General features: G+C 47.4%; 5 protein-coding genes across 5 annotated transcripts; 3 read left to right on the forward strand and 2 right to left on the reverse strand.

Moving 5' to 3' along the window:
* Positions 1-8,347: 8,347 nt before the first annotated feature.
* On the forward strand, positions 8,348-14,158 carry LOC132571096 (zinc finger protein OZF-like). Its single transcript, XM_060237772.1, has 3 exons — positions 8,348-8,425; positions 10,699-10,825; positions 12,482-14,158. Exons 2-3 carry the CDS (start codon positions 10,792-10,794, stop codon positions 14,155-14,157), a joined length of 1,710 nt encoding a protein of 569 aa, XP_060093755.1. The 5' UTR covers positions 8,348-8,425; positions 10,699-10,791; the 3' UTR covers position 14,158.
* Positions 14,159-24,701: 10,543 nt separating this feature from the next.
* Positions 24,702-48,084, forward strand: LOC132571725 (vomeronasal type-2 receptor 26-like). Its single transcript, XM_060238521.1, has 6 exons — positions 24,702-24,922; positions 26,964-27,255; positions 37,588-38,391; positions 43,808-43,987; positions 44,363-44,471; positions 47,186-48,084. Exons 1-6 carry the CDS (start codon positions 24,702-24,704, stop codon positions 48,082-48,084), a joined length of 2,505 nt encoding a protein of 834 aa, XP_060094504.1.
* Positions 48,085-58,078: 9,994 nt separating this feature from the next.
* Positions 58,079-83,602, reverse strand: LOC132571137 (zinc finger protein 91-like). The gene is made up of 2 exons (XM_060237818.1): positions 82,263-83,602; positions 58,079-59,281 (listed from the first exon to the last, which is right to left on the reverse strand). Exons 1-2 carry the CDS (start codon positions 83,500-83,502, stop codon positions 58,350-58,352), a joined length of 2,172 nt encoding a protein of 723 aa, XP_060093801.1. The 5' UTR covers positions 83,503-83,602; the 3' UTR covers positions 58,079-58,349.
* Positions 83,603-102,750: 19,148 nt separating this feature from the next.
* On the reverse strand, positions 102,751-112,372 carry LOC132571727 (zinc finger protein 345-like). Its single transcript, XM_060238522.1, has 4 exons — positions 112,295-112,372; positions 110,201-110,327; positions 108,680-108,772; positions 102,751-104,502 (listed from the first exon to the last, which is right to left on the reverse strand). Exons 1-4 carry the CDS (start codon positions 112,307-112,309, stop codon positions 102,782-102,784), a joined length of 1,956 nt encoding a protein of 651 aa, XP_060094505.1. The 5' UTR covers positions 112,310-112,372; the 3' UTR covers positions 102,751-102,781.
* A 15,857-nt stretch (positions 112,373-128,229) lies between these two features.
* LOC132571728 (zinc finger protein 501-like) lies at positions 128,230-140,789 on the forward strand. Its single transcript, XM_060238523.1, has 5 exons — positions 128,230-128,325; positions 128,491-128,608; positions 131,914-131,996; positions 132,157-132,283; positions 137,294-140,789. The coding sequence occupies exons 1-5, from the start codon at positions 128,230-128,232 to the stop codon at positions 138,184-138,186; spliced, it is 1,317 nt and encodes a 438-aa protein (XP_060094506.1). The 3' UTR covers positions 138,187-140,789.
* Positions 140,790-141,957: the final 1,168 nt, after the last annotated feature.

The following is a 141,957-nucleotide window of genomic DNA, read 5'->3' on the forward strand; positions in this document are numbered from 1 at the left end:
TGTCTGATGAAGTGTGCGTCCAGCGCACGAAAGTTTACATTCTGAATAAAGGTCTTAAAGGTGCGACTTGGCTCCTGCTTTGTTCTGTTGCTTCAGACCAACGCGGCTGCCCGCTTGGTCCGAAGACTGTTGAAGTTTGCTCACAAAAGTTCTTGTTGCCTCTGCAGAAGCTGGGGGCTCCTCCCCCACACCCAGTTTGTTGGTTCAAGCCATCAGAGACTAATTTGAAGCAGAGGAACAAAATCCATAGGCCAGGTTGGAAGGCGACCTGTCAAGATGAAAGACCGCGAGTTTTCTTTCCCTGAACCAGGAAAAGGACTTCATATACGCCAGGTTGCGAGGAACAAGGAATTCTGGGAAAAATCTGCCCAAATGTTCACAAGCAGAGAGACATCCAGCTCAGGTGTCCAACGCCAGCGCTTCAGGCAGTTCCTCTATCGAGAGGCGGAAGGCCCCCGAGAAGTCTGCAGCCGACTCCACCATCTTTGCTGCCATTGGCTGAAGCCGGAAAGGCGCAGCAAGAAGGAGATGCTGGATCTGGTGATCCTGGAGCAGTTCCTGGCTGTCCTGCCCCCGGAGATGGAGAGCTGGGTCAGGGAATGCGGGCCAGAGACCAGTTCCCAGGCGGTGGCCCTGGCCGAAGGTTTCCTACTGTGTCAGGCAGAGGAGAAGAGGCAGGCAGAAGAGGTGAGGGGATTCCATTCTGAGCACAGTATGCAAAGGACTGTTCCTTCCTCTCCACATTCCCAGCTTCTTCAGGCAATCATCTCCAAAATATGTATTTATTTGTTCAGCTAATTTATAGCCTAGTGATATTCAATGCACATTTCAGAGTAAGAAGAGGGGGCGGGGAATGCATATGGAATAAAACAGCCAGTATGTAAGGCGATAGAAGAAGAAGACCATAGATTTATACCCCGCCCTTCTCTTTGAATCAGAGTCTCAGAGCAGCTCACAATCTCCTATATCTTCTTCCCCCACAACAGACACCCTGTGAGGTGGGTGGGGCTGAGAAGGCTCCCGCAGCAGCTGCCCTTTCAAGGACAACTCCTGCCAGAGCTATGGCTGACTCAAGGCCATTCCAGCAACTGCAAGTGAAGGAGTGGGGAATCAAACCCAGTGCTCCCAGATAAGAGTCCGCGCACTTAACCACTACACCAAACTGGCTCTCACCAAACTGACTATTACACGCCAAACTATTACACCAAACTGACTATTACATGCCAAACTATTACGCAACTGTCTATTATACCAAACTGGCTATTACACACAATTTGCCCAGGCCTGAATAGACCAGGGAAGCCCGGTGTTGTCAGATCTTGGAAGCGAAGCAGAGCCAACCCTGGCAAGTACTTGGATGGGAGACCTACGCGGAATGCCAGGCCTGGGACGCAGAGGCAGGCAATAGCAAGCCACCTCTGAAACGCCCAAGCCTCACAAGGGGTCACCAGAAGTCAACCATGACTTTCAGGCGCACATGCACAATAAATAAATAACAGGATGCAAAATTCAGCGACGGGGGAGTAGCAAATTGCTGAAGGCGAGGTGAGCAATGGAGAAAGTGAGATTACGAAGGCGTAAAGGAGGGATGGCCAGGCTGTGGCTTGGGAGCCACATGTGGCTCTTTCATATGTGCGTGGCTCTCCACTGCCCCGTCATTGTCCTTGGAAAAGGCATTACACTCTTCAATCGCTTCTCCAAGCCAAGCCAGCCAGCAACTTGGAGATTGCATTTAAAATTAAAGTTGCCTTCTTTCCACCCCTCCTTCCCTCCACTTTCCTTGCTTCCTTCCTTCCGTTTGATGTAGTGGTGGAAGTGCAGACTCTTATCTGGAAGAACCAGGTCTGATTCCCCACTCCTCCACTTTCCGCTGCCGGAATGGTCTTGGGTCAGCCATAGCTCCATAGGAGTTGTCCTTGAAAGGGCAGCTGCTGTAAAAAGCTCTCTCAGCCCCACCCACCTCACAAGGTGTCTGTTGTGGGGGAGGAAGATAAAGGAGATTGTAAGCCGCTCAGATTCAGAGGATAGGACGGGATAGAAATCCAATATCTCCTTCCTTCCTTCCTTCCTTCCTTCCTTCCTTCCTTCCTTCCTTCCTTCCTTCCTTCCTTCCTTCCTTCCTTCCTTCCTTCCTTCCTTTTTGTCTCACAAACCTCTGATGTTCATGCCTTGCTGCTCTCCAACATCTGTCGTTTGTTCTTTGTGGCTCTTATGCTAAACCCCCCTGGCTTAAAGCAATGCAGTGAAAGCCGGATGTTGCCTCCAAGAACCACTGCAGTGCACCTGTCCCTCTTTGTTCCATTCTGGACATTGTACACGACGGTTGTGCTGTGGGTGCCCTCCTGAGGCCCTCAAGCGGACCCGTCCCCTTCTACCTCCCTTCCTCCTGTCCTAAATTCTCTTCCTCGCTCCTTGTCTGCTTTTTCAGGGGCCTTCAGATGGAGCTGCACATGACCCCAAGACAGGGCAGGTCCCGTTAGACCCCCGACAGAAGGCATTCTTCGGGATGATCTCCCGGGAGGAAGACAGAGGTGCTGCCTCACTGGGTAAGGATTTATTGGGCGAGTTACTGTTTGGCAGGGGTGGAATTCTAGCAGGAGCTCCTTTGCATATTAGGCCACACACACAAAAAAGAGCCCTGTAAGCTCTTGGAAGATTGGCTACATCAGGGGTGTGTGGCCTAATATGCAAAAGAGCTCCCGCTAGAATTCCACCCCTGATTAGGGCACACCCCCTGATGTAGCCCATCCTTCTGGAGCTTACAGTAGGCCTTGTACTAAGAGCCCTGTAAGCTCTTGGAAGATTGGCTACATCAGGGGTGTGTGGCCTAATATGCAAAAGAGCTCCCGTTAGAATTCCACCCCTGATTAGGCCACACCCCTTGATGTAGCCCATCCTTCTGGAGCTTACAGTAGGCCTTGTACTAAGAGCCCTGTAAGCTCTTGGAAGATTGGCTCCATCAGGGGGTATGGCCTAATATGCAAAGGAGCTCCTGCTAGAATTCCATCTCTGCTGCTTGGTCTCCTCATGGATAAGCCTGGCATTGGGATGGCCCTTTTAGATTTCCTTGGACTGCTCTCTGGGGAAGACGCTGGTTTCCAGCTTCTGTCGCAGTTTCGAAATGTCTCCAATCCGAATTTGTGACAGAGTTGGGGCTTTTGTGAGTCAGATGCCAAACGACAAACCCGAAATCACTCCAATCTTCATGGTAGAAGGACTGATGGATTCGCCTTCCAGCTGTATCTGAAGAAGTGAGCAGTGATTGACGAAAGCTTATACCAGGGATGGCCAACTGTGGCTCTTTCATACATGTTGTGTGGCTCCCCAATGCTCCGTCAGCCGACGTGGAAAAGGCATTTCTCTCTTCAATCACTTCTCCAAGCCAAGCCAGCCAGCAGCTTAGAGAACGCATTTAAAATTAAAGTTGCCTTCTTTCCCTTCCTCCCTCCTTCCTTCCTTCCCCCCTCTCTCCCCCCTCCCTCCCTCCTTCCTTCCTTCCTGCCTCCTCCCTTCCTTTATGGAATGTTTTATTTTAACATGATGAATAAAATATTTTAAGACAGGGTGCTCAGATATTTTCCAAATAGGGTTTGTAGAGTCTTTCGGGATCAAGTGCCATGTTCTACTGGAGAAAGTTTTCCTTCCAGACGTTTTCCTTCCAAACTTTCTCCAGTAGAACACGGTACTTGATCCCGAAAGACTCTACAAACCCTAATGATTTTACCAGCCGTGAAAACCTGAAATCTTTGATTTTCCAAATAATTTCTAAAAAATATGTATGGTATCAGATTATTCTAATTTCTGTGCACTGAGGACAAGCAAGTCCTAGGTTATGCCCAGTCATTGAAATTTAGTCCTACACTCCCTTCTATACACTTCCCCCCTCTTCAATCCTTTTTATGAGAAAGAGTTTTTTATTTTTATTTAATACTGTGGAGAGGAAATATGAACAATTGTTATTTCTAGATTTTTAAAAATTGTTTTGTGGAGGTTTTTTGTCTGTTCCACATAAACTAGTAAACAGTTCAGGAGAGTGCTGCTCCATTTGTTACAATTACAAATAAATATTATTTAAAAAGTAAATTCTGGTTGTAATAATTGTTTGGATACACTATATTTTTAACATGCTAGTTGCGATAATTTCAGGCCAAGTAAAATTGTCCATAGTCATATTTTATGTTCCAAAAGTAACAGAATGACTTTCAGTCTGAAAAAGAAAAAAGAAGTGCTAATGTAGCATTTTTTTTCCCAATCTTTCCAAAATTTTCCGTTTTTTCAGAGCTTTAAAATTTCTGGAAATTGACCTTGGTGGGCCAATGGTCTGGGTCAGCCTAGCTCAACTTCACGCTTGCCAGATAGGTTCATCTTAAGAACATAACAGAACATAAGAGAAGCCATGTTGGATCAGAAGAGTGGCCCATCCAGTCCAACACTCTGTGTCACACAGTGGCCAAAAAAACCCCCAAGTGCCATCAGGGGGTTCACCTGTTGGGCCAGGACACTAGAAGCCTCCCACTGTTGCCCCCCCTCAAGCACCAAGAGCATCACTGCCCCAGACAGAGAGTTTCAACAATACTCTGCGGCTAAGAGAAGCCATGTTATATCTGCCCCAGACATAAGAGTATAAGAGAAGCCATGTTGGTTCAGACCAATGGCCCATCCAGTCCAACACGCTGTGTCACATAAGAACATAAGAGAAGCCATATTGGTTCAGACCAATGGCCCATCCAGTCCAACACGCTGTGTCAGGCAATGGCCAAAACCCAGGTGCCATCAGGAGGTCCACCAGTGGGGCCAGAACTCCAGAAGCCCTCCCATGGTTGCTCCCCACTGCCCCAGACAAAATGTTCCATCTCTACCTTGTGGCTGAGAGCCACTGATGGACCTCTGCTCCAGACGTTTATCCATCCCATCTTTAAGCTGTCTGTCACTGCCACATCTACAGCTGTGAATTCCACATGTTAAATTGCTCTCTGAAAGAAGGACTTCCTTTTGTCTGTTCTAACCTGACTGCTCATCAAGTTCATGGAGTGCCCACAAGTTCTTGTGCTGTGAGAAAGGGAGAAAAGGACTTCTTTCTCTACCTTTTCTATCCCATGCATAATTTGTAAACTTCTATCATGTCACCCCTCAATCATGGTTACTCCAAGTTAAAGAGCTTTAACTTCTTTAACCTTTCTTCATAAGGGATGTGTTAATCATTTCTGTTGACATTTTCTGCACCTTTTCCAATATAATAGTATCTTTTCTTCGTGTCTTCAGAACTGTGGTTAGAAAGGCGGTCAAGATCTAAAGAAGTGAAAAGGCTGAGGCAAGAAGATCTAAAAATATATTATTATTATTAATGACCAGAAGAGTAAGAACCAAGGCCTTTTTTTGTAGCAGGAGCTCCTTTACATATTAGGCCACACACCCCTGACGTAGCCAACCCTCCAAGAGCTTACAGGGCTCTTAGTACAGGGCCTACTGTAAGCTCCAGGAGGATTGGCTACATCAAGGGGGTGTGGCCTAATATGCAGAGGAGTTCCAACTACAAAAAAAAAGCTCTTATAAGAACCAATAGCTGTAGAGAAAATCAGACAGTTGCAGAAAATCTTAGATGAGAGAGGGACGTTTTCCCTTCAGGATGGAATCTGTATGACCTTACATTGGGGAGAGCCAGTTTGGTGTAGTGGTGAAGTGCGCGGACTCTTATCAGGGAGAATCAGGTTTGATTCCCCACTCCTCCACTTGCAGCTGTTGGAATGGCCTTGGGTCAGTCATAGCTCTCATAGGAGTTGTCCTTGAAAGGGCAGCTGCTGTGAGAGCCCTCTCGGCCCCACCCACCTCACAGGGTGTCTGTTGCGGGAGGAGAAGATATAGGAGATTGTAAGCTGCTCTGAGTCTCTGATTCAGAGAGAAGGGCGGGGTATAAATCTGCAATTCTTCTTCTTCTTAACAGACAGATGCAAGTGAAAGAAATTCACAGGGCTCTAAAACAGGGTTGCCAATCCCCAGGTGGGGGCAGGGGATCCCCCGGGTTGGAGGCCCTTCCCCCTCTTCAGGGTCATCAGAAAGAAGGAGGGATGGAGGGAAATGTCTGTTGAGCAATCCATTATTCCCTATGGGGACCAATTCCCATAGGGTATGATGGAGAATTGATCCACGGGTATCTTGGGCTCTGGGGGACTGTTTTTTGAGGGCTGTTTTTTGAGGTGGATGAACCAAATTTGCAACATCGCATCCAGTGTATATCTCCCCAAAATACCCTCCAAGTTTCAAAAGGATTGGACCAGCGGGTCCAGTTCTGTGAGCTCCAAAAGAAGGTGCCCCTATCCTTCATTATTCCCAATGGAGGGAAGGCATTTAAAAGGTGCACAGTCCCTTTAAACGTGAAGGCCAGAACTCCCTTTGGAGTTCAGTTATGCTTGTCACAACCTTGCTCCTGGCTCCACTCTCCAATCTCTCCTGGATCCACCCCCAAAATCACCAGGCTGCACCCCCAAAATCACCAGGCTGCACCCCCAAAATCCCCAGATATCTCTTGAATTGGACTTGGCAACCCTACTCCAAAAGTAGGAATCAGGGCCTGGTCTTCAGCCAACAACAATAAAGCAGAACACAGTAGAACAGGGGTGGCCAACAGTAGCTCTACAGATGTTTTTTGCCTACAACTCCCATCAGCCCCAGCCAGCATGGCTGATGGCTGGGGCTGATGAGCGTTGTAGGCAAAAAAACATCTGGAGAGCTACCGTTGGCCACCCCTGCAGTAGAAGAGGTGAGGGGATTCCATTCTGAGCACAGTATGCAAAGGACTGTTCCTTCCTCTCCACATTCCCAGCTTCTTCTTCTTCTTTCACGTCGCCTTGGCTTGCTGTGCGTTTCGAACAAGTGCCCTTGAGCGTGAGCCATTGTAGAGATGTTTTCCTTAATGCAGTACAGAGGATGTTGTCGTTGATTTGCTCTTGAAAAAGCCGGAACTGCCTTTGGGCGGTTGCTCGAAACACGCAGCGAGCAAAACCGATGAACGCATCAAGATCTTCTACGTACTCATCTTTGAAGGAGAGAAATAACGAGGTCCGCACTTATCACTGTGTTGAAACGATTTTTACTTTGCTATCAAGGCAGAACTTAGCCAGCCATAAGCCTCCAAACTGACAAAGTTATTCTCATTCAGACCTTTTTTATTCACACCCCAAACAAGCAGGCAGGCCCCCAGGCTTATCTAACTCAACATGCCCCACCTTCCTGTAATTTCTAGTATTCTTCCATACGTCCTGTCTTCATGCGTTATCAGCTTTAGCAGGAAGCTTCTCTGAGGCCTCTTTGTTATCTACTTTACAACCTTCAATCCGCACCCACTGAGACTATCTGCTTCTAACGAACAGCTGCTTCAAACATGGCGTCAGACATTCTCTTTTGAAGGCAAAAACATATTTTCATTTATTATTATAGGGGTATTCATTAATTATTCAGGGGTCCCCCTTCATCTTCTTGCTTTGGAAGGTGGAGAGGAGGGAGAAGGAGTGCGGCAGCACGCCGTGTCACAGACGTCCTCTGAATACGTTTCACCGCTCCGTTCATGTTCGGAACAGCTTCGGTCTGACCACACCTTAGTGGGTTTTTCACACACTTTTGGACTCGGAGACTATTTATGCGGTGCCTTTTGGTGCTTCTGCATAGGACGCTTTTGTATAGAAAGTTATTCAAGAAAACTTTTTTTAAGATACCAAGTGATTTGCTTTGGCTACACCGTTGCTTTGTTGTTTCGTTCTGATCTTCCGGCATTAGGGTTGCCAATCCCCAGGTGAGGGCAGGGGATCCCCCGGCTTGGAGGCCCTTCTCTCATTTCAGGGTCATCAGAAAGCGTGGGGAGGGGAAGGAAATGTCTGCTGGACACTCCATTATTCCCTGTGGAGATTTATTCTTATAGAGAATAATGGAGAATTGATCCGTGAGTATCTAGGGCTCTGGGGGAGCTGTTTTTTGAGGTAGATGCACCAGATTTTCAATATAGCATCTAGTGCCTCTCCCCAAAGTACCCTCCAAGTTTCAAAAAGATTGGATCAGGGGGTCCAATTCTTTGAGCCCCCAAGGAAGGTGCCCCTATCCTTCATTATTTCCTATGGAAGAAAGGCATTTAAAAAGGTGTGCTGTTCCTTTAAATGTGATGGCCAGAGAACTCCCTTTGGAGTTCAATTGTGCTTGTCTCAACCTTGCTCCTGGCTCCACTTCCAAAGTCTCCTGGCTCCGCCCCCAAAGTCCCCAGATATTTCTTGAACTGGACTTGGCAACCCTATCAGCCAGGCAGCTGATCACCATCACCATCAATAGCTTCCCACCCTCTCTTCTCTCGCTGACAGGTGGTGGAAGGGCACTGCCTGGTTGTTCTGGGCCTCCTCCTCTCTGTGGAAGAGCCAAATGCTCATCTGTGCAGCCAGCTGAGGTAGGTGATGGAAGCTTTGTGTGATCTCCTGCCGTGGCTTCCTCCTGGTAACCATCCTTGCTTGTTGTCAGTGCGTCCTTGAAAAGAGCCGAGACTCCTTTCCTCCCTGAGAATCCATCCCTCCTTCTTCCTCCCCCTCCCTGTCTCCTTGAATCCTGAAAACACCTCCCTCCTCCCTCGCCCCGCTTTTCCCCACCATCTGGTGATGGGACCCAGCAGCCTTCAGCATCTGTAGATCAGGGCCGTAGCCAGGATTTTACAAGTCGGGGGGGGGGCTTTTTAAAAAGTCAGGGGGCCCCCTTTCCCATGCACTGCGGGGCTTGACGCTTCTCAGAAGTTCCTGGGGTAGGGGGCAAAAGCTGGAGGCTCAGAATGTGACCAAATTGAGGCAGCCGACCCTAAAACTTCGGAGCGAAGAAGGGACTGCAACTTGCGTGCTCACGGGAGTGGAGGGGTTCTTCCTCTCTCCCATCCTGGCACTTTGCAGCCGGCAGCTCTATCCATTCTCCCCAGCCCATTGCACATGGCTTCCTCTACCTCCTTCTTCTCTACCTGTCGCTTTTGCTGCCACCGTGAAATGTGCCCTGCTCAGCTCTCCTTGCTCTGGCTGCAACTGATGACGCTTCGTCGGCTCAGCCATGGCAAAGAGAAAATGCAAAAAGCAGACTGCATGCTGGAGGTCCCCTGGAAGTCGGGGCAGGTTGACCTGCCTGGATGTCAGGGAGCAGTGCCCCCACAGGTCCCCCTGTGGCTACAGGCCTGCTGTAGATAAGAGCAGTATTTTTTTTCTTGAACATACGAAGCTGTCTTCTACTGAATTAGACCCTTGGTCTATCAAAGTCAGCGTTGTCTACTCAGACTGGCAGCGGCTCTCCAGGGTCTCAAGCTGAGATTTTTCACACCAATTTGCCTGGACCCTTTTTTGGAGATGCCGGGGATTGAACCTGGAACCTTCTGCTTCCCAAATAGATGCTCTACCACTGAGCTACCATCCCTCCCCTAGCATGCTTATGGTAGACGGGGACTAGCTTGTAAAATGTTGATGTTAAGAGGAGAAGAAGATATTGGATTTATATCCTCCCTCCACTCCGAAGAGTCTCAGAGCAGCTCACAATCTCCTTTCCCTTCCTTCACCACAACAGACACCCTGTGAGGTGGGTGGGGCTGAGAGGGCTCTCACAGCAGCCGCCCTTTCAAGGACAGAGGCTCAGAGTGGCCTACAATCTCCTTTCCCTTCCTCCCCCACAGACACCCTGTGAGGTGGGTGGGGCTGGAGAGGGCTCTCCCAGCAGCTGCCCTTTCAAGGACAGAGGCTCAGAGCGGCCTATAATCTCCTCGCCCTTCCTTCCCCACAACAGACACCCTGTGAGGTGGGTGGGGCTGAGAGGGCTCTCACAGCAGCTGCCTTTTCAAGGACAGAGGCTCAGAGTGGCCTACAATCTCCTTTCCCTTCCTCCCCCACAGACACCCTGTGAGGTGGGTGGGGCTGAGAGGGCTCTCACAGCAGCTGCCCTTTCAAGGACAGAGGCTCAGAGCGGCCTATAATCTCCTCGCCCTTCCTCCCCCACAACAGACACCCTGTGAGGTGGGTGGGGCTGAGAGGGCTCTCACAGCAGATGCCCTTTCAAAGACAGAGGCTCAGAGGGGCCTACAATCTCCTTTCCCTTCCTCCCCCACAACAGACACCCTGTGAGGTGGGTGGGGCTGGAGAGGGCTCTCCCAGCAGCTGCCCTTTCAAGGACAGAGGCTCAGACTGGCCTACAATCTCCTTTCCCTTCCCCCCCCACAACAGACACCCTGTGAGGTGGGTGGGGCTGAGAGGGCTCTCACAGCAGCTGCCCTTTCAAGGACAACTCCTACAAGAACTGTGGCTGACCCAAGGCCATGCCAGCAGCTGCAAGTGGAGGAGTGGGGAATCAAACCCAGTTCTCCCAGAGAAGAGTCCATGCACTTAACCACTACACCAGACTGGCTCTCACTAAAATAAATTAGTGGGGATTATATCCTGTTCAGTAAGATATTCTATGATACTGTACCAAAAGGAAATAAAATAAAATGTGTTTCGTAAAAAATAAAGCTTCCTTATACAGTAGAAGGCTATCTGAGCATTGCTTGGCAGACTTTACAGTAGGGAAGTGATCCTAGGGGAGAAAGGCTGGGAACATCTCAGGTGCCTCCAAAGAATTCTGCAGGAGAATGCTCCCCTCCCCTTCATTCTCTGATGAGACCATGGCATGCATTATCTGTAGGAACAAAATGTTTCCTTCTTTCAGGATTTGGTGACCTTTGAGGATGTGGCCGTGTGCTTCTCAGAAGAGGAGTGGGCTCTGCTGGATCCGGGCCAACGGGCTCTGCACCGGGAGGTCATGGAAGAGAACTACTGGAACCTGACCTCTCTGGGTATGCCTTCCTCTTAGCCTTTTCTTGACCAATAGTGGCTTTCTTTGTAGCAGGAACTTCTTTGCATATTGGGTTTCACACCCCTGATGTAGCCAGTCTTCCAAGAGCTTACAGGGCTCTTAGTACAGGGCCTACTGTAAGCTTCAGGAGGATGGGCTACATCAGGGTGTGGCCTAACAGGCAAAGGAGTTCCTGCTACCAAAAAAAGAGAGAAAAGCTCTGGAAGTAGTATGCCCTGTAAGAAGAGCCCCATAAACTCTTGGAGGATGGACTACATCGGGGGTGTGGGGTGCAGCCTAATATGCAAAGGAGTTCCCACTACCAAAAAAGCAGCTTTATGTATTTTTGTGTTCAGTGCTGACTCCTGGATTGCTCCTCTTAGAGGGGGGTTTCCTATTCCTCTTCTGTGTCTCAGAAGCAGGGTTGGAATTCTAGCAGGAGCTCCTATGCATTTTAGGCCACACACCCCTAAGGTAGCCAGTCTTCCGTGATCTTTTTTATAAGACCATAAGAGAAGCCATGTTGGATCAGGCCAATGGCCCATCCAGTCCAACACTCTGTGTCACATAAGAACATAAGAGAAGCCCTGTTGGATCAGGCCAATGGCCCATCCAGTCCAACACTCTGTGTCACACAAGAACATAAGCGAAGCCATGTTGGATCAGGTCAATGGCCCATCCAGTCCAACACTCTGTGTCACTTAAGAACATAGGAGAAGCCATGTTGCATCAGGCCAATGGCTCATCCAGTCCAACACTCTGTGTCACATAAGAACATAAGCGAAGCCATGTTGGATCAGGTCAATGGCCCATCCAGTCCAACACTCTGTGTCACGTAAAAACATAAGAGAAGTCCTGTTGGATCAGGTCAATGGCTCATCCAGCCCAACACTCTGTGTCACATAAGAACATAAGAGAAGCCCTGTTGGATCAGGCCAATTGCCCATCCAGCCCAACACTCTGTGTCACATAAGAACATAAGAGAAGCCCTCCCTCCCTCCCTCCCTCCCTCCCTCCCTTCCTTCCTTCCTTCCTCCCTCCCTTCCCTCCCTCCCCCCTTCCTTCTCTATTTTCCCTCCCTCCCTCCGTTCCCTTCCTTCTCTTCCTTCCTTCCTTCCTTCCTTCCTTCCTTCCTTCCTTCCTTCCTTCCTTCCTTCCTTCCTTCCTTCCTTCCTTCCTTCCTTCCTTCCTTCCTTCCTTCCTTCCCTCCCTCCTTCCCTCCCTTCCTTCCTTCCACCTATCTTGTGGCTCTCAAACATCTGGTGTTCATGTCTTGCAGCTCTCAAACATTTGTCGTTTATTCTACGTAGCTCTTACATTAAGCAAGTTTGGCCACTCCTGGTTTAGGATGTCCATCATTGGGCAAAATAGATTCTAGGATAATTCACAGATGGCAAGCTCAGTTTCTCCCTCATTAGGAACAAAGTTTGAGTCCAATGAAACCTTTGGGACCAACCAAGTTTTATTCTGGGTATAAGCTTTCACGTGCATCCACAAGTGTTCGTGCATGTGAAAACCTATTCCCAGAATAAAACTTGGCTGGTCTTAAAGGTACCGCTGGACTCAAACTTTGTTCTGTTGCTTCAGACCAACACAGCTTCAGACCAACACGGCTAGCCAACTGAATCCCTCATTTGGTTTCTCCTTATTTCAACAGAGAGGGAGACCAAGAAAGGGAGGAAACAGCAGAGAAGGAAATCTGAAGCCCAACTGCACAGGAGGAAGAATCCTACTGCTTCTGAATGTTCCAATTTCCATGAAATTCCAGTCCAAAAAGAGAGCCGTAGGGGAAACACAGGGAATAAATTCCCTGAATGTTCAAAAATCCCATTTGGTATATCAAACCTTGGTGCCTCTCAAAGAATAAGAAATAGGGAGCAACTGTCGTCAGAGTATAGGAACAGCTGGAGTCCGAACAACAATCTTATTTTACAGGAAAGGGTGGACTCAGATAATAAGCCACATAAATGTTCAGAGTGTGGGAAGAGCTTCAATCGGTACTCGAACTTTACATCCCATCAAAGAATTCACACTGGGGTACGACCGTATAAGTGTTCGGCGTGTGGAAAGAGCTTCACCTGTAAGCAAAGCCTCACTATGCATCAAAGAATCCACACTGGGGAGAAACCGTATAAATGCTCAGACTGTGGTAAGTGCTTCATTCAGAAGGGACAACTCACTTCCCATGAAAGGACCCACACAGGAGAGAAACCATATCAATGCTTAGAGTGTGGAAAGAATTTTAGGAAGAAGACCAGCCTTACTAACCATCACAGAATCCACACAGGGGACAAACCATATCGGTGCTCTGAGTGTGGAAAGAACTTCAGTCATAAAGAGAGCCTTACTTCCCATCAAAGAGTCCACACTGGGGAGAAACCATACAAATGCTCTGACTGTGGAAAGAGCTTCACTCATAAGGAGACTCTAACCTACCATCAAAGAACGCACACTGGGGAGAAACCATATAAATGCTCAGAGTGTGGAAAGAGCTTCAATTGCAGTTCACGCCTCACTTATCATCGAAGAACCCACACAGGGGAAAAACCATATAAATGTTTAGAGTGTGGAAGGGGTTTCACCCAGAAGGATAGTCTCACGTCCCATCAAAGAATCCACACAGGAGAGAAACCATATAAATGCTTAGAGTGTGGGAAGAGTTACCATCGCAACTCACACCTTACATCCCATCAAAGAATTCACTCGGGGGAGAAACCATATAAATGTTCATACTGTGGGAAGGACTTTGTATGGAGGTCAGAACTTAAGTCCCACCAAAGAATCCACACTGGGGAGAAACCATATAAATGCTCTGAGTGTGGAAAGAGCTTTAGTCATAATTCAAGCCTTGTTTCTCATCAAAGAATCCACACAGGAGAGAAACCATATAAATGCTCAGAGTGTGGAAAGGGCTTTCGTAGCAGCTCATACCTTACCTCGCATCAAAGAATCCACACAGGGGAGAAGCCATACAAATGCTCAGGGTGTGGAAAATGCTACACTGACAATTCACGCCTGACTTCCCATCAAAGAATCCACACTGGGGAAAAGCCGTATAAGTGCCCAGAGTGTGGAAAGAGCTTCAGTCAGAAGGACAGCCTCACTTCCCATCAAAGAATCCACACCGGGGAGAAACCATATTCATGCCCAGCCTGTGGAAAGAAATTCCGTCAGAGCTCACACCTTACTTCTCATCAAAGAATCCACACAGGGGAGGAACCATATCAATGCTCAACTTATGGAAAGTCCCCTGAAGTCTTTGAGACTTTAAGATTCTTGACATATTCTACAGTTTTACCAGAATCGAGGTATGTTTTCAGTCATCATCAGTGATGTTGGGATAGAAGCAGGGCCTTTTGTGTAGCAGGAACTCCTTTGCATATTAGGCCACGCACCCCTGATGTAGCCAATCCTCCCAAGAGCTTACAGGAGACCCTGTACGTAGAGCCCTGTGAGCTTTTGGAGGGTTGGCTACATCAGGGGTATGAGGCCTGATATGCAAAGGAGTTCCTGCTACACAAAAAGCCCTGGTCCCCAGAATCTCCAGTCAAAAGGAACAGGTATGAAAGGCCTCATCCTGAGAGCTGCTGCCAGTGCTAGTAGACAATACTGACTTTGACAAACCAGAGGTCTGACTCAATATGTCAGCTTCATATATTCATGTGTTGTAATTCTGGGAGATCTCCAGGCCCCACCTGAAGTTGGCAACCCCAAGAAATGCATATGGGCGGGGGGGGGGGGAAGTGGAAGCACATTGAAAAGTCATTGGGGAGAAGATAATCTTATCTGAGTTATTAACACATGCAGTGGGTGAGAATTCAGTCTCAGTTACAACCTGAAAGCAGCCCCCTTTCTTTCTTGTAACCCTTGACAGTGACTGAGTTCCAGCATTTCTTCCAGCTGAAGACAAGTGACTACACAGCTGCTCTTTGGACATGGCTATTCAAAGAGGACAAAAGGACCCTGGGACCCCACACTCAGCACCAGCTGTCTCCTTAAACATCATCAGGTGTCCGTGATCTGCGGCCATAATGTTGACTCTGTTTGGAAAAGCAATATGGAAGTGTGGAAAATAGAGAGCAGTCTGGGAAATGATATAGAAAACTACAGCCTACAGCAGCATGATTTAAAGGCGTTGGTTTTGACCTTTAAAGCCCTACATTGCTTGGGACCGGGGTATCTGAGGGAACATCTTTTTCCTTTACATTTCTTCAAGGAAATAAGATCACAGGAAAACGCCTTCTTGACTATTCCATCAACCAAAGAAGCTCATCTGGTGGATACACAAGACAGGGCCTTTTCAGTGGTAGCCCCATGATTGTGGAATAAGGCTCAGAGAGGTGCCTCTGACCCCCTTACTCGCAACTTTTAGGAGGTAGCTAAAGACAGTTTTACTTACAATGGTGTTGAATTAGTTTTTAGTTGTCTGCCTTCGATTTTTATCTGTTAGTTTTAATTTGTGGTTTTTTTGTGTATTTTATTGTTAGATGCAGGCGGGTAGCCCTGCTGGCCTGGTTTGAAGCAGTAGAACAAAATTTGAGTCCAGTGGCAACTTTAAAACACATACCTTGAAAAAAAAAACTTTTGTTGGTCTTGCAGGTGTCACTGGATCCAAACGTTGTTCTATTGCATTTTATTGTGTTTGTATTGTGAGCCACTGCGGGTTCCTGTAGATAAGAAGATGGCCATGGTCAGGAGGAGTTATTGAATCTGCTCAGTGTTCCTTCTAAGCTGAGTTAGTGTGAGCAAGCTCACCATTTTTTTAGCCTCCGGCTCACACATATTTGTCTTAGCTCAGGAAGGATGGCCTCAGAGCAAACTAATTTATGCCAGATTGCTTGCTCACAACTTTGATGCTCACAAAGCAGAATTTTTGCTCACAAGACTCCATCGCTTAGAGGGAGCATTGAATCTGCATTACCTGGACATGTGCGCTTAAATGCTTTAAGAAAACTTTTCGTACAACCTTAATTCTCTTGCCACACAGAATATTCGGAATGCCCTATAATCAAGCTGTCTAGACGCTAACACTTGTTGTCATAGTGTGCATGTATACAATAACACAATGATTTGACCGCTGAGGAAGGCCTTGGAAGCTGTAACACGTTTGGTCCTGTTTTCGTGTGGTTCAAGGCTATTGAATTGAATAGAGATATTGAATTGTTTGTCCTGCTCTATTGGTTCAAAGCTCTTAACTGAGAGATACCAAATTGTAACATGACCTATAAATCAGCGGTCCCCAACCTTTTTGGCACCAGGGACCAGTTTTGTAGAATACAATTTTTCCACGGAGCAGGGTTGCGGGGGTGCACAATGGTTTCAGGATGACACAACTGTGCACTTTATTTCTATTAGTTTGGTGTAGCGGTTAAGTGTGCAGACTCTTATCTGGGAGAACCGGGTTCGATTCCCCCGCTCCTCCACTTGCAGCTGCTGGAATGGCCTTGGGTAAGCCATAGCTCTCGCAGAGTTGTCCTTGAAAGGGCAGCTTCTGGGAGAGCTCTCTCAGCCCCACCCGCCTCACAGGGTGTCTGTTGTGGGGGAGGAAGATTTAGGGCAGGGGTGGCCAACGGTAGCTCTCCAGATGTTTTTTGCCTACAACTCCCATCAGCCCCAGCCATCAGCCATGCTGGCTGGGGCTGATGGGAGTTGTAGGCAAAAAAAAACATCTGGAGAGCTACCGTTGGCCACCCCTGATATAGGAGATTGTAAGCCTCTCTGAGATTCAGAGTGGAGAGCGGGATATAAATCCAATGTCTTCTTCTTCTATTGTAATATATAATGAAATAATTATGCAACTCATGGCCCGATTGCTAACAGGCCACAGACTGGGACCGGTCTACAGACTGGGGGTTGGGGACCTCTGCTATAGATTCCGGACTTGTTAGGTCAAATATTCACTGCTTCAAGGGCGGAATGTGTTTTTAAAGTAGAGCTTCAGTGCGCTTTGTAATAAACACATTTGTTTTGTTTCGATTTATTTCTCACTTTTAACGTTTTGCCCAAAGTTGCGCACCAATTTACTTCAACTGTGCAAAATAAATCGTGCCGTCTTCGTTCTGATGTTGATGATTTCTTGGCTTCTGTGACCTCTGGCAAAAAAATCCCTCGAGCTTTGGAGAGAAGAAATCATCTTCACGGATCGTTATAAGGAAATCACCTCTGCTGGACCTCAGATGCTACAAGGCGTGGCGTCACGGGGGAGGCGAGAGGCTAGAGAAAATATGTTTTTAAAGAATTCCCTAAAGGGATTCCACACTTTGACACCACTTTGACGCAGGTCAGCCAGCGGGCAAAGGGCTTGGCCTGAAGCTTGCTGAGGGAAGAACTTCATCAAAGCAAAAACCTGAGACATTCAATTCCCAGGTGGGTTGCTGTATGAAGCAGGTGCAGCAAACGTAAACAGGAATTAGGTGCTACTTTAAAGACTTCCATGTAATATATTTATGAATTTTGAAGTAAACAAGTAATTATCAATATCAATATGCATATACAATTAATTAATCTTATGGAAACAAGTTATAAGCGAGCACAGATACTTACATACATATAATAAAATATCACGGAAGGATTTTGAGCTATATAGATGTACCTAGCTCCAATACTTTGGCCACCCAATGAGAAGGGGTCGCTCCCTGGAGAAGATCCTGATGCTGGGAAAGACAGAAGGCAAAAGAAGAAGGGGACGGCAAAAGAGGTGATGGCTGGACAGCGTTACTGATGTAACAAACATGAATTTGAGCAGACTTCAGAGGATGGTGGAAGACAGGAGGGCCTGGTGTGACTTGGTCCATGGGGTCGCAAAGAGTCAGACTCGACTGTGCGACTGAACAACAACAAAAAGACATGTTAATCCAGGGGTGTCAAACCTCTGGCCTGGAGGCTGAATCAGGCCATCGGAGGGCTCCTATCAGGCTCCTGAGGAACTGGCTTCCTTCTCCCTCTCTCTTGCTTCCTTCTGCATCACAGCTTGCTGTGCCAGGCTTGCTCAATCGCACAGGAGTTACGGAGCAAAGCCTCTATTTTCTCCATTGGCTGAGGCCCCGCCCTTGGGAAGGAGGGGGAAGGAAGAGCTTGCTTTCCCAGACTCTCTCAATTCCTTCTATTGGCTGAGCCTCCTCCCACTCCTGGTCCCCTGGGGAAGGAAGGAAAGAGCCAGGGCTTCCTTCGCCCAGTTCCCGGGATCCCATGGGAGAAATACAAAGAAAGCGCCTTTAAGAGCAGTGAGTGCTAATATTTTAAGCATGGTTTAAGTTTTTAACAAAATCTTTAATTGTGTTTGTGTCCTTTAAATAGGTACACATATGGTCTGACCGAACATTGTCCAGCCCACCAAGGTCTCATTTATATCAGATCCAGCCCTCATAAGAAATGAGTTCGACACCCCTGTGTTAACCATTCTCTATTCAAGAAGAGAGGTCAAGATGGATTCCAAATTAAAATTAAGGCAATAATTCCTGAATCAAGCAGAGTCTTGTGAGCAAAAATTCTACTTTGTGAGCTCCTGGCATTAATGTTGTGAGCAACTGCATAAATTATTGTCCTCTGGGGCTTTCACGGCAGCTGCCCTTTCAAGGACAACTCTTGCAAGAGCTATGGCTGACCCAAGACCATGCCAGCAGGTGCAAGTGGAGGAGTGGGGAATCAAACCCGGTTCTCCCAGATAAGAGTCTGCACACCTAACCACTACACCAAACTGGCTCTCCTGAGGTGGGGGGGGGGGGGTGAGAGAGCTCTGATAGAAACTCAGCCTTTAGTTGAGCAGAGCAACTCTGAAAGGAAGGAAGGAAAGGAGATTGTAAGCCTCTGAGATTCTAAGTGAAGGGCAGGGTATAAATCCAAGCTCTTCTTCTATGGCTTTCCCAAAAATCCCTGTTTTACTCCCCAACCAAACATATCGATTTGGGATTAGTAAAAAAAAAAAAGCACCCCAGTACCACAATTTTGAATTATGTTGCTAGCTCAGTAGATCAGGTCGTGTTGATGATACAGTATACCTGGATTTCACCAAGGTGTCTGATGATATCCCCTGTGATATTTTTAGATAGTTTATGGCAGGGGTCGTGTTGTAGAAAAATTGATGGTGGAGCTAATTAGCATAACTCATTAGCATATGCTGCCCCCCATCAGCGAAAAGCAACCCGATGCTAGAAAGGAGAGCCGCGGGCCTTTCACTCCAAGCGAAAGGCAGGGTATAAATCCAATCTTCTCCTCCTTCTTCAGCCAACATGGGTTTGGCACAACCTCAGAGTAACCAGAATATCAAATGAGTTTGGGTTTTCAACTTCTTCAAGTGATGTATTACAAAGTAATGCACATTGGGGCCAAGAATCCCAGCTTCAAATACAAGGTGATGGGGTGTGAACTGGCAGAGACTGACCAAGAGAGAGATCTTGGGGTCGTGGTAGATAACTCGCTGAAAATGTCAAGACAGTGTGCGATTGCAATAAAAAAGGCCAACGCCGTGCTGGGAATTATTAGGAAGGGAATTGAAAACAAATCAGCCAGTATCATAATGCCTCTGTATAAATCGATGGTGTGGTCTCATTTGGAATACTGTGTACAATTCTGGTCACCGCACCTCAAAAAAGATATTATAGCACTGGAAGAAGTGCTGAAAAGGGCAACTAGAATGATTAAAGGTTTGGAACACTTTCTCTATGAAGAAAGGTTAAAACGCTTGGGACTCTTTAGTTTGGAGAAACGTCGACTGCGGGGTGACATGATAGAGGTTTACAAGATGATGCATGGGATGGAGAAAGCAGAGAAAGAAGTCCTTTTCTCCCTTTCTCACAATACAAGAACTCATGGGCATTCGATGAAATTGCTGAGCAGTCAGGTTAAAACGGATAAAAGAAAGTACTTCTTCACCCAAAGGGTGATTAACATGTGGAATTCACTGCCACAGGAAGTGGTGGTGGCTACAAGCATAGCCAGCTTCAAGAGGGGATTGGATAAAAATATGGAGCAAGCACCAGTCGTTTCCAACTCTGGGGTGACATTGGAATGGAGACTCTTATCTGGGAGAACCGGGTGTGATTCCTCACTCCTCCACCTGCAACTGCTGTGTCACCTTAGGCAAGCCACAGTTCTCTCATCTCAAGAGCAGTTCTCACTCAGAGCTCTCTCGGGGAAAGGAGATTGTAAGCTGCTCGAAGACTCTAAGTGAAAGACAGGGTATAAATCCAATCTACGTCTCCTCCTCCTCCTACTACTTTTCTTCTACAGCCAACATGGGTTTATCACATACTCAGAGTACCCAGAACACCAAATGATTCTGGGCTTTTGAAAGAAGAAGAAGTTGGATATATATCTGCCCTATACTCTGAATCTCAGAGTGGCTCACAATCTCCTTTATCTTCTTCCCCCACAACAGACACCCTGTGAGGTGGGTGGGGCTGGAGAGGGCTCTCACAGCAGCTGCCCTTTCAAGGACAGAGGCTCAGAGCGGTCTACAATCTCCTTTCCCTTCCTCCCCCACAACAGACACCCTGTGAGGTGGGTGGGGCTGGAGAGGGCTTTCACAGCAGCTGCCCTTTCAAGGACAAGCTCTGCCAGAGCTATGGCTTACTCAAGGCCATTCCAGCAGGCGCAAGTGGAGGAGTGGGGAATCAAAGCTGGTTCTCCTCGATAAGAGTCTGTGCACTTAACCAGTACCCCAAACTGGCTCTTACAATTCACAAGCTAAAAACACCTGGTTGAGAACAAATGACATCAGGCATGTACTATAAAACAGCAGATCTGCAAATATCTCAAATTCCAGAGAGCTTTCCCCATGAGATGTAGATTTCCACTCAGATGGATCCTTGAAAGTCAGCATTTTGGTGCGCTAAAACTCTGAAAGTTTCTCGGCATCTTGGTGGTGCTGAAGAGTGCTGTCGAGTTCTCAAGACTTAGAGCAACCCTGGTAGGGTTTGCAAGGCGAGAAATAAACAGAAGATGATTGCCCGAGCATCATGACTCTGGGCTTTCTCAGTCGTCTTCCATCCAAGTACTCAGCAGGGCAACTCTAGCTAGCTTCTGAAATCGGATGAGATCAGGCTAGCCTGGGTGATGCACGCTTTGGCGTCTACTTTATTAGGCACGAAGCTAAATCAGAATCAGTAGATCAGTATTTATAGGTGGCACCAAACAACATCCTTGAGAGATGATGAAGAAGGACGCATTCTCTCAGAGCTGTTGTCTCAACGGCAGTTATCTCAGAGCTCTCTCAGCCCCACCTTCTCACAGGGTGCCTGTTGTGGGGAGAGGAAGGGAAAGTGTCAAGATCGACTAATTCTGACTAAAGACTGGGGGATCATGGCCTAAGCAATAGGCCTGGTTAAAATCATAATGGATCCACTGCTGCTAATGTTCTACCCTAGTTACTTCCCTTCCCCTCTTTTCTTATTTTGATTTGCAACTGGTGTGAAGGAAATAGTCGGTGCCTTCTCAGGGCCTGAGGTGGGAGGAAGCCTTGCATGATAATACAAGGACACCGGCTAGCTATCGCCTGTGAAAGTATCTAGTAGTTATGTGTGAATGTTTCCTCCTGTAAACCCCCCCTTCCCCGTAGGAATGCTTTTGAAGTGTATCTTAAAACCCATGTATCAATGTATTGGTTTCATTCTTAGCAAGCTAGAGGCTTGCGCCAGAGTACCGGTTATCAATAAATGTAGTCTTAGTATCAACTTTGGCTCATTCTTGAATCCGTCGACTTGACAGGAGATTGTAAGCTACTCCGAGGCTCTAAGTGAAGGGCAGGGTATAAATCCCATCTCTTCTTCTTCTTCATCATCATCTTTCTCTCCTAGAAATGAGGAGGAGGAGGAGACTGGATTTATATCCCACACTTCACTACCTCAGAATGGCTTAGAACAGAAGTGTCAAACACGCGTCCCAGGGGCCGAATCAGGCCCCCGGTGGGCTCCTATCAGCCCCCCCCGAACAACTGGCTTTTGCCTGCTTCCTTCTCCCTCTCTCTTGCTTCCTTCTACATCTCAGCTTGCTTTGCCAGGCTTGCTCAATCGCACTGGAGCTACAGAGCAAAACCTTGGTTTTCTCCATTGACTGAGGCCCCTCCCCCTCCTGGTCCCCTGGGGAGGGAGGGAAAGAGCCAGAGCTTCCTTTGCCCCGTTCCCTGGATCTCATGGGAGAAATACAAAGAATTGTTATTTATTTATTTTAGTAAAAAATAGTAGAAAGCACCTTTAAGACCAGCCTTTAGTAGAAAGCACCTTTAAGACCAACAAGAGTTAATATGTTAAGCACGTTTATTTTAACTTTAAAAAAAATCTTTAGTAACGTTTGTCTGTGTCCTTTAAAAAGTATATATCTCTGCTACCTAATCTTAAATAGGTATACACATGGCCCGGCCCAACATGGCCCAGCCCAGCCCGACAAGGTCTCATTTATGTCAGATCCAGCCCTCATATCAAATGCGTTCGACACCCTTGGCTTAAAACCTCCTTTCCTTTCCCCTCTCCACAACAGACACTCTGTGAGGTAGCTTGGGCTGAGAGAGCTTGGACAGAAACTGCTCTTGAGAGAACAACCTCTGACAGATTCGTGATTGACCCAAGGTCACTCCAGCAGGAGCAAGTGGAGGAGTGCAGGAATCAAATCTGGTTCTTTCAGGTAAGCGTCCACGCACTTAACCACTATGCCAAATTGGCTTTCAAACTGGGAGGAATATTCTGTTCTTGGTCTGTGGCAGGGTACAACTTTTTGGGAACACAAAGAGAGGAGTTGGTATGGTTGAGATTGTGATTAATACAATCTCGTTTTAATGCAGGCATTTTGTAGAGCGGCTTCATTTGGGAGTAGGGCAGCAATAAGAACTGGATTTCCCCTGACAATCACCATATCATAGAATCATAGAGTTGGAAGGGACCTCCAGGTCATCTAGTCCATTTCTCCTTCTGGGGCTGGCCAAGTTACTCTGCACAACCACTGAGGTATAATCAGGAGGAATTATTCAAGGTCTTTGAGAGCTGTTCTGGTGAATGTCTTCACTAAGAGTAGGCCAAGGTCATCTTTCATCTCAGTTCAAACCAGTTTTCTTGGAATGTGGGTTGAATGGACCCTGATAAAGCATGACTTTTTTTTCCTGCTCTCCCTGACTCATTTCATAACATGTAGTCACTCTGGTGGCTTCTAAGAACATAAGAGAAGCTATGTTGGATCAGGCCAACGGCCCATCCAGTCCAACACTCTGTGTCACATAAGAACATAAGAGAAGCCATGTTGGATCAGGCCAATGGCCCATTCATTCCAACAGTCTGTGTCACATAAGAACATAAGAGAAGCCCTGTTGGATCAGGCCAATGGCCCATCCAGTCCAACACTTTGTGTCACATAAGAACATAAAAGAAGCCCTGTTGGATCAGGCCAATGGCCCATCCAGCACAACACTCTATGTCACATAAGAACATAAGCCCTGTTGGATCAGGCCAACGGCCCATCCAGTCCAACACTCTGTGTCACATAAGAACATAAGAGAAGCCATGTTGGATCAGGCGAATGGCCCATCCAGTCCAACAGTCTGTGTCACATAAGAACATAAGAGAAGCCCTGTTGGATCAGGCCAATGGCCCATCCAGTCCAACACTCTGTGTCACATAAGAACATAAGAGAAGCTGTGTTGGCTCAGGCCAATGATCCATCCAGTCCAACACTCTGTGTCACATAAGAACATAAGAGAAGCCGTGTTGGCTCAGGCCAATGGCCCATCCAGCCCAACACTCTGTGTCACATAAGAACATAAGAGAAGCCATGTTGAATCAGGCCAATGGCCCATCCAGTCCAAAACTCTGTGTCACATAAGAACATAAGAGAAGCCGGGTTGGCTCAGGCCAATGGCCCATCCAGCCCAACACTCTGTGTCACATAAGAACATAAGAGAAGCCATGTTGAATCAGGCCAATGGCCCATCCAGTCCAAAACTCTGTGTCACATAAGAACATAAGAGAAGCCATGTTGGATCAGGCCAATGGCCCATCCAGCACAACATTCTATGTCACATAAGAACATAAGAGAAGCCCTGTTGGATCAGGCCAACGGCGCATCCAGTCCAACACTCTGTGTCACATAAGAACGTAAGAGAAGCCATGTTGGATCAGGCCAATGGCCCATTTAGTCCAACAGTCTGTGTCACATAAGAACATAAGAGAAGCCCTGTTGGATCAGGCCAATGGCCCATCCAGTCCAACACTTTGTGTCACATAAGAACATAAGAGAAGCCCTGTTGGATCAGGCCAATGGCCCATCCAGTCCAACGCTCTGTGTCACATAAGAACAATATGAGAAGCCATGTTGGATCAGGCCAATGGCCCATCCAGTCCAACACTCTGTGTCACATAAGAACATAAGAGAAGCCATGTTGGATCAGGCCAGTGGCCCATCCAGTCCAACACTCTGTGTCACATAAGCACATAAGAGAAGCCGTGTTGGATCAGGCCAATGGCCTATCCAGTCTAACACTCTGTGTCACATAAGAGAAGCCTTGTTGGCTCAGGCTAATGATACATCCAGTCAAATGCTCTGTGTCTCACAGTGGCCAAAACCCAGGTGTTCTTGCAGACATATTTTTCCCCAGCTGAAGTCCATCAGGAGGTTGCATAAGCAACTCTTCCCTTTATAATTATCAACATCATGTTGATTTCTTTTTCTGTCCCTCCTCAAGGGAGTCTTGCAGAAAAGGCCTTCAAAACAATGACATCAGAATCAGGAGCAAAATACGATCCGGTCTTCTGGTGCATAAATATCTCCTGTGACAACCAGCATCCGGGCTGGGGTTTGAGGCCAGAGAGGACGATGCCGCTCTGTGCTTCGATGCCATCCCCTCCAGATCTGAAGACCTGCCTCTCTGGCGACAGGCTGTAGGGTCCAGATCCAGAATGCTGGTGCTGGTTCTGGTGCTGCTGCTACTGCTACTGCCCCACAACGTGTTCTGTCAGAGGCCGGAGGCCAAATGCCCACTGAATCTGATCAAGGATGAGAACGATCCACTGAATTATTACCGTCGAGGAGATCTCATCGTTGGGGGGATTGTAGGCACACGTCATATTTATCTGGATCTCATCCCTTTCGACAGACCTCCCTACACCAAAAAGAATCAGTAAGTAATGCCTGCAGATAGACCCAGGCGGGCAGCTGTGTTGGTCTGAAGCAGTAAAACAAAGCAAGGGTTAAGTGACACCTTTAAGACCGACAAGGTTTTACTCAGAAGGTAAGCTTTCGTGTGCTAGACGCACACTTCATCAGACAATAGTATGGAATGGCAAGGCGTCCTGAATGTAGAGAAAGCGGGCTGTGAGTTAATATGCAGTGTCATGGAAATGGTTTTTTAGCAGATTAGAAGTGACTCTTTTAATCAGCTCAAAAACATTTCCACGGCTCTGCATACTAACTCACTGCCCACTTCCTATCTATTTAGGACTGCTTGCCATTCCATCCCGTTGTCTGATGAAGTGTGCCTCTAGCACACGAAACATTCAGAATAAAACTTTGTTGGCCTTAAACAAGCCTCAGATTCAGTGGGAGCTGACAGGAGCGCAACTCCTGAACCTTTCTGAGAGTTCCACCTCCTCCTGAGAGTTCCTCCTCCTTCTGAGAGTTCCACCTCCTTGTCCATTGAATAGTAGGTGCAGCTGCATAACAATCCCTGGATAAGATCCACCACCTATTTTTCTACAAAACGACCCCGGGTCTTAAAGGCGCAACTTGACTCTTGCTTTGTTCTAAGTAATGTATGGCGGCAGTCTCCAACCTTTTTGGCACCAGGAACCAGGGTTGTGGAAGACAATTTTTCCTCAGACTGTGCCCTTGGGTTAGCCATAGCTCTATTAGCCACAGTGTGTATATATATATATGTGTGTGTGTGTGTGTGTGTGTGTGTATATTTTGGCCACTGTGTGACACAGAGTGTTGGACTGGATGGGCCATTGGCCTGATCCAACATGGCTTCTCTTATGTTCTTATGAGTTGTCCTTGAAAGGGCAGCTGCTGTGAGAGCCCTCTCAGCCCCACCCACCTCACAGGGTGTCTGTTGTGGGGGAAGGAGATAAAGGAGTTTGTAAGCCGCTCTGAGACTATGATTCAGAGAGAAGGGTGGGGTAGAAATCTAAAGTCTTCTTCAGATGCGAACACAGGTGTTGTGCTTCCTATCTGAGAAACGATCTCCCAGGAAAATCTCCAAACTGATTCCCCCCCGTCTGCTCCACATGATCCTTTCTTGTGCATCAAAACTTTCTTCTGGAACGTTGCTCTTTCAATGGACCTTTTGACTATTGATTTATTTATTACAGCACTCACTATTAGAGAAAAAGAACATGGTTCATATAATAACCACACGTTTATTTTATGTGGGGGGCAAAAATCCCCCGAGATGTGACCTGATACTTTCATATAATCCTAGAGTTGGAAGGGACCTTCAGGGTCATCTAGTCCATCCCCCTACACAATGCAGGAAACTCACAAACACCTCACCCTAAATTGACAGGATCTTCATTGCTATCCGGTGGCCATCTAGCCTCTGATTACAAACCTCCAAGGAAGGAGAGCCCACTTTCATAGAATCATAGCGTTGGAAGGGCCCTCCAGGGTCATCTAGTCCAACCCCCTGCACAATGCAGGAAACTCACAAACACCTCCCCCCCTAAATTCACAGAATCTTCATTGCTGTCAGATGTTCCTCTAGTAAAGATAAAGGTAATCCCCTGTGCAAGCACCAGTCGTTTTTGACTCTGGGGTGACGTTGCTTTCACGTTTTCACCGCAGACTTTTTACAGGCAGTTTGCCATTGCCTTCCCCAGTCATCTACATTTCCCCCCCCCCCAGCAAGCTGGCTACTCATTTTACTGACCTCGGAAGGATGGAAGGCTGAATCAACCTTGAGCCGGCTACCTGAACCAGCTTCTGCTGGGATTGAACTCAGGTCATGAGCAGAGGGCTCCGACTGCAGTACTGCAGCTTTACCACTCTGCGCCACGGGGCTCTTAACAGATGGCCCTCTAGCCTCTGTTTAAAAACCTCCAAGGAAGGAGAGCCCACCACCTCCCGAGGAAGCCTGTTCCACTGAGGAATCGCTCTCACAGTCAGGAAGTTCCTCTTAATGTTGAGCCGGAAACTCAGTGAAAATGTGTTCCTTCTCTTGGCAGTTCTTCAGCTACAGATTACCAGCCCATCGTCGCCTTCCTCATCACCGTTCGGGAGATCAGACAGAACCCCAGGCTCTTGCCCAACCACACCCTGGGCTACGAAATCTATGATAACTTTTTTGAAGCGAGGATGACTTCCGATGGCTTATTAGACCTGCTCTCCACAGGAAAGCAGAACATCCCAAACTACCGCTGCCGAAATCACAGGAACCTGACGGTGATCGTCGAAGGAACGGGGCCCGAAATCTCCATCCAGATTGCAAATATGGCGGGCATCTACAAAATCCCACAGGTAACGGTTAGCGGAATGCGAACTTTGAATTTTGCTTAACCTCTCTGGAGACGTCAAGAACGGCATATTTCCACTCAGTATTTTAGCTACTGCAAATCATCAAGTAAAGAAGATATAAAACATGTTCCATTTTCTGATTCGTGAATATTAATAGTACCAATTTTCTTCTCGATCCTTTTAGCTGGAGGTGCCAGGGACAAGACCTTCACATGGCCATTTCCACTTGATCCTTTTAGGTGGATGTGCCAGGGACAAGACCTTCACATGACCATATTCTCGATCCTTTTAGCTGGAGGTGCCAGGGACAAGACCTTCACGTGGCCATTAATAGTACCAATTTTATTTATTTATTTACTTTAAATTTCTATCCCGCCCTCCCTGCAAGCGGACTCAGGGCGGCTAGCAACATTCACATTTACAAGTTAAAACTAATAAAACATAGTTACAATTTAAAACCATTTCGTGGTGCTGTACCACTGCAATATAAGCGGGTTCTTCTTTTCTGATGGCGATCACATAGTAACTCTACAATGATGTGGGGTGGCAGTCCTCTTCCGGCTAGATATCAAAGGCCTGTTGGAACAGTTCAGTCTTGCAGGCCCGGTGGAAAGTAGAAAGATCCTGCAGGGCCCTTATGGCCTCCGGGAGAGCATTCCACAGTTCTGGTGCTGCCACCGAGAAGGCCCTAGCCTTTGTCGAACGCCGCCTAGCCTCCTTTGGTCCAGGGATGGACAGTAGATTTTTTTGTCCCTGAACACAGTGCTCTCTGGGGAACATGCGGAGAAAGGCGGTCCCGTAGATAGACAGGCCCCTGACCATAGAGGGCTTTAAAGGGCTTTAAATAGTACCAATGCAAAGGTAGAGGGCAAAAGGGTCTCCTCTGAGATGCCAAGGAGGAAGTGGGCACCCATGGCCATGCCTAGTTTTGCTCCTGACTAGAGATGCAAAATTTCCAGAAATTTTGAAGCTCAGAGAAAAACCCAGGTTTCCCCCCTTTTTTTCCGGAAAAAAATGGAAATTTTCAGAAAAATTGAAAAAAAAAATGCTACATTAGTACTTTTTTCTTTTCTTTTCCAGATTGAGAGTCCTTCTGTTACTTTAGGAACATAAAATATGTCTATGGATAATTTTACTTGGCATGAAATTATCACAACTAGCATATTAAAAAATATAGTGTATCCAAACCATTATTACAAAGAGAATTTACTTTTTAAATAATATTTATTTGTAATTGTAACAAATGGAGCAACACTCTCCTGAACAGCTTATGTGGAACAGACAAAAAAAACCTCCACAAAACAATTTTTAAAAATCCAGAAGTAACAATTATTCATATTTCCTCTCAATGAATTGACATGAAATTAAAACAATCTAATACATATTTTTTTAGAAAAGATCTAGAAAATATTTGAACACCTCATCTTAAAATATTTTATTCATCGTGTTAAAATAAAACATTCCATAATCAATTCCTTTTCTTTTCTTTCAATTTTTCCAATTTTCGGAAAAAACCCAAAAAAGGCTTCAGGAAAAAAAAAACGGGGGGGGGGGGGGGAATGGTTTTTCCCTGAATTTTTCCGGTTTTTTTCCTGGTCTTCACATCTCTCCTCCTGACACACTGGAGACCATAGAAATAGGTGCCTCTTGCAGAGAAGCTGGTTTCTTGGGGGATGCCTTCTCTCTGCCCTCTTGGTATTCTCTCTGTTTCCATTGGTCGGATGGTCCACATTTAAAAGAAAATGTCATCGTTTTTACTGACAAAGGGCTAACTGGGCCAACTGCACACGATATGGTCCAGAGCACACAACCATTCAAGGCCCATTGGCCTGAGAAAGATTTGAGTGAGATATAGCAGTTCCTAGTGACTGATCTTTCACCTTTCAACACTACTTTGACCAAGAAGTTCCTCTTAGACTTCCTATTCTAACAATCGCTCCGCATAAATTCTATGTCCAGCTCTCGGACGTTCTGGAGGAAGAGACCGCTTCGCTGAAAGGACCACTGATCACTTATCTCTTGCTCAAAAATAGTCCTCTGCCTTTGTTTAGAGCAGGGGTCCCCAACCCCCCCGGTCCGTGGACCAGTACCAGTCTGTGGCCTACTAGCAACCGGGCTGCAGAGCAAGGCCACACCACCTCTTTCATCCACCTGGGTCCTGGGCTGGCAGAAGGGGGAACGCTGCTGTGACCTTAGCCTACACCCTTATTTATAGGCCCCTGCTGATCAGCGGGGGGTCTTTAAAAGGGAGGGGGAGGCAGACTGACCTTCTGCCACCTGGCCACCTAGCGAGGAGGTGGCAGAAACAGCTCCAGTCTCCCCCCCCATTTAAAGACCCCCATGGGGGGCAGGGACAGGGGGCAGGTGGGGGGGCAACCTGGGGTGGCAAAAAACCCAGTGCTGTCCCCTCTGCCGATCCTTGGAAAAATTGTCTTCCACAAAAATGGTCTCTGGTGCCAAAAAGGTTGGGGGCTACTGATTTAGAGCACTACTAACATTTTGGTTTTATTATTATTTTTTACTTTGGAGGCTGCTTCAGGCAGATTCCTGGCTAGGAGGTATACAAATCAAACGAGTAATAGTAACATTTCAAGTAGCCCAAGTCTCCTCATCCTCTTTTACAGAAGGAATGAATGAATTGATCTAGTCCCGTAGTCTGTTGGGATATTGATATTGTGTTTATATTACTGATATTTTCCCTTGTATTCATTTGACACATACATATTTTATGAAGGAACGGGATTTTTAGGCATTACAGACCAATGAGGAAGGCTGTTCAGTTTAAATGTGTTTAGTTTTGTACTTCCTTCCACATGAATACTCTGTTACCTATCAATATTTTGCGCATCTTAAGGGTCACAGTTGATGAAGAAGAATAATTGCAGATTTATACCCCACCCTTCTCTCTGAATCAGAGACTCAGAGAGGCTTACAATCTCCTATATCTTCTCAACCCACAACAGACACCCTGTGAGGTGGGTGGGGCTGGAGAGGGCTCTCACAGCAGCTGCTCTTTCAAGGACAGAGGCTCAGAGCGGCCTGCAATCTCCTTTCTCTTCCTCCCCCACAACAGACACCCTGTGAGGTGGGTGGGGCTGGAGAAGGCTCTCACAGCAGCTGCCCTTTCAAGGACAGAGGCTCAGAGCGGCCTGCAATCTCCTTTCTCTTCCTCTCCCACAACAGACACCCTGTGAGGTGGGTGGGGCTGGAGAGGGCTCTCACAGCAGCTGCCCTTTCAAGGACAGAGGCTCAGAGCGGCCTACAATCTCCTTTACCTTCCTCCCCCACAACAGACACCCTGTGAGGTGGGTGGGGCTGAGAGGGCTCTCACAGCAGCTGCCCTTTCAAGGACAACCTCTGCCAGAGCTATGGCTGACCCAAGACCAGTCCAGCAGCTGTAAGTGGAGGAGTGGGGAATCAAACCTGGTTCTCCCAGATAAGAGTCCACGCACTTAACCACTACACCAAACTGGCTCTGTGCAGATGCACCTGCAATAGATTTTGTTTCTCATACTACAGTTGGAAACAGCCACCCCCACCGCGTGTCAGCTGCTGTAACCTCTACGCAGAAAAGACCTTCAGTAGACTTTGTTCAGTTGAACACAACTGGTTGGAGAGAGACATATCAAAAGAAGTGGCTGAGGGTGTGTGGAACTTTACTTCTCAGAAAGACATGCCATCTGTTTGAGATGGCCTTTGAGCATTTCTCTTTCTTTAAAAAAAAAAGCATTCATTTGCTTTTCAGGCTTATCCTTACAATGTTAAATTCCTCTCCTTCCCATCCTCTCACAGAACAGCCAGCAGTGGTGTGTCGTCATCATCATCATCATCATCATCATGGCTTCTTTTGTATCAGGAACTCCTTTGCATATTAGGTCACACACCCCTCATGTAGAAAATCCTCCAAGAGCTTACAGTAGGCCCTGTACTAAGAACCCTGTAAGCTCTTGGAGGATGGGCTGCATCAGGGGTGTGTGGTAGGGTCGCCAAATCCAATTTAAGAAATATCTGGGGACTTTGGGGGTGGAGCCAGGAGACATTAGGGGTGGAGTCAAGATCAAGGCTGTGACAAGCATAATTGAACTCCAAAGGGAGTTCTGGCCATCACATTTAAAGGGATGGCACACCTTTTCAATGCCTTCCTTTCATAGGAAATAATGAAGGATAGGGGCACCTTCTTTTGGGGCTCATAGAATTGGACCCCCTGGTCCAATATTTTTGAAACTTGGGGGGTATTTTGGGGAGAGGCACTAGATGCTATACTGAAAATTTGGCCCCTCTACCTCAAAAAACAGCCCCGCCCCCAGAGCCCCAGATACCCATGGATCAATTCTCCATTATTTTCTATGGGAATAAATCTCCCTAGGGAATAATAGAGTTCCCAGCAGACATTTCCCTCCCCTCCCCCCCGCTTTCTGATGACCCTGAAGCGGGGGGAGGGCCTCCAAACCGGGGGATCCCCTGCCCCCACCTGGGGATTGGCAACCCTAGTGTGTGGCCTAATATGCAAGGGAGTTCCTGCTACCCCAAAAGCCCTGAAAATAGAAGGGTAGGGGGGAGAGTGCCAGCCATGATAACAACTGTGATAGTAAATACAGCTGGAGCCGGTGTGAAGATAAACAATATTAAGATAACCACCTGAAGCAATAAAACTTTCACACAAAGCGTGTAAATAGGGGTTTCAATAGTTAGTTCTTCCTCAGCCTCTTTCTCCCGACGTTACACGGAGCCACAGCTCTACTCTTTGCAACATGGATCCACGCATGCAGAGCTGGCAGCAGCAAATTAGAGCATGCGTGGATCCATGTTGTAAAGAGTAGAGCTGTGGCTCCGTGTAATGTCAGGAGAAAGAGGCTGAGGAAGAGCTAACTATTGAAACCGTGAGGAGTCCTTTTAAAAGCGGTTCCTTATTCTCTCCACACCATCACGAGTGGAACACTAAAAAATTAAAGACTTCACCCATCTCTTCATGAAGTCCTGTTTGAAGAGGCTATCATTCTTTGTGGCTGTTGAGAGACTTTGTGGGGAAAATTTCAAGAATGTTCAGTGTTCCTTATTTCTGTTTTTGTTTAATCTCACTAAATATGCATATTTATATGCTTTGCGTGAAAGTTTTATTGCTTCTGGTGGTTATCTTATATTGTTTATGATAACAACTGCTGCTGTCATCAACCCAAAGTCTGGTGAAACGTCTCTGCTTTATAGGCCTGACAGAACTGCATTCAGTCTCATGGGGCCCTGATGGTATTCGGCAAGAAGGCCCTGGATGAGGACATATCTGGGGCTGGGCATCACCAGTAAGTTATTCTCAGTGAAGGTATTCTCTCCCACCAGAGGAGACGGTCCCAAAGATATATGAGTCTCAGACCACTCATGGCCTTCAAGGTCAACACCAAAACCTTGAACCTGACTCAGTACTCCACTCGTGTAGCTGGTGCGTATGTGCCATCTTGACTCTGAGATCAGAAAGTTTTCCAAGGAACTCCAGTTTCAAGATAAAAAACGAGACAGTAAAAACAGCTTTCTCACCAAACAAGGAAAATACATGAGATCATGTTTCCAATGCCGGGCATTTCCTTTTGGACTTTCCAAGGCTCCCAGGGCCTGTACCAAGATTCTCGTAAACCCTGTAGTCCACCTCAGGCACCAGGGGATTTATGTCCATCCATACTGACGTTTGCTCCTTGGGAGGACAGCGATGGCGAACCTGGGCAGTATAATAAAAAGTAGAGACATCACCCTGCCAACAAAAGTCCGTAAAGTCAAAGCGATGGTATTCCTAGTAGTAATGTATGGCTGTGAGAGTTGGACCGTAAGGAAGGCCGAGCGCAGAAGAATAGATGCTTTTGAGCTGTGGTGCTGGAGAAGACTCTTGAGAGTCCCTTGGACTGCAAGAAGACCCAATCAGTCAGTCCTAAGGGAAATCAACCCAGACTGTTCCCTGGAAAGTCAGATGCTGAAGCTGAAGCTCCAATACTTTGGTCACCCAATGAGAAGGGAGCACTCGCTGGAGAAGACCCTGATGCCGGGAAAGACAGAAGGCAAAAGAAGAAGGGGACGGCAAAAGATGAGCGCAGAAGAATAGATGCTTTCGAGCTGTGGTGCTGGAGAAGAATCTTGAGAGTTCCTTGGTGCTGGAATACAAGTTATTTACATCCCAGCCATTATCGAGTTAATGTTTGTTTACCTGACAGAGAAAGTGATGCATTGTAACCTAAACCCAATTGTGAACTGAGTCTTCTAAACCTGGGGAACATGTAAACATAGTATTGGTCAGAAAGCACACTAGGTATGAAAAGCTTTGTTGTTGTATGCAAACTGAATTCTCTTTTTCCTGTCATGGCTAGCCAGACAAAGGGGTTGTAAATCGTAGCCATGTAGAGATCAGATGTAGTTAGCCATGCTAGTAAGATAAGTTGTATTTCTTTTATCCCAAGTACCTTATCCTGATGTTTTCTAATAAACTTTTTGTTTTGATAAGCTTAAGCCTCGCCTCCAATTATTGCCACTGCACACCTCTGAATTTTCATGTATCTCCAACACTTGGACTGCAAGAAGATCAAATCAGTCAATTCTAAGGGAAATCAACCCAGACTGTTCCCTGGAAGGTCAGATGCTGAAGCTGAAGCTCAAATACTTTGACCACCCAATGAGAAGGGAGCCCTCCCTGGAGAAGACCCTGATGCTGGGAAAGACAGAAGGCAAAAGAAGAAGGGGACGGCAAAAGATGAGCGCAGAAGAATAGATGCTTTTGAGCTGTGGTGCTGGAGAAGACTCTTGAGAGTCCCTTTGACTGCAAGAAGATCAAATCAGTCAGTCCTAAGGGAAATCAACCCAGACTGTTCCCTGGAAGGTCAGATACTGAAGCTGAAGCTCAAATACTTTGGCCACCCAATGAGAAGGGAGCACTCCCTGGAGAAGATCCTGATGCTGGGAAAGACAGAAGGCAAAAGAAGAAGGGGACGGCAAAAGATGAGATGGCTGGACAGCATTACTGATGTAACAAACACGAATTTGACCAGACTTTGGAGGAAGGTGGAAGACACAGGAGGGCCTGGCGTGTCTTTGTCCATGGGGTTGCAAAGAGTCAGACTCGACTGTGCAACTGAACAACAACAAATACTTGGACACCCTTCTCATCAGGTCCAGCAGCCTCTCCAAATACATATGGGACACTTAGTTCACACTCCTCTTCCTACAAGAACATGGTTTCATAGTTAACACGTCAAAGAGTTCCCTTCAACTGTCTCAACTGGGAACCATCATTGACCCATCCTGCAGTTCCCTTTTCCTCACACTGGAAAAGGTGCAAGATCTAGGCTACTATGATCCTGGTAATTCAGGACAACTTCTCTTCCATATTGTTTCTGGACCAGGGCCACTGCAAGGGTTTTTGGTGCCCTAGGTCAGGGGTCCCCAACCCCCGAGTCGGGGACCGGTACCGGTTTGTGGCCAGTTAGCAACCACGTCTTGTTGTATAATTATTTCATTATATATTACAATGTAGTGATAATAATATGACAACACTGGATTTATATCTCACCCTCCACTCCAAATCTCAGAATGGTCACAATCTCCTTTACCTCCCCCCCCCCACCACACACACACACAACAGACACCCAATGAGTTGGGTGGGGCTGAGAGAGCTCTCCCAGAAGCTGCCTTTGAAAAGGATAACTCTTGCGAGAGCTATGCAGTGGGGAATCAAACCCATTTCTCCCAGATAAGTCTGCACACTTAACCACCACACCAAATTAATAGAAATAAAGCGCACAATTGTATCATTCAGAAACCATCACACACACACACACCCCGGTCTATGGAAAAATTGTCTTCCACAAAACTGGTCCCAGGTCCAAAAAGGTTGGGGACCACTGCCTTAAGTGAGCTGCCCACTTGGTCATCCCCCCCGCCAAATTTAAAAAACAGATAATTGTAGGAGAAATGAAGAAACATTAAGGTATTAACATTTTTAATTTACAGGTTTTTGTTTGTATTTTGATTTTTTTTTTTAATTGTGAGATTAAGCAATAAAAATTGTGAGAATACTACTTGATCCTTTTAGCTGGAGGTGCCAGGGACAAGACCTTCACACGACCATTTCTACTTGATCCTTTAAGAACATAAGAGAAGCCATGTTAGATCAGGCCAATGGCCCATCCAGTCCAACACTCTGTGTCACACAGTGGCCAAAAAAAATTATGTACACACTGTGGCTAATAGCCACTGATGGACCTCTGCTCCATATTTTTATCTAACCCCCTCTTGAAGGTGGCTATGCTTGTGGCCGCCACCACCTCCTGTGGCAGTGAATTCCACATGTTAATCACCCTTTGGGTGAAGAAGTACTTCCTTTTATCCGTTTTAACCTGTCTGCTCAGCAATTTCATCAAATGCCCACGAGTTCTTGTATTGTGAGAAAGGGAGAAAAGTACTTCTTTCTCTACTTTCTCCATTCCATGCATTATCTTGTAAATCTCTATCATGTCACTCCGCATTCGACGTTTCTCCAAGCTAAAGAGCCCCAAGCGTTTTAACCTTTCTTCATAGGGAAAGTGTTCCAGCCCTTTAATCATTCTAGTTGCCCTTTTCTGGACTTTCTCCAATGCTATAATATCCTTTTTGAGGTGCGGCGACCAGAACTGCACACAGTACTCCAAATGAGACCACACCATCGATTTATACAAGGGCATTATGATACTGGCTGATTTGTTTTCAATTCCCTTCCTAATAATTCCCAGCATGGCGTTGGCCTTTTTTATTGCAAACACACACTGTCTTGACATTTTCAGTGAGTTATCTACCACGACCCCGAGATCTCTCTCTTGGTCAGTCTCTGCCAGTTCACACCCCATCAACTTGTATTTGTAGCTGGGATTCATGGCCCCAATGTGCATTACTTTGCACTTGGCCACATTGAACCGCATCTGCCACGTTGACGCCCACTCACCCAGCCTCAACAGATCCCTTTGGAGTTCCTCACAATCCTATCTGGTTCTTACCACCCTAAACAATTTAGCGTCATCCGCAAACCTGGCCACTTCACTGCTCACTCCCAACTCTAAATCATTTATGAACAAGTTAAAGAGCATGGGACCCAGTACCGAGCCCTGCAGCACCCCACTGCTTACTGTCTTCCACTGCGAAGACTGCCCATTTATACTCACTCTCTGCTTCCTATTACTCAGCCAGTTTTTGATCCGCAAGAGGACCTGTCCTTTTACTCCATGACTCTCAAGCTTTCTAAGGCACCTTTGATGAGGAACTTTATCAAAAGCTTTCTGGAAGTCAAGGTAAACAACATCTATTGGGTCTCCTTTGTCCACATGTTTGTTCACCCCCTCAAAGAACTGTAACAAGTTAGTGAGGCAAGATCTTCCCTTACGGAACCCATGCTGAGTCTTCCTCAATAACTCGTGTTCATCAATGTACCAACTCATTCTGTCCTTGATAATGGTGTCTACCAACTTTCCCGGTATTGAAGTCAGACTGACTGGCCTGTAATTTCCCGGATCTCCTCTGAAACCCTTTTTAAAGATGGGGGTGACATTTGCTACCTTCCAGTCCTCAGGAACAGAGGCAGATGTCAATGAAAGATTACAGATTTTTGTTAGAAAATCCACAAGTTCAACTTTGAGTTCTTTCAGAACTCTCGGATGTATGCCATCCGGACCCGGTGACTTATTAGTTTTTAATTCGTCTATCAGTTGTAGGACCTCCTCTTTTGTCACCTCAATCTGACTCAGGTCTTTCAACACCCCTTCCAAAATTAGTGGTTCTGGGGTGGGCAAAAAGTTCTCATCTTCCACAGTGAAGATGGAGGCAAAAAATGCATTCAGCTTCTCAGCCATTTCCCTATCCTCCTTCAGTAATCCTTTTACGCCATGGTCATCCAAGGGCCCCACTGCCTCCCGGCTGGTTTCCTACTTCTAATATATTTGAAGAAATTTTTATTGTTGGTCTTTATGTTTTTTGCAATATGCTCCTCATAGTCTCTTTTTGCCCGCCTGATCACAGTCTTGCATTTGATTTGCCACAGCCTGTGTTCACTTTTATTAATCTCACTTGGACTGGTTTTCCACCGCTTAAAGGAGTCCTTCTTACCTTTTACAGCTTCCATTACTTTGTTTGTAAACCATGCAGGCCTTTTCTTATGCCTGTTTTTGCCTTTCCTAACTTGTGCTATGTATTTTATCTGAGCTTCTAGGATTATAGTTTTAAATAGTCTCCAAGCTTTCCCCAACTCGGAAGAAAAGCACAAAGAAGCGCTGAACACACACCAAAGAATCCTTGTTTTCCACAGGTCCCCTTCTCATCTCTCCCTTTCCTTCCTAGGTCAGTTATGGGCTTACTTCCCATGTTCTTCAAGATCCCACTCAGTTCCCTTTTTTCTACCAGATGGGTCCAGACCCAGAAAAACATTACCTGGGGATTGCCCAACTGCTCCTGCATTTCCGATGGACGTGGATCGGTCTCTTTGCTACAGACACTGAAAACGGAAACCAGTTCATGAGAATCTTTCCGCCTCTGGTCAATCGTAATGGTATTTGCGTTGCCTTCTCCCTGAGCATCCCGGTAACAACCGCTCTTCCAAGTATGAAAAACTTCCTCCGTTCCTCCGACGCGTTCCGCTTGTGGAGAAACGTCTCCGTGTTAATTTTTTATAAGGAATCCGGCGCTTTCGGAGATATCCTCTCCTTTGTAGACGGGTCCTTTAGAAGGTGGATATGGCCCTACGCCAAGAAGGTCTGGGTCATCGTGGCCTTGCGGATGATAAAGGTCAGAGATACTTTTTTAAGTGTCGCAACTTCTCCTCTGACCCATGGGGTTTTTTCGCTCACTACTCACAAAGATGTACAGACAAAATATATGGACCTGGCTTCGAGTGTTGGGAGGAAAGGCTTTAGTTGCCACGACAACAAACCTTCGCTGACGGTGAAAGCACAACGAAGATGCAGAGAAAGAGAAAGAGACCCGAAGACTCTTTCTCAGCGTGAGGCCAAAAATATCCTTTCTATAGACAACTTCTATACTTCCAGTGCCATCCAGGCAGTAGCAGAGGCCTTACACGTGGCGTACTCCCAGAAATCAAAGTTAGTCAGGAATCACATCCGCTGGCAGAGGCTTCAGCCATGGCAGGTATTCCTTTCCCCTCTTAAATAAGTTGAATTGAAAAATTAATGTTGTGAAACCGTAATATTAATTTGCAGGGGTCGTTTGGTAGAAAAAAGAGATGCTGGAGCTCATTATCACAACTTATTGGCATAGCTCATTTGCATATGCCACACACCGCTGATATCACCAGGAAAGGAAAGGAAAGGTCCCCCGGGCAAGCACCAGTCGTTTCCGACCCTGGGGTGACGTTGCTTTCACAACGTTTTCACGGCAGACATTTTAAGGGGTGGTTTGCCATTGCCTTCCCCAGTCTTTTTTACACCCCCCCCCCCACAGCATGCTGGGTACTCATTTGACCGACCTCGGAAGGATGGAAGGTTGAGTCAACTTTGAGCCAGCTACCTGAATCCAGCTTCCGCCAGAATCGAACTCAGGTCATGAGCAGAGAGTTCAGATCACAGAACTGCAGTACTGCTGCTTTACCACTCTGCGCCCCGGGGCCGCAATATCACTAGAGGGTGTACTAAATTATATTGGCTCAGCATCTGCTTTAATATGCTCCTTGAAATTTTAATTGTCATAGTAAAACCTTACTCCCAGAATACTTTTTAACTTACTTTCTCCTATGTGGCCACAGTGGCATGAGGAAGATTTCCATCTGTCTGCTTTATGTGTTTTGGCTATCCCCCCACCCCTTTTTTTTGCATGTGTGTGTGGGAAAATATTAGAAAGTTTGTCAAATCTTAGAGTTCAGCAAACTTCTCACAGGGGGTTTGAACAGTGGAGCCAAGAAGCAAGTTTTTTGGGGGAGGGGGAGGTCTAATTTAAAAAGAGCACAATAAAATAAAGGTTTAATAAAGAAAGAGCACAATAAAATAAAATTTCCCGAGCGCCACTCCTGTGAGCTCCTGCCCAAAATGAGGCCTGTTAATTTGTCTTTAGATGTTGCCGTGGTCTCAGATGTCCAATCAAGTCAAAATCTGTGCAAAATTACTAATGAATGCACTTAATGTAATAAATCTCACATACAGTTAATGTACAATTCATAAATAATTCCATCAATTTCCAATAAATATAAACAATATTTCTTCACAATTGCATCAAAACTGTGAACTCAAACAAAGTGCTAGAATAATGACAAAAGTCCATTCATAGAATATTCCAAACGGAGCAGATGTTCCAAACAGCCCTCTACGTAGATAGCAGCATATTCTACACGTTTCAATGTGATGACGTCTTCATCCAGGAGGAAAGGTTTGTACAATCAACAGGCTCTCAACTGTTCTTCTTTACAGAGTATCTAACACAAAGTCTTATGAGTGGAGAAAAATCTCTCACTCATAAGACCTTGTGCTAGATATCCTGTGGGCATTCAATGAAATTGCTGAGCAGTCGGGTTAGAACGGATAAAAGGAAGTCCTTCTTCACCCAAAGGGTGATTAACACGTGGAATTCACTGCCACAGGAGGTGGTGGCGGCCACAAGCATAGACAGCTTCAAGAGGGGATTGGCTAAGCATGTGGAGCAGAGGTCCATCAGTGACTATTAGCCACAGCATATTGATGGAACACTCTGTCTGGGGCAGTGATGCTCTGTATTCTTGGTGCTCGGGGGGTGGGGGGTGGGGAACAGTGGGAGGGCTTCTAGCCCAATTGGTGGACCTCCTGATGGTGCTTGGTTTTTTTGGCCACTGTGTGACACAGAGTGTTGGACTGGATGGGCCACTGGCAGGATCCAACAGAGCTTCTGTTATGTTCTTATGTGACAGAGTGTTGGACTGGATGGGCCATTGGCCTGATCCAACAGGGCTTCTCTTATGTTCTTATGTGACACAGAGTGTTGGACTGGATGGGCCACTGGCCTGATCCAACATGGCTTCTCTTATGTTCTTGTGTGACACAGAGTGTTGGACTGGATGGGCCACTGGCATGATCCAACATGGCTTCTCTTATGTTCTTGTGTGACACAGAGTGTTGGACTGGATGGGCCATTGGCCTGATCCAACAGGGCTTCTCTTATGTTCTTATGTGACACAGAGTGTTGGACTGGATGGGCCACTGGCCTGATTCAACATGGCTTCTCTTATGTGACACAGACTGTTGGACTGGATGGGCCATTGGCCTGATCCAACATGGCTTCTCTTATGCTCTTGTGTGACACAGAGTGTTGGACTGGATGGGCCACTAGCCGGATCCAACATGGCTTCTCTTATGTTCTTGTGTGACACAGAGTGTTGGACTGGATGGGCCACTGGCATGATCCAATATGGCTTCTCTTATGTTCTTATGCCCATTGGCTCCTCAGGCAGAAAAGCTAGTAAAAACCGGGTTCCTTTGCATGCAGGGTCGGTGCCAGGCTTTTTGGAGCCCTAGGCGAGGCTATCTATTTGCCCCTCCCCAACCAAGGGGACGGCGGCAGCAGCAAGGACCCGAGATACTGTATCTAGCCTAACTGCCCTTACAGGATCGTTGTGACGATAAAATGGAGGAGAGAAGGATCTAAGCTGAGGCAAAAGGCAGAGTGTAAAAGGATCAAATAAATAAATAAAACTGGTGGTGAGGAGTGTTCCGTCTAAGCTGAGTTAGTGTGAGCGAGCTCACAGATTTTTAGCCTCTGGCTAACACATTTTTGTCTTACCTCAGGAAGGATGGCCGCAGAGCAAACTAATTTAAGCAGTAGCTCACGACTTTAATGCCAGTAGCTCATGGTAGAATTTTTGCTCACAGGACTCCACAGCTTAGAGCGGGGGTGTCGAACATGCATCCCCGGGGCCAAATCAGGGCCCCAGAGGACTCCTATTAGGCTCCTGAGCAACTGGCTGTCATCTGCTTCCTTCTCTCTCTCTCTTGCTTCCTTCTGCATAACAGCTCGCTTTGCCAAGCTTGCTCGATCGCACAGGAGCTACAGAGCAAAGTCTCTATTTTCTTCATTGGCTGAAGCTCCTCCCTTGGGGAGGGAGAGCTTGCTTTTCCAGGCTCTCTCAACCACAAGCAGAGCTACTGAGTCAAGCCTCTCCCCCTTCTATTGCCTGAGGCTCCTCCCCCCACCCCCTGGGAAAGGAAGGAAAGAGCCACAGTTTTCTTTGCCAAATTCCCTAGACCCCATGAGAGAAATACAAAGAAAGCATCTTTAAGACCAATGAATGCTGACATTTTAAGCATGTTTTAATTTTTTTTAAAAAATATGTCTGTGTCCTTTATAAGAACATAAGAGAAGCCTTGTTGGATCAGGCCAATGGCCCATCCAGTCCAACACTGTGTCACACAGCGGCCAAAAAACCCCCAAAAATCCGTGCCATCAGGAGGTTCACAAGCGGGTCTAGAAGCCCTTCCACTCTGCCCCCCCTCAAGCACCAAGAATACAGAGCATCACTGCCCCAGACAGTTCTAATAATATACTGTGGCTAATAGCCACTGAGGGACCCTCTGCTCCATATTATAAAGTTTATATTTCTGCTACCTAATCTTAAATAGGTATATACATGGCCCGGCCTGAAATGGCCCAGCCCAACCTATTGTACCATAGAGTTTTACCTCCCAAATGTCTAGAGCATCCGGAAAAACCATAGAGTTTTCCTGGAAATGCCTAGAGTGGCCACTGAGCAACGTCGCTGGCGCGATGACGTCACTTCCGGGTGGTGTCATCATGCAGGCAGCGTAGGGAGAGGTTCTCCCCGCCAGACCAATGTAGGCCGGCGGGTTCAGAACCTCCCGGGCAGGAGAACCCCCGGCTGGACTTGGGGTTTGGCAGCCATACTCAGAACAAATAGCACCAGGCGAATGTTTATCACAGGAGTGGCCAACGGTAGCTCTCCAGATGTTGTTTTGCCTACAACTCCCATCAGCCCCAGCCTGCATGGCCAACGGCTGGGGCTGATGGGAGTTGTAGGCAAAAAAAAACATCTGGAGAGCTACCGTTGGCCACCCCTGGTTTATCATATTGAGTACAGCACTAGATCTACCTCAAGCAGGCGTGTACTTAACGTAACATCTCCTAAATCATGTTAGCAGCATTTATGACGTTAGTAGAATTCAGGCAGGGTTCTGGAATTCGGGACGTACAAAGATTTGAAATTTTAAGGCGCACAAAATGGAGCCGTTTGGGTTCATTTCTCCATCACCCTGCCGCCGCGCAGGGCTGTTTTTCTTGGAGGAGTTCCTTTACATATTAGGCCACACCCCCTGATGTAGCCAATTCTCCTGGAGTTTACAGTAGGCCCTGTAAGAAGAGCCCTGTAAGCTCTTGGAGGATTGGCTACATCAGAGGGGCGTGGCCTAATATGCAGAGGAGCTTCTGCTAGAAAAAGAGCCCTGCCGGAAGCTGCCAGTATTACCAAACAGTAAAGCTCGGATACTGAGACAGGAGCTCTAAATCACCAATCCTTTTAATGTCTAATATAGTTTTCTGCAGGGGTTGTTTTGTGGAAAAATAGGTGGTGGCGCTCATTAGCATAACTCGTTAGCATACGCCACCTCCCCCCACCTAGGGTTGCCAATCCCCCAGTGGGGGCAGGGGATCCCCTGGATTGGAGGCCGTCCCCCCGCTTCAGGATCATCAGAAAGCGGGGGGGGGGGGGGAGGGGAATGTCTGCTGGCAACTCTATTATTCCCTATGGAGACTTATTCCCGTAGGCAATAATGGAGAATTGATCTGCTGGTAGCCGAGGCTCTGGGGGGGGGGCTGCTTTTTGAGGTAGAGCCACCAGATTTTCAGTATAGCATCCAGTGCCTCTCCTCAAACTAACCTCCAACTTTGAAAGAGATTGGACCAGGGGGTCCAATTCTATGAGCCCCAAAAGAAGGTGCCCCTATCCTTCATTATTTCCTATGGAAAGAAGGGATTTAAAAGATGTGTGGTCCCTTTAAATATGATGGCCAGAACTCCCTTTGGAGTTCAATTATGCTTGTCACAACCTTGGTCCTGGCTCCACCCCAATGTCTCCTGGTTCCACCCCCAAGGTCCCCAGATATTTCTTGAATTGGACTTGGCAACCCTACACCCACCAGCTGAAAGCAACCCGATGCAAGAAAGGAGAGCCCTTGGTGAGCGAGGCCTACTTGGGCTGGCTAGAGATCCAGCCAGCCCAAGCAGGCCTCACTGACCTGGGGCACTCCTTGGCTGCCCTCCCGCAACAGTCAAAAGGCCAGCAAGCCACCCGCTGCTCAAAATCACATAAGAAGTGGAGAAAGGGTGGCATGGGCTTCTGCAGGGGTTACTGAGGGCTGCTGGGGGTGTGGCAAAGCCCCTGGTGGCTGGCTGCCCACTCTCCTAATCCAGGGACTGTTATGCAGCTGCACCTACTGTTCAATGGACAAGATAGGTGGGGAGGAGGAGGGGGAACCCTCAGAAAGGTTCAGGAGCTGCGCTCCTGTGAGCTCCTGCCGAATTCAAGGCCTGGTTTCCTGAAGCCTAACTGGTTGTGTTTTCACCACCCTTCTAGATTCATCGTTTTTTGAAAAACACCCCCCTTTACAATGCTTCCGTGCGGGATATGCAGTTGGATGAGGACGGGAACGCGGTCGGCGATTTTGATGTTGTGAGATGGACGCAGTCTTCAAATTCATCTTTCTATTTAGAAAGAGTGGGGAAAGTAGAGAGGCAGGGGCCCGCGGACCTGAAGGTAGCCATCAAACAGGAAGCCCTTCTGTGGCCCAACCAGCCAGACCAGGTGGGGAAATCTATTGGATTCATTTTACTTAGAGATGTTCAAGGATTGTTTGCCTTTGCCTGCCTCTATGTAGGGACTCTGAGCCCCTTTGGGGGTCTCCCATCCAAGCACAAACTACGATCATCCAAGATCTGATGAGATCTGGCTCGCCTAGGTCATTCAGGTCAGCATTCAGAACACGGTGCAAATCACCGGCGTAAAAACCAGGCCTTCAGTCACAAGCCCTGCTGTGTCCTCATCAGAAACCATACTTTTCCATGCACAAAATCACTATTTTTTCCCCCTCTCTGCTGCTTCACTTTCTAGTAGACTGCACCCTTTTCCCAGTGTTCTAAGAGCTGCCCTCCAGGAAACTCCAAGAAGGTCCGAGAAGGACAGCAGTTTTGCTGCTATGACTGTTTGCCTTGTGCGGAAGGGATGATCTCCACCTGGGAAGGTGAGTGATGCCAAAGAAATAACCCAGGAAGGAAGAGAGACAGGGATAGGGGGAGGAGGGAGGGAGGGGAGTGATGCCAAAGAAATAAACCAAGGAAGGAAGGGAGGAAGGAAGGAGGAGGGAGGGAGGGGAGTGATGCCAAAGAAATAAACCAGGGAGGAAGGAAGGAAGGAAGGAAGGAAGGAAGGAAGGAAGGAAGGAAGGAAGGAAGGAAGGAAGGAAGGAAGGAAGGAAGGAAGGAAGGAAGGAAGGAAGGGAGGGAGGGAGGGAGGGAGGGAGGGAGTGATGCCAAAGAAATAAACCAGGGAGGGAGGGAGAAAGGAAGGGGGGAGGGATGGAGGGAAGTGATGCCAAAGAAATAAACCAGGGAGGGAGGGAGGGAGGGAGGAAGGAAGGAAGGAAGGAAGGAAGGGAGGAAGGAAGGAAGGAAGGAAGGAAGGAAGGAAGGAAGGAAGGAAGGAAGGAAGGAAGGAAGGAAGGAAGGAAGGAAGGAAGGAAGGAAGGGAGGGAGGGAGGGAGGGAGGAAGGGAGGGAGGGAGGGAGTGATGCCAAAGAAATAAACCAGGGAGGGAGGGAGGGAGGAAGGAAGGAAGGGAGGAGGGATGGAGGGGAGTGATGCCAAAGAAATAAACCAGGGAGGGAGGGAGGGAGGGAGGAAGGAAGGAAGGAAGGAAGGAAGGAAGGAAGGAAGGGAGGGAGGGAGGGAGGGAGGGAGGGAGGGAGGGAGTGATGCCAAAGAAATAAACCAGTGAGGGAGGGAGGGAGGAAGGAAGGGGGGAGGGATGGAGGGGAGTGATGCCAAAGAAATAAACCAGGGAGGGAGGGAGGGAGGGAGGGAGGAAGGAAGGGAGGGAGGGAGGGAGGGAGGGAGGAAGGAAGGAAGGAAGGAAGGAAGGAAGGAAGGAAGGAAGGAAGGAAGGAAGGAAGGAAGGAAGGAAGGAAGGAAGGAAGGAAGGAAGGAAGGAAGGAAGGAAGAAAGAATACTCCTGGTATTCTGAGTTCTCCCATACAAGTATTTCTCACGATACGAGAACTCGTGGGCACTTCATGAAACTGCTGAGCAGTCAGGTTAGAATGGATAAAAGGAAGGGCTACTTCACCCAAAGGGTAATTAAAACATGGAATTCACTGCCCCAGGAGGTGGTGGCACCTACAAGCATAGCCAGCTTCAAGAGGGGATTGGATAAAAATATGGAGCAGAGGTCCATCAGTGGCTATTAGCCACAGCATATTGATGGAACACTCTGTCTGGGGCAGTGATGCTCTGTATTCTTGGTGCTTGGGGTAGGGTTGCCAAGTCCAATTCAAGAAATATCTGGGGACTTTGGGGGCAGAGCCAGAAGACTTTGGGGGTGGAGCCAGGAGACATCGGGGGCGGAGCCAGGAACAAGGGTGTGACAAGCATAATTGAACTCCAAGGGAGTTCTGGCCATCACATTTAAAGGGACAGCACACCTTTTAAAATGCCTTTCTTCCATAGGAAATAATGAAAGATAGGGACACCATATTTTGGGGCTCACAGAATTGGACCCCCTGGTCCAATCGCTTTGAAACTTGGGGGGTATTTGGGGGGGAGGCACTAGATACTATACTAAATATCTGGTGCCTCTACCTCAAAAAAATAGCACCCCCAGAGCCCCCAATACCTGCGGATCAATTCCCCATTATTCCCTATGGGAATTGTTCTCCATAGGGAATAATAGAGTCCCCAGTAAACATTTCCCTCCCCCCTCCATGCTTTCTAAAGGGAGGGGGAGGGCCTCCAAACCAGGGAATCCCCTGCCCCCTCCCTCTTTCACACACATAAATACTTACTGGGTCTTGTTCCTGCAGAACTTTACTTGCTCTGAAAACGAAAGCAAAACAAGGGGAGGGGCCGTTCTCCGACAAAACTGTTACTGACCCTTTCCCATGAAGCCCTTCCTGTTTCCTGCTTCCTGCTCAGCCTTAAAGGCACACATTTTAAAAACGGACCTGTTTGCAGGTTTCTAAACCTTCAGGAGTTCTAAAACTACTTGGTGACTGTGGGGGCGGGGCTTCCCCCGGGGGCCAGCTGGCTGGGGGCGGGGGGAAGCCTGTAAAAATGGGGGATCCCCCGCTGGGACCTAGGGATTAGGAAACCTAGCTTGGGGGGGCAACAGTGGGAGGGCTTCTAGTGTCCTGGCCCCAATGATGGACCTTCTGATGGCACCTCGGTTTTTTTGGCCGCTGTGTGACACAGAGTATTGGACTGGGTGGGCCATTGGCCTGATCCAACATGGCTTCTCTTATGTTCTTATGTGACACGGAGTGTTGGACTGGATTGGCCACTGGCCTGATCCAACATGGCTTCTCTTATGTTCTTATGTGACACAGAGTGTTGGACTGGATGGGCCATTGGCCTGATCCAACATGGCTTCTCTTATGTTCTTATGTGACACAGAGTGTTGGAATGGATGGGCCATTGGCCTGATCCAACATGGCTTCTCTTATGTTCTTATGTAACACAGAGTGTTGGACTGGAGGGGCCATTGGCCTGATCCAACATGGCTTCTCTTATGCTCTTATGTGACACAGAGTATTGGACTGCGTGGGCCATTGGCCTGATCCAACATGGCTTCTCTTATGGCTGGCCATTGGATGTATCATTCTCCAACATATACTAGAACACAAGAGATTACTAGTGGTGTAATGCAGATGTTCCTGATGTTGAAGCCACTCTTGTCCTTTCCCAGATTCCATCCGCTGCGAGAGATGTCCGGAAGATCACTATCCAAATGAAGATAGAACTAAATGCCTTCCCAAGGCTATAACAGTCCTGTCATACAGAGAACCTCTGGGCATGAGCCTAGCTGTCTTAGCCCTCCTTTTGTCTTTCACCTCAGTTTATGTTTTATGTATCTTTATTAAATACATGGATACCCCAGTAGTCAAAGCCAATAACCGGGACCTCTCCTACATTCTCCTCACCTCCCTCCTGCTTTCCTTTCTCTCCTCCTTTCTGTTCATCGGCCAGCCAAGGAAAGCTACCTGCCTTCTCCAACAAACTGCCTTCAGCATCATCTTTGCAGTTGCCGTCTCTTGTATGTTGGCCAAAACGATCACCGTGGTGGTGGCCTTCATGGCGACAAAGCCGGGAAGCAGGATGAGGAAATGGCTGGGGAAGAGTTTGGCCAACTCCATCGTCCTGTTTTGTTCTGGCGTTCAAGTCGTCCTCTGCATCATCTGGCTCAAAATTTCCCCTCCCTTCCCAGATGCTGACATGGACTCCCAGCCGGGACACATGAACCTGCGATGCAATGAAGGGTCTGCCACCATGTTTTATGGTTCTTTGGGCTACCTGGGCTTCCTGGCGGCCATTTCTTTCACAGTGGCTTTCCTAGGCAGGAAGCTGCCTGGGGCCTTCAATGAGGCCAAGCTGATCACCTTCAGCATGCTGGTCTTTTGTAGCGTATGGGTGTCCTTTGTGCCCACCTACCTGAGCTCAAAGGGGAAATACATGGTAGCCGTGCAGGTCTTCTCCATCTTGGCCTCCAGTGCTGGCTTGCTAGGTTGCACCTTCGTTCCTAAATGCTACGTTATCCTCCTAAGGCCAGACTTGAATTCCAAGGAACATCTAATGGCTAAAAGTTAAAACGGCATCTGATTCTTAGTAGTCCACACTTTCTCCGTCTGTCATGACCAGAACGGCAGTTAATTGTGTCACATGCAGGGTTTTTTGTAGCAGGGACTCCTACAAAAAAGGAGAGGAGAGGAGAGGAGAGGAGAGGGGAGGGGAGGGGAGGGGAGGGGAGGAGAGGGGAGGGGAGGGGGAGGGGAAGGAAGGAAGGAAGGAAGGAAGGAAGGAAGGAAGGAAGGAAGGAAGGAAGGAAGGAAGGAAGGAAGGAAGGAAGGAAGGAAGGAAGGAAGGAAGGAAGGAAATAGATGGGGGAGGGCTGCGGAAAGAAAATGTTAACTTCAAATGCATTCTCCAAGCTGCCAGCTGGCTTGGCTTGGAGAAGCGTTTTAAAGACAGAAATGCCTTTTCAAAGTTTGCCAACAGGGTGGTGAGGCCTTCAAGAGCCACACAATATATGTGAAAGCCGCAGTTTGGCCACCCCTGCCTTATACTAAGAGCCCTGTAAGTTCCAGGAGGATTGGCTACATCAGGGGTGTCTGGCCTCATATGCAAAGGATTTCCTGCTACAAAAAAAAGCCATGTATTATCTTGGAGTGAACTGCCTGATATATTAGGAAATATCTTTCTTTCCACATATTAAGAAAGAATATAGCTTATGAATAACTACGATCAGGGCTTTTTTTTTGTAGCAAGGACTCCTTTGCATATTAGGCCACACCCCCTGATGTAGCCAACCCTCCTTGAGCTTACAGTAGGCCCTGTACGAAGAGCCCTGTAAGCTCTTGGAGGATTGGCTACATCAGGGGTTGTGGCCTAATATGCAAAGGAGTTCTTGCTTTAAAAAAATATATGGGATGTAGAGGAAAATTTAATCAGGAAGGGTGGGGGGGTTAGTAGAGAAATACTTCATGTTAGTTTTATATCTCAATAGCTACAAACACTTGAAGTTAAATGCTGGATTGGCAGAACAAAACACTTTAGTGTGGTTTAATGTGAAATGCAGTCTAATGGATGATTGGATCGCTGTGCTCTAAATGTGACACTTAGTTGATCTGATGTACTATAATGTCCCTATTTCATTTTCTTTTCCAAGCAAAAAGGGTCCAGGCAAATAGACATGAAAAACCTCAGCTTGAGACCCTGGAGAGCCACTGCCAGTCTGAGTAGACCATACTGATTTTAGGGGAGGGACGGTGGCTCAGTGGTAGAGCATCTGCTTGGTCCCAGGTGACCTTGATGGACGGAGAGTCTGATTCAGTAGAAGGCAGCTTCATAGGTTCATAGGTTTTGTCCCTCACTGGAAAGCATAAAAGTTCCCTGGCATGTATACATGTGTGAAGTTGGTCAATAAACTATAGAAATACCGTTGTTTAAGCAAGATACCCCTGTCCAATCCTCAGAAGAGTTTTCCACATTTATAATTTTGGGTTTTTAAAGTTAATAATAATAATTATCCAGGTTTAAAATTGGATTCAAAAGAAGAGAAGGGAAAAGGGGAGTTGGAAATAGAAAATTAAGATTAGAACAATGATACAATTTTAGTTTGGTTCGTATGGTAAAACATCTTCCAAATGGAATACCATTAAATTATTTTTGTGCGTCTTTGTAATCTACAAGACATTGTACTAATTGTAAGTTATCATTTAAAATATTGATATGCTATAATTAGATTATTTTCTGTGTTCTACTATATATCATACGAGATAAAAGAGAAAAGAAAGCAGGTTCACACCAACACATCTTAAGTATCTAGCCATACATATAATCTTTCCCAATGTTTCCTTGCTTCTTCTTTAGAAGAACTCTAAAGAACCTAAATAATAATGATTATCATATGGCATTGTGTGTAGTATAGCCAGGAGATCCTAAGATTGTCTGGCAGCCAGAAGTTCTAGCTCTTTGGTGTTACACACCACTAGGTGGCAAACTAGAGTTGGAAAATAAACATTTAACCTTGAATCTGTTTTGAGAACAGGTGGGGCAAGACTGAGGGTGTATGCAGCTTGGATAATTTCAAACATAAGAGGGAAAAGATATCCCACTGGGGTGCAAGTACTGATTTTGGCAGTGTAACACACTTCAACATTAGACTCTTCTGTGGATGACGATACTGGAAATGGGAAAGTCGAGACATTTGCTTTGTATTGTAGCTGGAAAGAACAAAAATGGTGCCTTTGGTTTAGGGTTGCCAAGTCCAATTCAAGAAATACCTGGGAACGTTGGGGGTGGAGCCAGGAGACATTGGGGGTGACAAGCATCACTTAACTCCAAAGGGAGTTCTGGCCATCACATTTCAAGGGACCGCACACCTTTTAAAATGCCTTCCATAGGAAATAATGAAGAGTAGGGGCACCTTCTTTTGGGGCTCATAGAACTGGACCCCCTGGTCCAATCGTTTTGAAACTGGGGGGTTATTTTGGGGAGAAGCACTGGATGCTATACTAAAAAATTGGTGCCTCTACTTCAAAAAACAGACACCCCCCTCACCCCCCCCTAGAGCCCCAGATCAATTCCCCATTATTTCCTACAGGAATAAGTCTCCATAGGGAATAATAGAGTTCCCAGCAGACATTTCTCTCCCCCCCTCACTTTCTGATGACCCTGAAGCAGGGGGAGGGCCTCCAAAGCAGGGGATCCCCTGCCCCCACCTTGGATTGGCAACCCGACTTTCTCTCACTGCCCAAGGGGGGAAGCATTCAGCAATCCAAGAAGCAGCACAGGGACCAAAATTGCAGTGACTTGTTTAGCCGCTTCAAGTGAGCACTCCACCATTGAAGCCATGTATTTCACAAGCACCACCCCCCCACACACACACACCCCCAGCAGAAGCCACATGAAACCATTAACTTGTTTCTGGGGGGAGGGGGTGTCTGGGGCCCCGATTCCTTTCATGTCTCACACTACAACTGTCAAGTTCATTTCCAATGTAGTGGCTAATTTTGAGGCCCCTAGCTTTATCTTTGGATTTATAATGGCTACTAGTTAATGGAAGCAGTGACAGACTTCACATTTCTAGGATCCAAGATCACTGCAGATGGTGACTGTAGCCATGAAATTAAAAGACGTTTGCTCCTTGGGAGGACAGCTATGGCGAACCTGGGCAGTATAATAAAAAGTAGAGACATCACCCTGCCAACAAAAGTCCGTATAGTCAAAGCGATGGTATTTCCAGTAGTAATGTATGGCTGCGAGAGCTGGATCATAAGGAAGGCCGAGCGCAGAAGAATAGATGCTTTCACGCTGTGGTGCTGGAGAAGAGAGTCCCTTGGACTGCAAGAAGATCCAATCAGTCAGTCCTAAGGGAAATCAACCCAGACTGTTCCCTGGAAGGTCAGATGCTGAAGCTGAAACTCAAATACTTTGGCCACCCAATGAGAAGGGAGCACTTGCTGGAGAAGACCCTGATGCTGGGAAAGACAGAAGGCAAAAGAAGAAGGGGACGGCAAAAGATGAGTGCAGAAGAATAGATGCTTTTGAGCTGGGTGCTGGAGAAGACTCTTGAGAGTCCCTTGGACTGCAAGAAGATCTAATCAGTCGGTCCTAAGGGAAATCAACCCAGACTTCCAAAGGGGGGTAGGGAGGAGAAGTAAAGTGCGGGTAGTGTGGAGTCCTTGAGATTGTACAGTCAAGGATGTTCCAATTCATGTTTGGCTCTTTAAAATCATATCAAAGCCAGTGGTCAATTTTGAGGTGCCGAACTATATTTTGTAAGGGTCAGGGCTTTTTTTAAAAACCGGAACTCTTTTGCATATTAGGCCATGCCCCTGTGTCGTAGCCAATCCTCCTGGAGCTTACAGTAGGCCCTGAAACCTCGTGGAGGATTGGCTACACCAGGGGGTGCGTGGCCTAATATGCAAAGGAAGAAGATGAAGATATTGGATTTATATCCTGCCCTCCACTCCGAAGAGTCTCAGAGCGGCTCACAATCTCTTTAACCTTCCTCCCCCACAACAGACACCCTGTGAGGTGGGTGGGGCTGGAGAGGGCTCTCACAGCAGCTGCCCTTCCAAGGACAACCTCTGCCAGAGCTATGGCTGACCCAAGGCCATGCTAGCAGGTGCAAGTGGAGGAGTGGGGAATCAAACCCGGTTCTCCCAGATAAGAGTCCGCACACTTAACCACTACACCAAACTGGCTCTGCTACCCAAAAAGCCCTGGTAAGCTCTATCATAGCCTTCAGTTTGCAAGGCCGTTAATGATAAGGACTTAGGGGGGCGGGGGGGGCTGTTAATTCATAGGGCTGGAATTGCCTTGACAGCACATAATATGTGACACACGCTTGCAAATAACAGATGTAGTCTTCTGTTTATATAGGCGTTACGCCTGCCACAGTCAACCATAACTTCCACTCCATCTTTTGCTGTCTTTCCCAGCATCAGGGTCTTCTCCAGCGAGTGTTTCCTTCTCATTGGGTGGCCAAAGTATTTGAGCTTCAGCTTCAGCATCTGACCTTCCAGGGAACAGTCTGGGTTGATTTCCCTTAGGACTGACTGATTGGATCTTCTTGCAGTCCAAGGGACTCTCAAGAGTCTTCTCCAGCACCACAGCTCGAAAGCATCTATTCTTCTGCACTCATCTTGGGAAATAACTGGGGCTGATTGCCTCTGTTTCGTACACAGCAACTCCCACATCATCCTTAAACTAGAGCATGGGTGTCAAACTCATTTATTGCGAAGGCTGGATTTGACAAATGAGACCTTTTTCCGGGCCAGGTTTCATAAAACGTAACGCCAGGTACCGGAGATACTTCATAAAGGACACAGACGAACACAATTAAAGATTTTTTTTAATACTTAAAAAATTAGCACCCTTGCAATATTTTATTTTACCTTCTCGGATGACGGACACCTCTTGCTCTGAATTATCGCATGAAAATCCGAAGACATCTGTGCTGCAGCAATCTTGAGCACGCTGCTCAGGTGTGTGTATGTACGTTGCAAATGTACTTTTGATTTATCGACATTCATTGCAGAAATCTCACGGTCGATGCTTTGAGCCTAATACCCTAGGGGAAATGCAAAACGGCTGGGCACTGCAAGCTTTTGCGCATCAGTTGCTTCATGTGCTGGTCAGCCAAAGGAGAAACCAGAGGCTTTGCTCTGTAGCTCATGTGCGATTGAGCAAGTCTGGCAAAGCAAGCTGTGATGCAGAAGGAAGCAAGAGAGAGAGTAGGAAGGTGACAATGAGGTGTTTGTGGGCCTGAAAGGAGCCCTCTTTGAGCCTGACCTAGCCCTCAGACTGCAGGTTTAACACCCTGGAGTTACAGTCTAGTTTTGGGACACCTCGTTTTATTTTCTGAAGAGTTATGCCTGTCGCAGCTGACCATAGCTTCCAGTGAAAATATGGGGAGGGGCTTTTGAAGACTGTACGGCTAAGGATGTTCTGATTTCTTTCATGTTTGGCACTGTGACAATCGATGTTCCCTCTAAGCTGCAGAGTCTTGTAAGCAAAAATTCTACTTTGTGAGCGACTGGCATTAAAGTGGGGAGCTACTGCATTAATGAGTGTGCTCTGGGGTCATCCTTCCTGAGCTAAAGATGTGTGAGCTGGAGGCTAAAAAAACTGTGAGCTAGCTCACGCTAACTCAGCTTAGAAGGAACACTGGTGACAATCATCCAAAACCCAATGGCCAACTTTTGAGGTGCTTCCATTTATTTTCCGAGGAGTTACACACGACACACAGACGTTTATTCCACATAGAAGGTGAATTCGCTTTATTTCTAGCCTGCCTTGTCCATGGAGACTCAAAGGCGCCTTACAGAATCAAAACAATGTCCTCAGACAGCATGAGATACTCAATGAACCATACAATAAGAATAGGCTTACAGAATGATATAGCTAGCATAATTCTAAGCAGGACAAGCTTGAAGATTTAATTTTTTTTGGTTTTGCTTCGAAGTTCTTTATAAGAAAGCCCAAAACCTGTCGTTACAGTATTACAGATTATTCACATAAAGGGACACTCCCTGGCAACTGCCATCAACATGTGAAGCTGCCTTATACTGAATCAGACCTTTGGTACGTCAAAATCACTATTGTCTACTCAGACTGGCCTTGGATCTCAACGGTCTCAGGCGCAGGTCTTTCCCATCATCTACAACAAGGGTGGCCAATGGTAGCTCTCCAGATGTTTTTGCCTACAACTCCCATCAGCCCCAGCCAGCATGGCCAATGGCTGGGGCTGATAGTTGTAGGCAAAGAACATCTGGAGAGCTACCGTTGGCCACCCCTGATCTACTACCTTATTGTTTGAACTGGAGATGCCAGGGATTGAACCTAAGACCTTCTGCATGCCAAGCAGATGCTCTACCACTGAGCCACAGCTCCATCCCGTGGTCTGTAACGGGATGCTGAACTAGATGGACCACTGGTCTGCAATGCTCCATCTAAGCTGTGGAGTCTCGTGAGCAAAAATTCTACTTTGTGAGCTACTGGCATTAAAGTTGTGAGCAAGCGATTTGGCTGCTGTGACTGTCTGTGTTCCCCCTCAAACTACCCACTCGTGTGCATTTTATCTCCCTCGTCTTATTGCTCCTCAGTTTTAAGATGTTCTGCTTTAACTTGCGTCTTGATGTAACTCTTATACGGAACGTATTAAGACAGTCATCTAGCCTAATACTTATTCTAGCATAGATTTACAGTGTTGCTTTTATCTTCTGTGTTGAAGCTTTTAAATTCTTGGGTTTTTCTAGAGAGCCAGTTTGGTGTACTGGTTAAGTGCGCGGACTCTTATCTGGGAGAACTCCCCACTCCTCCACTTCCACCTGCTGGCATGGCATTGGGTCAGCCATAGCTCTGACAGAGGTTGTCCTTGAAAGGGCAGCTGCTGTGAGAGCCCTCTCAGCCCCACCCACCTCACAGGGTGTCTGTTGTGGGAGAGGAAGGTAAAGGAGATTGTAGGCCGCTCTGAGTCTCTGTCCTTGAAAGGGCAGCTGCTGTGAGAGCCCTCTCCAGCCCCACCCACCTCACAGGGTGTCTGTTGTGGGGGAGGAAGGAAAAGGAGATTGTAGGCCGCTCTGAGCCTCTGTCCTTGAAAAGGCAGCTGCTGTGAGAGCCCTCTCTAGCCCCACCCACCTCACGGGGTGTCTGTTGTGGGGGAGGAAGGGATAGGAGATTGTAGGCTGCTCTGAGCCTCTGTCCTTGAAAGGGCAGCTGCTGTGAGAGCCCTCTCTAGCCCCACCCACCTCACAGGGTGTCTGTTGTGGGGGAGGAAGGGAAAGGAGATTGTAGGCCGCTCTGAGCCTCTGACCTTGAAAGGGCAGCTGCTGTGAGAGCCCTCTCTAGCCCCACCCACCTCACAGGGTGTCTGTTGTGGGGGAGGAAGGGAAAGGAGATTGTAGGCCGCTCTGAGCCTCTGACCTTGAAAGGGCAGCTGCTGTGAGAGCCCTCTCAGCCCCACCCACCTCACAGGGTGTCTGTTGTGGGAGAGGAAGGTAAAGGAGATTGTAGGCCGCTCTGAGTCTCTGTCCTTGAAAGGGCAGCTACTGTGATAGCCCTCTCCAGCCCCACCCACCTCACAGGGTGTCTGTTGTGGGGGAGGAAGGGAAAGGAGATTGTAGGCCGCTCTGAGCCTCTGTCCTTGAAAGGGCAGCTGCTGTGAGAGCCCTCTCCAGCCCCACCCACCTCACAGGGTGTCTGTTGTGGGGGAGGAAGGGAAAGAAGATTGTTAGCCACTCTGAGACTCTTTGGAGTGGAGGGCGGGATATAAATCCAATATCTTCTTCATCTTCTTTTGTTTGGTCTGCGACCGTAAATAAACTGACTGACAGACTGACTGACTACTGCATAAATTAGTTTGCTCTGGGGCCATCCTCCCAGAGCTAAGACAAAAAATGTGTGAGTCGCAAGCTAAAAACTTGTGAGCTAGCTGACACTCACCTTAGAGGGAACACTGGGTCTGATACCGCAGGACTCTTCTGATGTTCTTAAATACAAATGGTCACAACACCCCTAACTGGAACACGCAGCTCCCTGATGTCAACAGGGAGATCCTTAATAGAATTCACATCAGGCAGTATTGCCTAAAGGTTGGAAGGCAACCAGCTGTCCCCCCCCCCCCATGCACAGTCCTGTCTGAAGAACAGCTTGCTCCAGCTGAAGAACCCCTTTCCACAAGTAAACGATCCAAACCGTGTGCAAGGGAAGTCCAAGGCAAAGCACAAGATAGCAGTCTAATCTAAAGGTCGCTGAGGCAATCTCGAGTCTTTAGCAGAACAATAAAATCAGGGGATCAATTTACTTTGGAGAAAGGAGCTCTGGGCCACCACTAACTCTGGAGAATGTAATACTCAAGTCATGCCCAGGAACACTCCCAGACAGCCCACCTGCTCTTTCACGCTCAGCGGGATTTTCCACTTTCCATCCGGACTACTCTACATCATGACTAAAGTTTGACTTGGGAGGACTCCTTTACATCCAATCCTGTTATTCGTCACAGGCATGTGCTTTCGTCGAGGTTGAAAAAGGGAAACAGAGTGGTGTGTCAGACACATGAACCGATAAAAGGAAGTGCTTCGTCAGCCAAGGGGTGATTAACACATGGAATTCACTGCCACAGGAGGTGGTGGTGGCTGCAAGCATAGACAGCTTCAAGAGGGGATTGGATAAACATGGAGCAGAGGTCCATCAATGGCTATTAGCCACAGCGCATTGTTGGAACTCTCTGTCTGGCTCAGTGATGCTCTGTATTCTTGGTGCTTGGAGGGGGCAACAGTGGGAGGGCTTCTAGTGTCCTGGCCCCACTGATGGACCTCCTGATAGTGCCTGGGTTTTTTTGGCCACTGTGTGACAGAGTGTTGGACTGGATGGGCCATTGGCCTGATCCAACAGGGCTTCTCTTATGTTCTTACACATGAGCAGCCTGCACGGCGCAGTGGTTAAAGCACTGGATTAGGTTCTCAGAGATGCAGGTTCAAACCCCCACTCTACCATGGAAGCTTGCTAGTTGACATGCAGCCAGTCACAACTTCCCAGCCTAACCTACATCACAGAACCATTGTGAGGGCGAAATGGAGAACTGGAGAAGGCTGGGAACCACTTTGGTCCCCCATTGAGAAGACTAGAGTTTAACTGAAGTAGAATAAATATTGATCATCGCACCACATTCCATGCCTCTGAAGTTTCTTCCCTCAGCATTCTGGCTCAGGAGTTAAATTTAGATGATTCCTCCAGGTTGGAAATCTCCTACGGCCTTCCTCCAGTTTGGTGTGGTGGTTAAGTGTGCGGACTCTTATCTGGGAGAACCGGGTTTGATTCCCCACTCCTCCACTTGCACTTGCTGGAATTGCCTTGGGTCAGCCATAGCTCTGGCAGAGGTTGTCCTTGAAAGGGCAGCTGCTGTGAGAGCCCTCTCCAGCCCCACCCACCTCACAGGGTGTCTGTTGTGGGGGAGGAAGGTAAAGGAGAATGTGAGCCGCTCTGAGACTCTTCGGAGTGGAGGGCGGGATATAAATCCAATATCTTCTTCTTCTTCTTCTTAAGTGTGCGGAGTCTTACCTGGGAGAACCAGGTTTGATTCCCCATTCTTCCACTTGCAGCTACTGGAATGGTCTTGGGTCAGCCATCACTCTCGCAGAGTTGTCCGTGAAAGGGCAGCTTCTGTCAGAGCTCTCTCAGCCCCACCAACCACACAGGGTGTCTGTTGTGGGGGAGAAAGATAAAGGAGATTGTGAGTCACTCTGAGACTCTTAAGATTCAGAGTGGAGGGCAGGATATAAATCCAGTATCATCGTCATCTTCTTCTTCTCCTAAAAAAGAGCTGAATTACAAACGCACAACCCGGACTCCAAAAAGTGTTCCTGAAGAATATCATACTTGGCAGTCTACAAAGCTACTAAGAAGTCCAGGGGAAGCAGCAGGGTCAAGTGTCTTTTGTCTTCTTCCGCGTTACACATCCATCTGAAGCAGCAAGGCAGTTTCCCTCTAAAAACCTTGCTCGAAGTATATCAAGTTGATCGGTTTCCTCCCCAAAAATTTTCTGATCGAATCCTACAAATTTCCCTGCTTTATCTTTTGAAGATTCTCAATTGCCTTGGCTCAATAATTTCTTATCCCTCACAGCTGTGACGGACGTTTGACCTAAATATGGTTTGCTTAAGAAGAGTCATGAAGTCAGACTCATGAAGAAGTCAGAACGTTGGATTGATTTCCCTTCAATAACATTTTGCAAGCAAGCTGACCCAGTTAAGTCGCCTTTCTACACCTAGATCTGAGAAGTCAGGATAGATATAGATCAAGCATACATTTAGGGGCGTAAAACTTGTCCAAGCATCTTGTCTGAATCAAGAGTAAGTGTGGGTATTCCGGTGGGTACGAAGGCTGGCTTTCTGGCTGAAGACTTTCCCACACTCTGAGCATTTATATGGTTTCTCATCTGTGTGGGTCCTTAGATGACTATTAAGGGTCGGCTTGTGACTAAAGCTCTTTCCACACTCTAAGCATTTATATGGTTTCTCTGCTCTGTGGGTATTTAGATGAGTATTAAGATTGGCTTTATGACTGAAGCCCTTTCCACACTCTGAGCACACATACGGCTTTTCCCCTGTGTGGGTTTTCTGATGAGAAGCGAGGTTGGCTTTCTTACTAAAACTCTTTCCACACTCTGAACAGACAAACGGTTTCTCCCCTGTGTGGGTTTTTTGATGGGAAGTAAGGTTGGCCTTTTGACAGAAGCTCCTTCCACATTCTAAGCATGTATATGGTTTTTCTCCTGTGTGGGTGTTTTGATGGCTAGTGAGATGGGCCTTCTGATTGAAGCTCTTTCCACACTCTAAGCATTTATAGGGTTTCTGCCCGGTATGACTATTTCGATGGCTAGTCAGGTTGGTCTTCTGACTGAAACTCTTCCCACAATCTATGCATTTGTATGGTTTTTCCCCTGTGTGGATTCTTTGATGGATAGTGAGATACTCCTTCTGACAAAACCTCTTTCCGCACTCTAAGCATTTATATGGTTTCTCTCCTGTATGGATTCGTTCATGGATAGTGAGGTACTCTTTCTGACAGAACCGTCTTCCACATTCTAAGCATTTGTATGGTCTCTCCCCTGTGTGGATTCTTTCGTGGATAGAGAGATATTCCTTTTGACTGAACTCCTTTCCGCACTCAGAGCATTTGTACGGTTTCTCACCCGTGTGGGTCCTATGATGCTTATTTAGGTTGGCCTTCTGCTTGAAAGTCTTTCCACACTCTGTGCATTCAAATCTTTTCTCGCTTGTGTTGATTCTTTGATAGAGAGTGAGGTACCCCTCCTCACTGAAGCTATTTCCACACTCTGATTTACACGGTTTTTCATCCGTCTGCCCTTCTTGATACTCCGTGAGGTTGTCCATCTTTCCCAAGCCCTTTCCCACAGAAGCAACGGGTTCCTTCCTCCAGTTCTGCTTGCTTCAGTTTTCCTTCTCTTTTCTTGTTGTTCTTTCTCCCTTACGCTGTAGGAAAGCAGAGATAAATAAGATATGGCAGGAGGGCGTGAAAAATCATAATTAACTACCAAGAGACTGGAAAACACTAAATGGGAAGGGAGACTTTGCCATGTTTTCAATACCCCTTTTCACAACTGTTGTGACAAATAATGTGGTATGATGTGGTGCTTGGGGGGGGGCCACAGTGGGAGAGCTTCTAGTGTCCTGGCCCCACTGGTGGACCTCCTGATGGCACTTGTTTTTTTTTTGCCACTGTGTGACACAGAGTGTTGGACTGGATGGGCCACTGGCCTGATCCAACATGGCTTCTCTTATGTTCTTATGTGACACAGAGTGTTGGACTGGATGGGCCACTAGCCTGATCCAACATGGCTTCTCTTATGTTCTAATGTGACACAGGGTGTTGGACTGGATGGGCCATCGGCCTGATCCAACAGGGCTTCTCTTATGTTCTTATATGACACAGAGTGTTGGGATGGATGGGCCATTGGCCTGATCCAAGATGGCTTCTCTTGTGTTCTTATGTGACGCAGAGCGTTGGACTGGATGGGCCATTGGCCTGATCCAACATGGCTTCTCTTATGTTCTTATATGACACAGAGTGTTGGGATGGATGGGCCATTGGCCTGATCCAAGATGGCTTCTCTTGTGTTCTTATGTGACACAGAGTGTTGGACTGGATGGGCCACTGGCCTGTTCCAACATGGCTTCTCTTATGTTCCTATGTTCTTATGATAGGCAGAGCACTGTACTTGGGAGAGCTGGTTGTACTTCCTTAATTAAAGTAGTTGCCTTCCCTGTAGAAAGTCATATAAAATAAGTTTTTTGCTGGGACTAATGCAGTCTAATTCCTAAAGCGTTCTCTTGTTCAAAGACCTCAAAATCTAAGGCTGGGTAAGCTACTTTGGAATATCAAGGCCATTCAGTGTAGATAACACGGGAAAAGATGGTACAATGGCAGATCAATATCACAGAACGCGGCTCTAAACAAGTCTACTCAGAATTCTATCCGGGTCTACAACTCAGAGGGAAGTTTCCTTAGGACCACCCTATGGCTGTTGTCCAATCAGGAATACTGTAGAGCAGGGGTGGCCAAACTGTGGCTCGAGAGTCACATGTGGCTCTTTCACACCTGTTCTGTGGCTCTCCAAGCTCCCACAGCTTCATTGGCTGGCTTGGAGAACACATTTAAAGTTAAAGTTGCTTTTCTTTCTGTCTCCTTTCCTGCCTTCTTGCCTGCCTTCCTAGGGTTGCTGGGTCTGTTGGAAAATACTTGGAGGCTTTGGGGGTGGATTCAGAAGAGGGTGGGGGTTTGGGGAGGGGAAGAGGCCTCAGCCTGGTAAAATGCCCGGGAGTCCACCCTTCAAAGTAGCCATTTTCTCCAGGAGACCTCTGCCAGCTGGAGACCAGTTGTAAAAGTGAGAGATCTTCAGACCCTGCCTGGAGGCTGGCAACTGTAAGCCTTCCTTCCTTCCTGGCTTGTGGCTCTCAAACATCTGTCGTTCATTCTATGTGGCTCTTACGTTAAGCAAGTTTGGCCACCCCTGCGAGTGTAGAGGCATCTTCCCCACATTTTGTTCACCAAGGGGAAGCTGGACTTACTACAAAGTTCCCTTTTCTTTAGCAGCTACACGGGTGAACGGGAAGGAACGGGTGAACTCCTCTTTTCCCATCAAGTCCAATTGAACTTTTTTATCCTAACAATTCTGAACCATCACCTGTATTTATTTTTTAAAATTTAATTTCTATCCCACCCTTCCCACAAGCAGGCTCAGGGCAGGTTACAACATGGAACACTAACAACAATTTAAAAATAAAAACCCTATAAAACTATAAAAGATCATTAGTCCCATTCCTCTGAAAGGAGTGCCTGTCAAGCGCCATGACTCCCAGAAATGTGCCATTACGTCATTACTCCCAAAATGTCAAGCGCCGATATTTCTCAATAACCAGTCTTTTGTTTTAAACCAAAGCTGTTTTATTGTTAGAAACTCATAAGAACATAAGAGAAGCCCTGTTGGATCAGGCCAGTGGCCCATCCAGTCCAACACTCTGTGTCACATAAGAACATAAGAAAAGCCACATTGGATCAGGCCAATGGCCCATCCAGTCCAACACTCTGTCTCACATAAGAACATAAGAGAAGCCCTGTTGGATCAGGCCAGTGGCCCATCCAGTCCAACACTCTGTGTCACATAAGAACATAAGAGAAGCCATGTTGGATCAGGCCAGTGGCCCATCCAGTCCAACACTCTGTGTCACATAAGAACATAAGAGAAGCCCTGTTGGATCAGGCCAATGGCCCATCCAGTCCAACACTCTGTGTCACATAAGAACATAAGAGAAGCCCTGTTGGATCAGGCCAGTGGCCCATCCAGTCCAACACTCTGTGTCACATAAGAACATAAGAGAAGCCATGTTGGATCAGGCCAGTGGCCCATCCAGTCCAACACTCTGTGTCACATAAGAACATAAGAGAAGCCCTGTTGGATCAGGCCAGTGGCCCATCCAGTCCAACACTCTGTGTCACATAAGAACATAAGAAAAGCCACATTGGATCAGGCCAATGGCCCATCCAGTCCAACACTCTGTCTCACATAAGAACATAAGAGAAGCCCTGTTGGATCAGGCCAGTGGCCCATCCAGTCCAACACTCTGTGTCACATAAGAACATAAGAGAAGCCATGTTGGATCAGGCCAGTGGCCCATCCAGTCCAACACTCTGTGTCACATAAGAACATAAGAGAAGCCCTGTTGGATCAGGCCAATGGCCCATCCAGTCCAACACTCTGTGTCACATAAGAACATAAGAGAAGCCCTGTTGGATCAGGCCAATGGCTTATCCAGTCCAACACCCTGTGTCACATAAGAATGTAAGAGAAGGCCTGTTGGATCAGGCCAGTGGCCCATCCAGTCCAACACTCTGTGTCACATAAGAACACAAGAGAAGCCCTGTTGGATCAGGCCAATGGCCCATCCAGTCCAACACTCTGTGTCACATAAGAACATAAGAGAAGCCATGTTGGATCAGGCCAATGGCCCATCCAGTCCAACACTCTGTGTCACATAAGAACATAAGAGAAGCCATGTTGGATCAGGCCAATGGCTTATCCAGTCCAACACCCTGTGTCACATAAGAATGTAAGAGAAGCCCTGTTGGATCAGGCCAATGGCCCATCCTGTCCAAAACCCTGCGTCACATAAGAGAAGCCCTGTTGGATTAGGCCAGTGACCCATCCAGTCCAACACTCTGTGTCACATAAGAACATAAGAGAAGCCATGTTGGATCAGGCCAATGGCTCATCCAGTCCAACACCCTGTGTCACATAAGAACGTAAGAGAAGCCATGTTGGATCAGGCCAATAGCCCATCCAGTCCTACACTCTGTGTCACACAGTGGTCAAATAACAACAACAACAACAACAACAACAAATTTTATTTGTATCCCGCCCTCCCCGCCGGAGCAGGCTCAGGGCGGCTAACAACATGGTTCAGAGTTAAATTATACAAGTAAATAAAACTACATTAAGCATTATCAGCATTTAGTTAAAATCTGGTTAAACTTTAAAATTAAATTAGTTAATTTTTAAAAGTGCTAGTGCTATGTTTACTTTTTCTGATGGCGGTTTCCTTCGCACACACACACACTGTGGCTAATAGCCACTGATGGATCTCTGCTCTATATTTTTATCTAACCCCCTCTTGAAGCTGGCTATGCTTGTAACTGCCACCACCTCCTGTGGCAGTGAATTCCACATGTTTATCACCCTTTGGGTGAAGAAGTACTTCCTTCTATCCGTTTTAACCTGACTGCTCAGCAATTTCATTGAATGCCCACGAGTTCTTGTATTGTGAGAAAGGGAGAAAAGGACTTCTTTCTCTACTTTCTCCATCCCATGCATAATCTTGTAAACCTCTATCATGTCACCCCGCAGTCAACTCAGGAGCTGTACCAAGGACACAAGCCTTGGGAGTAATGACGTACACACAGTTACACAGTTGTTATATAGGATATCATCAAAGGTTACCATACAAATGCATACTTGAATCACGGGTTCAAAGGTTGCTAAACCACTATCTATTTTATTACTAAGGAATTTCGGCTATTGGAAACATCAAACATTCTCACACTATTCCGGGAGAAGATAAGGGTTGTCTGTGTGAACCTGGGGGAGAGGCGACTTGAAGGTAATGCCAGCCAGGCTGTAGCATAAGCATCCTAGGGCCAGATGGATTTATTACTTGCCTACTGGCTGTAAATAAGGGGGGAGTAAAAGACAGCTGGTGACCTGCTCTTCCTCTAGAAAGAAAAATACATTCCAGAAATGAGCGCACGCTTGACAGTGCCAAAGTAAAACCAGACACTGACATAACTTAGATTTAGGTGGGGACCAGTGTTCCCTCTAAGCTGAGTTTAGCGTGAGCTAGCTCATAGATTTGTAGCCTCCAGCTCACACATTTCTTGTCTTAGCTCAGGAAGGATGACCCCCGAGCATACTCATTGATGCAGTGGGCAGCTCACAACTCCAATGCCAGTGGCTCACAAAGTAGAATTTTCGCTCACAAGACTCTGCAGCTTAGAGGGAACATTGGTGGGAAGTCATGATGGTCTGAAGTGGCAGAAGGAAGTTTTGAGTCCAGTAGACATCTTTAAGACCAACGAAGTTTAATTCTGGGTATAAGCTTTCATGTGCGTGTCAATGGATTCAGACTTTGCTCTAGTAACACAACGTAGCCAGCCTCATGTTTTGTTCTTAGTTTCTGTGATACTTGTGCAGTTGTTCTGATACGATTTCCCTGCTCAGCTATGCTCCTAATCACTAGAGACATACATTAGCTGAATAACCACCTTTTCCCTTTTTAAAAGGTCTACGATTGGGTGACCTTGCCTCCAAATAGTGCCAGGCTGTTCATCCACACATGAGCGTAAGATGTTGCATCCAGATGCTGGGATACATCTGTGCCTCTGAATGGGGAGGTTCCCCTCAGCCACTTGATATATGGAGCAGAGGTCCATCAGCAGCTATTAGCCAGAAGGTACAGATGGAACTCTCTGTCTGGGGCAGTGATGCTCTGTATTCTTAATACTGGCAGCCAATAGCGAAGGGCTTCTGGATCTCTGGCCCCACTGGTGGACCTCCTGATGGCCATTTGGGTTCTTGGCCACTGTGTGACGCAAGAGTGTTAGACTGGGTGGGCCACTGGCCTGATCCAACATGGCTTCTCTTATGTTCTTCGTTTGAATACTGAATGAGCAGCTAAGCCTCCTGCCAAAAAAGAACTGCAATAATATTGGGGGCAGCAAAAGAGAACAACAATCCTTTTGGGGATTGTTGCCACAATTCAATTTACAAGCAACGCTATACCTTGCCTCCCTCTACAATGGGCGGCTCACACTCTTCTCTTGTCTATTTTATCACCTGTGAGCAGGGCTCTTTTTCTTTCAGGAGCTCCTCTGCATATTAGGCCACACAGCCCTGTTGTAACCAACCCTCCTGGAGCTTACAGTAGGCCCTGTACTAAGAGCCCTATAAGCTCTTGGAAGATTGGCTACATCAGGGGGGCGTGGCCTAATATGCAGAGGAGCTCCTGCTAGAAAAACAGCCCTGCCTGTGAGAAACATCTGGCTGAGAGCATATGATTGGCCGAGGTCACCCAGCAACATTCTAAGCCAGAATGTTCCAATCCCCTTCATTTTTTGGTACCACAACTCCCACAATCATACTGAATCTTTTCACCAAAATACCAGTGAAACTCTCTGATAACTGAAACTCTCTGATTTAACAAAGGTTGAAACATACATGCACACTCTTGAGAGTCATGATATCCATGGTTAGAAACCTGAGATGTGTGGCTTCAAAAGTTTAAGAACAAAGTTTGAGTCCTCACGCAACCAATTTTTTTGCCACACACAGGATACCTGGAATGCCACATAACCCACTCGCCTTGCCACTAATGTATGTATATATTAGAGCGTGCATGTAAATATAAAAATGTAACCACTGAGAAAGGCCCTGGAAGCCAAAACACATCTGGTCCTGTTTTAACAATGGTTCAAGATACTCAACCTAGATATGTTAAATTATTGGTCCTGTTTTATTGGTTCGAGGTTTTTAACCTATTAATATTGAAATGTATCAGGTTATATCGATTCAGGACTTCTTAGTTCAAATATTCACCACTTCAAGGGCGGATTGTGCCACTGTTTTTAAGGCACAGTTTTAGTGCACTTTGTATACATGCATATATTTTAATTTATTTATTTTTTTTAAAAAATCTCTCTCACTCAGCCTTTGGGTGAAGTACTTCTTTACCCAAAGGGTGAGTAACACATGGAATTCACTGGCACAGGAGGTGGTGGCGGCTGCAAGCATTCTGGTGGACTTGTAATGGCTTGATTGTTTCTTATACTAGTATTTCATTAACTTATTGGTGGTGGGAAGTTCCTGCTCTACAGGAATTAGCAGAGGAAGCTCTATACTGGACACAACTCTATTGAAAATAGTTAATATAACAAGTAATAAACATGGCCGAACTTCAATTCTGGGTAACTCACAATGTCTGCAGGGCACCTATACAATAAAAAAACCAAAGGGTTAATTACCACAAATATCAGGGCCAAATAATATCAATTAAAATGTATAAATTTTTTTGGCCACTGTGTGACACAGAGTGTTGGACTGGATGGGCCATTGGCCTGATCCAACATGGCTTCTCTTATGTTCTTATGTACAACATAAATAATATGAACTATACTAAAATGTATGCATTTATGTGGGGCTTTTTTTGTAGCAAGAACTCCTTTGAATATTAGGCCACATACCCCTGATGTAGTCAATCCTCCAAGAGCTTATAGGGCTCTTAGTACAGGGCTTACTGCAAGCTCCAGGAGGATTGGCTACATCAGGGGTGTACGGCCTAATATGCAAAGGAGTTCCTGCTACAAAAAACGTCCCTTTTGAGGGGAGGGACGGTGGCTCAGTGGCAGAGCATCTGCTTGGGAAGCAGAAGGTCCCAGGTTCAATCCCTGGAATCTCCACTAAAAAGGGTCCAGGCAAATAGGCGTGATAAACCTCAGCATGAGACCCTGGAGAGCCGCAGCCAGTCTGAGTAGACAATACTGACTTTGATGGACTGAGGGTCTGATTCAGTATAAGGTAGCTTCATATGTCCTATATTTATGACAAATTAGATAAAAACAGATATAGGCCAATTAGTAGCCTTGAAACAGGATAAAATCCTACATAGGTATCAAGTAGAAAATGTATGTGACCAAGACCATAAGCGTTTTGGCCAATTCGACTTTCCTCAGTGGTTTCAAATTTCATGTCGAATATACCTTCCTTGGACCAAGAGAGAAAGACACATAATGGAGGAGGAGGAAATCGAGTTATACCCTGCCCTTCACTCAGAATCTCAGAGAAGTTTACAATCTCCTTTTCCTTCCCCTCCCCACAACTGACACCCTGTGAGGTAGGCGGGCCTGAGAGCACTCTTGAGCAGTGTTCCCTCTGAGCTGTATTAGTGTGAACTAGTTCACAGTTTTTAGCCTCCAGCTCACACATTTTTCTCTTAGGTCAGGAAAGACGGCCCCAGAACAAACTAATTCTTGCGGCACCTCACAATTTTAATTCCAGCAGCTCACGACTCCAGTAGCTCAGAGTCAGCATTGCTCTTGAGAGAACAGCTCTGACAGAGTTATGACTGACTCAAGGTCACTCCGGCAATTGTATATGAAGAAGTGGGGAATCAAACCTGGTTCTCCCAGGTAAGAGTCTGTGCACTTAACCACTACACCAAACAGAAGTATATGATCAAGGCAGAAGGTATTTGAAAATGAAGCCTCTATATTTTATCTCGGCCTTGAGTCACTGCGATTTCTGATAAAATCATTTTTAATTAGACCTGTTTTCAGTATTCTTTGTACTCTCTCTCTCTCACTCTCTCTCTCTCTCTCTCTCTCTCTCTCGGCTTGGCTTCGCGAACGAAGATTTAAGAAGAGTGCAATAGTCCACGTCTGCTGCAGGCTCGCTGGTGGCTGACAAGACCAATGTGGGACAGGCAGGTCCGGCCACAGCGGCTGCAGGGAAAAGTCTGATTTAGGGTTGGTGCTGTAGCAGTGCGATTCTTCCTCAATCTCCTACCTCGAACTAAAGTGCAATATAGATATTTGATCACTGAGGAAGGTTGAATTTGCCCGGTGTTGGGCATATATGTTTTCTGCTTAATACCAACGTATGATTTTATCCTGTATTTAGGCTACAAATGGGCCTATATCTGTTTTTAATCTAATTTGTTATAAATACATGTAGTTTAGTATATTCAATAATACTTTAAATTTCTATTTGGCCCTTATATTGGCAGTCAGTAGCCTTTTGGCTTCTCAATTCAACTTGCCTGAGTTACGTTTTCCTTCCCCTCTTCTTGTTCCCAGCTTTTATAAAATTATATTATGCTGCAGTGAACTTCTAAGTTAGGACTGACTCCAAGGAATGATAAATACAGGACAAATACATCATAAATTTACCTCAGGCATTATCAGAAGGGGTGCCAGGGTCTGGTTCCTTCCGCTTTCAGCCTGAAAAAGAGAACAGTGTGCCTCAAATGCAGGTTTTAACATTTGAATCTTACTGGTCTCGACTGAGACGCACCATCAATCGCCTTTTTGTCAGAAGAAAAATGGCTGAGAGAGCTCTCCCAGCAGCTGCCCTTTCAAGGACAACTCCTGCAATAGCGATGGCTGACTCAAGGCCATTCCAGCAGCTGCAAGTGGAGGAGTGGGGAATCAAACCCGGTTCTTCCAGACAGGAGTCAACGCCCTTAACCACTATACCAAACTGGAAGCAAATGCCAGAATCCCACATTTCTGGCAAATTGCTTTGAGCCTGTCAGCATTCACATTAATGCACAGGAACTTACAAAGCTGATCCTTTCAGAGGAAGATGCTGGGGGTTGAATCTGGGACCTTCGGTATGCAAAACTGAGGCTCTGCTTTTGGCCAACAGCCCACCCATCCCCTATGCCCCCATCCAGGATCACCCAAGACAGAGTCTGCCTTTCTCCTTTTTACATTTTGTAACCTCTGAAGGCCGCAGGAAAAGAGGAAAACCCAACATGTGATGGATTGACTCAGTTCAGGAAGCCATAGCCCTCCGTTTGTAAGACCTGAGCAAAGACGTTAATAACAGGACATTTTGAGGATATTAGAACAAGATATTGAAGAAGACTGCAGATTTATACCCCGCCCTTCTCTCTGAATCAGAGACTCACAGCGGCTCACAATCTCCTTTATCTTCTTCCCACACAACAGACACCCTGTGAGGTGGGTGGGGCTGGAGAGGGCTCTCACAGCAGCTGCCCTTTCAAGGATAGAGGCTCAGAGCGGCCTACAATCTCCTTTCCCTTCCTCCCCCACAACAGACACCCTGTGAGGTGGGTGGGGCTGAGAGGGCTCTCACAGCAGCTGCCCTTTCAAGGACAACCTCTGCCAGAGCTATGGCTGACCCAAGGCCATGCCAGCAGGTGCGAGCGGAGGAATGGGGAATCAAACCCGGTTCTCCCAGAGAAGAGCCCGCAAACTGGCTCTTTACCTGAGCTGGGAAATTCCTGAAGATTTGAGGATAGAGTCTGGGCAGGGCAAAGATCTCAATGGGGTACAATGCTGCAGAATCTACCCTCCAAAGCATCCATTTCTTCCAGGGAAAAGCAATCTCTGTAGTTTGGAGAAGAGCTGTCACTACAGGGGAACCTCAGGTCCCTCCTGGAGGTTGGCAACCCTACATGACCCTCAGCCCTTTAAGGGGGAAGCTGTCCCATATCAAGGCAAATGGCACCTCTTATCTCATCTGGGTTTGGCCTTTCATTCTGCCCTGAAGGAGGGCAAGCATGTCAATGTGTGGATTTATATCCCGCCTACAGTCTGAATCTCAGAGCAGCTTACAATCTCCTTTACTTTCCTCCCCCACAACAGACACCGTGTGAGGCAGGTGAGCACTGACAGAAACTGCCCTTTCAAGGACAACTCTGTGAGAGCTATGGCTGACTTGAGGCCATTCCAGTAGCTACAAGTGGAGGAGCGGGGAATCAAACCCGGTTCCCCCAGATAAGTGTCCACACCAAACTGGCTCCAGACTCTATTAAGAAAATGATGAAGATGAAGATATTGGATTTATCTCCCGCCCTCCAATCTGAAGAGTCTCAGAGTGGCTCAAAATCTCCTTTACCTTCCTCCCCCACAACAGACACCCTGTGAGGTGGGTGGGGCTGAGAGGGCTCTCACAGCAGCTGCCCTTTCAAGGATAGAGGCTCAGAGCGGCCTACAATCTCCTTTCCCTTCCTCCCCTACAACAGACACCCTGTGAGGTGGGTGGGGCTGGAGAGGGCTCTCACAGCAGCTGCCCTTTCAAGGACAACCTCTGCCAGAGCTATGGCTGACCCAAGGCCATTCCAGCAGGTGCAAGTGGAGGAGTAGGGAATCGAACCCGGTTCTCCCAGATAAGATTCCGCACACTTAACCACTACACCAAACTGGCTCTCCTATCACTGGATTACCCTATCACTGGAAGTCAGAAGGGATTTGAGGGAATTTAACACAGAGACGCTACATCTGCCCAATGAAGCGTTCTGATAGACTTTCTAGCATCCACAAGGGTTTGTGTCATTTTGACTGGCCTTAATAAAAGAAGCATGAGGTGGACTGTCTTTCTTCTGCATTTTGCAGCTCTTGGCAATTGTTTATTTCCAGGTCCCTTTTAAAGAACAGAAGAGCCCCGTGGCGCAGAGTGTTAAAGCTGCAGTACTAAGCTCTGCTCATGACTTGAGTTCGATCCCCAGCGGAAGCTGGGTTTTCAGGTAGCCGGCTCCAGGTTGACTCAGCCTTTCATCCTTCCAAGGTCGATAAAATGAGTACCCAGCTTGCCTGGGGGGAAAGTGTAAAAGACTGGGGAAGGCAATGGCAAACCACCCTGTAAAAAGTCTGCCGTGAAAACACTGAAAACAACATCACCCCAGAGTTGGAAATGACGGGTGCTTGCACAGGGGACCTTTCCTTTCCTTTAAAGAATAACATCCTCGCTAATCCCGCATGCCCTCTTCAAAAACTCTGGGAGTCCAGGTCTCTTTCCTACTCAGCCTTGAGATGCGCCCTTCCCCAGTTTGTGTGAAGGCCAAGCTAGGATTTTGGGCCCCAACTTGCTTTACACACATTGACACACAGGCCCTCCTTCAGGGCAGAATGAAAGGCCAAACCCAGATGAGATAAGAGGTGCCATTTGCCTTGATATGGGACCGCTTCCCCCATAAAGGACTGAGGGTCATGTAGGGCTGCCAACCTCCAGGAGGGACTTGAGGTTCCTCTGGAATGACAGTTCATCTCTAAACTACAGAGATTAGTTTCCCCTGAAGAAAATGGATGCTTTGGAGGGTGGATTCTGCAGCATTGTACCCCACTGAGAGACAGTTTGGTGTAGTGGTGAAGTGTGCGGACTCTTATCTGGGAGAACCGGGTTTGATTCCCCACTCCTCCACTTGCACCTGCTGGAATGGCCTTGGGTCAGCCATAGCTCTGGCAGAGGTTGTCCTTGAAAGGGCAGCTACTGTGAGAGCGCTCTTACTCCCACCCACCTCACAGGGTGTCTGTTGTGGGGGAGGAAGGGAAAGGAGATTGTAGGCCGCTCTGAGCCTCTGTCCTTGAAAGGGCAGCTGCTGTGAGAGCCCTCTCAGCCCCACCCACCTCGCAGGGTGTCTGTTGTGGGGGAGGAAGGGAAAGGAGATTGTAGGCCGCTCTGAGCCTCTGTCCTTGAAAGGGCAGTTGCTGTGAGAGCCCTCTCCATCCCCACCCACCTCACAGGGTGTCTGTTGTGGGGGAGGACAGTAAAGGAGATTGTGAGCCGCTGAGACTCTGAGTGGAGGGCGAGATATAAATCAAATATCATCTTCTTCTACTCTGCCCTCCCCAGACTCCATCCTCAAATCTTCAGGAATTTCCCAACTCAGGTAGATCAAGATGGGTAGCCATGTTAGCCTGTCTGTAAAAGGGTAGCTGTGTTAATCTGCCTGTAGCAGTAGGAAAGAGGAAGAATCCAGTAGCACCTAAAAGGCTAACAAAGTTTGTGGCAGGGAAGGAGCTTTCCTGAATCACTGCTCACTTAAAATCATAGAGCTGGAAGGGATCTCCAGGGTCATCTAGTCCAACCCTATAAGAATATAAGAGACGCCATGTTGGATCAGGCCAATGGTCCATCCAGTCCAACACGCTGTGTCACACAGTGGCCAAAACCTAGTTGCCATCAGGAGGTCCATCAATAGGGTCAGGACACTAGAAGTCCTTATCCTGTTTGGTGTTGTGGTTAAGTTTGCGGACTCTTATCTGGGAGAACCGGGTTTGATTCCCCACTTCTCCACTTGCACCTGCTAGCATGTCCTTGGGTCAGCCATAGCTCTGGCAGAGGTTGTCCTTGAAAGGGCAGCTGCTGTGAGAGCCTTCTCCAGCCCCACCCACCTCACAGGGTGTCTGTTGTGGGGGAGGAAGGAAAAGGAGATTGTGGGCCGCTCTGAGCCTCTGTCCTTGAAAGGGCAGCTGCTGTGAGAGCCCTCTCGGCCCCACCCACCTCACAGGGTGTCTGTTGTGGGGAAGGAAGGGAAAGGAGATTGTAGGCCGCTATGAGCCTCTGTCCTTGAAAGGGCAGCTGCTGTGAGAGCCTTCTCCAGCCCCACCCACCTCACAGGGTGTCTGTTGTGGGGGAGGAAGGGAAAGGAGATTGTGAGCTGCTCTGAGACTCTTCGGAGTGGAGGGCAGGATATAAATCCAATATCTTCTTCATCTTCTGTTGCCCCTCCCAAGCACCAAGAAGACAGAGCATCACATACCCAAGACAGAGAGTTCCGACAACCCAATGCACGGTGCAGAAAATACACAAATATCTCCCACATACATACCCCCAGTGATACCTGCTCCATGCCCAGAAGATAGCAAAAAAACCTTCCAGGATTCCTGGCAAAATTGGCCTGGAGAAAAACTGCTTTCTGACCCCGAAGTGGTGAACAGCATTTCTCTGGATGTGTAAGAAAAAAGGGCCACGAGAACTAAGCACTGATGCGACCCTTCCTGCACTCCTTTTCACAATCTGCCTATGTTCACAGAATCAGCATTGCTGTCAGATGGCCATCTGGAAAGGAAAGGTCCCCTATGCAAGCACCAGTTGTTTCTGACTCTGGGGTGACGTTGCTTTCACAACGTTTTCAGCGCAGACTTTTTACGAGGTGGTTTGCCATTACCTTCCCCAGTCTTTTACACTTTCCCCCCAGCAAGCTGGGAACTCATTTGACCGACCTCGGAAGGATGGAAGGCTGAGTCAACCTTGGGCCGGCTACCTGAACCAGCTTTTGCTGGGATAGAACTCAGGTCGTGAGCAGAGAGTTCAGATCACAGTACTGCAGCTTTACCACTCTGCGCCACGGGGCCGCTATCAGATGGCCATCTAGTGTCTGCTTAAAAGCCTCCAAAGAAGGAGAGCCCACCGCCTCCCGAGGAAGCCTGGTCTTCTTCAGATACAACTAAGAAGGCAAGCCCATCTTTCCTTATACCTTGGAGAGCGGATGCCAGAAAGCGACGGTCGTTTGCCCGCTAATGTCCTTCAGCATCTGAAATCACTCTGCTCTCCAAGATAACAGAGATAGACTCCCCCTTCCAGCTGCAATTGAGGAAGAAGAAGAAATTGGATTTATATCCCGCCCTATACTCAGAGGAGTGAGGAATCAAACCCGGTTCTCCCAGGTCAAAGTCTGTGCACTTAACCACTACACCAAACCCGGTTCTCCCAGGTAAAAGTCTGTGCACTGGAACCACTACACCAAATGGCTTTTCTGAGCCATTTTCTGAGCAATGGCTTAGAAAAGTTAATTCCCTGGCACAAATTTCCCTAGCCTTTAAGATGCTACTGGACTCCTGCTCTTTACCCAACTCAGAGGAAGCAACATGGGGAAGGGGGATTTAAGACTCAGTTGACAAGACCTTCTCCCCCACCCCCGCAATGCTTTCAAAGACCTTTGGTGGACCTAGGATTGCTAGGACGCCTCTGGCTATGGGTGAAGGGTAGGGTTGCACCTCCAGTTTTGGAAACTCCTGGAGTTTTGGGATTGGATCCTGGGGAGGAATCTCAGTGGGATACAATGCTCCAGAGCCCACCCTCCAAAGCATCCTTTTTGTCCTGGGGAGCTGATCTCTGTAGTCTGGAGAGGAGCTCTAATTCTGGAGGATCCTCAAGTCCCACCTACAGGGTGGCATCCCTAGGTTTGATTCCCCACTCCTCCACTTGCAGTTGCTGGAATGGCCTTGGGTTAACCATAGCTCTTGCAGGAGTTGTCCTTGAAAGGGCAGCTTCTGTCAGAGTTCTCTCAGTCCCACCCACCTCACAGGGTGTCTGTTGTGGGAGAAGAAGGCAAAGGAGATTGTGAGCCACTCTGAGCCTCTGATTCAGAGAGAAAGGTGGGGTATAAATCTACCATCTTCTTGAGAGCCAGTCTGGTATAGTGGTTAAGTGTGCGGACTCTTATCTGGGAGAGCGGGTTTGATTCCCCATTCCTCCACTTGCGGCTGCTGGAATGGCCTTGGGTTAGCCATAGCTCTGGCAGAGGTTGTCCTTGAAAGGGCAGCTGCTGTGAGAGCCCTCCTAGCCCCACCCACCTCACAGGGTGTCTGTTGTGGGGAAGGAAGATAAAAGAGATTGCGAGCGGCTCTGAGTCTCTGATTCAGAGAGAAGAGCAGGGTATAAATCTGCAGTCTTCTTCTTCTAGGTCAGGGGTGGCCAAACTGTGGCTCAACCGGCTTGGAGAAGGCATTCATCTCTTTAAGTCACTTCCCCAAGCCAAACCAGAGGGTGGCTTAGAGAATGCATTTAAAATTGCTTTCTTTCCACCTCTCTCTCTCTTTCCCTCCCTCCCACATCTGAGATTCATGTCTTGCCGCTCTCAAACATCTGATGTGCATTCTAGGCGGCTCGTAGGTTCATCACGTTTGGCCATTCCTGTTCCAGGCGGATCTATGGGCGGGACCCCTTTCCTGGAGGGGTAAGACCCCGGCCCTGGGGAACTCCGCCATCCAGGCTGGACTTCTGCAACGCTCTCTTTACGGGGCGGCCCTCTTTGCAAAGCTCCCGGGAAAAGCCCAACTTCTCCCAGAATCCCTGCTCCTAATACTGAGAAAGGCGCACCGCCCGGATCTCACCCCCCAACACTATTAAAAACCCGCAAGAGGGGGGATCCCACCCCACCCCTTTGGCCTCCACCTCCCGCCCTGCCTTTGCCTCCATTCCCTTGCATTGCACGCCCCTTCCCCCAATTGCATTTTGGGCTCACCAGACTGGGGAGGGGTGGGGTGAGAGGGAGGCGGCGGCTGCTGCGCCTCGTGAGAGAGAATGCCAGCCTACTTGCAAAGGTCGTGGGGAGACCGGATGTTCCCTCCCCGCCCATCTAGGAATGCAGACTCTCTCCCTTTCTTCCTTTGGCTGACCTCCCCCCACCATTGCAGGGTATGGGGGTGGAGGGAAGCACTGGTCGGGAAGCCCGGTTGCAAGTTTTTATGGGCGTTTATGCATTCCTGGGTTCTCTTTCCCCCCAAATCGGGAATGCACAACATTTAAATGCTGCAAAGAAAGTCGAGCACCAGAATAGCAATCGGCAGGATCGCTCTTTCCTCCTCCACGCACCTCTTGATAGTTAAACCAGTGGAGCTCTGCGTCCTAGAGAGGGAGGAAAGGGGAAGTTGACAATACTGGGGCCGCTTTTCCTGCCTCTCGCCCCGCCCCACCCCCACCATATCTCTTCCAAAATGGGCTTTGCATTGACTTTGGGCGAAAGTGTAACAAGATCAGGGCATGTGTATTTCTTTTTTTAGAATAGTGCATATCAGATTATTTTTTTTTTTGTATTGACATACTCAAATAAGGAGTATTGGCTGTTTATATCATTACATACTAACCCATCCGCTATATTTTAATGTGTTCTTTTTTTTCTAAAGGCAAACTGGAATCATGTATGCGTTCCATGTTTAAATGAAACCTCTGAGAAACTAATGCCCTCGTTTTAAACCCGGAGCTAACATTACAACAGACTCTTATTTATGGCACTTCACACCTAATGACATGGACATCAAATCTGCTATTCTGACTTCTATTGCCCCCTTGTCGATGCAGCCCAGTTGACATAAACTAACAATCACCGGACCCCAGACTGTGATTCTTTTAATCTGCTAACAAACATTTCCATGATTTTGCACACTTAATTCACTGCCCACTTTCTCTATACTTAGGACTGTTGGCCATTCCATCCTGTTGTCTGATGAAGTGTGCTTCTAGCACACGAAAGCTTACATTCTGAATAAAACTTCATTGCTCTTAAAGGTGCCACTTGACTCCTACTTTGTTCTATTGCTTCAGACCAGCAAATCACGGTGTGAAAGCGACAAGGGGTTGTTCAGTGGCAGGGGTGGCCAAACATATTTAAAGGGACTGCACACCTTTTAAATGCTTCCTTCTTTTGGAGGATAGGGGCACCTTCTTTAAGAACAAAAGAGAAGCCATGTAGCCACTATGGACCTCTGCTCCATATGTTTATCCAATCCCCTCTTGAAGCTGTCTATGCTTCTAGCTGCCGCCACCTCCTGTGGCAGTGAATTCCACATGTTAATCACCCTTTGGGTGAAGAAGTACTTCCTTTTATACGTTTTAACCTGACTGCTCAGCAATTTCATGGAATGCCCACGAGTTCTGGTATTGTGAGAAAGGGAGAAAAGGACTTCTTTCTCTACTTTCTCCATCCCATGCATAATCTTGTAAAGCTCTATCATGTCACCCTGCAGTCGACGTTTCTCCAAGCTAAAGAGCCCCAAGCATTTCAGTCTTCATAGGGAAAGTGCTCCAAACCTTTAATCATTCTCGTTGTCCTTTTCTGGACTTTTTCCAATGCTATAATATCCTTTTTGCGGTGCAGTGACCAGAATTGCATACAGTATTCCAAATGAGACCGCACCATCGATTTATACAGGGGCATTATAGAATCAGCCACCTAAGGAAAGGGCCAGGGAGAGCAAGGAAGAAAAGCGACAAAGATGGAGATTCTCCAGGCCTGCTTTGCAATGGAAAGCCGAAATAAAAGCTGGTTAATGACTAGCGGCCATGGTGACGGCTGCCAGCAGACAGCTTCAAGAGGGGATTAGATGAATATATGGAGCAGAGATCCATCAGTGGGTCTTAGCCATACCATAACAATGGAACTCTCTGTCTGGGGCAAGTGATGCTCTGTATTCTCGGTGCTGGGGGAGGGGCACAGTGGGAGGGCTTCTAGTGCCCTGGCCCCACTGGTGGACCTCCTGATGACACCTGGGTTTTTTGGCCCCTGTGTGACACAAGAGTGTTGGACTGGATGGGCCATTGGTCTGATCCAACATGGCTCCTCTTATATTCTTATAACATTTCTTTTAGCCTGAGATTTTGAGTCACATCCCCATGTTTCAGATATGTGAAGGGGAGATCGGACTGGACTGGGGGTGGTTATTATGGGGAACTGAGGACATGTCTTTCCCATCAGCCCAAGACTTGCAAACAATACAGCTTCATCCAGTGTAATGAAACATTCAAGGGCAGACTTCAGATCTTGTGTCAGGGAACAAGCAGTGAACATCTTAAGACAGAATGATTTTATTTAAAATAAAGCATGCTCTTCAGCAAGAATTTGACAGAGGTGAAAATTAGTCATACGACTACAGAAAAATGCATGCAACAAAATCAGGACTAACTAACATCTCTCAAACTTAGCTAAATATGTAAGCATTACAATTCTCTAAGATTTAGGCATCAGTTTTTGATAGGCAGAAGGCTAAGTACAACAAGAAGCCCGACACATGTGATAAGCTCACCCAATGAGTCTTTTCTGATTGGAAGCGTCCAGTAGAAATCCTGACTAGACCCTTATGTGACAATCTTGATAGATGTGACAGAAGATGAGAAATAAAACTTTTATGCTTGAACATGTGGTTGTTCTCCAAATAAAACAACTGAATGCAAAACAGTGATCCGTGCAACGGTCACCTCGAGGCTAGACTACTGTAATGCCCTCTACATGGGGCTGCCCCTGTGCCGAACTCGGAAACTGCAGCTAGTGCAGAACGCAGCAGCCAGACTGCTATTCAGCCTACCTCGGTGGGAACATGTGCAGGCTAGGCTGCGGGAGTTGCATTGGCTGCCAATTGTTTACCGAGTTTGTTACAAGGTGCTGGTTATTACCTTTAAAGCCCTATATGGCCGAGGACCTGTCTACCTTAGGGACCGCCTCTCTCCATATGCTCCCCAGAGAGCACTACGATCTAGCTCACAAAATCTCCTGGAAGTACCTGGGCCAAAGGAGGCCAAACTAAAAATAACTAGAGAACAAGCCTTCTCTATAAAAGCACCCCAATGGTGGAACCAGCTGCCGGAAGAGGTGCGGGTCCTACGGGACCTTAGTCAATTCCGTAGGGCGTGCAAAACCGCCCTCTTCCGGCTAGCCTTTCAAGATGGAGCTTGAAATAAACATCAGGCCATCACAAATACTAATAACTGAGATAACAGCGAGTAGAGATTATTTTAGACTGTTTTTAGATTGTTTTAGATTATGTAAAAATTTAACAGTAAATTGTAATTTTATTGAATTGTGTAACTGTTTTATTGTTCAATGGCTTTGCCATACCTGTAAGACGCCCTGAGCCTGCCTTGGCGGGGAGGGTGGAGTATAAATAAAATTGTTTTATTATTATTATTATTAAAACTGATTATACGAATGAGTAACTACATTAGGTGGACTAGAACACACTCTTGATAGCTTTCCTGAGCAGGAATTCAACTTTACAAGGGATTACATAATGCATAAACATTAATAATCAGAATCATGAATGTGCAACATATTTCTTCTCCTGTGTGTGTGTGTCCTTTGGCCGAAAGGCATGCGCTTCAAAGGAACCTTTTTCCACACTGCAGGCATTTGAATGGTTTCTCCACTGAGGCAAATAAAAATACACAGAATACAAAAATTTTGATGGGAAGTACAACTGTTACTCCGACTGGAGTCTTTCCCACACTCCAGGCATATTCAGGGGTGGCCAACGGTAGCTCTCCAGATGTTTTTTGCCTACAACTCCCATCAGCCCCAGCCATTGATCATGCTGGCTGGGGTTGATGGGAGTTGTAGGCAAAAAAACATCTGGAGAGCTACCGTTGGCCACCCCTGATGTATATGGTTTCTTCCCTGTGTCCTCCAAAACGTCCTACTGTTTAGAGTAGGAATGTAACTCTGTCTGAAGCTCAATCTTACTGTAGTCATTTCTGAAATGAATTCACTCAAGGGGGAATTTACATCCCTCTCATGTAGCCAACTTGAGGTTGACTCAGCCTTCCATCCTTCGGTCAAATGAGTTCGGTCAAATGAGTTCCCAGCTTGCTGGGGGGAAAGTGTAGATGACTGGGGAAGGCAATGGCAAACCACCCCGTAAAAAGTCTGCCGTGAAAATTTAGTGAAAGCAGCGTCACCCCAGAGTCGGAAACGACTGGTGCTTGCACAGGGGACCTTTCCTTTTCCATCATCTCAGCGATTATTACATTAAGGTTGAATAAAACAAAACATAAAACAATATGATGTCAAAGGCTTTCACAGCCAAAGTTCGTTAGTTGCTGTAGATCAGGGGCGGCCAACGGTAGCTCTCCAAATGTTTTCTGCATACAACTACCATCAGCCCTAGCCAACTTGGCCAATGGCTGGGGCTGATGGGAGTTGTAGGCAAAAAACATCTGGAGAGCTATCGTTGGCCACTCGCTGTAGATTTTCCAGGCTGTGGCCTTGTAGAACCTGATGTTTCGCAGCTGTGACTGGCATCCTCAGCGGTATCACACGGAAGGCTACAGTTCTCTCTGTGTCTGCCTACCATCTTCTTCTCATTTTGACACAGAGAGAACTCTAGCCTTCTGTGTTAGTCCTCTGAGGATGTCCACACAGCTGTTGGTTGTAGGGGTGTGGCCTAATATGCAAAGGAGCTCCTGCTAGAATTCCACTCCTGGGGATAAACAAAAAAAAATTAAGGAATGATCATAAGGAAAGGAAAGGTCCCCTGTGCAAGCACCAGTTGTTTCCAACTCTGGGGTGACATTGCTTTCGCAACGTTTTCACGGCAGACTTTTTTTATGGGGTGGTTTGCCGCTGCCTTCCCCAGTCATCTACACTTTCCCCCCAGCAAGCTGGGGACTCATTTTACCGACCTCGGAAGGATGGAAGGCTGAGTCCTACTATACCAAACCGTTAATGGCGTAACAGTCGCAAATAAAAATACACAGAATACAAAAATTTAAACATTGGAGATAAAATCAAAATGAAACCGAGCTTTCAGATGCATTCATACATGGTCAGGTTTAAATTTAAGGATGTCAGCCAAAAATTTTGCCACAGCCTCACTAACCTCCCCCTCAGTATCGTTCAATAAATAATAACAGGGTGGCAGAATAGACAAATCTGGGGAGAAAGGAAGCTTGCAAAATAAATCTTTACGGAGATTATGGTAAAAGGAACAATCGAGCAATATATGCTGAATTGAGTCGGGAATATTCGCTCCACAGGAACAGAGTCTGCCGCCTAAAGGGACTCGATGTTATCTCCCTTGTAAAACTTTGGAGGGAAACGCATTTAGTCTAGCCAACATAAATGCCCTGCGATGACTTGGAATGGTTAAGTCTGATAGATAATGGGGCATTTTGCTGCAGAAAGCATAAAGTTCTAAGGAAGCTGGGGAGCAAATATAAGGGTCTGTTGGCCATAGTTTCGTTTCCTCCAACTCCCACAATCTCAATTTAATACATCTGAAGATATATGACTCATCAGAAGTAAAAAAAAATCATCAACCTCTAACTCCAACTGGTTAAATTTGGACAGAAGCACTGCTGTCCAGGATGAAATATATGGGTCTCTTTTCATACAATCAAGAAGGCTGTTAGGATCTGTTCTAAAGTGAATTTTGAGCCAGAATTTAAACACTGCAATCCAGGCTTTTGTCTCCACCAAAGACTGACCCACTTCAGAGCAGAGAGGAAAGAAGGACGCGCATTTTGGCATACCAAGAATTTGTCTAAAGAATGAGGCTTGAATGTCCTCCGCTTTCCTGGTAAATGCTGAGATCCATATAGGGATACCATAGAGAATTTGGGCTAGCGTTTTAGCGTTGTAGCACCACCATATAGTTTTTAGCTTTTTAACATTAATTTATATTTGTATTTGTATTTATATTGTGAATTGATTTTACCTGCATTGTCATATCATGATACTATATCATGACAGATTGTAAGCCGCCCCGAGCCTGCCCCGGCGGGGAGGGCGGGGTATAAATAAAACTTATTATTATTATTATATTATTTGAACACCTTAATTGCTGCTGGAACTCATTGGTTGCCCCTTGCAAAGAAAAACTGTTTAATTTGAGCAGCCGAACATTTAGCCAAGTTGTCGGTGTTGTTACCCAGCCTAACTTGTGCTTAAAAGTGATCCCCAAGTATTTAAAAAATTTTGTTTGCTCAATTGTTTTGTTGCCAATTAACCATCTCTGTGGGCGCCAGCAATTTGAAAAGACGACTACTTTAGATTTGGCATAATTGATAGAGAGTGAATTACAATTACAGTAGTCATAGAAGGCATTCAAATACCTTTGCAGGCCCACACTTGCGCAAGAGAGGATAGTAGTATCATCGGCATAAAGTACCAAGGGGACCACTCGGCCTGCTAGTTTAGGCTGATGACCATTAGTAGGGTTCAAAAATTGTACCAGGTCAGTTAAAAATAAATTAAAAAGATGCGGGGCCAGCACGCAACCTTGTTTAACCCCCATTAACACTGGGAGTTTGCTAGTCAAGTCACCCCTAGAAGAAAATTTCACTTGGCAAAAAGTATTAGAATGAAGTTTCCTCAAGAGAAACAGCAGACGTGGGTCCATGCCCAGGTAACCTAGCTTAATCCATAGTTGGGTTCTATCTATTGAATCAAATGCGCCCTTCAAGTCGATGAAGGCAGCATATAATTTTTTTGTCCCGGTATGCATATATTTTTCAGCAAGGAAGGCCAGAGTGCAGCAATGGTCCGGAAGGCTAAGTCAACCTCAAGCCGGCTACCTGAAAACCCAGCTTCCACCGGGGATCAAACTCAGGTCGTGAGCAGAGCTTAGGACTGCAATACTATAGCTTTAACACTCTGCGCCACAGGGCTCTAGGATCATAAATGCGGGGGGGGGGGGGTGTGGGGTTGACATTAAATGTAAATACAGAGACAACAGGATGGTAAAGCTCTGAAAACATTTTTCTGTTGAATGCTTTGGTGGACACATTTAGATGAGGCATTTTGGCAGTCTCCAGAAGCTTAATATTAAATGGCACCTCCTTGTTTTAATCTAAAAAAATATATCATTGAACAGCACCCTTGCCACATCACAAGCAACACTGCCACCCCCATTCAGAAAAATTGTGTTTTTTAGTTGTAGGTCCAGAATAAATGCACAGCATACACTGGAGAAAAAATAGTAGTGCAAACAGCAGGAAAACACATCTGAAGTCACGCTTAAAGGCTTGACTGCTGGGATCCTGTGCAGAAAGGTCCAGTGAAGCTTTTCTCATGCTCCATGCATTTGTAGGGTTCCTAACCTGTGTGAATTCTCAAAGGGAAGGAACACTCACTGAAATTTTTTCCATTCTCCTGGCATTTATATGGTTTCTCCCGTGTGAAGTTTTCGATGGGAAGTAAGGCTGGAATGCTGACGGAAGCTTTTCCCACAGTCCTGGCACTTACATGGTTTCTCTCCTGTGTGAATTCTTCGATGGGAAGTAAGATAGTCATTCCGACTGAAGCTTTTCCCACACTCCTGGCATTTATATGGTTTCTCCCCTGTGTGAATTCTTCGATGCAAAGTAAGTTTGCTACTTTCACTGAAGCTTTTCCCACACTCCTGGCATTTATATGGTTTCTCCCCAGTATGAGTTCGTCGATGAGAAGTAAGGTTGTCATTCCAAGTGAAGCTTTTCCCACACTCCTGGCATTTATATGGCTTCTCCCCTGAGTGAATTCTTCGATGCAAAGTAAGTTGTCCACCTTCTCGGAAGCTTTTCCCACATTCCAGGCATTTATATGGTTTCTCTCCTGTGTGAAATCTTTGATGGGAAGTCAGTCTTCCACTATGACTGAAGCTTTTCCCACATTCCTGGCATTTATATGGTTTCTCCCCTGTGTGAATTCTTTGATGGGAAGTAAGAGTTGAACGCTGACAGAAGCTTTTCCCACACTCCTGGCATTTATACGGCTTCTCACCTGTGTGAATTCTTCGATGCAAAGTAAGTTGTCCACCTCCACGGAAGCTTTTCCCACACTCTAGGCATTGATATGGTTTCTCCCCTGAGTGAATTCTTCGATGCAAAGTAAGTTTTCCATTTTCACGGAAGCTTTTCCCACATTCCAGGCATTTAAATGGTTTTTCCCCTGTGTGAGTTCTTTGATGGGTAATAAGATTTTCCTTCCAACTGAAGCTTTTCCCACACTCCTGGCATTTATATGGCTTCACACCTGCGTGAGTTCTTCGATGGGACATAAGAGTGGTACTCTGACTGAAGCTTTTCCCACACTCCAGGCATTTATATGGTTTCTCCCCTGTGTGAGTTCTTCGATGCAAAGTAAGTTTTCCACTTTCTCTGAAGCTCTTCCCACACTCCAGGCATTTATATGGTTTCTCTCCTGTGTGAGTTCTTCGATGGGAAAGAAGTCCAGAACTATGACCGAATTTTTTACCACACAGTAGGCATTCATATGGTTTCTCTCCTGTGTGACTTCTCCAATGAGAGGTAAGTTTTCCGCTCTCAGTGAAGCTTTTCCCACACTCCAGGCATTTATATGGTTTCTCCCCTGTGTGAAGTCTTTGATGAGAAGTAAGAGTGTTACTCTGACTGAAGCTTTTCCCACACTCCATGCATTTATATGGCTTCTCTCCTGTGTGAGTTCTTTGATGGGAAGTAAAGTGTGCTCTGTGCTTGAAACTTTTCTCACACTTCAGGCATTGATATATATTTTTTCTGATACACATGCTTTGTTGAATATTAATAACTGACATTCCACTGAAATTTTTCCAGCTTGTAGTGTACTCATTCATGTTGTTTCCATTAAATATTTTTTGCCATAGAGAGTCATCCCTCGGTAAAAGTCCAGAATTATTCTTCCCTTTAGGTGGGTGTTTCCCCTCCTCCTTCCTTGGTATATCGAAATATTCAAACTCCTCTTTCACATCTGAATATATAAGATCTTTTTTCATCAGTAGGTGGTGTTCTGCTTCATTTGCTGACTGCCACAAGCCTCCTGCTGAAAGAAAGGGATTCATAAAAAACCTTTATTAGAGTTTTGTTATTTGTATTTTCAAGGTGGTACCTTTATGAAGCCTCAGTGTTTGTATCCAATCTGTATGAAGAATTTTGTGGCCAGCAATGCAGTTGAAGCCATTGCTATGCTTCTATTGAAAGGAACTGGCTTAGTCCCTTGTAATATACAGCACAAATGGAAGATATCATAATACTGATGAAGTGGGAAACACGAAACGCGTCTACTATATTATTAACTAGTTATTTGTATGCTGTATCAGTTAATCACTATGGGCTCTGTTTATAAGGATTTAATTGTTTTCTATGGTTGTCAATGTGAACTTTTGCGTTAAGCATATTAAGTATGAAGTAGTTTTATATTTTTAAAAGTATATAAACATATTTAAAAAGTATTTAAAAAGTTTGGTAGTTTATTCATATCACAGAGATTGTTTTTGTTGAAAGAAAGAGATAGTCAGTGTGATGATATGACACTTTTCACAAATAGCCAAGACTTTTTTTGGTAGCAGGAACTCCTTTGCATATTTCTGATGTAGCCAGTCCTCCTGGAGCTTATAGCAGGCCCAGTGCTAAAGCCCTGTAAGAGAGCCAGTTTGGTGTAGTGGTTAAGTGTGCGGACTCTTATCTGGGAGAACCGGGTTTGATTCCCCACTCCTCCACTTGCACCTGCTGACATGGCCATGGGTCAGCCATAGCTCTGGCAGAGGTTGTCCTTGAAACGACAGCTGCTGGGAGAGCCCTCTCCAGCCCCACCCACCTCACAGGATGTCTGTTGTGGGGGAGGAAGGTAAAGGAGATTGTGAGCCGCTCTGAGACTCTTCGGAGTGGAGGGCGGGATATAAATCCAGTATCTTCTTCTCTTGGAGGATTGGCTACATCAGGGGTGTGTGACCCAATATGCAGAGGAGTTCCTGCTATTAAAAAAGGCCTGCAAATATCTCATTTTGAGTCCAGTAATACCTAAAGAAGGTTTTCTAGGGATAAGCTTTCAGATTCAAGGCTCCCTTTATCGTATTGGATTCGGAACTGAGATTTCTCAGTCTTTATATCCCAGTCAGAGGATGGGAGAGGTGTTGCGGAAAAGGATCTTAGGGTGCAGAGATGCGCACTGTAATTAGCTCGTTTAGAACAAAATACTTAGGGGCAGAAAACTGGCATTTATGAGATAAGAATCTGATGTCCGTATTCAGTCCTGGAAGGTCTATTGTACTGAATTTATAAATTTACTAAAGTTCAGCAATCATGCACTTTAATGTTCATTAGTAATTGCTCTCAGCTAAAACCACTTCAGTTTGGAGAGCCAGTTTGGTGTAGTGGTTAAGTGTGCGGACTCTTATCTGGGAGAACCGGGTTTGATTCCCCACTCCACCACTTGCACCTGCTAGCATGGCCTTGGGTCAGCCATAGCTCTGGCAGAGGTTGTCCTTGAAAGGGCAGCTGCTGTGAGAGCCCTCTCCAGCCCCACCCACCTCACAGGGGGTCTGTTGTGGGGGAGGAAGGGAAAGGAGATTGTGAGCCGCTCTGAGACTCTTCGGAGTGGAGGGTGGGATATAAATCCAGTATCTTCTATCTTCTTCTTCTTAATTTGTCCTTTTAATTGTTCAAGAACTGCCACTCTTAGGTCAATTTGTTCTTTTGTGTACGGACTGACCTGTTTGTCCAATGAACAGAACGGAACGGCATTGTCAACACAGACAACTTCGGAAAGTAACAAGTGAATTAACCTGAAATGGTAGTGCTGGTATTGTTGGTCTTGTGGTTGTGTTGTCCGAGTCAACTTAGCAACAGAGGTTGTTGCAGGACCTGGACCCAGATTACGTCCCCATGTTAGTAAAGTCTTTGCTCTGAGTTGGAAGCTGTTTAAAAGTTAAGAGGCAAGAAAAGGGTTGACTCTCAATGCTTATGAGAGAGGTGTATCATCGTCCAGTGTATGCTGTTAATGATGCACTGAAGTGGTTTTAGCTGAGAGCCATTACTAATGAACATGATGGATCGAACCAGTGGTCCATCTCGCCCAGCATCCTGTCTCACACAGTGGCCAACCAGTTCCTCTAGACAGCCAACGACAAGGCATAGACCTTACGAGGGAGAATGGAAGGGAATTTCTTAAGAGAGAGAGTGCCATTCATGTGTGAACACAGGGCAGAGGGTCTGAAGAAAGGTTCTGATGGAGAAGAAAGCAGTCTAATGAGAACAAGAAAGCTGGAACTATGAAATTCTTTCTCTTTAACATCACCAAGGTACGTATTAGATCTAAGGAAAGAGGGGTGTGTTTTTTTTCCTTTTTGAGTTTCCCTGTGCTCAGATGACTGGTGAGCAGCCAGACTAGGGACGGTATACAACAAAAAATGCTACAGCTCAGTATGAGGCCAGTGTGAGACCAGCAAGAAGCCTCATACTGAGCTGTAGCCGATGTGAAATTGCTGCTGGAGACGCTCTGCGTCCCCTTTTTTTTAAAATTATGTAAAGAATCTATATAATTGAATCAATATTGGTCCCAGGTCTGATGAAGACTGGAAAGAAACAAGTATGTAATCGATTGGTTTGTAACCACACTACTTTAGGACTTGAAAGTACATGTTTTGGACATTTGGACTGGTTTCTACCTCACAGGCTGCCTGTTGTGGAGGGAGGAAGGGAGGCAGTTTGTAACAGGAGGTGGTGGCAGCTACAAGCATAGCCACCTTCAAGAGGGGTTTAGATAAAAATATGGAGCAGAGGTCCATCAGTGGCTATTAGCCACAGTGTGTGTGTGTGTGTGTGTGTGTGTGTGTGTGTGTATATATATATATATTTTGCCACTGTGTGACGCAGAGTGTTGGACTGGATGGGCCATTGGCCTGATCTAACATGGCTTCTCTTATGTTCTTAAGATTTTGGATTTATATCCCGCCCTATACGCTGAATCTCAAGAGTCTCAGAGCAGTCACAATCTCTTCTACCTTCCCCCCCCCTCACAACAAACACCCTGTGAGGTAGGTGGGGCTGAGAGTGCTTTTACAGCAGCTGCCCTTTCAAGGACAGCTTCTATGAAAGCTATGGCTGACCCAAGGCCATCTCAGCAGGTGCAAGTGGAGGAGTGGGGAATCAAACCTGGTTCTCTCAGGTAAGAGTCCGTGCACACTCTCTGAACGAAGGGCAGGGTATAAATCCAAATGCCATCACCATCAAGGCCTGCACTGCAGTCAGGAACTTGCTTTCCAAAAGGGGGAGAGCAGAGCAGGAAGGCCCAGACAAGCCAGCCAGGACAGTGAATGCGGCAGCTGCAAGAAACCACAGGAGGGCGAGCCTCCTACTCCCACACAGCCCCCCAGCCCAGGAAAGACACTCTTGTGTGCCTTTAGCATTAGAACCACTTGGGAATTGGGCTCCTTCTTTTTTCCAAAGAGCAGAAAGCGCAGGCAACACACTATCCCGGGAGCGAGATCTAAGTCCTTACCTGCCGACCTCTCCTCTCCTGCGCAGCCCAGGAGAAACAGCCTTTCCTCTTCTTCCAGCCAGGATATGAGGACAGGTTTGGCAATCAGAGGTCCTGTTTATTGGGGGGGTGGGGTGGAAACACATGTATAAAATTAGAACTTTTCAGTGCGCCAAAAAACTTGTGAAGCCGGCAAAGCTTACTTTTAGCCGGCGAGCGGGGGGGGAGGGAGCAAGCAAGCAGGGGGAAGGGGCAAGCGAGCAGAGCATAGGGTGGGCCAGGCGGGACACTGCGCGGGGGTAGGGGGGGGGGCAGAACGCAGCATTAGAGTCGGTTCCAGCATTGCAATTCACACGTGGAGAAGGGAGGGAGGGGACGCGACGGGGAGTGCGGAGCTGCGAGGGGGGGTGCGCCAGGCAGCCTGTCTGCCTACGGTGCCCCAGGGCGTCAGGTCGGCCCTGCCTGTGGAGACTGCTGCACAGTGCGGCTGGGCCCCATGATCCTCGCTGGCCAGCCAGGCCCCAGGGAGGCTGCCACATGGCTCGGTTCGGCCCAGCAATCCCCGAGGGCCGCACCAAGTGACCTCAAGGGCCTCATACGGCCCTCAGGATGGAGGTTCCCCACCCCTGTGTTAGAGCAATGAAAAAAAAATACTATGGGGACTCTGGGCCACAGTGAGAGAAAGAGGGAGGGATGAAGAGAGAGGGAGAAAGTAGATCATAGCTGCCAATGGCAGAGAGTAGCTCTCTACTTTAGAGCAGCCAGGTCCTTCCTCTCCACCAGCATGGGGCATGGGAAGAATTGCCAGATTCAGGTTGGGAAACTCCTTGACATTTAGGGACAGAGCCTGGGGAGAACAGGGACCTCAGTCGGGTACAATGCCATCGAGTCCAGCCTCCAAACCACCCTTTTTCACCAGGGGGACTCATTTTTGTACTCTGGTGCTGAGCTGTCATTCCAAGGTATCCCCACTTGGAGGGTGACTCCCCACGTCTCCTTAGGGGCACTTGTAAGTTTGATGCAAGAACCTGACCAGAAATGTATGTCAGAGTTCCACACCATATATAATGGTTCTCCTGGGCCAAAGGGTGTCTTTTTTGCTAGTTCCAATCCTGGATCCTCCAACTTAGCCTGGAGAGGAGGCGGCTGAGATCACCATCTTCAAGGACTTGAAGGGCTGTCCTATAGAGGATGGGGTGGAATTGTTTTCTGTGGCCCCGGAAGGTAGGACCAGAGCCAATGGGTTGAAATTAAATCAAAAGAGTTTCCGGCTCAACATTAGGAAGAACTTCCTGATCGTTAGAACGGTTCCTCAGAGGAACAGGCTTCCAAGGGAGGTCTTGGGCTCCCCTTCCCTGGAGGTTATTAAACAGAGGCTAGATGGCCATCTGACAGCAATGAGGATCCTGTGAATTTAGGGGGAAGTGTTTGTGAGTTTCCTGCAGTGTGCAAGGGATTGGACTAGACGACCCTGGAGGTCCCTTCCAACTCTTATTATTCCATGAAAGAGGGCTCTCCTTCCTTAGAGGTTTTTCAACAGAGGCTAGATGGCCATCTGACAGCAATCAGGATCCTGTGAATTTAGGGGGAGGGATTTGTGAGTTTCCTGAATTGTGCAGGGGGTTGGACTAGATGACCCTGGTGGGGGGTCCCTTCCAACTCTATGATTCTAAAGGATTTGGGTAATTGTTTCCTCCAAGTCTGATCAAGCTGCTTCTTCCCTTGGGGGGTTTTCCATCTCTTTTCTGGGAATGAAAGCAAGATGCAGGGAGGATTTAAGCTAACCCTTTTCCTGTCTTGTGGGGCAGACTGAGGTCCTAGACAATGAGAGGAGTGCTAGCACAACACTGGCAGTTCTGCGCCTGTCCCCTGCGAAGCTCAGATGGAAATGCCAGCTGAGAATGGAAAAGACAGGAAAGACAGCGAAGTTCCTTCCACAGCCACATCTCAGACTGGAGAGCCAGTCTGCTGTTGTGGTTAAGTGTGCGAACTCTTATCTGGGAGAACCGGGTTTGATTCCCCACTCCTCCGCTTGCACTTGCTAGCATGGCCTTGGGTCAGCCATAGCTCTGGCAGAGGTTGTCCTTGAAAGGACAGCTGCTGGGAGAGCCCTCTCAGCCCCACCCACCTCACAGGGTGTCTGTTGTGGGGGAGGAAGGGAAAGGAGATGGTTGGCCGCTCTGAGACTCTGTCCTTGAACGAGCAGCTGCTGGGAGAGCCCTCTCAGCCCCACCCATCTCACAGGGTGTCTGTTGTGGGGGAGGAAGGGAAAGGAGATGGTTGGCCGCTCTGAGACTCTGTCCTTGAACGAGCAGCTGCTGGGAGAGCCCTCTCAGCCCCACCCATCTCACAGGGTGTCTGTTGTGGGGGAGGAAGGGAAAGGAGATGGTTGGCCGCTCTGAGCCTCTGTGCTTGAAAGAGCAGCTGCTGGGAGAGCCCTCTCCAGCCCCACCCACCTCACAGGGTGTCTGTTGTGGGGGAGGGAGGGAAAGGAGATTGTGAGTCGCTCTGAGACTCTTTGGAGTGGAGGGTAGGATATAAATCCAATCTCTTCTTCTTCTTCAGCCCAGGCAAAGCCAGTGCCAGACCGAGAGGGAATCCCCTGCTTAGACCACTCCACCATCTCCAGACCAGGCCTCCCTTAGCACCTGTCCTGATGCCCTCTCACTTGGCTCAGGCCCAGAAGGGCCAGGCAGGGGCTCTCTCTCTGCAAGGAGAGCCCAGCACCCTCCCCACATCAGTGGAAGGACCATGGAGGGGGGCAAAGACCAGCCACTGGGACCAGGACAGGCAACCTGGCCACGCCCTTCCTCCTTAAGAGCTACCTTATTGTCACTCCTCACTGCAAGAAGGCGAAAAGGATCCTCACCCAGGGAGGCCACGTTCCCATAATTCTCCAGCATGACATCCTTGTAGAGAGCTCTCTGGGCTGGGTGTAGCAGGATCCACTCCCCCAGGGTGAAATACACGGCCACCTCCTCGAAGGACACCCCCGCCTGCAAGAAGGAAAAGGAAACATTTCTTCACAAAAATGGAAAGTTAGTGCATGGGGCGGGGAGAGAGCAAAAAATTGAAGGAGTCAATCTACAGTGGAAGAGTAGCACAAAGAGGTGGGGGAGGGGGGAAAAAGAAAGAAGAAGGAGAAAGGTGGAAGGAGGAGAAAGAAGGAGAAAGAGGAGGAGGAGAAGAATTGATGATGATACTGGATTTATATCCTGCCCTATACTCTGAATCTCAGAGCGGCTCACAATCTCCTTTTACCTTCCTCCCCCACAACAGACACCCTGTGGGGCTGTGAGAGGTCTCACAGAAGCTGTCCTTTCAAGGACAACTCCTACGAGAGCTATGGCTGACCCAAGGCCATTCCAGCAGCTGCAAGTGGAGGAGTGGGGAATCAAACCCCGGTTCTCCCAGATAAGTCCGCACGCTTAACCACTATACCAAACTGGCTCTCTCATAGAAGAACTATGCGAGGACACCTCCCGCCCGCCCTCCTTGGGAACATCTGGGAACTAAAGGGAGTGGGGAAGAGGCTAGGGATGTCCGTATGATAAAAAGACCAAATCATTTTCTGCAGGAAATCCAGTGTTGTTTCAGAGGCATTCAGAGTTGGGTCAAATCAAAGTCAAGTTCTAAATTGTCCTGCTTCCCTGCAAAAACCATCCTAGACAGGAGGTGACCATTTTATTTTATTTTTTTATTTCGTAGGCTTATATTCCACCTTTTTCCGTAAATGGGCTCAAGGTGGATCACAACATATAACATAACAATAAAAACCTACATATCAGAGTTAAAACATTATAACAACATAAGAGAAGCCATGTTGGATCAGGCTAATGGCCCACCCAGTCCAACACTCTGTGTCACAGAAGAACATAAGAGAAGCCATGTTGGATCAGGCCAATGGCCCATCCAGTCCAACACTCTGTGTCACAGAAGAACATAAGAGAAGCCATGTTGGATCAGGCCAATGGCCCATCCAGTCCAACACTCTGTGTCACAGAAGAACATAAGAGAAGCCATGTTGGATCAGGCCAATGGCCCATCCAGTCCAACACTCTGTGTCACAGAAGAACATAAGAGAAGCCATGTTGGATCAGGCCAATGGCCCATCCAGTCCAACACTCTGTGTCACAGAAGAACATAATGGCCTAGGACCTGTCTACCTTAGGGACCGTCTTTCCCCACACGTTCCCCAGAGAGTACTACGCTCGGGTTCTCAAAACCTGTTGGTAGTCCCCGGGCCAAAGGAGGCCCGTCTAAAATCCACCAGGGATCGGGCCTTCTCAATAACGGCACCTTATTGGTGGAACCAGCTGCCGGAGGAGGTGCGGGCCCTGCGGGACCTAGGGCAGTTCCGCAGGGCCTGTAAGACAGCCCTCTTCCGGCAGGCCTATAATACTGACTGACAAGGAAATCTTTTGGATGGAACGAAATGCATCTGTAGACCGCTGGTTTTATCTATCTTGTTTTTATTAATTTATGGTTTTAACTTTACTTGTAAGTGTTTTAAATTGTAGTATTTGAATTATTATGTTGTAAGCCGCCCTGAGACACTTCGGTGTGAAGGGCGGGGTATAAATTCCAATATAAATAAATAAATATAAATAAATAAATCCAGTCCAACACTCTGTGTCACAGAAGAACATAAGAGAAGCCATGTTGGATCAGGCCAATGGCCCATCCAGTCCAACACTCTGTGTCACAGAAGAACATAAGAGAAGCCATGTTGGATCAGGTCAATGGACCATCCAGTCCAACACTCTGTGTCACACAGTGGTATATATATATATATATATATATATATATATACACACACACACACACACACACACTGTGGCTAATAGCCACTGATGGACTTCTGCTCCACATTTTTATCCAGTCCCCTCTTGAAGCTGGCCATGCTTGTGGACGCCACCACCTCCTGTGGCAGTGAATTCCACATGTTAATCACCCTTTCGCTGAAGAAGTACTTCCTTTTATCCGTTCTAACCAGACTGCTCAGCAATTTCATCGAATGCCCACGAGTTCTTGCATTGTGAGAAAGGAAGAAAAGTACGTCTTTCTCTACTTCCTCCATCTCATGTTAGAAGCAACAGTAAAAATAATAAATAAAACGTACCACCGGCGGACAGGGCACAGCATATCAATAACCAGTTGCAGGCCCACCTGATACGATGGGAATAACAACAGGATAGCACTGTAATAAAGCACAATGTCCCCACAAGGGAGGCCAAACGATGGAATAATAGGACACCCGCTGCCTCAACCATAGGCCCGGCGGAACAGCTCCGTCTTGCAGGCCCTACGAAATGGCAGTAATTCAGGCTGGGCCCAGATCTCCACAGGGAGCTGATTCCACCAAACAGGGCCCAGGGCTGATTTTTCTGCCTTCGCAGTGGAGTGTACTAGAATCAATGGGAAGGAGCCCGATATTCTGAGCATTACAACGAACAGAAAGCATCTCTGCTGTCTGCCGCACGTCTCCCCAACGATCACCACCTCCCGACATACCTGAGCTGGCCACATGGTGGCTTTTTTATCTTCAGCACACAGAGGTGATGGCAGAGAAGGTATCCAGGTTGTCTGTCCACTCCGGCCTGGAGGGAGAGAAAGAGAAAGGATGGGTAGCCCTTTTTGCTCTTTTGTACCAGTTCCTGGTACACTCTGCCCCGTGGCGCAGAGTGGTAAAGCTGCAGTACTGCAGTCGGAGTCCTCTGCTCACGACCTGAGTTCGATCGCAGCGGAAGCTGGTTCAGGTAGCCGGCTCCAGGTTGACTCAGCCTTCCATCCTTCCGAGGTCGGTCAAATGAGTCCCCAGCTTGCTGGAGGGGAAAGTGTAGATGACTGGGGAAGGCAAGGGCAAACCACCACGTAAAAAGCTTGCTGCGAAAACGTTGAAAGCAACGTCACCCCAGAGTCGGAAACGACTGGTGCTTGCACAGAGGACTTACCTTTACCAATTCCTGGAGTGAATCTCTCTCCAGATGGGATTCAGGGCAGAATTCAAGACACTGGGGGCTGCCCTGCCTTTCTTATCCATCCCTCCCCTCCTCTCCTCAAAATGCTTCCTCCCAAACTCTGCCAAGCCATTCCAAGGAGATGAGACCCTTTCCATGCCTTGTTTCCTAAATTCAACTTCACCCCCAAACAGCTCGGGGAAGGATTGCAGAACAGCCATTAGGAAACTCTGGCAGATGCCCAAGGTGTTGTGCAAAGGCAGGAAAAATAAAAAAGGTAAAGGTAGTCCCTTGTGCAAGCAACACTTACTTCTGACTCTGGGGTGATGTTTTCATGGCAGACTTTTTAGCGGGGTGGTTTGCCATTGCCTTCCCCAGTAATCTACATTCCCCCCCCCCACCTTCTCCCCAGCAAGCTGGGGACTCATTTGACCGACTCGGAAGGATGGAAGGCTGAGTCAACCTGCAGCCGGCTATCTGAACCCAGCTTCCGCCGAGATCGAACTCAGGTCGTGAGCAGAGCGCTTCTGACTGCAAAACTGTATCAACCACGGGCAAATAATCATCTGTGGGGAGGAGAGCAGAACCTCCTGCTTCCATTTCCCCAAGCCAGAAGGGCACGGCCCGGATCCTCCTTTGCCCCTCTTCAGGTTCTGTTTTTGTGTGGGTCTTCTGAGAGTCCAGCGACACGGTCCCCCCTGCCACCTCAATCCCAGACCCCTCAGCCTTTCTTTCAGGCCCTCCCCCGCCCGGGTCCCCACTCCTTCCCCCCTTCTTCTCCCCCGCCCAAATCTCCCTCTCAGCCCCCCCCCCCCCACTTCTTCCTAGACTGGGCTCTGGAACGGGAAGCCGCTTGACCATCCTCCACTCTCCAAAAGCGCCGCATTCAATCCTGCGCTCGGTCCCTTGCAGGAACCACGTGGCTCTGCAACAAAGGGGACAAGCAAGAACTTGGGGGGTGCCCTCTCACAACCGCTTCACACACACACCGCTTTCTGCTTTGGCTCTTGCATTGCGGCCTCCAACACCAGATTTCATTTCCCCCTCCAAAGCCTTTTGCAGCTCACCTGGTTCCCTCCACGCCATTCAAACAGAAGCCCCCCAGATTCAAAGGCGCTTCCTTGCAAGGGGCGGGGGAGGAAACGGCTCCTCCCCCCCTCATCCAGCCCCCCCCCCCATGTGCCTCTCTAGGATTGCAGCTCCTTTCTCTCTTTCTTTCTCTTTAAGCCTTGGGGGCAATGCTCCTTTTGTAAAAGAAAAAAAGGAGAGGAGGTGGTACTGGAAAGGAAGTGGCGCTGATTCCCTCCCGTTTTCCTTTTCACCCAAATCTGTCTGGAACAGTGCAAGCTGTGATCTGAGATTCAGTCAAAGCTGCAGCACTGCAGTCCTAAACTCTGCTCAGGACCTGAGTTCGATCCCCGGTGGAAGCTGGGTTTTCAGCTAGCCGGCTCGAGGTTGACTCAGCCTTCCACCCTTCCGAGGTCGGTCAAATGAGGACCCAACTTGCTGGGGGGGAGTGTAAAAGGCTGGGGAAGGCAATGGCAAACCACCCCGTAAAAACTCTGCTGTGAAAATGTTGTGAAAGCAACGTCACCCCAGAGTCAGAAACGACTGGTGCTTGCACAGGGGACCTTGCCTTTCCCAACAGATGCTTTAGGAATCACGGGCTGTGATCATATACGTTAAATAACGCACTTTCAATCCACTTTTAGTGCAGTTTCCAACTGGATTTTTTTACTTTGTGAACTGGCAACATCCATAATAATAATAATAATAATAATAATAATAATAATAACAACAACTTTTATTTATATCCCGCCCTCCCTGCCGAAGCAGGCTCAGGGCGGCTAACAGGACATGGTATATACCATGATATTGTATAAAACAATTATAAAACACAGTTAATACATTTAAAAAAAAACAGCTACATAAAATTTAAAACTACAATAAATTAAGGTGCTATATTCAATAGGTATATTCCGATGGCTAGATGTCGCTTTCAGGGTTCCTTATAAGCTTGCAGAAAGAGGGTGGTTTTGCAAGCCCTGCGGAACTGATTAAAGTCCCGCAGGGCTCGCACTTCCTCCGGTAGTTGATTCCACCAGTGGGGGTCCATTATAGAGAGTTGGAAACTGCATTATTCAGTGTGTGAGACTGCAGCCATAGAATCACAGAGTTGGAAGGGACCTCCAGGGTCATCTAGTCCAACCCCCCTGCACAATGCAGGAAACTCACAAACACCTCCCCCTAAATTCACAGAACCTTCATTGCTGTCCGGTGGCCATCTAGCCTCTGTTGAAAAACCTCCAAGGAAGGAGAGCCTACTTTCATAGAATCATAGCGTTGGAAGGGTCCTCCAGGGTCATCTAGTCCAACCCCCGTGCACAATGCAGGAAACTCACAAACATTTCCCCCTAAATTCACAGGATCTTCATCGCTGTCAGATGGCCATCTAGCCTGTTTAAAAACCTCCAAGGAAGGGGAGCCCACCACCTCCCGAGGAAGCCTGTTCCACTGAGGAATCGGTCAGGAAGTTCTTCCTAATGTTGAGCTGGAAACACTTTTGAGTTAATTTCAACCCATTAGTTCTGGTCCTGCCTTCTGGGACAACAGAAAACAATGATTCGGGAGCCTGAATATTAGTTTTTTCCCCTTTATAATTAACTCAGGAAACAGACCAGGTTTGTTCGCTTGACGGTGTTAAAACGTTGTTTAGCTGAAGAAAACCCCTTTACGTCTGCAGCACTATTTGTCCTTTGCTGTCTCAAAAAAACAAATTTTAAAAAAATGAACATTTCTTGGGGCTGGAATCCGAAATGGTTTTAGCAGGTCAGAATGTTTTGCTTTTAGAAAGAGCTTTCTTGCAAGGGGTTGCCAGAAACTTCACTATGCATTTAAAAGGATTTGGGTCATTATTTCCTCTCGAGTCTTTTCAAGCTTCTTTTTCCTCTTGTATCTTTGGGTGCTGCTTCTCTGGGAAGGCAAGAAAGGCTGGGGAGGCGGCTTGAAGCTAGCTGTTTAATTTGGCTCAGCCTAATCCTAGTGCTCAAGGATCTAAATGAGACTATTGATATCAAGTGTCTGGCATTGCAGTCTCTCAAAACTTGAAAATCCTTACTTGGAACTGCAGGGGTTTTAAAAACCCTATCAAAGGTGCATGAATTTAAAACTTTTTAGTTAAGGAAAGACCCCATGTGGTGTGTCTTCAAGAAACCCATGTTAAAAAACAAGACTTCTTCTTTTTCACGTACCAAATGGTTTAATCAAGTCTTTCAAGCCACAGGATCTTCGAAAGCCAGAGGAATGGCAATTCTTGTTTCCAAATCCACATCTTTTATTTCACAAGACATGAAATCAGACTCCAAAGGTAGATATGTTTTTGTAAAGGGCACTCTAAATGGCAATCCATTAACAATTGCTTCTATTTATACCCCAAACGGTGGCCAACTGCAATTTCTAAAAGAAACCCTGTCTGAGCTGATGGAATTCAGGCATTCAGGATGATGGATCATCATTAGGTGGGGACCTCAACTATGTAACAGATCCTTAAGGACATAAGAGAAGCCATGTTGGATCAGGCCAATGGCCCATCCAGCCCAACACTCTGTGTCACATAAGAACATAAGAGAAAGCCTGTTGGATCAGGCCAATGGCCCCTCCAGTCCAACACTCTGTGTCACTTAAGAACGTAAGAGAAGCCTTGTTGGATCAGGCCAATGGCCCATCCAGTCCAACACTCTGTGTCACAGAAGAGAAGCCATGTTGGATCAGGCCAATGGCCCATCCAGCCCAACACTCTGTGTCACATAAGAACATAAGAGAAGCCATGTTGGATCAGGCCAATGGCCCATCCAGTGAAACATTCTGTGTCACACAGTGGCCAATACATACACATACACACACACACTGTGGCTAATAGCCACTGATGGACCTCTGCTCCATATTTTTATCTAATCCCCTCTTGAAGCTGGCTATGCTTGTAGCCGCCATCACCTCCTGTGACAGTGAATTCCACATGTTAATGACCCTTTCTTCGATGAATCAAACCGTAAAGAGGTAAAAACGTATACCTCCAGAAAAACAGGTTTACATAATCTTTTACAATCTTTTAACATGGTAGACATCTGGAGGACGTTAAATCAGGGAGTACGAGATTATACTTATTTTTCACATGTCCACAATTCCTACTCCAGGATTGATTATATTTTAACCTCCCCATCTCTTTTAAATCCTGTACACAGTGTAAACATTGGTTCCAGAACAATTTCTGACCACTCGTGGGTGATTGGTGAACTGGGAATGCAAAGATCAGACAACAAAGGCCCAACCTGGTCTCTAAACAAGTTGCTCTTGTCAAAAGAGAGCATTTGCGATGACATTAATAAACAAATACAGGATTATTTCCTCCATGACGATGACGGTGGTGTATCTTAACATATGGGCCGTTTTCCCACTGACCTTACTCCGGAGCGACGTCCCTCTTCACCGCGCAGCGTCTGCGCGGATTTCCCACCAACTGCTGCGCACAACCAGGAAGTGCCGCGGCTTTTGCGTCGCAGATGTAAACCGCTAAAAATCAGTTTACATCTGTGACGCAAAAGCCGCGGCTCTTCCTGGTTGTGCGCAGCAGTTGGTGGGAAATCCGCACAGACGCTGCGCGGTGAAGAGGGACGTCGCTCCGGAGTAAGGTCAGTGGGAAAACGGCCATGGTGTGGGATGCATTTAAAGCTGTACTCAGAGGAAACCTCATTTCCAGAGCTGTAGCATGTCACAAAAATGGATGTAAAGCCGTAATGGAACAGAAAACTTAAACTGCTGAGCAAGAGAAAAGGCATATGAAATATGGGGGGGGCAAAAACCTTGAAAAAACTTTCAACAGAAAGCGACAAACTAGAACTTATTGAAACTTCAGATATACAAAAAAAGTTGTTATATCTGAAACAGAAATGTGTTACAAAATCACTTCGGCTACTGAAATGTAGACTCCAGCAAAAATGTGCTAATTCACTGATCCACTCCATAAGATTGCCCCAAGGCGCTATACATACTACATCAAAGGAAATTTCAAACGTCTTTCAGGAGTACTAGTCCTCCTTATATAAAACATACATAGAAAGTGACTTAAACTTTCAGGAGTACTTAAGGAATACTAAATTTGACCAGAAACTGTCTAAAGACAATATTGAGTTTATGGATAGTGTTAAGCCAAATGCCCTCAAAACGAGGTTGGGGAATTAGTTAGGTGGACACCTGGCTTAATAGGAATCTTTTTACCAATATATACCAGGCTCAACCATCCAGAGAGTAAATGCACAATAAAAGGACTCTAATTTAATAAAATCAATTGTAATTTATTCAGAATAATAGTTCTTTCATACAAGATACAAAACAATCACACATTCACACAGGTCTAAGAAATACAGATAGATAGGGGAACATACAAGGGTAGACAGACAGGGCGATATTTACCTCTCGCAGACTCCAAGGAAGGCTCCGATGGTGACGGTTGAGGGAATGGGGGAGGACCCGAAACTGATCAGGAATCGGGGATGGATCTATACAGCGGAAGGTGGGTTGCTGAATAGAAGCACACCTGTGGGTAGCTAGTCCACAGGTTATAAAGCCTCACCTGAGCCTTTAGGGAATGGGAGGCAACAGGGAGGAGGAATGGGAGGTTCTGTGATGACCATGAAGGCTGGACATCAGCAGAGCCAATGGTGAGTCCCGTGGTGACACCCAATTGGGTGCTTGCTTTAGCCAATGAACTTCACCTTCATCCTGGGCAGCCTGGAAACTTCCAGGTTGCGACAGGGCCTGAGGCGGCTCCAAGGATGTCAGTATGGAAATGGCTAGGTACTTGGGATTAGATGGGATTATCTGGGAAGGTGACAATAGGGAATCAAATATTGACCTAGGTATCCCCGGTGTGGACAAAAGACTTGGATGCGACAGGAGAGGTTCTTCCTCTTTTCTCGTCGTCTTCTGGGCAAGAGTTATTGTTGAGGGTATTGCTCTACAATTAGGACTAACAGTTGAGCTGTTAATCCATTCATGGGACGAATGGGTTGCTTGCGGGCTAGGAGTGACTCAGGGTGTGTACGTGAGATTCCCACTATGGAGGAATGAAGTCCAGCCTGGCAGGAAGATGGCTATGAGTGGTGTTAGCAAAACACAGTGGATTCCATGCTCAGTGCTTCAACACCGGTCGCCTGGACAGCTCCGTGGCGGCGCAGCTTCTTCCCTACCATGGCGGACTCACACAGTGACGGGGAAATGTCCGTGCATGTTGGCAGGCACTCGGTACCTGTTTAGAGCGTCTGCACACTTAGGCTGTTTGTACACATGAGTCCCTTTTAGTTCCTGGATGGCTTTACTCGCACTCTCTGGCCAGACGGGTGCAAGCTCACTTCTCCAGGCGCCCTGGCAACCATGCTTGTGACTATAATATTGGGGAAAGAGGGGTCTTTTCCTCACAATAGGCCTTTCTCTGAGTCGGAAATCTTAGATTTGGGACAAGTACAGATCTTCTGTCATTCAACCTTCTACACCAGTAATGGCTTTTTTAGGTCAACCCTGCTTTCCTCCAGGACTTTCAACAGTAAATTTTAAAATTTGGAGGAAACAGAAAATTCTTAGGATTTCAGATGTCAGTCTAAAAAACCAATTGTGTACTCACAGCCAGCTGTAATCTAAATTTAAAATTCATATCCCATGGTATGACTATCATCAACTACATGACGTATTAAATAAAGTACTCCCGGTTATGCAGACGACAAATCGGCTAAATGCATTTGAGAAACTCATGCAGAAAGAAAACAAGAACATGAGAGGAGCAATTTCGAAATTATCTTTATTATTAAACCAGAAAAGCTGGTCACTTTTCACACCACAACAAAATGCACGGCCCAAAGGTTGTGCTGTTCAATTCTCAGATGAACAATGGACTACAATTTGGACTTTGCCGCTCTGTAAGTCTAAATCTACTATTTTTAAATTGCAGCAATGCAGATTATTTTCTCGCTGGTACCTAACTCCACTTTCTTTAAGTCATGCTCAACAGAGTTCCAATCCCCTCTTCTGGAAAGGATGTGGTGAATCAGGATCCTTCATACATTGTTGGTGGACTTGCCAAAAAATTCAAACATTTTGGAATACATTGATAAACAAAATTGAAGCCATTGTCAATGAAACCATTCCACGCACTCCTGAATCTATTCTTTTTAACTTCTGGCCAAGCAATAGGTTTTCTCCTTTAAAAGCTGAACTTTTTTCCCTACTGCTTTTGGCGGGGAAAATTCTGTTGGCAAAATTTTGGAAAGTTGCTAGAATTCCATCCATAGCCCTATGGTTCCAAAAGATATGGGACATTGTCGTGCAAGACAACATAGCTTCCCAGCTTATTCTCGGTGACAATCCGAAGGCAGTGGAAAAATTTATTGAAAAATGGTATGCTTTTCTTGAATTTGTCAATAACAACTTGACAAAGTGGTGCAAGATGCCAAAAAAAATATCTAAACTTCGTCCTATGTTAATAAGCACTTGGCAGAGTCTCTATACGGCCTCTTTACTTCGAACCTCTAGGTTAGGCTGAATGTTATGTTGTTGTTTTTTTATAAAAACGTGTTATATTTACATTGTGTCATTATAGTTTGTTTTTCTGTTTAATTTACTACTTTTATGTATTTTGCTTTTTATGTGTGATGATATTTGAAAATAAAAAAATTAAGTATTGAGAAAAAAAAAAAGGAGACCATTTTTCCATTACAGGTTTATGCAGAGGTATATTAGCATGTGACTTCCCCTCTTCTAGTTGCCCTTTTCTGGACTTTTTCCAATGCTATATTATCCTTTTTGAAGTGTGGTGTCCAGACCACTAGATAATCTTATCTAGAGTAAAGTAATCCCAGACTCTGAGATACCAACCCCACTAGGGGATCGCTCATCTTTCCCTTTACAAGCAATAATCGCTTTAGCTGCAGTGAGCAAGGTCACTATAAGCTCTTTATCCTGTTCCAGATTCCCAAAGTTTTAAAAGATCAGGCTTGCCTGGGTTATAGCTGCAATGTTAACATTGACTGACTTAATTATACAGTTAACGGTGATTAGTCCAAAGCATGTTATATTGGAAATGAATTCCTAGGTATTTATAATATTTTACTTGTTCTATCTCTTTGCCACCTATTGACCGTTTAGTTGGTTTCCAAGATTTGGAAAATACAACAATTTTAGATTTGTCATAGTTCAATAGGAATCACCAAGAGTAAGAGTCGGGACAATACTGTACCTCTTTGAGAGTCAGAGAGTGAGTAAGAGAGGGAGAGTGAGAGAGTGTGAGAGAAGAGAGAGAGAGAGTGTGAGAGAAGTGAGAGAGAGCGTGAGAGTGCGAGCGAGGGAGCAGGAGCGAAAGAGCGCGAGAGCGAGCGAGAGAGAGCGCGCGGGAGAGAGCGCACGCAAGAGAGAGAAAAAAGAAAAACATCTGGGCAAGCAGAAGTATATTGAAGTGACTACTGTTCTGGGTGACTCAATGACTTTCAGTGTCATGGGGTCCCTCCTCCTCTGAGGAGTCCTCACTGTCTCTGAACCCTGGATGGTTGACAGCCATCAGTATTCTTGCCTATGGGATGTGCAGCCCTTAAATGCTTCATCGTGTGTCACCTTTCCCATTGAGTTGTTGGTTGGCTCAGGGGTTCAGCCTGCTGATGAAGCCTTTGATTCCTGACTTGTTGGCATTTGCTTTGGGTTAATGTTTGGATTTCTTATAAGCAGGGGTGGAATTCTAGCAGGAGCTCCTTTGCATATTAGGCCACACCCCCTGATTTAGCCAATCCTCCAGGAGCTTACGAGGCTCTTTTTCATAAGCTCCAGGAGGATTGGCTACATTAGGGGTGTGTGGCCTAAACAGCCAGTTCCACTCCTGCTTATAATGCTTAAAAGACCAGACTCTTAAGTGGCAGGAACTAGCACCTTCTGGGGTCTAGCGGTACCTGGGAGTAGGCCATATTTGAACATTCTTCTTTATGCCTTTTATGGTTCCCCTTTTCCACTGAGACTCAAGGAGGAAGTTGGGATTACAAAAAAATTAGAAAATGAGCACAAAATCTGGGGGGGAGGGGAGGAGCTGAAACCAAGTGCAAGCATTTACATGACACATCCGGTGGCAAAGGAGTTACACAAAAGGAACATGCTTATGGAGTATACAGTGGACACCATAGTGCAAGTCACAGTCTCTGTCATGGGTATGCAAGATATTTTCTCTCCCCTGTGAACATCCTTTGGTGGGAAGTAAAGTGTGCACTCTGACAATATCTTTTGCACACTCCAGGCATTTATATGGTTTCTCCCCTGCGTGAATTCTTTGATAGGGACTAAGACTTTTTTCTCGTGGAATTTCCTTCCACACTCAGGGCATTGATATGACTTCTCACCTTGGCGAATTCTTTGCTGGACAGTAAGGTATGCACTCTGACTGAAGCTTTTCCCACACTCCAAGAATTTCTATCATTTCCCACCTGTGTGAATTCTTTGATGGTAAGTAAGGTTGGAACGCCGAGTTAAGCTTTTCCCACACTCTAGGCAATTATATGGTTTCTCCCCTGTGTGAGTTCTTTGATGGGAAGTAAGGCTTCCACCGTGACTGAAGCGTTTCCCGCACTCTAGGCATTCATATGGTTTTTCCCCTGTGTGAATTCTCCGATGGGAAGTAAGTTGTCCACTCTCACTGAAGCTTTTCCCACACTCCTGGCATTTATATGGTTTCTCTCCTTTGTGAATTCTTTGATGGTAAGTAAGGCCGGAACGCCGAGTTAAACTTTTCCCACACTCTAGGCAATTATATGGTTTCTCCCCTGTGTGAGTTCTTCGATGGGAAGTAAGGCTTCCACCGTGACTGAAGCGTTTCCCGCACTCTAGGCATGCATATGGTTTTTCCCCTGTGTGAATTCTCCGATGGGAAGTAAGTTGTCCACTCTCACTGAAGCTTTTCCCACACTCCTGGCATTTATATGGTTTCTCTCCTGTGTGAACTCTTAGATGCACAGTAAGAACATCGCTCCTACTGAAGCTTTTCCCACACTCCAAGCATTTATATGGTTTCTCTCCTTTGTGAATTATTTGATGGCAAGTTAGACTGGACCTCTGATTGAAGTTTTTCCCAGTGTCCAGGAATTTGTATGGTTTCAGCCTTGAGTGAAGTCTTTGATGGGAGGTAAGATGTGCCCTCTGTCTGAAGCCTCTTCCACATTCCAGGCATTTGTACTGCTTTTCCCCTGTGTGAATTCTTTGATGGGAGGAAAGATGTGCACTCTGTCTGAAACTTTTCCCACATTCCAGGCATATGTATGGCTTCTCCCCTGTGTGAATTCTCTGATGGGAAACAAGATGTGTTTTCACATGGAAGTTCCGTCCACACTGAAGACAGTGATATGGCTTCTCACCTAGGTGAATTTTTTGATGGGTAGCTAGACCAGAACTGAGACTGAAGCCTTTCCCACACTCCAGGCATTTGTATGATTTCTCCTCTGAATGAATTCTTTGATGAGAAGTAAGAGTGTCACACCGCCTGAAGCTTTTCCCACACTCCAGGCATTTGTATGGTCTTTCCCCTGTGTGAATTCTTTGATGTGAAGTAAGAGTGTTACTGTGACCAAAGCTTTTCCCACACTCCATGCATTTGTATGGTTTCTCCCCTGTGTGAATTTTTTTATGGGAAGTAAGGTGCGCACTCTGGTTGAAGCTTTTCCCACACTCCAGGCATTTGTATGGTTTTTCCCCTGTGTGAGTTCTTTGATGGGAAATAAGATTGCTACTTTTACCAAAGCTTTTCCCGCAATCCTGGCATTTGTATGGTTTCTCCCCTTCGTGAATTTTTCGATTGAAGATGAGGTTATCTTTTCTTCCAACATTTTCCCCACTCTTCAGGCATTCATATACTTTGTTTCCCTTACACATCCTTTGTTCAAGATTAATAACTGATATTTCAGTGAAACGTTTCCTGCTTGCAGTGCATGCATTTCCGTTGTCTCCTTGACAAATCTTTTGCAATAGAGAGTCACCCTCCTGTAAAAGACCATAATTATTCCTCCGTTTAGGCGCGCATTTTCCTTCCTCCTTCCTCAGTGCATCCAAATCTTCAGACTCCTCTTTCACAACTGCACACGGCTCCTCGATTTCTATCAATGGGTGTTCTCCTGCTTCACTCATTGACTGCCGCACATCTGTTGCTGAAAGAAAGGGAAAGGTTTGATGACATGACATATGAACATATGAAACTGCCTTCTACTGAATCAGACCCTCAGTCCATCAAAGTTAGTATCGTCTACTCAGACTGGCAGCAGCTCTCCAGGGTCTCAAACTGAGGTTTTCCATGCCTACTTGCCTGGACCCTTTTTAGTTGGAGATGCCGGGGATTGAACCTGGGACCTTCTGCTTACCAAGCAGATGCTCTGCCACTGAGCCACTGTCCCTCCCCAAATTGCCTCTTACTTATTACATATGAAGCTGCCTTATACTGAAATCAGACTCTCGGTCCATCAAAGTCTATATTGTCTAAGATTGGCAGTGGCTCTCCAGGGTCTCAAGCTGAGGTTTTTCACGCCTATTTGCCTGGACCGTTTTTAGTTGGGGATGCCGGGGATTGAACCTGGGATCTTCTGCTTACTAAGCAGATGCTCTACCACTGAGCCACCACACTTCCCACAAATATTCAGTTGTGAATCTAGTAGCACAAAAAGACTGAACGTGTCAAGGGAACTGCTCTCTGTTTACTGGAGATCAGCTGTCATTCCAGGGGATCTCCAGGCCACACCTGGAGGTTGGCAACCCTACTTGTGAGCCAAGCCTTTCTCTGGTGAGAGGAGCTCCAGGCTGGGAAATTCCTGGAGATTTGGGGGTGGCATTTGGGGAGAGTGGAGTTTGGGGAGGGGAAGGAGGATCATGACAATGAGTTCAACCTTTACAACCTTTTCTCTACGGTGGGGGGTGGCCAAACTTGCTTAATATAAGCGCCATGTGCCCTGCGGGACTCGCCACAACTCCGCAGGGCCTGTAAGGCAGACCTGTTTAGACTAGCTGGAGGTGTTTTGACACAGTGGTGCTTAGTTCCCATCATCCTGCAGCAAAAACTCTCCTTCCAAACCAGACAGAAAAATAAAGTGCTTAAAACATCGACGAATTTTAACGGCCACCGCAATTGATGCCATCTTGGAACCACAAATTGTATCTCTTAATTTATATTGTCATATTTTTAACAATGCTTTATTGCAGGGGTGGCCAACGGTAGCTCTCCAGATGTTTTTTTTGCCTACAACTCCCATCAGCCCCAGCCAGCATGGCCAATGGCTGGGGCTGATGGGAGTTGTAGGCAAAAAAACATCTGGAGAGCTACCATCGGCCACCCCTGCTTTATTTTAATAATTTTATTGTAACAATGTAACATTGTTGTTTTACTGTTTTACTTCTTGTTTTACTTGCTATTAGCCGCCCTGAGTCCAACTGGAGAGGGTGGGGTATAAATGCAAATAATAAATAAATAAATAAAAAATAAACGATTTTTCGGGTATAACCTTTCAAGAGTCAAGGCTTCCTTCGCTATATTTGATTCAGAGTGGAGATATCTCAGTCTTTATATCCTAGTCCGAGTGAGGGAAGGGTGCTGCAATAACGGAACTCAGGAAGCGGAGGTACCAGGCACAGAATCACAGAGTTGGAAGGGACCTCAAGGGTCATCTAGTCCAACCCCCTGCACAAGGCGTCAACCTGGCAGATGAGGTTCAACGTGGCCAAGTGCAAAGTAATGCCCATGGGGGTCAAAAATCCTCACTATAAATACAAGTTGATGGGGGTGTGAACTGGCAGAGACTGACCAAGAAAGAGATCTTGGGTTCGTGGTAGATAACTCACTGAAAATGTCAAGACAGTGTGCGATTGCAATAAAAAAGGCCAACGCCATGCTGGGAATTATTAGGAAGGGAATTGAAAACAAATCAGCCAGTATCATAATGCCCCTGCATAAATCGATGGTGAAGCCTCATTTGGAATACTGTGTACAATTCTGGTCACTGCACCTCAAAAAGGATATTATAGCATTGGAAAAAGTGCAGAAAAGGGCAACTAGAATGATTAAAGGTTTGGAACGCTTTCCCTATGAAGAAAGGTTTAAACGCTTGGGGCTCTTTAGCTTGGAGAAACGTCAACTGAGGGGTGACATGACAGAGGTTTACCGGATTATGCATGGGATAGAGAAAGTAGAGAAAGAAGTCCTTTTCTCCCTTTTTCACAATACAAGAACTCATGGACATTCAATGAAATTGCTGAGCAGTCGGGTTAGAACAGATAAAAGGAAGTACTTCTTCACCCAAACGCATTGCTGCCGTTTGATGGCATATACAACCTTGGGAAGTTAACAAGTGAATGGACCTGAGAAGGTATGGCTGGTGTTGTTAGATATTGTGATTGTGCTGTCCAAATGACCTTGGGGACAGAGTTTGTTGCAGGCCCCAGAGTCAGATTCTGTGTCCATGTTAGGGAAGGCTATGCTCTCAGTTAAAAGTTATTTAAAGTTAAGAGGCAAGAAAAGAGTCGCCTCCCGGGGCTTATGAGAGAGGTGTATAATCATCCAGAATTGGATGTTAATGATGCACTGAACTGGTTTTAGCTGTGAGCTATATGTGACCACCGGTAGTGAACATAAGAAGAGCCCTGCTGGATCAGACTAATGGTCCATCTAGTCCAGCATTCTATCTCACGCAGTGGCCAACCAGTTCCTCTGGAGAGCCAACAACAGAGCAGAGAGGAGAAGGACTTTATAAGGGAAGATGGAAGCAGGGCATTTGTTAAGAGACAGATATTTGTGCTTGAATATAGGGTAGAGGGTCTGAAGGAAGGTGCAGATGGAGAAGAAAGTAGTCTAATAAGAACAAGAAAGCTGAAACTATGAAGTTCTTTCCTTTTAACATCACAGAGGTAAGGCTGATCTAGGGAAAGAGGAATGTACTTTTTTTCCTTTTTGAGTTTCCCTATACTCAGATGTCCTGGCGGGTGGCCAGATGGGGAATGGTGGCAGAGCAGAAGCTGAGAGGGAGATGGAGCTGCCAGAGTTGGTCCCTAGGGCTGCCAGTCTGTTGGCTGCTTCTTTTATGGTCTGTTTGTCAACTGACAGACTGGAAGTCTAATTCAAGCCAGATACGGTAAACTCTAGCTGTAAATGGAATGCAAGAATCATAGAATCACAGAGTTGGAAGGGATCTCCAGGGTCATCTAGTCCAATCCCCTGCACCATGCAGGAAACTCACAAATCCCTCCCCCCCAAATTCACAGGATCCTCATTGCTGTCAGATGGCCATCTAGCCTCTGCTTAAGAACCTCCAAGGAAGGAGAGCCCACTTTCATAGAATCCTAGCGTTGGAAGGGACCTCCAGGGTCATCTAGTCCAATCCCCTGCACCATGCAGGAAACTCTGACAGGAAACATCTGACATGCAGACATCCCCCTGAATTCACAGGATCCTCATTGCTGTCAGATGGCCATCTAGCCTCTGCTTAAGAACCTCCAAGGAAGGAGAGCCCACTTTCATAGAATCCTAGCGTTGGAAGGGACCTCCAGGGTCATCTAGTCCAACCCCCTGCACAATGCAGGAAACCCACAAACACTTCCCCCTGAATTCACAGGATCTTCATTGCTGTCAGATGGCCATCTAGCCTCTGTTTAAAAACCTCCCAGGAAGGAGAGCCCACCACCTTCCGAGGAAGCCTGTTCCTCTGAGGAACCGCTCTAACGGTCAGAAAGTTCTTCCTAATGTTGAGCCAGAAACTCTTCCGATTTAATTTCAACCCATTGGTTCTGGCCCTACCTTCTGGGGCCACAGAAAATAATTCCACACCATCCTCTATAGGACAGCCTTTCAAGTGCTTGAAGACGGCAATCATATCACTTCTCAGCCACCTCCTCTCCAGGCTAAACATGCCCAGCTCCTTCAGAAGGAAAGGGCCTGGGAATTCCTCACTGCCTCCTACTAAGCCCACGATAAGAAGACTGCAGAATAATACCCCACCCTTCTCTCTGAATCAGAGACTCAGAGCAGCTTACAATCTCCTCTGTCTTCTCCCCCCACAACAGACACCCTGTGAGGTGGGTGGGGCTGAGAGAGCTTTCACAGCAACTGCCTTTTTAAGGACAACTCCTGCGAGAGCCACGGCTGACCCAAGGCCATTCCGGCAGCTGCAAGTGGAGGAGTGGGGAATCAAACCCGGTTCTCCCAGATTAGAGCCCGCGCACTTAACCACTACACCAAAACTGGCTCTCCCAGCACAGTAAGTCCCTCAGGAATAAGTAGATTCCTTTGAAATGTGGAAGGAAGCCCAGGCAACATACAGTCCCATGACTGAGATCTTAAGCCCCTACCTGCCGATCCCTCCTCTTCATCAGAGCCCAGAAGACACAGCCCGTCCTCTTCTTCCAGCCAGGATATGAGGTCAGGTTTGGCAATCAGAGGTCCTGTTTATTTGGAGGGGAGGGGAAATCCACAACATTAAACCTCTTCACACATTCACGTACATTCAACAATTCCAAACCAGTAGAGAACGGCAAGAGTCCAGTAAAGACTGACAAAATCTGGGGCAGGGTTTGAGCTTTCGTGAGTCACCGGCTCACTTATTCTTCTGCACAGGGTGCCTCAGGGAAGCTCCTCACCTGCCTCAAATTTTGTTAGTCTTTAGGTGCTCCTGGCTTCATGCTCTTTTCTACTGCTACAGATAAGCGTGGCTACCCATCTGGATCTAATTCCAAGCCAGATTGACAGTCCCTCCAGAAAAACCACAACAGGCAAGTAATAAGGATGGAATGAATGACCTCTAAAGCAGGGCTGGCCAATGGTAGCTCTCCAGAGGTTTTCTTTGCCTACAACTCCCATCAGCCCCAGCCAGCATGGCTGATGGCTGGGGGTGATGGGAGTTGCAGGCAAAAAAACTTCTGGAGAGCTACCGTTGGCCACCCCTGCGAGTCTATAGGGTCAAGACTCATCGAACTTTTGTTGTCCTGAGACCAGTGTTCCCTCTTAGATGAGTTACCGTGAGTTTTAACCTCCAACTCGCACGTTTTTATCTTAGCTCAGGAAAAATGACCTCAGAGCAAACTAATTTATGCAGTAAAGGTAAAGGTAGTTCTCCCTGTGCAAGCACCAGTCGTTTCTGACTCTGGGGCGACGTTGCTTTCACAACGTTTTCATGGCAGACTTTTTACGGGGTGGTTTGCCGTTGCCTTAAAAAGAGCCCCGTGGCGCAGAGTGGTAAAGCTGCAGGACTGCAGTCAGAGCCCCTCTGCTCACGACCTGAGTTCAATTCCAGTGGAAGCTGGTTCTAGGAGCATTTTGGAAGCAGAGGGGCCGTCATCAGCCTTGTGGGGGAAGAGGCCAGAGACGTCTGGATGAGAAAGGACTAAATACGTTCCCGTGGGAAATTCAAGATTGTTATGGAGTCATAACACCATCATGGTGAAATGCTAGGGGAAGTGATGACTTTCAAAGGACGCCCACTGGGTTTATCAAAAGCCTGGCGGAAGAGCCCCGTTTTACAGGCCCTGCGATACCTGGATAAGTCCCAGGGACGGTGGCTCAGTGGTAAAACATCTGCTTGGGAAGCAGAAGGTCCCAGGTTCAATCCCTGGCATCTCCAAAAAAGGGTCCAGGCAAACAGGTGTGAAAAACCTCAGCTTGAGACCCTGGAGAGCTGCTGCCAGTCTGAGTAGACAATACTGACTTTGATGGACCAAAGGTCTGATTCAGTATAAGGCAGCTTCATATGTTCATATATATGTCCCGGAGCAGCCAAATGTCTCGCTCAGCTCACCAACTTTAATGCCAGAAGCTCAAAACGTAGAATATTTGCTCACAAGACTCCACAGCTTAGAGGGAGGGTTGATGCTCACCCAGAGAGGCCACGTTCCCAAAATTCTCCAGCATGACTTCCTTGTAGAGAGCCCTCTGGGCTGGGCGCAGCAGGGTCCACTCGCCCAGGGTGAAATACACGGCCACCTCCTCGAAGGACACCCCGGCCTGCAAGAGGAAGGAAGCAGTTCTACACATCACTGGAAAGCTGGTCCATGAGGGGAAGCCAAAAATGGAGAGAGTTACCGTATTTTTTGCACCATAAGACTCACTTTCCCCCCCCAAAAAAGTGGAGGGAAAAGTGTGTGCGTCTTAAGGAGCGAATACTGCAAAAAATTCACACAAATGCCTCTAAATTCACTCAAACAGCTCTAAAAACTAGGTGCGTCTTATGCTCAGGTGCGTCTTATGGAGCGAAAAATACGGTAACTCTCTCCATAGGGAAATTAATAGGGAAAGATGATGATATTCAATTTATATCCCACCCTCCACTCCGAATCAAAGAGTCTCAGAGCGGCTCACAATCTCCTTTACCTTCCTCCCCCACAACAGACACCCTGTGAGGTGGGTGGGGCTGAGAGGACTCTCACAGCAGCTGCCCTTTCAAGGACAGAGGCTCAGAGCAGCCTACAATCTCCTTTCCCTACCTCCCCCACAACAGACACCCTTGAGGTGGGTGGGGCTGAGAGGGCTCTCACAGCAGCTGCCCTTTCAAGGTCAACCTCTGCCAGAGCTATGGCTGACCCAAGGCCATTCCAGCAGCTGCAAGTGGAGGAGTGGGGAATCAAACCCGGTTCTCCCAGATAAGAGTCTGCACACTTAACCACTACACCAAACTGGCAACATGAAGAGGTGTTGAGAAGAACCCCATGGGGACACCTCCCCGCCCCCCCCCCCGCCCTCATTTATTTTAATGTATTTATTGTTATTTATAATATAAAATCCTCAGCCTTGTGGGGGAAGAGACCAGAGACGTCCAGATGAGAGCCAGTTTGGTGTAGTGGTTAAGTGTGTGGACTCTTATCTGGGAGAACCGTGTTTGATTCCTCACTCCTCCACTTGCACCCGCTGGAATGGCCTTGGGTCAGCCATAGCTCTGGCAGAGGTTGTCCTTGAAAGGGCAGCTGCTGTGAGAACCCTCTTAGCCCCCCCACCTCACAGGGTGTCTGTTGTGGGGGCAGAAGCGAAAGGAGATTGTGAGCCGCTCTGAGCCTCGGTCCTTGAAAGGGCAGCTGCTGTGAGAGCCCTCTCCAGCCCCACCCACCTCACGGGGTGTCTGTTGTGGGGGAGGAAGAGAAAGGAGATTGTGGGCCGCTCTGAGCCTCTGTCCTTGAAAGGGTAGCTGCTGTGAGAGCCCTCTCCAGCCCCACCCACCTCACAGGGTGTCTGTTGTGGGGGAGGAAGGGAAAGGAGATTGTGGGCCGCTCTGAGCCTCTGTCCTTGAAAGGGTAGCTGCTGTGAGAGCCCTCTCCAGCCCCACCCACCTCACAGGGTGTCTGTTGTGGGGGAGGAAGGGAAAGGAGATTGTGGGCCGCTCTGAGCCTCTGTCCTTGAAAGGGCAGCTGCTGTGAGAGCCCTCTCAGCCCCACCCACCTCACAGGGTGTCTGTTGAGGGGGAGGAAGGGAAAGGAGATTGTGAGCCTCTGAGATTTGGAGTGGAGGGCGGGATATAAATCCAGTATCATTATCATCATCATCATAAAGGACTAAATAAGTTCCCATGGGAAATTCAAGATTGTTATGGAGTCATTGGGAGTTAGGCCAAAAAGCCAAAAGTAATGTTCTAATTGTCCTGCGTATCAGTAAAAACCAACCTAGACATGGGATGACCATGTCCAGGGGTTAAATTCTAGCAGGAGCTCCTTTGCATATTAGGCCACACCCCCTGATGTAGCCAATCCTCCAAGAGCTTAGAAGGCTCTTTTTTTGTAAGCTCTTGGAGGATTGGCTACATTAGGGGTATGTGGCCTAATGTGCAAAGGAGCTCCTGCTAGAATTCCACCCCTGACCGTGTCTAGTGGGGAACAGCAGAGTCAATGCAAAGAAGTCTGATCTTCTGAACATTATAACAGAGAAGAAAAAACAAAGCATCCCCACTGTCTTTTCCACATCTTCCCAATGATTTCCACTTCTACCTGAGCTGGCTGCATGATGACTCTTTTCCTTTCAGAGCACAGAGAAGATGATGGTGGAGGTATCCAGGGGGTCTTTCTGCTCCTGCCTGGGAGGGGGGAGAGAAAGAAAGAGGGTGGGCAATCCTTTGTTTTGCCCCACACACATTTTCTGTTCCAGTCTCTGGAGTAAACTTTTCTCTGAATTCAGGGCACAATTCAAGATCCTGGATTTGATCTCTCAAGGTACAGAAATGTTTCGCCCCACCTCTCTCCCCTCAACTGGTCAGTCTAGAATCATTGAAATCATAGTTGGAAGGGACCTCCAGGGTCATCTAGTCCAACCTGGGAGGGACGGTGGCTCAGTGGTAGAGCATCTGCTTGGGAAGCAGAAGGTCCCAGGTTCAGTCCCTGGCATCTCCAAAAAAGGGTCCAGGCAAAAAGGTGTGAAAAGCCTCAGCTTGAGACACTGGAGAGCCGCTGCCAGTCTGAGAAGACAATACTGACTTTGATGGACCAAAGGTCTGATTCAGTATAAGGCAGCTTCATATGTTCATATGTAACCTAGGGGTGTGCAAAAATAAAATAAAATACGGAATTACACGGATTCAGAAATACACGGGGCCAAAAAGATATGGAATACTGTGTATTTCCTCTTACCGTACTCGGAATATCCGCATATACGGTAGATGCGCGGCTATTTCCGAATATACGGCCCCATTATACCCTATGGCCATTGAAATCAATGGCAAAATAGGGTATATTGGAAGCCGCCTGGAGGGGAGGGGGTTTGAGGGAGAGCCCCCAAATTTGCAAGGGACCTTCAAGGGACTCTCCCCTACAAACCCTCCAAGTCCCAAAAAGATTGGGCCAGGGGGTCCCATTCCAGGGGCACCCAAAGAGGGTGCCCCTATCTCACCATTATACCCTATGGACCATTGAAATCAGAGATTTCCACATCTTCCCATAATTAGAGGCTACTGGGGGGCAGGGGGTTTGAGGGAGAGCCCCAAAAACTGCAGGGAACCCGCAGGGAACTCTCCCCTATAAAACCCCCAAGTCCCAAAAAGATTGGGCCAGGGGGTCCCTGTCTTTGGGCTCCCCAAAAGGCCCATTGCCACCCATGATGGTGAAAGCCCAATTAGCCACTTCCTCCACTATAATTGCTGTGGGGAAAGTGGCTCTGGCCAGAGGGGGGTTTGAGGGAGAGACCCCAAAACTGCAGGGCAGCTTCAGGGGAGTCCCTAGCATGAAACCCCCCTGGCCCAAAAAGACTGCACCCATCAGTGGGCACCCCAAAAGGAACACTGCTCCCAATGGTGAGAAAAAACCAATTAGAGCCACTTCCTCACTGTAATTGTCGTGGGAAAAGTGGCTCTGGGGAGCAGGAGGTTTTGAGGAGAGCCCCCCCAAACTGCTGTGCAGCTTCAGGGCACTGTCCCACACAAAACCCACAAGGCCAAAAAAAAAAATTGGACCAGGGGGTCCAATTCCTGGGGCACCCAAAGCCAAACCTAACTTCACACCAGATAATCTCTATAGGACCCAAATGCACTACATCCCTCTATCTACTCTATGACCCTTGCAGGCCTGGAACCAATATAAACCCAGTTGCCAACGTCACTGCCACACAAAACACAATCTGACTGGCTGCAGCAAACTCAGATGCCAGCTCTCCAGACCTACCCCAAACAACACGGGGAGAGCTGGCCAAGCACAACAAGCCTGCTGGTTCTGGGTCTCTCACCCAGATGCCAGCTCCTCCCCCCCCAAAAAAAAACCAGAACCAGGAAAAGGGACAACAGGAGAAGGCCAAGAAACTCAACTGTTAAAAAAGTGTCCTTTTAAACAATGAAAATTAGGCCAAACAGCTCCCTCCCCAAGAACCAGAAGAGAAAAGGAACAGCAGCAGCACAACACAGCAGCAACAAATCAAACACAGAATCCTTTTAAAACAGTAAAAAGCTTAACTTTTAACAATACAGGAACTTTAGCAACCCCTCCCCTCAAAAAAACTTCACCCTAACCCCAAGAAATCCAAGCCACCCAAATCAAGAAAAGTAAAAGGTCACTGCATTTTTAAAAGTCCTCTCACTAAGGTAAGATACAGCCAAATTGGCAACCCCCCACCCCACCCCAGCAGAACCCCCTAACCCCAAATAAGCTACCCAGTACTCACCCACCCAAATCTGGCTAAGTAAAGGGACTCTGAGTCTTAAAAAGTCCTTTTACTAACTAAAATAAAAACAAGAACCCCAAGACTGTCTTACCTTAGACGACTTCTCTGTTCAAGGCAGGTCAGGAAAGGCTGAGAGAGAGAGCAGCAGCAGCTGAGGCCAAGGGCCAGCGCAGCACAATCTCTCTCTCACACCAACACAAAACACAACAGCAATGGAATGGTCCTACACAGAAGAGTTTCAAAAAATAGCACTGCTCTGTGATTGGCCAGAGAACACTGTTTACTTGGATACCCAAGTAAACAAAAGAACAACAATGTAACTGATGGCTGAGGGATTAGCCCAGCCATCAGCCGCACAAAAGGCCTTCAAAGCATGCATTTGCAATGCATTTTGCAAATGCACGCTTTGGATTGGCTGCTGGGGCTCCTCTTCCCGTCCCGCTCCCTCCCTGATCCCAGGGAGGCTATGGGAGAGGCGGAAAAAGGCTTCCAAAGGCTGCAGAAGCTCCTTTCCCGCCTTTTCCATTGACTTCCGTATACTTCCGAATATCTATACGGAAGTATACGGGGAGCCATATACGACTCCCCTTTAATGGCCTGAAAAAGGAATCGGAAGTATACGGTGCCGTATACTTCCGAGTCAGGGGTGATTCGGTGGTCTATGTGGTTCGGCCCACCCTGCACAATGCAGGAAAGTCACAAATACCTCCCCCTAAATTCACAGGATCTTCATTGCTGTCAGATGGCCATCTAAAGGCGAAGGTAAAGGTAGTCCCCTGTGCAAGCACCAGTCGTTTCCAACTCTGGGGTGACGCCGCACTCACAACGTTTCCACGGCAAACCTTTTACGGGACGGTTTGCCATTGCCTTCCCCAGTCATCTACACTTCCCCCCCCCCCCCCCAGCAAGCTGGGTCCTGATTTTACCAACCTCAGAAGGGTGGAAGGCTGTCAACCTCGAGCCGGCTACCTGAAAACCCAGCTTCTGCCGGGGATCGAACTCAGATCATGAGCAGAGCTTAGGACTGCAGTACTGCAGCTTTACCACTCTGTGCCCCGAGGCTCTTTCAAAGCATCAGGAAAGGAAAGGTCCCCTGCGCAAGCACCAGTTGTTTCCGACTCTGGGGTGACGTTAGCAGCGGCTCTCCAGGGTCTCAAGCAGAGGTTTTTCACATCTATTTGCCTGGACCCTTTTTAGTTGGAGATGCCAGGGATTGAACCTGCGACCTTCTGCTTACCAAGCAGATGCTCTACCACTGAGCCACCATCCCTCCCCCAAGGGAGATACTGCTGCTTTACCACTCTGCCCCACGGGCCCTTTCCTCAAAGCATCAAGCCCGCAGCAAATCACAGTCTCCCTCCACCCCCCCTTAACATCCCCCTTCCCAGCTCCCTCGGCCTTTCCTTAACCCCTCTGGCTCCTCCCCCCCCATCTCTCCTTCATCTGTGCCCTCCTCCCGCACCCCATCTCTCACTCTCAGCCCTCGACTCCTTCCTAAAGGTGCTTCCGGAAGCCGCTTGGAACTTCCTCCAAAGGTGCCGGATTCAGATCCTGCGCTCAAGTCCGCTTGCAGGAACCTCCTGATTCTGCTGTCTCGCACCCTCTGTTACTTCCCCGCTCTTTGCTCTCAGCCTTGGGTCTTGCATTGCAATCTCCAACCCCAGATTTCCCACTTCCAGTCCCTGTTTGAGCTCACCAGATTCTCTTCGCGCCCTTCCAGCGGAAGCCGGTGAGACTGAGACGCACTTTCTTGCAAAGCACCGAAGGGAAAATGATCCCCCCCCCCCAACCTTCAGCCTTCCACCATGCGCCTCTCTAGGACTGCAGCTCTCTCCCTTTAACCCTTAGATAGATCCAAATAGGCAGCCGTGTTGGTCTGAAGCAGTAGAACAAAACAGGAGTCGATTTCACCTTTAAGACCAACTTAGTTTTATTCAGAACCTACGCTTTCGTGTGCATGCCCACTTCTTCAGACGAGGAAAGAGGTACAGTAAGCAGAGCGACATAGAGCTGGTGGGGTTTGGAACGCCAAGTGGTACAAAGTTAAAATCCAATAGCAGAAGAGTTAAATTAACAAATTCAGAAAACCTTTGATGCGATGGAGAATTGACTCACAGGTATCTGGGCCTCGGGAGGGGGCTGCTTTTTGAGTTAGAGGCACCAAATTTTCAGCGTAGCATCTGGTGCCTCTCCTCAAAACATCCTCGAAGTTTCAAATAGATTGGACCAGGGGGTCCAAATCTATGAGCCCCCAAAGAAGGTGCCCCTAGCCTTCATTATTTCTAATGGAGGGAAGGCATTTAAAAGGTTTACGGTCCCTTTGGAGTTCAATTATGCTTGTCACACCTTTGCTCCTGCCTCCACACACACACCCCAGTCTCCTGGCTCCACCCCCAAAGTTCTTGAATTGGACCTGGCAACCCTAGGGGGCTTAGGGATGCCAGCCTCCAGGTGGGACCTGGAGATCAGTCCCGGATTAAACCCCGTGGAGGCCCCTAGGCTGTTGAAATTTTGGGGCACCCCTCACAAAATATATCAGAGTCTCAGGCACCAGCCCAACCTCCCACAGCCCCCACTGCAGCCACCTTCTTAAAAGCCCCTTTTACTAAACTGCGGGGTAGCAGAAGAAGATATTGGATTTTTATCCCGTCCTATACTCTGAATCCCAAAGTCTCAGAGCAGCCTACAATCTCCTTTCCCTTCCTCCCCAACAACAGACACCCTGTGAGGTGGGTGGGGCTGAGTGGGCTCTGACAGCAGCTGCCCTTTCAAGGACAGAGGGTCAGAGCGGCTCACAATCTCCTTTCCCTTCCTCCCTCACAACAGACACCCTGTGAGGTGGGTGGGGCTGAGAGGGCTCTCATAGCAGCTGCCCTTTCAAGAACAGAGGCTCAGAGCGACCTACAGTCTCCTTTATCTTCCTCCCCCACAACAGACACCCTGTGAGGTGGGTGGGGCTGGAGAGGGCTCTCACAGCAGCTGCCCTTTCAAGGACAGAGGCTCAGAGTGGCCTACAATCTCCTTTCCATTCCTCCCCCACAAAAGACACCCTGTGAGGTGGGTGGGGCTGGAGACGGTTCTCACAGCAGCTGCCCTTTCAAGGACAGAGACTCACAGCGGCTCACAATCTCCTTTCGCTTCCTCCCTGACAACAGACACCCTGTGAGGTGGGTGGGGATGAGAGGGCTCTCACAGCAGCTGCTCTTTCAAGGACAGAAGCTCATAGTGGCCCCCAATCTCCTTTCCCTTCCTCCCCCACAACAGACACCCTGTGAGGTGGGTGGGGCTGAGAGGGCTCTCACAGCAGCTGCTCTTTCAAGGACAGAAGCTCAGAGTGGCCCCCAATCTCCTTTCCCTTCCTCCCTCACAACAGACACCCTGTGAGGTGGGTGGGGCTGAGAGGGCTCTCACAGCAGCTGCCCTTTCAAGGACAGAGTCTCAGAGCGGCCGACAATCTCCTTTCCCTTCCTCCCCCACAAGAGACACCCTGTGAGGTGAGTGGGGCTGAGAGGGCTCTCACAGCAGCTGCCCTTTCAAGGACAGAGTCTCAGAGCTGCTCACAATCTCCTTTCCCTTCCTCCCCCACAACAGACACCCTGTGAGATGGATGGGGCTGAGAGGGCTCTCAAAGCAGCTGCCCTTTCAAGGACAGAGTCTCAGAGCAGCCTACAATCTCCTTTCCCTTCCTCCCCCACAAGAGACACCCTGTGAGGTGGGTGGGGCTGAGAGGGCTCTCACAGCAGCTGCCCTTTCAAGGACAGAGTCTAAGAGCGGCCTACAATCTCCTTTCCCTTTCTCCCCCACAACAGACACCCTGTGAGGTGGGTAGGGCTGAGAGGGCTCTCACAGCAGCTGCTCTTTCAAGGACAGAAGCTCAGAGTTGCCTACAATCTCCTTTCCCTTCCTCTCTCACAACAGACACCCTGTGAGGTGGGTGGGGCTGAGAGGGCTCTCATAGCAGCTGCCCTTTCAAGAACAGAGGCTCAGAGCGACCTACAGTCTCCTTTATCTTCCTCCCCCACAACAGACACCCTGTGAGGTGGGTGGGGCTGGAGAGGGCTCTCACAGCAGCTGCCCTTTCAAGGACAGAGACTCACAGCGGCTCACAATCTCCTTTCGCTTCCTCCCTGACAACAGACACCCTGTGAGGTGGGTGGGGATGAGAGGGCTCTCACAGCAGCTGCTCTTTCAAGGACAGAAGCTCATAGTGGCCCCCAATCTCCTTTCCCTTCCTCCCCCACAACAGACACCCTGTGAGGTGGGTGGGGCTGAGAGGGCTCTCACAGCAGCTGCTCTTTCAAGGACAGAAGCTCAGAGTGGCCCCCAATCTCCTTTCCCTTCCTCCCTCACAACAGACACCCTGTGAGGTGGGTGGGGCTGAGAGGGCTCTCACAGCAGCTGCCCTTTCAAGGACAGAGTCTCAGAGCTGCTCACAATCTCCTTTCCCTTCCTCCCCCACAAGAGACACCCTGTGAGGTGGGTGGGGCTGAGAGGGCTCTCACAGCAGCTGCCCTTTCAAGGACAGAGTCTCAGAGCTGCTCACAATCTCCTTTCCCTTCCTCCCCCACAACAGACACCCTGTGAGATGGATGGGGCTGAGAGGGCTCTCAAAGCAGCTGCCCTTTCAAGGACAGAGTCTCAGAGCAGCCTACAATCTCCTTTCCCTTCCTCCCCCACAAGAGACACCCTGTGAGGTGGGTGGGGCTGAGAGGGCTCTCACAGCAGCTGCCCTTTCAAGGACAGAGTCTAAGAGCGGCCTACAATCTCCTTTCCCTTTCTCCCCCACAACAGACACCCTGTGAGGTGGGTAGGGCTGAGAGGGCTCTCACAGCAGCTGCTCTTTCAAGGACAGAAGCTCAGAGTTGCCTACAATCTCCTTTCCCTTCCTCTCTCACAACAGACACCCTGTGAGGTGGGTGGGGCTGAGAGGGCTCACACAGCAGCTGCCCTTTCAAGGACAGAGTCTCAGAGCTGCTCACAATCTCCTTTCCCTTCCTCCCCCACAACAGACACCCTGTGAGGTGGGTGGGGCTGAGAGGGCTCACACAGCAGCTGCCCTTTCAAGGACAGAGGCTCAGAGCGGCCTACAATCTCCTTTTCCTTCCTCCCCCACAACAGACACCCTGTGAGGTGGGTGGGGATGAGAGGGCTCTCACAGCAGCTACCCTTTCAAGGACAGAGGCTCAGAGCGGCCTACAATCTCCTTTCCCTTCCTCCCCCACAACAGACACCCTGTGAGGTGGGTGGGGATGAGAGGGCTCTCACAGCAGCTACCCTTTCAAGGACAGAGGCTCAGAGCGGCCTACAATCTCCTTTCCCTTCCTCCCCCACAACAGACACCCTGTGAGGTGGGTGGGGATGAGAGGGCTCTCACAGCAGCTACCCTTTCAAGGACAGAGGCTCAGAGCGGCCTACAATCTCCTTTCCCTTCCTCCCCCACAACAGACACCCTGTGAGGTGGGTGGGGCTGAAAGGGCTCTCACAGCAGCTGCCCTTTCAAGGACAACCTCTGCCAGGGCTATGGCTGATCCAAGGACATGCTAGCAGGTGCAAGTGGAGGAGTGGGGAATCAAACCTGGTTCTCCCAGATAAGAGTCCACCAAACCGAGTCAGACCGAGAGGCAGAGAGGCAAACTTGGTGTTGCGCATGTGGACTGAGACTATTACCTATGTTCCTGCTTGGCTCATTGGAGCCTGTGGACTGACCTTGAGGACTCAGGAACAACGGGGCAGTAGGATCCAAATCCCGACTGCCCTGCTCCAATCAGGGGCCCCCTGCTGGTTCGAGCGACCGAATGGCGTCCTAGCGCGGGAACCTTGAACTGTATATAGTTGGCTCCGTTGGCCCTGAAAAGCAGTCTTCTAGTTTACTCCTTACCATGCTGTAACTATTACCGCTATGATCACACAACCAGGTCTCCTCCTTACATTGAACCCACTAAAGCACACTTGGTGACAATGCCAGCAAGCAGCCACACTAGGCAAGTCGGGCAAACAGCAGCTCAGTTGCTGGCTGCATGTGCTGGCTGGGAGGGCTGCAAGCAGGGGGAGAACCAGGGGGAAAGCTGGCCCAGGGCCCCTAAAGTTGTGGGGGCCCAAAGGCCAATGCCTACTTGGCCTAACTGTTAATCTGGCTCTGAGGGGATAGCACTCCCGGGGTGTCCCCCCCTGCCGTTCAGCCATCCCAGAAAATGACACTGTCGAGCGAGCGGCCTGATTCCGAGGGGACACAGACTACTTCCCGGGATTATCCCGCGAGACTCGAAAACCGGTGATCCTTCAGCTTCTCTCCTGTTTTTCAAAACTGCATCCTACTTCAGTCCCCTCTGGAAAGCATCACTTTTCTCCAGGGGAACCGATCGATGTTGTCTGGAGATAAGCCGCAATTCCAGGTCCCACCTGGAGGCTGGCATCCCTAATTAGGACCCAAAGAACCTTTTCCCCTGTCAGTCTCAGCAGGTTCAGACAGATGCTCCCTCATGACTCCTAAAAAATTGGCAAAGATGAACAATAAGATGTCAGATAGATGTTGGAAATGTAAAAAACATGAAGGTTCTTTTTACCATATGTGGTGGACTTGTGAAAGAGCAAAACAGTATTGGCAGACGATTCAACAAGAAATTTCTAGGATTTTGGGGTATGAATTCAAGAAAGTGCCAGAGATTTTTCTCTTGGGATTACAAATGGAAAAGTTTCCAAAAAAAGATAGAACTATAATATGGTATATGCTCTCAGCTGCTAGAACATTGTATGCACAGTTGTGGAAGTAAGAAAAAGTACCAGAAAAATGGGATTGGATAGTTAAAGTTATGACATGGAATGAAATGGACATATTAACAAGAACTTTAAGAGACTATGATTTGGAGGTTTTTAAGATGGCGTGGAAAAAAATTAGAAGATATGCAGAAAAAGAGTGGAAAGTAAAAGGACATTGGACAATTTTTGATAATGATTAAGTCTTAGAAGAAAGAAGAATATTAATTTTTTGTTTTAGTAGTTAAGTATATCTTTAAATGTTAGTAGTTTTTGATAATGATTAAGATTAAGTTTTAGAAGAAGATAGAGTATAAATATTGGTTCTTGATTAGAATAGAGTACCTTTAAATATTATTATTTTGAATTATTATCATCAGCGGGAGCCAAGTAACGAGGGGAGGCTAATTAGAAAGTAATATAGGGGATGGTGGTGAAAATGATTAAGGATGTAGAAATAGAAACTGTTACCTTATGTTACTAATGTTTAAAAAGACTGGGGGGGAGGGGGGGAGGGAAAGGGGTAATGTATGGGGAAGGCATTAAGTGCTTATTAATATTTTATTAGTATTAGATATAACTGCCATATGTTACCAATAAAATTGTTTTAACGCAGACAGATGCTCCCTCTAAGCTGTGGGGTTTTTGTGAGCAAAAATTCTACTTTGTGAATTACTGGCATTAAAGTTGTGATCTACTGCATACATTAGTTTGCTCTGGGGCCATTTTTCCTCAGCTAAGCCAAAAAAGTGTGAGGCGGAGATTAAAGAAACTGTGAGCTAGCTCACACTAACTGAATTTAGAGGGAACACTGGTTCAGACCCGATCAGCCTAGACTTGAAGCTGGGATGTTTTTGCATTTCTGCTTTCAGCCACTGATGGCCAAGCTGGTGGAGTCCGCTGCAGACTTCTCAACTCCCTGAAGCGTTGGACACTCTGCATCTGAGCCGGATGCATCCTCGCTCAGGATCAGCACCCCAAAAAAAGATATTATAGCATTGGAAAAAGTGCAGAAATGATTAAAGGGCTGGAACACTTTCCCTATGAAGAAAGGTTAAAACGCTTGGGGCTCTTTAGCTTGGAGAAACGTCGATTCAAGGGTGACATCATAGAGATTTACAAGATTATGGGATAGAGAAGGTAGAGAAAGAAGTCCTTTTCTCCCTTTCTCACAATACGAGAACTTGCGGGCACTCAATGAAATTGCTGAGCATTCGGGTTAGAACTGATAAAAGGAAGTCCTTCACCCAAAGGGCGATTAAAACATGGAATTCACTGCCGCAGGAGGTGGTGGCGGCTACAAGCACAGCCAGCTTCCAGAGGGGATTGGATAAACATCTGGAGCAGAGGTCCATCAGTGGCTATGAGCCACAAGGTGTAGATGGAACTCTCTGTCTGGAGCAAATATTCATTTCATTTTCATTTCATTTGATTTATATCCCACCCTACCCCACCAAATTGCTCTGTATTCTTGGTGCTTGGGGGGCAACAGTGGGAGGGCTTCTAGTGTCCTGGCCCCACTGATGGACCTCCTGATGGTGCCTGGTTTTTTGGCCACTGTGTGACACAGAGTGTTGGACTGGATGGGCCTTTGGCCTGATCCAACATGGCTTCTCTTATGTTCTGTCATGTTCTTATCTTTGGGGAAGACCTTTCCTCCTTCCTCACAGCCTGGAGAGCGTGAGGTCCTTTTCCCTTGCTTGGATGAGGAAGGGTTAAAGGGAGAGAGTCCGGATTCCTAGAGAAGGAGCGAGGAGGGCAGGATTGTGAGGTCCGGTCCAGACTCCCCTCTTCCTATGCCTTTCCCCACTCCCCGTTTTAGCTCCCGCGCTGGGCAGATCTGGTGAGTTGGGCGCATTTGGGGGGTGCAAATTTGCAAAAGCCGAGATTTCCCTTCTGGGAAAAGGAGAAGATGCAATGGAGGGAAATGCCAGGCAAAGGAAAGGGGGACAAAAGAGGGGCAGAGCGATCTAGAGGAGAACTTTGGGGAGGCAGAGGTCGGTTGGCCGGCTGGGGAGGGGTATTTTGGGGGACATGCCAACCTCAAGGCGGGACCTGGGGACCCCCTGGAATGACAGCTCATCTCTAGAGTGGGTCGTCGTGTTGGTCTAACGCAGCAGAACAAAGTTGCAGTCCAGTGACACCCTTAAGACCAACAAAGTTTTACTCAAGGGATAAGCTTTCATGTGCATGCACACAAAATATGAACATATGAAGCTGCCTTCTACTGAATCAGACCCTTGGTCCATCAAAGTCAGTATTGTCTACTCAGACTGGCAGCGGCTCTCCAGGGTCTCAAGCTGAGGTTTTTCACACCTATTTGCCTGGACCCTTTTAAGTTGGAGATGCCGGGGGTTGAACCTGGGACCTTCTGCTTACCAGGCAGATTATCACTGAGTCACCGTCCCTCCCTAACATATGAAGCTGCCTTGTACTGAATCAGACCCTCGGTCCATCAAAGTCAGTATTGTCTACTCAAACTGGCAGCGGCTCTCCAGGGTCTCAAGCTGAGGTTTTTCACGCCTATTTGCCTGGACTCTTTTTAGTTGGAGATGCTGGGGATTGAACCTGAGACCTTCTATTTACCAGGCAGATTATCCCTGAGCCACCATCCCTCCCAACATATGAAGCTGCCTTGTACTGAATCAGACCCTCGGTCCATCAAAGTCAGTATTGTCTACTCAAACTGGCAGCGGCTCTCCAGGGTCTCAAGCTGAGTTTTTTCACTCCTATTTTGCTTGGACCCTTTTTAGTTGGAGATGCCGGGGATTGAACCTGGGACCTTCTATTTACCAGGCAGATGCTCTACCACTGAGCCACTGTCCCTCCCCTAAATAATATTTAATATTCCCCGTCCCTAAATAGTATTTGTCGGTTACATATAAAACGCTAAAGGAAACGGGACAGAATTATTTTTAAAATGTTTCGCTTAATTTATGATTTACACTGTACAGATTCCAATAGGGTACAGTGAAAAAGGGGTGTGTGTGTGAAATCAGCAAGCAGAATCAGAAGAACTCGCAAGTCAAGGGACCTAGCCAGAGTATTGAAGTGCCAGGGAATAAGCCCCATGGAGTGAAGTGAGACATCTCCAAAGAAAACAAAGTCAACAGAAAAATTTAAAATATTTAAAGAGATGTTTTATCTATTATTGTATGTTTTTATAAAATGTTGTTAGTCGCCCTGAGCCTGCCGAGGTGGGGAGGGCAGGATATAAATAAAATTTATTATTATTATTATTATTATTAGTTGTGGCTCAGTGGCTTAAAGCAGGGGTGGCAAACATGTGGCCCAGGGGCCAAAGCAGGCCTCTGAGCTGCAGCAGGTTCCCAGGTTCAGTCTCCAACAACTTCAGTTAAAAGGATCTGTGAGGGATGGTCAGGGTCAGTGTCGTAGAGGGACCGCTTTTAAATTTTTGTTGTCACCTCTCTACCCAGTACCTCAAAGAACCAGAGTAAATCTTGTCAGAAATTAATGAAGCACCAAGACGTTTTTAAATTCACATCCAAAATATTAAGTTTATTATGTTACAGACGGCAAGGAAAAGGAAAGGTCCCCTGTGCAAGCGCCAGTCGTTTCCGACTCTGGGGTGACGTTGCTTTCACCACGTTTTCACGGCAGACTGTTTTACGGGGTGGTTTGCCATTGCCTTCCCCAGTCATCTACACTTTCCCCCCAGCAAGGGAGTAAATAAGTTCTTAGGATTCATCTGAATCTTCTTTTCAACATCATCCAGGCATATGTCTTTGTGAAATGTATAGGAGGATTTTGTCTCAGCTGCCTGCAGCCTTGCTGTAAGGATGGAGGGACACATTTGCCACCCTTGGGGGAAGAAAGGAAGATTGACAGCCCAATGGACTTGTGCTTGGGGGCGGGGCTGGCTGCAGCAGCAGCGCTCCTTCTCCACTCGTGCCAGTCTCCGTCTGGTGATCCGTCTAGGCAGGAGAGCTTTTAGCTTGCTCCTGCTTAGATCTTATCAGTTTCAGTTGATTTTTAGGCGTTCCTTAAGCGAAGATTAGGTGGCTGGGCTGGAGCATTTTTGAAGAGAAGGCATGCTAACCAAGTTTGACAGGGTTTTCTTGAGGTGGCCATTTCTTTCCACCATCATAGGATTTTTTAAAATTTGTTTAATTGGCACTAGTCTATCATATGAATATAATCTTATAACAACTACTTGCACCACACTCTCTGAATTTTTACCTTCCTTTAAAAAAAGAAAAGGCCTCAACCTTTCTATTATGATGATACAAGAGGAAAGAAATATCTCTACAACTGAAAGGATTAGACACACTTGTTTGTTTTTTTAAATGAAGTTGAAAATTTGGGAAACCTGAAACATATGCCTCTGGAATTTATAAATTTATGCATCAGGTTGTAGGTAGCCAGTTTGAGAGCCAGTTTGGGGTAGTGGGTTAAGTGTGCATACTCTTATCTGGGAGAACTGGGTTTGATACCGCACTTCTCTACTTACAGCTGCTGGAATGGCCTTGGGTCAACCATAGCTCTCGTAGGAGTTGTCCTTGAAAGGGCAGCTGCTGTGAGAGCCCTCTTAGCCCCACCCACCTCACAGTGTGTCTGTTGTGGGGGGAGAAGATATGGGAGTTTGTAATTTCATTTCGATTTTGCAGATATTCAAGTATCGGGTTCTATATTGAGAAAAAATCAGCGTACTCAAGTTGTGGTTGAGATTGGGTTTTGATGTTGTCTGTAAGTTTAGCCATTATGTATAAGTGCCCTAACTTTGAGTGCCATAAGTTTATATCTGGTGGTTTTTCTGACTTCCATCTTTGTGCTATTGATGATTTTGCTGCTTGTAATAAAAATGCAATCCCTTTGTTTATCTGGGGGGGATAATTTAAGTCTATTTCTGAAAGCGTATTCTGCTTTTTAATATCTTACGTTGTTTTCACTTGTTAGCCGCCCTGAGCCCATCAGGGGAGGGCGGGATATAAATTTGATTAAAGAAATAAAATGCTCTGTTTTAGGCCCTTCAAAGGAACTGTTTGGCCACCGTCTGAGACAGAATGCTGATCTAGATGGAACACTGGTCTGATACAGCTCAGCTGTTTCGGAGAGCCAGTTTGGTGTAGTGGTTAAGTGTGTGGACTCTTATCTGGAAGAACCGGGTTTGATTCCCCACTCCTCCACTTGCGCCTGCTGGAATGGCCTTGGGTCAGCCATAGCTCTGGCAGAGGTTGTCCTTGAAAGGGCAGCTGCTGTGAGAGCCCTCTCCTCTCCAGCCCCACCCACCTCACAGGGCGGCTGTTGTGGAGGAGGAAGGGAAAGGAGACTGTGAGCCGCTCTGAGACTCTTCGGAGTGGAGGGCGGGATATAAATCCAATATCTTCTTCTTCTATTTTCGTATTGACTAACTGTAGCTTCAAGACACATCATAAATAGAGAACATCACTTGCTATGGTCCTAATTCCTTGTTTCTATATGGGGTAAAAGCTACAAGTTTAGAAAGCTTTAGTAATGGGCCTAGGGAAATTCATGGGAAAGGCCATGTGATGGCTAAAGGGAGACTTTTCTGTGATCTGTGGAGATTCTCACTAGAATGATTAAAGAGCTGGAACACTTTCCCTACGAAGAAAGGTAAAAACACTTGGGACTTTTTAGCTTGGAGAAACGTCGATTCAGGGATGACATGATAGAGGTGTACAAGATTCTGCATGGGATAGAGAAGGTAGAGAAAAAAGTTCTTTTCTCCCTTTCTCGCAATACAAGAACTCGTGGGCACTACATGAAATTGTTGAGCTGTTGGGTTAGAACAGATAAAAGGAAGTCCTTCTTCACCCAAAGGGTGATTAACATGTGGAATTCACTGCTACAGGAGGTGGTGGCGACTACAAGCATACACAGCTTCAAGAGGGGATTGGATAAGCATATGGAGCAGAGGTCCATCAGTGGCTTTTAGCCACAGGTTATTGATGGAACTCTCTGTCTGGGGCAGTGATGCTCTGTATTCTTGGTGCTTGGTGGGGCACAGTGGGAGGGCTTCTAGTGTGCTGGCCCCACTGATGGACCTCCTGATAGCCCCTGGTTTTTTTGGCCACTGTGTGACACAGAGTATTGGACTGGATGGGCCATTGGCCTGATCCAACATGGCTTCTCTTATGTTCTTATGTGACACAGAGTGTTGGACTGGATGGGCCATTGGACTGATCCAACATGGCTTCTCTTATGTTCTTCTGTGACACAAAGTGTTGGACTGGATGGGCCACTGGCCTGATCCAACAGGGCTTCTCTTATGTTCTTCTGTGACACAGAGTGTTCGACTGGATGAAGCCAGATCCAACATGGCTTCTCTGTTCATCTGTGACACAGAGTATTGGACTGGATGGGCCACTGGCCTGATCCAACAGGGCTTCTCTTATGTTCTTCTGTGACACAGAGTGTTGGACTGGATGGGCCATTGACCTGATCCAACATGGCTTCTCTTATGTTCTTATGTGACACAGAGTGTTGGACTGGATGTGCCATTGGCCTGATCCAACATGGCTTCTCTTATGTTCCTATGTGACACAGAGTGTTGGACTGGATGGGCCATTGGCCTGATCCAACATGGCTTCTCTTATGTTCTTATGTGACACAGAGTGTTGGACTGGATGGGCCATTGACCTGATCCAACAGGGCTTCTCTTATGTGACACAGAGTGTTGGACTGGATGGGCCATTGGCCTGATCCAACATGGCTTCTCTTATGTTCTCACAAAAGATCTTGTTGCCTTCATAGGTCTTGGAAACTCCACCCAGTTTGCCATTCCACACCTTAATAGAGGAATTCAGAGCAGAAAAACGAGATCCATCTGCCAAGTTGGAAGCTAATTCAATGAGATGGAAGAGCAGAATTATTGGACCCCGACACAGAAGAAGTTCATTCTCTCCAGGCTGTGAAGAATGAGGAACTCTGGGAAAAATCCGAACCAGTGATTCTGAGCTTTCAGTGGCTGGAGCCCGAAAGGTGTGGCAAGGAGGTGGTGGATGGGGTGATCTTGCAGCAATTCCAGGCCACCCTGCCCCCGGAGATGCAAAGCTGGGTCAGGGAATGTGGGCCCAAGGCGGTGGCCCTGGCAGAAAGATTCCTCCTGAGCCAGGAAGAAGACAGGACGCAGGAAGCCCTGGTGAGAAAGTTTCCTCCTGGGATCTCCAGAGGGGCTGAAGATGAAACAGATTATCCTACAAAAAACCCACCCTTTTCAGTGCTGATTTCTCCCCTTGGAAATCAGCCATGAAATATCCTTTGCTGTGCCTCTTTCCTTTCCTCATCTGCCCACTGCTTGTTTCAGGGTCTGTCAAAAGAGACTGGTGATTTCCCTGAGGCCGAGTGGGCTCCATCAGACCCAAGACCGAGGTTACTCTGCAGGGAATTACCAGGGGACGCTGAGGGAGATGCCAACTCCTTGGGTAAGTATTAATGGGGCAGGTGTCAGCTTGGTCTCCTTCTCTGAAGTCAACCTGTCTTGTTTTCCTCATGACAATGATTTTCCAGGTAGCTCGTGGCGCAAAGCTGCAGCACTGGAGTCCTAAGCTCTGCTCACAACCTGAGTTCGATCCCCGTTGGAAGCTGGGTTTTCAGGTAGCCGGCTTGAGGTTGACTCAGCATTCCATCCTTCTGAGATCAGTAAAATGAGTATCCAGTTTGCTGGGGGCGGGAGGCGTAGATGACTGGGGAAGGCAATGGCAAACCACTCCGTAAAAAGTCTGCCGTGAAAACGTTGTGAAAGCAACGTCACCCCACAGTCAGAAACGACTGGTGCTTGCACAGGGAACCTTTCCTTTCCTTGTTGCTGCTTGCAACGTATTTGTAAGAAAGGATTTTTGTACTTCTTTAACTTCAGAGCCAGTTCAGTGTAGTGGTTAAGCACGCGACTTTTATCTGGGAGAAACAGGTTTGATTCCCCACTTCTCCACTTTACAGCTGCTGGAATGGCCTTGGGTCAGCCATAGCTCTCGCAGAGCTGTCCTTTAAACGGCGGCTTCTGGGAGAGCTCTCTCAGCCCCACCTGCCTCACAGGGTGTCTGTTGTGGGGGGGGGGGAGGTAAAGAGATTGTGACTGCTCTGAGACTGAGATTCAGAGTATAGGGCGGGATATAAATCCAATATCATCAACATCTCCTTCTTTGTGTTTATGACTCTGACAGGTGGTATTATGTTAGCTGCTGTTGATTTTATTTTCATTGTTTTAGTGGCTTTTAGTGATTTGTTTTTACCAGGAAAGGAAAGGTCCCCTGTGCAAGCACCAGTCGTTTCTGACTCTAGGGTGACGTTGCTTTCACAATGTTTTCAGACTTTTGACGGGGTGGTTTGCCATTGCCTTCCCCAGTCATCTACGCTTCCCCCCCACCCCCAGCAAGCTGGATACTTATTTTACCGACCTCAGAAGGATGGAAGGCTGAGTCAACCTCGAGCCGGCTGCCTGAAAACCCAGCTTCCGCCGGGGATCAAAATCAGGTCGTGAGCAGAGCTTAGGACTGCAGTACGGCAGCTTTAATGCTCTGCGCCATGGGGCTCTTTTAATTTTTTTTTTTTACCCGGGATGCGCACAAACTGCATTTTTGCAGTTCGGTTCGTGGTCTGTGGATGAACCGTGAATCGAACTACGAACCCATACCAACCAGGAAGTCAGTTCATGAACTGACTCTGTTCCTGAACAGGGCCAGGATGTGGGAGTAGGCGGCTGCCTGGGGCGCCACCTGGCCTATGGGCACCACGAGGCACTCTGTCACATTCTCCAGGTGCAGGCAGGCAGGAGTCCAAAGCCAGTCCAAGGTCAAAGTCCAGGAGCCACGTCACCAATGCAGGATCACAAACCAGAATCAGAAGTCAGTGTCCAAAAGCCAAAAGGTCAGGGTGCCGAGGAAATCAAGAAGGTCAGGCTCAGGGATCAGGAAGGAGCGTGGATGCAAGCCAGAGAATAGACTTGTTGCTTCCACAAGGTTACCAGGTCCTGGGGGGGAGCTGTATGGGAGTCTCAATCAGCCTGCTCCCTGGGTAGCAGTGACTCTGCTAGAACTCAGGGCTGAGAGATGTGAAGCATCGGCCTGCCTCATGTCTTCGCTCTGAAAGTTCTTTCCGGAGCCTGCTTCAAACTCTTGAGATGGGAGGAGGAGAGCTTGGAGGAGACTGATCATCAACAGCTGACACTGGTGCCTGGAGAGTGATTGATGGGCCAGCTGCTGTTTGTTCAGCTGAGGAACTGGCTGGCAACTCTTCCAGATCTGTTAACCCTTCCAGCTCCTCCTCCTCAGGGCTCATGACACACTCCCTCTCCTCACGCCTGCTGCCTTCCTGACTTAACCGACGTTTGGGAAGCCTCGGCGAAGTCGGGGGTGGGGCGTGGCAGCAAGCATGCTCAGAGCCTGGCTCTAAGCGTGCCCGCTGCCTTTCTGACTTCACCGAGGCTCCAGAAGCCTCGGTGAAGTGGGGGGGGGGGCATGACGTCATCAGGTGGGTGGGTGCAGGGGCATGGGTTTTGGCCTGGGGCGCAAGAACTCCTAGCTCCGGGCCTGTTTGTGAGCCATTTAAAGTTTAAACCCCTGCTTTCTGCCCCCCGTGGCTTTTTTCGTGACCGTTCATGGCAGTTCTTCAGTTCACAAACATTGCTTCTCAAACCACGATTTCACGAACATCCCCAGTTTTTATATCTTTGGAACTGTTTCTAGGAAGAGAGTCTAGAAATAGTTCAGTGGAAATGCTTAAACATGCAGATCTATAGACTGGATGAATAAGAATGGACCAACTCAGAACAGCTGTGACAAAGTCATAGAGCTGTCTTAGCAGAGAGAGGGAGTCTTTCCCCCTTGGGACAGAATCTATATGACCCTAATTAACAAGGTGGTGCAGGGGTGGCTAAATTAAGGCTCAGGAGCCACATGTGGTTCCTTCGTACGTATTGTGTTACTCTCGGTGCCCCTCCGCCCCCCCCCCCCCAGTCATCTGGTTTGGAAAACGCATTTGTCTTTTAAAAATCACTTCTCCAAGTCAAGCCAACCGGTGGCTTGGAGAATGCATTTAAAGTTGCTTTCTTTCCCCCTCCCCCATCTATTTCCCTCCCTCCCGACTTCCTTCCTGAGAGCCAGTTTGGTGTAATGGTTAAGTGTGCAGACTCTTATCTGGGAGAACCGGGTTTGATTTCCCCACTCCTCCACTTGCACCTACTGGAATGGCCTTGAGTTAGCCATAGCTCTGGCAGAGGTTGTCCTTGAAAGGGCAGCTGCTGTGAGAGCCCTCTCAGCCCCACCCATCTGTTGTGGGGGGAGAAGATATAGGAAATTGTAAACCGCTCTGAGTCTCTAATTCAGAGAGAAGGGCGGGGTATAAATCTGCAATTCTTCTTCTTCGTTCCTATAAGCCGCTCTGTCTCTGATTCAGAGAGAAAGGCGGGGTATAAATCTGCAATTCTTCTTCCTCCTCCCTCCCTCCCTCCAACATCTCATGTTCATGTCTTGCGGCTCTCAAACATCTGTCGCTTATTCTATGTGGCTCTTAGGCTAAGCAAGTCTGGCCACCCCCGGATTGGATGAATAAGAACTGATAAATTCAGAATAGTTCAGACACAGTCATAGAACCATCTTGGCAGAGAGAGGGAGTGTCTTCCCCTTGGGGCAGAATCTGTATGACCTCAATTAGCAAGGAGGTGCAATTGGGGCTCTGAAAGTGGGTTGGCAACGGCATTTATCTCTTCCACCCTCTCTTCTCTCCCTCACAGATAGCGGAAGGGCACTGCCTGGTTGTTCTGGGCCTCCCCCTCATTGTGGAAGAGTGAAAGCATCATCTGTGAATCTAGTGGAGGTAGGGGAAGAACCCTAAGGGCTGGGGATACCCCAAATACCCCTGTCTCAGCACCCCAATGGATCCTTCAGGAGCACTCCCAAACACCTCACCCGTCACTCTCTGATGAGAAAGTTGCATTCGTTATTTGTGAGAAGAGAACATGTCCTTCTTCTTTCAGGGTCTGGTGACCTTTGAGGATGTGGCCGTGCACTTCTCAGAGGAGGAGTGGGCTCTGCTGGATCCGGACCAAAGAGCCCTGCACCAGGAAGTCATGGAGGAGAACTGCAGGAATCTGGCCTTTCTGGGTATGTCTCATAAGAGAAGAGCCCTGCTGGATCAGACCAGTGAAGGACCATCAGCTTCCTGTCTCACACAGTGGCCGACCAGTTCCTCTGGAAGGCCAAGAACAGGGCAGAGAGGCTGAGGCCTTCATAAGAACATCAGAAGCGCCCTGCTGGATCAGACCAGTGGTCCATCTAATCCAGCCGCCTGTCTCACACAGTGGCCAACCAGTTCCTCTGGAGGGCCAACAACAGGGCAAAGAGGCCGAGGCCTTTGATAAGAACATAAGCCGTGCTGGATCGGACCAGTGGTCCATCTAGTCCAGCGTCCTTTCTCACTCAGGGCCCAACCAGTTCCTCTGGGGGCCCAACAACAGGGCATAGAGGCCGAGGCCTTCATAAGAACATCAGAAGAGCCCTGCTGGATCAGACCAGTGGTCCATCTAGTCCAGCATCCTGTCTCACACAGGAGCAAACCAGTTCCTCTGGAGGGCCAGCAACAGGGCAGGGAGGCTGAGGCCTTCATAAGAACATAAGAAGTGCCCTGCTGGATCAGACCAGTGGTCCATCTAGTCCAGCATCCTGTCTCACACAGGGGCAAACCAGTTCCTCTGGAGAGCCAGGAACACGGCAGAGAGGCTGAGGCCTTCGTAAGAACATCAGAAGAGCCCTGCTGGATCAGACCAGTGGTCCATCTAGTCCAGCCTCCTGTCTCACACACTGGCCAACCAGTTCCTCTGGAGGGCCAACAACAGGGCAAAGAGGCCGAGGCCTTCATAAGAACATAAGCCGTGCTGGATGAGACCAGTGGTCCATCTAGTCCAGCGTCCTTTCTCACTCAGGGCCCAACCAGTTCCTCTGGGGGCCCAACAACAGGGCATAGAGGCCGAGGCCTTCATAAGAACATCAGAAGAGCCCTGCTGGATCAGACCAGTGGTCCATCTAGTCCAGCATCCTGTCTCACACAGGAGCAAACCAGTTCCTCTGGAGGGCCAGCAACAGGGCAGGGAGGCTGAGGCCTTCATAAGAACATAAGAAGTGCCCTGCTGGATCAGACCAGTGGTCCATCTAGTCCAGCATCCTGTCTCACACAGGGGCAAACCAGTTCCTCTGGAGAGCCAGGAACACGGCAGAGAGGCTGAGGCCTTCATAAGAACATAAGAAGTGCCCTGCTGGATCAGACCAGTGGTCCATCTAGTCCAGCATCCTGTCTCACACAGGGGCAAACCAGTTCCTCTGGAGAGCCAGGAACACGGCAGAGAGGCTGAGGCCTTCGTAAGAACATCAGAAGAGCCCTGCTGGATCAGACCAGTGGTCCATCTAGTCCAGCAACCTGTCTCACACAGGGCCCAGCCAGTTTCTCTGAAGGGCCAACAGCATGGTAGAGAGGCCTTCCCCTGATTTTGCCTCTGGGCTCTGGGATTCAGAGGCTTCGTGCCTCTGAATGTGGAGTTCCCCTCAGCCATCGTGGCTAGTAGCCATTGATTGACTATCCTCCATGAATCTATATAATCCCTTTATTCCTGTGGCCGTCACTACATCCTCTGGCAGTGAACTCCACATTTTAATCCTGGGGTCCCCAACCCCCGGGCCATGGCCTGTAAGCAACCGGGCCATGAGTTGCATAATTATTTTGTTATATGTTACCGTGTAATGCTAATAATAATACATTGGATTTATATCCGGCCCCCTACTTTGAATTTCAGAGTGTCAGAGCGGCTCACAATCTTCTTTATCTTCCTCCCACACAACAAACACCCTGTGAGGTGGGTGGGGCTGAGAGAACTCTTACACAGCTGCCGTTTCAAAGACAACTCCTGCTAGAGCTATGGCCGACCCAAGGCCATTCCAGCAGCTGCAAGTGGAGGAGTGGGGAATCAAACCCGGTTCTCCCGGATAAGAGTCTGCACACATAACCACCACACCAAACTAATAGAAATAAAGTGCACAGTTGTATTATTCCCGAAACCATCACCCCACCCCACTTGGTGGAAAAATTATCTTCCACAAAACTGGTCCCTGGTGCCAAAAAGGTTGGACGGTGGCTCAATGGTAGAGCATCTGCTTGGGAAGCAGAAGGTCCCAGGTTCAATCCCTGGCATCTCCAAAAAAGGGTCCAGGCAAATAGGTGTGAAAAACCTCAGCTTGAGACCCTGGAAAGCTGCTGCCAGTCTGAGAAGACAATACTGACTTTGATGGACCGAGGGTCTGATTCAGTACAAGGCAGCTTCATATGTTCATATATGACCACTATAATTTTAATCAGTCTCTGTGTAAAGCAGTATTTCCCTTTGTCCACTGTGAACCTACTGCCCTTCAGCTTCATTAGATACCCTTAGGTTTCAGTATTTGGGAGAGGGAGAAAAAGTTCTCTAATTTTATAAAACTCTTTGCCTCCTGATGTAGCCAATCTTCCAAGAGCTTTCAGGCCTCTTCTTACAGGGCCCACTAAGCTCTTGGAGGATTGGCTACATTGGGATATGTGTGGCCTAATATGCAACCCATACATAATCTTTATAAACCTCTGTCATATTCCCAGGGTTTTTCTTTGTCCCAGGAACGCCTCCTGATGTAGCCAATCCTCCAAGACCTTATGAGGCTCTTCTAACAGCGCCTACTGTAAGCTCTTAGAGGATTGGCTACATCGGGGTGTGTGGCCTAATATTTTTAAATTTACCTTAAATTTGTATGCCGCCCACTCCATATACAGACTCCAGGCGGCTCACAGTCATAATATAACAATACTTTATGATGATAAAATCAACACATATAAACAATTTATAATGTAAAACTTAAAAACGGTGCTATAAAATTTCTTGCCAAGTTAGTCCAGCTTCGTTTTAGCTCTTATTTCTCTGCATAGCTCTATTGCAGGGATGGCCAACGGTAGCTCTCCAGATGTTTTTTTGCCTACAACTCCCATCAGCCCCAACCAGCATGGCCAATGGCTGGGGCTGATGGGAGTTGTAGGCAAAAAAAAACATCTGGAGAGCTACCGTTGGCCACCCCTGCATTGGGTGTCATATAGGTAGAGGATCATATTCAGCAGATATCCAAAGGAGTTCCTGCTACAAAAAAAGCCCTGCATATTCCCCCCTTAGTTGTCTCTTTTCTGAACTGAAAACTCCCAGGCTCTTCAGCCTTTCCTCACAGGGAAGATCCTCCAGTCCCCTCATTATCTTGGTTGCCCTACTCTATACTTTTCCCACTCTCTGGTTCTGATCATACCACATTCAGATGCTACCTGTGTTAAGTCTGTCAGGTGGAGGGGTTGGGGTTGCATCATGCCACCCCGGGGCTTTTTTGGTAGCAGGAACTCCTTTGCCTATTAGGCCATACCCCCACCTGATGTAGCCAATCCTCCAAGAGCTTGCAGGGCTCTTAGTACAGGGCCTACTGTAAGCTCCAGGAGGATTGGCTTCACCAGGGGGTGTGACCTAATATGCAAATGAGTTCCTGCTGCAAAAAAAGCCCTGGTGCCACCTCTCTTTAAATGTCATCTAAGATCCCAACCTTCACACACACACCAACTTCCCGCTGTTCTGGGTTGTTAGCATTTATGGCATCTCTTCTCAGGGATATGGAACTCAGCCTTGGAGTGAGATCATCGTGGAAGCTGCATTAGAAGCCTTCAGAGATGAATGCAGGAAGCTGCCCCCTAGACTGCTGGGAGTTTCATTTTTCCTGCTCTATGTCAAAGATTCCCCACTCCTCCACTTGCAGCTGCTGGAATGGCCTTGGGTTAGCCATAGCTCTCGCAGAGCTGTCCTTGAAAGGGCAGCTGCTGTGAGAGCTCTCTCAGCCCCACCCACCTCACAGGGTTTCTGTTGTGTATGTGTGAGGAAAGGTAAAGGAGATTGTGAGCTGCTCTGAGACTGAGATTCAGAGTGAAGGGCGGGGTATAAATCCAATATATTTTTCTTCTAAAAAGAACGCTGTTCACTTTCTCCCCATGATTTGCCTTCCTGGAGTGATTTCAAAACATGCTGAGCAAGCAGAAGCCGCATTCCGATACAAGTCTGATGCTTTCTTGTTTGCACTACCCATCTCTACAGCATATAAAGCTCTGGCGCATACTGTTTTTTAATTTCATTGAATGCCCACAGGTTCCTATGTTGTGAGGAGAAGAAGACTGCAGATATATACCCCACCCTTCTCTCTGAATTAGAGACTCAGAGCAGCTTACAATCTCCTTTGTCTTCTTCCCCCACAACAGATACTCTGTGAGGTGGGGGGGGGGGGTGCTGAGAGAGCTCTCACAGCAGCTGCCCTTTCAAGGACAACTTCTGTGATAGCTATGGCTAACCCAAGGCCATTCCAGCAGGTGCAAGTGGAGGACTGGAGAATCAAACCCGGTTCTCTCAGATAAGAGTCCGCACACTCAACCAATACACCAAACTGGCTCTCCACCTGCTTTCTCTACCATCTCTATCTCATGCATAATTTTGTAAACCTCTGTCATGTCACCCCTCAGTCATCATTTCTCCAAATTAAAGAGCCTTAATCTCTCTAACCTTTCTTCAGGGAGAAGGTGTTCTATCCCCTTAATCATTTGGTTGTCCCTTTCTGCATCTTTTTCCAATGCTGTAATATCTTTTTTAATAATAATAATAATAATAGATTTTATTTATATCCCGCCCTCCCCGCCTAGGCGGCTCAGGGCGGCTAACAACATTTCACACAATTAACATAAATAGATAAAACTTTAAATTTAACAATTAAAAGAAATTAAACATAAAAACCAATTGATTAAGTTAAAATACATAATTCAAATTACATTAAATTTTTTGAGGTGTTATGACCAGAACAATACTCAGTATGCCAACTGAAGGCGCACCATGGATTTATACAGGGGCATTATGATACTGGCTGATTTGTTTCAGTCACCTTCCTTACATTCCCCATAGACTTTGACATAGACACTGTATTAAAAATAAGGAGTATCATGTTCGAATTTTGATTGAAATGGCACAGTCCAAAATGGTTTAATTCACTGGTGGAAAATTCCATTTCTCTTTCTCTTTATTCCAACAGAGAGGGAGAACAAGAGAGGAGCAAAACAGCGCAGAAAGAAACCTGAAGACCAACAACAAAGGAGGAAGGAATTTGTTGATTCTGACGATTTCTATTCCCACGAAATTCCAGTTCAAGAGGAAGGTCACAGAGAATACAAATGTTCAGAGTGTGGAAAGAGCTTCAGTCGGAGAACACGCCTTACTTCCCACAAAAGAATCCACACTGGGGAGAGACCATATACATGTCTAGACTGTGGAAAGAGCTTTATTCAGAAGGAGCATCTCACTACACATCAAAGAATCCATACAGGGGAGAAACCATATACATGCCCAGACTGTGGAAGGAGCTTCATTTGGAGTTCAGACCTATCTTCCCATCGAAGAATCCACACAGGAGAGAAACCATATATATGCTCAGAGTGTGGAAAGAGCTTCCGTCAGAAAGGGGGCCTCACTTCCCATCAAATAATCCACACAGGGGAGAAACCATATACATGCCCAGACTGTGGAAAGAGCTTCAGTTGGAGCTCAAACCTTACTTCCCATCAAAAAATCCACACAGTAGAGAAACCATATAATTGCTCAGAGTGTGGGAAAGGCTTCATTCACAAGTCCAGCTTTGCTTCCCATCAAAGAATACACACTGGGGAGAAGCCATATATATGCTCAGAGTGTGGGAAGACTTTCAGTTTCTACTCCAGTTTTTATTCCCATCAAAGAGTCCACACGGGAGAGAAACCATATAAATGTTACGTGTGTGGAAAGTGCTTCAGTCAGAGCTCAAACCTTGCTTCCCATCAAAGAGTCTGCACAGGGCTGAAACCATATATATGCTCAGTGTGGAAACAGCTTCAGTCAGTGGTCAATCTGTCCTTCCCATTACATATTACAGACGGGGAAGAAACCATATAAGTGCTATGAGTTGTGAAGAGATCTTCAGGCAGAAGGTCTCACGTCTTAATTCCTGTCCAGAAATCGGCATGGGGGAGAAACCACATTCATGATCAGAGTGTGGGAAAGGCTTCAATCAGTGGCCACACCTTGCTCCCCACCAAAAAATCTGCACAGGGGCCAAGTTGTAGGAAGCAAATTGGTCAAGTACACAGCCCAGCTATAAATGCCTCCTAGTATCTGACTTTCCATACTTGAGAAAGTGTTAAACGTTGGCACCTTAAGGGTTTCTTAAGCAATTATGGACTCTTATAGCAGGGGTGGCCAACAGTAGCTCTCCAGATGTTTTTTGCCTACAACTCCCATCAGCCATGCTGGCTGGGGCTGATGGGAGTTGTAGGCAAAAAAACATCTGGAGAGCTACCGTTGGCCCCCTCGCCTTATAGAATTCTTTCAGTGCTGCTTCCACAGTGATTTTGCAGCTGAAGTGCTTCAATTTGCCTGAGGGCAGCGATCTTTGACATTCAGCGATCTTTCCCTACACATTGCACGGGACTTCTCAGCAATATGCAGTGCTGTTGACCCAGGCCTCTCTCTTGCACTGCCCTCCTGGATCAGGACTGGTTAGTTCAATTTTGTAGCAGTTCCATTCTGCTCAGTTTTGGAGGACAAGAGCTAGACTGTGTTGCTCGTTGATGGCCGCTCTCCCCCTGAGCTCTGTTTTCCTCAAAACCCGATTCAGTATGATCTCTTTCAGAAAGCTGGCAGTCAAAGAATCTTTGGATACTCTATAGCAGATATAAGTTTTGCAGGTAACGCCCAGATCCGCATTATTTTCTTTGCTAAAGCTCCCAGCCACAGGGCAAATTAGGCATTAAAATCCCAGGGAGAAATCCTCGGGAGATTGAGCTGATCGAGGCTGGGTAAAGAGTCAGCAGCCATGGCGTATTTACTGCAGTGTTGTTGCCGGGCCAAGAAGCTGACCTCGGAATGCCGACAGTGCTGCGCCCACCACACTGGCCATGGATACAGGCTGCGACCGAGTCCCGCTCTTGTGAAAATGGGACATGCAGTGAGGAGGCGCTGATGCTGCTCTCTGCCATGGAAGCAGGAGATGGGGACCTGCCCTTGCCAGCGCAACGGCGGCGGCCCCTCAATCTGTCCCCTGCTCTGCCCCTTAGCAGGTGCCTTTTCATGGCCTTGATTCAGAGCAGGTGGGAGCTTTTGAGACTCAGCCTTCCTTTCCTATCCCACCTGCACCCACAAAAAACTCATTCAGCCCCCGGGGCCATTCCTCAACCCTTCCCTGCAGCCAAAAGTGGGGCTTTCAGACTGCCTGGGCTGAGCAGCCATAATTGTCCCGCCTCCATGCTCTCTTTTTCCAATGCTGGGGCACACAAAAAGGATGAATTCAAATTGCAATGGTAACTTTGCAACCCCGGCTCTCTTCCGGGCAGTTCGTAGCAAGGCTGTAGAATTTGCCGGCTGGAGCTCGGATTTAGAAGGGTCAAACCCAGGAGTGATTGACTCTTAGCCAGGGGTGGAATTCTAGTGGGGGCGCCTTTGCATATTAGGCCACACACCCGCTGATGTAGCCAATCCTCCAAGAGCTTACAAGGCACTTTTTTGTAAGCTCTTGGAGGATTGGCTACATCAGCAGGGTGTGGCCTAATATGCAAAGGAGCTCCTGCTAGAATTCCACCCCTGCTCTTAGCTATCTAGGTGTTTAGGGGCTGATCCACTAGCGTGAGGAGCAGAGATCTCTAGTGGGTCCAATCCGTAAGATTCTTCAGTCCAGGCAAATAGTTGGGAAAGGGGATAAAAACTTCAATAAGAAGGAGGAATCCATAGGTGAGGAAAGCAAACTGAAATATCTTATTTCAGAGTCCCGTTTTTAGTTTTCCTGATTTTATAGGGTCTCTTGAGGATAAAGAACAATTAGCTCCTCAGGAGAAGCTGTACGTTAAGAAGCAAGGAAGAACAATGAGGTTACCAGCATGTGCATTGATCCGAAGCAAAATTCAGCATTTGTAAATGCAGGTTGCTTTTTATTAGGAGCAACTGAAGTGATACAAAACAAATGTTCAAGCTTTCAGATTCTGCAGACCTTTTTAACAGGATGGATTTTATTTTATTTGCGGGGGGGGGGGGTGGAGGTCAGTTCCAGGCCCTGATCTTCTCTCGCTAGTGCAAGATCTTAAGATCCTGCCCTGAAACAGTCCACCCCCTCCCTCCATACATCCAAATGGATGAAGAGTTCTGGAGAGCTCAAAAGCTTGCACCATTTTGTGTTATTTTTACTGGTCCTTTAAAAAAAAAAAAACCATCCTGAGGTTTCTGTTTTAGGAGGAAGGACAAAAGCGACTAGTTGACGGTTCAACTTCATTAATTTGTTTCATGAAGGAGCAGATTTATATGCAGTAGCTTTTCTGCTGTGCTGTTTTATATTGTCGTTTTAGCTGATGTTTTATCGTAGGTGTTACCAGCCTCTTTATGTCACACTGTTTTTTCTGCTGTTACTTGCTTTTTTCATGTTTTCTTTTAATTGCTGTAAACCACCTCATGAGTTTTTGGCCCGGAATGTTGAGTATGAATAAACAAGCCTCAATGAGGACTAAGCAAGAGAGAGATCTTGGGGTCATGGTAGATAACTCACTGAAAATGTCGAGACAGTGTGCGATTGCGATAAAAAAGGCCAATGCCATGCTGGGAATTATTAGGAAGGGAACTGAAAACAAATCAGCCAGTATCATAATGTCCCTGTATAAATCGATGGTGTGGTCTCATTTGGAATACTGTATACAATTCTGTTCACCGCACCTCAAAAAGGATATTATAGCATTGGGAAAAGTCCAGAAAAGGGCAACTAGAATGATTAAAGGGTTGGAACACTTTCCCTGTGAAGAAAGGTTAAAACGCTTGGAGCTCTTTAGCTTGGAGAAACGTCGACTGAGGGGTGACATGATAGAGGTTTACAAGATTATGCATGGGATGGAGAAAGTAGAAAAAGAAGTACTTTTCTCTCTTTCTTACAATAGCCCGCTTCAAGAGGGGATTGGATAAAAATATGGAGCAGAGGTCCATCAGTGGCTATTAGCCACAGTATGTATATTTTGGCCACTGTGTGACACAGAGTGTTGGACTGGATGGGCCATTGGCCTGATCCAACATGGCTTCTCTTATGTTCCTTAAGATGTTTTCTTTGTATTTCTCCCATGGGGTCCAGGGAACTGGGCAAAGGAAGCTCTGGCTCTTTCCTTCCTTCCCCAGGAGACCGGGGGGGGGGGGGGGAACCTCAGCCAATAGGAGAGAGGCTTGGCTCAGTAGCTCCACTTTGCAATTGAGAGAGCTTGGCAAAGCAAGCTGTTCCTCCCCCCCTTCCTCCCCAAGTGAGGAGCCTCAGCCAATGAAGAAAATAGAGGTTTTGCTCTGTAGCTCCTGTGCAACTGAGCAAGCCTTGCAAAGCAAGCTATTATACAGTAGGAAGCAAGAGAGAGGGAGAAGGAAGCAGATGATAGCCAGTTGCTCAGGGGCCTGATTCGGCCCCTGAAATGCATGTTTGACACCCCTGTGATAAAAGGTAAAAGTAGTCCCCTGTGCAAGCTGGAGTGACATCGCCTCAGGACATTTTCATGGCAGACTGTTTACGGGGTGGTTTGCCATTGCCTTCCCCAGTCATCTACACTTCTCCCCACCCCCAGCAAGCTGGGTCCTCATTTGACCGACCTCGGAGGGATGGCAGGCTGAGTCAACCTTGAGCCGGCTACCTGAACCAGCTTCCGCTGGGATCGA

The sequence above is a fragment of the Heteronotia binoei genome, chromosome 5 (genome assembly GCF_032191835.1).
Source record: "Heteronotia binoei isolate CCM8104 ecotype False Entrance Well chromosome 5, APGP_CSIRO_Hbin_v1, whole genome shotgun sequence".
In the NCBI taxonomy this organism is placed as follows: domain Eukaryota; kingdom Metazoa; phylum Chordata; class Lepidosauria; order Squamata; family Gekkonidae; genus Heteronotia; species Heteronotia binoei.

What these genes read in the sequence shown, in the direction of transcription:
- LOC132571727 (XM_060238522.1), bottom strand. An exon ending in TGGGAACGTGGCCTCTCTGG is followed by an intron (nt 108,773 to 110,200) that starts GTGAGCATCAAC and finishes CCAAATAAACAG; the next exon opens with GACCTCTGATTGCCAAACCT. An exon ending in TGAAGAGGAGGGATCGGCAG is followed by an intron (nt 104,503 to 108,679) that starts GTAGGGGCTTAA and finishes CCTTTCTTTCAG; the next exon opens with CAACAGATGTGCGGCAGTCA.
- LOC132571096 (XM_060237772.1), top strand. Translation starts at nt 10,792, where the DNA reads ATGGAAGAGAACTACTGGAACCTGACCTCTCTGG. An exon ending in CTGGAACCTGACCTCTCTGG is followed by an intron (nt 10,826 to 12,481) that starts GTATGCCTTCCT and finishes TTATTTCAACAG; the next exon opens with AGAGGGAGACCAAGAAAGGG.
- LOC132571728 (XM_060238523.1), top strand. Translation starts at nt 128,230, where the DNA reads ATGCAAAGCTGGGTCAGGGAATGTGGGCCCAAGGCGGTGGCCCTGGCA. An exon ending in ACAGGACGCAGGAAGCCCTG is followed by an intron (nt 128,326 to 128,490) that starts GTGAGAAAGTTT and finishes TGCTTGTTTCAG; the next exon opens with GGTCTGTCAAAAGAGACTGG. An exon ending in CAGGAATCTGGCCTTTCTGG is followed by an intron (nt 132,284 to 137,293) that starts GTATGTCTCATA and finishes TTATTCCAACAG; the next exon opens with AGAGGGAGAACAAGAGAGGA.
- LOC132571725 (XM_060238521.1), top strand. Translation starts at nt 24,702, where the DNA reads ATGCTGGTGCTGGTTCTGGTGCTGCTGCTACTGCTACTGCCCCACAAC. An exon ending in GCATCTACAAAATCCCACAG is followed by an intron (nt 27,256 to 37,587) that starts GTAACGGTTAGC and finishes TTTCCTTCCTAG; the next exon opens with GTCAGTTATGGGCTTACTTC. An exon ending in AGGGGCCCGCGGACCTGAAG is followed by an intron (nt 43,988 to 44,362) that starts GTAGCCATCAAA and finishes CCCTTTTCCCAG; the next exon opens with TGTTCTAAGAGCTGCCCTCC.
- LOC132571137 (XM_060237818.1), bottom strand. Translation starts at nt 83,502, where the DNA reads ATGGAGTGTGGGAAAAGCTTCAGTCAGAGTAACACTCTTACTTCTCAT. An exon ending in CCATCGAAAACTTCACACGG is followed by an intron (nt 59,282 to 82,262) that starts GAGAAACCATAT and finishes GAATCAACACAA; the next exon opens with GCGAGAAAAGATTTGAATGC.